At 57.0% G+C, this 118763-nt stretch overlaps 7 protein-coding genes across 12 annotated transcripts in view; 4 read left to right on the top strand and 3 right to left on the bottom strand.

Moving 5' to 3' along the window:
• Positions 1-5001: 5001 nt before the first annotated feature.
• On the bottom strand, positions 5002-21974 carry SCAMP4 (secretory carrier membrane protein 4). The gene is made up of 7 exons (XM_037504982.2): positions 21935-21974; positions 14900-14947; positions 12695-12823; positions 12215-12371; positions 11083-11184; positions 10239-10356; positions 5002-7006 (listed from the first exon to the last, which is right to left on the bottom strand). The coding sequence occupies exons 2-7, from the start codon at positions 14904-14906 to the stop codon at positions 6827-6829; spliced, it is 693 nt and encodes a 230-aa protein (XP_037360879.1). The 5' UTR covers positions 14907-14947; positions 21935-21974; the 3' UTR covers positions 5002-6826.
• ADAT3 (adenosine deaminase tRNA specific 3) lies at positions 14954-21968 on the bottom strand. The gene is made up of 2 exons (XM_037504980.2): positions 21935-21968; positions 14954-17469 (listed from the first exon to the last, which is right to left on the bottom strand). Exon 2 carries the CDS (start codon positions 17451-17453, stop codon positions 16398-16400), a length of 1056 nt encoding a protein of 351 aa, XP_037360877.1. The 5' UTR covers positions 17454-17469; positions 21935-21968; the 3' UTR covers positions 14954-16397.
• An 11814-nt stretch (positions 21975-33788) lies between the features above and the next one.
• Positions 33789-41525, top strand: ABHD17A (abhydrolase domain containing 17A, depalmitoylase). Of its 2 annotated transcripts, none has more exons than XM_054693032.1 (5): positions 33789-33827; positions 36674-37210; positions 38376-38570; positions 40761-40940; positions 41029-41525. In XM_054693032.1, the coding sequence occupies exons 2-5, from the start codon at positions 36879-36881 to the stop codon at positions 41252-41254; spliced, it is 933 nt and encodes a 310-aa protein (XP_054549007.1). In that variant the 5' UTR covers positions 33789-33827; positions 36674-36878; the 3' UTR covers positions 41255-41525. The 2 variants fall into 2 exon arrangements, with proteins under 2 accessions (XP_054549007.1, XP_037360876.1); XM_037504979.2 differs by lacking the exon at positions 33789-33827 and adding an exon at positions 34174-34314.
• A 9290-nt stretch (positions 41526-50815) lies between these two features.
• On the top strand, positions 50816-58461 carry KLF16 (KLF transcription factor 16). Its single transcript, XM_037504978.1, has 2 exons — positions 50816-51266; positions 58132-58461. Exons 1-2 carry the CDS (start codon positions 50816-50818, stop codon positions 58431-58433), a joined length of 753 nt encoding a protein of 250 aa, XP_037360875.1. The 3' UTR covers positions 58434-58461.
• A 7888-nt stretch (positions 58462-66349) lies between these two features.
• On the top strand, positions 66350-90117 carry REXO1 (RNA exonuclease 1 homolog). The gene is made up of 16 exons (XM_037504977.2): positions 66350-66509; positions 78504-80227; positions 81291-81395; positions 82177-82387; positions 84262-84425; positions 84733-84864; positions 84988-85111; positions 85755-85868; positions 85984-86121; positions 86300-86413; positions 87152-87225; positions 87527-87637; positions 88095-88210; positions 88328-88466; positions 88736-88856; positions 88941-90117. The coding sequence occupies exons 1-16, from the start codon at positions 66350-66352 to the stop codon at positions 89027-89029; spliced, it is 3636 nt and encodes a 1211-aa protein (XP_037360874.1). The 3' UTR covers positions 89030-90117.
• A 2601-nt stretch (positions 90118-92718) lies between these two features.
• ATP8B3 (ATPase phospholipid transporting 8B3) lies at positions 92719-112256 on the top strand. Of its 5 annotated transcripts, none has more exons than XM_054693030.1 (29): positions 92719-92932; positions 93802-93860; positions 94375-94466; positions 95014-95127; positions 96165-96263; positions 96554-96615; positions 97581-97653; positions 97737-97807; positions 98233-98315; positions 98761-98919; positions 99232-99320; positions 99412-99462; positions 99812-100002; positions 100080-100288; positions 101791-101816; positions 101911-102067; positions 102422-102610; positions 102705-102817; positions 103216-103380; positions 103489-103600; positions 104705-104780; positions 105004-105121; positions 105400-105772; positions 105853-106076; positions 108379-108462; positions 109104-109343; positions 109518-109656; positions 109883-110010; positions 111284-112256. In XM_054693030.1, the coding sequence occupies exons 1-29, from the start codon at positions 92844-92846 to the stop codon at positions 111746-111748; spliced, it is 4050 nt and encodes a 1349-aa protein (XP_054549005.1). In that variant the 5' UTR covers positions 92719-92843; the 3' UTR covers positions 111749-112256. The 5 variants fall into 5 exon arrangements, with proteins under 5 accessions (XP_054549005.1, XP_037360873.1, XP_054549002.1 ...); XM_054693027.1 differs by having other exon boundaries at positions 92815-92932; positions 105004-105085; XM_054693028.1 differs by having other exon boundaries at positions 92815-92932; positions 105529-105772.
• Positions 112257-116818: 4562 nt separating this feature from the next.
• The window catches only part of ONECUT3 (one cut homeobox 3), a 17528-nt gene continuing 15583 nt past the window's right edge, over positions 116819-118763 (bottom strand). The window contains 1 exon segment of the mRNA XM_037504231.1: positions 116819-117111. Within this exon segment, the coding sequence (XP_037360128.1) occupies positions 116819-117111 (293 nt within the window).

Here is a 118763-nt window from a genome sequence, read left to right as displayed (position 1 = left end):
CGACGCGTAACCCGTCGCCCTAGCACCGCCTCCGCGCCGCTCTTGTGACGTCACGGTCTCGCCACCTTACGTCAAGGCCGGCGGCGCCGCGGGGCGTGGCCAACTTGTGGACAACGGCTTTCCGGGTGGGGCAGGGCGAGAAGTGAAAGGGTTTTGTGAGGCTTGATTGCGGGGTTCCTTGGAGCCCTCGGAAATGGTGGTGTAACTGGGCAGCAAAGTAAGAGGGTTTACCGGGCCCCTCCACGTGCCGCCCGGGCACCAGGTCCAGGGTACTGCTGGGCCCAAGCACACAGCTGGTGCTCGATAAATGCAGTTTGCATTGTAGTCCATCGCCAGGACCAGGGTGCAACCTGAAAAGGGTAACTGCCAAGGGCCCGGCAGTGAGACTCTGCTCCCCCCAGAACAGGGCCTGGAACAGGGAGGGTGCTCCTGGCACACCCCACCAGGCATCTCTCCATAGGGTTGTTAACACTGAAGGAGACACATCCATTCACATATTTAAATGCCTGCCAATGGCTCTGAGAACAGAACAGTGAGCCAGACTCCTGGCATCGCTTTCCAGGGAGTCCTCATTCCTGGGGGAGGCCCAGTAAATGATTGGCCTTCATGCTTTCAGATGGTGTTATAAGGTGGCATGTGGCAGAATGAGGACACCCTAGCCCTAATGTCTAAAAGCTAGATGTGTTCAGAAGTGTGGAAGATCCCATTGTCCCCGATTATCAATTAGATTATGGATTTTTTGCACTGTAGTCAGATGGAATGTCAAGGAAAACAGGGAAGAGAAACATAACCAAGGGGGAAGACAGAATGGCAGCGATTTAGAGGTAATCCCTTGCAGAGGCAGATGCCAGGGTTTTTCCTGCAGCAGTGTGAGGGGAGGGCCCCCATTTTCTCTTTCAGGCCCATTTTCAGTGTCACCACCTCCAGGAGCCCAGGCCCTATCCAGGGTAATCCTTCCTCAAACTGCATTCTGACCCGCTCCTCTCTGCACCTTATCATAAAGGAATGTGTTTGTTGGGCCTCCCTTATGGTGCAGGGGTTAAAGACACAGCACTATCAAGCTATCACCAGCCATTGCAATAGAAGTTCGATCCCCAGCCAGGGAGCTACCCACATGGTGCAGCAGACCTCTCCTGTCTCCCCTCAACACTGTATTTCAGTACATCTGACTGTTCTGCTCCCCATTCTGTTTCTGGTGAATCCTCTCTCACACACACCCCCAATACCTCTGGCCTACACCCCCATTCTTGTATGCATAAATAAATCTTTAAAAATAAAATGTTTTTATTTAAAATTCATCTGCTCCACCATTTATCCTCACAAGGGACTGCAGCTTCTTTGCATGCTGACGTGCCTGTACACACAGTAGGCACTCTGTCTGTGGCGAATGACTGAATAAAGGAGCAAACTCCACAGTCCTCCGGATTCTAGGGAACTCAGGGTTTCTTTTCTTACCCCTGAGCTCTGAGTTTACCCCTGAGCAATCCCACTCTTGACATTCAGGAAAATTTCTCAGGCACTCAAGTCCCATGGGACAGAGGGCATGGTGGCCTTTCCTCTTTTTTGACCCCTAACCCTGAGCCTTGCCCCTGTAAAAGACAGGTGACAGGTGATTTGCGCACCTGAAATACAGAATATTGAAGGCCAAGGCTAGGGTTGTGCCAGGCAGAGGCTGTATGACTACTGGTGTCACGGGCATGGACAGCTGGTGGAGAAGATGAATTTTAAATAAGCCTATTATTTTATTTATTTTTAAAGATTGATTTATTTATGCATACAAGAACTGGGTTGTAGGCCAGAGGGGGTGTGTGTGCGTGTAGGGTAAATAAAAAGTATCAGGCTTGTCTGCCCTCCCGCCATCAGGATTGATGATGGATCCCTGAGGTCCTGAATACATGCCTGATGACGGGCACCTGGAGTGAGGTGTGGGCATGTGTAAGTGGGTACACCTGGGCTGAGAGACTGTGCTTATTAGGGCGGCGTCACCAGGATGCCACCAGAACCACGAGAGAAGCAGAGAGAACACGAGAGAACATTGGAGAGCCCAGAAAGAGTGAAGACTTGCTTGGGGCTGGGAGGCCTGCCAGCCTCCCGGCACCCCTGCCTGCTGTGTACCTGGTAAATCACAAGAAAAGCCTGCAAAAGCCACCGAGAGCTCCAGGATTCCTCCTTTACTCTGTCTGCTCGGGTCATAGAGATCCTGCTCCGTGCCCTCCTGCCACTACAATGTGTATTCACCAGCCTGTATTATGTATAGGTTGCTGACTTTCTCCCTAAGTTGCTGGCTTTTTCCCTAAGTTAGAACTCACAGTAGGCCTTGTGGGGATATCATGGAAATCCAAGAATTAACAAACACAGAATTGCCAGTGTAAGGCCTCTTGCCTCAAAGAAACATATTTCTCTAATTACTTGGAATCTTTGAAAAAAGCAAATGGCCTTTCATGCTTCCTCATTTCTAACCCACTTAAAATATGGCTCACATGTTCCTGCTTCCTTTTGGCTTTGATCATGGGGATGCCATTTGGGATACCTGGGGTGTAAAACAGTCTCTCTGGATGTCTGGATAAAATAAGAACTGTAAAGTTGATGAACTGTTCTCCCATTGCCCGCCAACCCCCAGGAAGACAATATCCCAGTCTCCCAGTAAATCCCAAACAGCTGTGGATTTGGGGGAGGAGACAGGCAGGAAACGCCCCCTTCTGTTCTGTTCCTATACTCTCATAAGAGCCTTGCTCATCTGTCTCGCCCTTTCAGAGAGACTGTGGGCGGCCTCAGGGCCACTTCCTGGCGTCCCCAGCCCGCAAAGGCACAAGCAGAGCCTGGTTCACTCTTGTATTTAAATTAGCACTTCCTGCAGCCAGGTCTCCCCCTACTGGGCAGGGACTGGGCCTTGCACTTTACCATTTTCCATGTGTATAAACTGAGGTTTAGGGAGACAATGTGACTTAAACACTGTCCCCCAATTCAAACTTCCTGTGCTCCTGCTCCCGCCAGTGGACAGCGCTGGGCCCAGCATCCCGCCTCTAGTCCCACTGACACTTGAGCCAAGGCAGGCCCTGGTACCACATGCACAAGACTGGCTGGGACAACTCTCTTTGGATGTTGTGTGCTGTGGTGGGGAAACTGAAGCAGAAGACATCTAGAGAGGACCCCAGGGTGCAGAAACTCTTGGGGTGAATTGTCCACTCACGGGTCTCCCCATTCTCTGAAAAAAAGTCACAAGAAGACAGATCTGTACCATGTAACTGCACTATGAAGCAATCTGCAGACACTGCAGCTTGAGTTCAATGCCCAGCCAGGGAGCAACCTGGCGCAGCACATCTCTCCTGTCTTGCCCGCTGCCCCCCGCCCCTTCAGCAGTGTTTCAGTAGATCTGCCTGTTCTGCTCCCCACTCTGTCCCTGGTGAATCCTCTCAGCCCCCACACCTCTGGCCTCCACCCCAGCTCTTATATACATAAATAAATCTTAAAAAAAAAAAAAAAAAAAAAAAAAACGGGCCTCCCCTGGTGGCACAGCAGTTGAACGCTGGGCTGCAAAGCTGCCTGTAGCCCCTGCAGCGCTGGTTCGATCCCCGGCCGCCAGCGAGGGTCCCACATGGCATGACAGACCTCTCTTGCTGCATCCGCTGCTCCCCTCAGCAGTGTATTTTGTCAGTCTGCCTGTTCTGTTCCCCGCTCTGGCTCTGGTGAATTCTGTCACCCTCCTGCGCTTCTGACTGTACCCAGTGCTTGTATAAATAAATAAATAAATAAATAAATAAATAAATCTTTAAAAAAAAAAAAAAAAACACAGGCATGTTGTCCCACCTCAGCAGTGCCCCACCTTCATCACTATAGCAGGAAGCACAATAGAGAGAGAGAGAGAGAGAGAGAGACCATGGCTGCCACCATCTTGATCTCGTGGTGGCTATAAATTGGGTGCTACATTTTGAACTCTGGTTCTCTCCTCTCCCAACTCTCTGGACCCGGGGCAACCCTTGTGTCTCCTGCCTGAGGTGCCTTGGACTCGTTCTCCTGGCGGCCCTATCCTGGGCTCTGTCTGTCTGAAGACTTGCCCATGACGGGATGGTGAATTCTGGACTTTGATGGGGAGTCTGGATTTTGAAATCCTTCTCTGCCCTGCTCTTCTCCCTGCTCCCCTTGAACTGATGAAAACAACTGAGCACTCTGGCATTTGAACACCTTGTCCTCGGTATATAGGTGGTGAGCATTAGCCCCTAGAAGGGGCAACACAGGGTTCCCCCTTAACAGTTTTGGGTCCCTGGGCACCCTTTGGTTTTGCTTGGTATCACCATCACATTGATTATGATGCATACAAGTTTTGGGGTAAAGGCCAAAGGTATGGGAGGGCACCTGGGGTAGTGTGGCTTCACCTTATCACTCCTGCAAAAACCCCATCTCCAAATGAGGTCCTGGGGGTAGCAGTCCTGACACGTGAACTGGGGGAACCTGTGCAAACCATGGTGTTGGATTTGCGCAGCCGAGTTCCTCTCTGCAGGCTGACCCATTCCAGGGTGGCAAAATGGCACGTGGAAGACCGCTGGCGTGCCCACATGGGGCAGCTACTCTGCCACCAAGAGCTGCCCCCACAACCCCCAGCTGGCACTTTTATGGGTACTTTTCCTGCAGGGTGCTGCTTGTTCATTCTTTGCAAAGTGTCCCTTTTCTTTCTTTCTTTCTTTCTTTTTTTTTTAAGATTTATTTATTTATGCATACAAGAATGGGGTAAAGGCCAGAGGTATGGGAGGTGAAAGGATTCACCAGAGACAGAGTGGGGAACAGAACAGGCAGAATGACTGAAATACACTGGTGAGGGGAACAGTGGGCGAGTGAGGTGAGGTCTGCTGCGCCCTGTGGGTTACACCCCTGGCTGGGGATCAAACTCATGCTGCAATGGCTGTGGATAGCTTCATAGGTCGCGCCTTAACCCCTTGTGCCACGAGGGAGGCCCCGCAAATGTCCCTTTTCAAATGAAAATTATTGGGTGTGAAGTGAGTGGACTTACCAGTCTCACTGCTGGGTGAGAGGAGCACGGTGTTTAGGGTGCTGGGCTTCTCCCTGGGACACCAGGAGGGTTGGGCATGCCAGGGACAGGGTCCACACACTCTGGGATCCTTCAGGGAGGAGGCGTCAGGCAAGGCGCACACACCCACACAAATGCAGCCCCCTGAAGCACAGCCTGATGCATAAAGAAGACCGATTTATTTCCTGGATTATTTTCAGGTAACAAAACCCACAACGTAACAAAGGTGCAAAGTACAAGACGGGTCTGGGGGAGAAGCTGCTGTTAAAACCACAATTCTCCTCCTGTGCCTGGCGAATGGCTTGTCACTGGGTGTTACATGATGACGAGATGCAGCCACAGCGTTAGCTCTGCACATGCCAGTCATAGGAGACCAAGCTGAGGCTGTTACAGGGGACCCAGGCCTGGGCGACCCCTCCAGGGATGGTGGTCACCTCTGACACCAAGTGGCAGCACAAGCAGCCAGCAACAGCAGGAAGCATAGGAGCAGACATGTTCTGGCTACACCGGGGAGGCTTCTGGGAGAAGTGGCACCCTGCGGGGATGCCTATGATGTAGAAGGGTCCTGGTGCTGCCAGAGGAACAGGAAGCTGGCAGGGGTGGGGTGGGGTGGGGGGTGAGAACTCAGGTACCCCAGATGCTCTATCCATGGTTGTCATGGAAACCTGGCCAGCAAGGACTAGGGGCTATAGGGTTCCTTTAAACCTCTCAGTCATGAAGGTGCCACGGGACCCCACGCAACACCCAGTGCTTCCTGTGGAGTCAGAGGAATCAAGGGGCGAGAAAAGGGACACTTATTTAGATTCCTCAATAAGGCACAGAAACTTATTGCCGTTCCTTTAAAAGGCTCTCCTGAGCACCCGGCACCCCTCCTCCTGCAGGCCAGAGGCTGTTCGGGCTGCACACTCGGGCAGCCAGCCGGTGTCCCTTGGGCTTAGGGCAGGCGGTGACCTCAGGACACGTAAGTGCTGTCAGCTACTACGGTCTGCACGATGGGAGGGAAGGTTGACATCCCCCTTTGCTCCCCAACGGGGTTCTGTCCCAGGCTTCAGGTACAGACTGAGGTCCTGCCCAAAGTTCTGCTGCTGGAGCTCCAAATTCCTGCTGTGGGGAAGAGACTTCCTGGAGTGGAGGTGACTGCGGGCAGGGAGGAGGCTGGCAACAGCCCTGCGTGGAACAACTGGGACAGATGGACAAAGGGGGAGCTCAGACCACTCTCCTGAGGGGGCGAAATGCTTCTGCTGTCCCCAGGCTCATCCATTAGTGCCCACCAGTATAGGCGGACAGAGGCTATGAAAAATGTCAAGGACCTGGTTTTATACCAAGTCCCTGTGTCACACTCAGGAGATTGGGTCCTGGTGCCAAGATCCCCTCTTCCTGGAGCAGCTGTCCTGAGAGGGTGGGGGTGTCCACGAGGTGGGGTGCTTCTGAGCATCATCAGCTCTGGACGGAGGGCAATCAGCCAGCCTGCTGACACTTCTCCCTGGGGAGGCCCAAGGTCAGTCCCCCAAGACCCTGAGGGGGGAGGACATGACCACCACACATTGACCAAACATTTCTGGAAGCAAGAGGGGCGTCCTACTTGAGCTTGCAAGGGGCTCTACCCTTGGAAGTGAGATGACCACGGGCTCCTGGGGTCCGCATCTCAGCTGGGGGAGCCTCGGACGGCTACTGAGTCCTTCAACTGTCCTAGCTGAAGTAGAGGCTGAGCTGTTGACAGGAGGGAGGGGAACAGAGGCTCAGGGCCTCACAGGACCTAGAACAGTGGCAGGAGTGGAGGGGAGGTGGGCCGGCCAGCTCCCTCTAAGGCCACTGGCTGCCACCTGCTGGGTAGCTGGGCACAGTGGGGTACTCAGGCAGACTGTTCCCTGAGAAGTTGTTGTACTGGGCCTCCCGAGATGGTGGGTTCCGCCAAGTGCCTGCATTCCACTCTGTCTGTGCCTTCTGGAAGCTTCCACCAGTCCCCCGGTAGATTCTGTGCACCTGCGGGAACAAAGGATGTGTGTGGCAGAACAGAGAAATCAACTTGCTGCTCTATATGAAGCCCTTCTGGTGGTTTTTTTTTTTTTTTTTTTTTTTAAGATTTATCTGTTCATGCATACAAGAACCGGGGCACAGGCCAGATACGTGGGAGGGTGAGAGAATTCACCAGAGTGGGGAACAGAACAGCAGACTGACGAAATACACTGCTGAGGGGAGCAGCCGGCGAGACAGGAGAGGTCTGCTGCACCATGTGGGATTCTCGCCGGCTGGCCGGGGTTGAACCAGCGCTGCAGAGGCTGCAGCGCTGCAGACAGCTCCACAGTGCGGTGCTCAACCGCCTGCACCACCAGGGGAGGGCCCCCTCCCTGGTGTTTAAGGTAATGATTTTCTCAAATAAAAGATAAGCGTCGCTTACCACATACTGAGGCCACAGACCACGCATGTCACTAGGCCATTTCGTCCTTGTAAACATCAACACGCAATCACACAAACTTGCTCATATAGGTGACCCCTCAATGACCAAAGCTTCATGGAGCAACATGACTAACAGAAAAGTCTGTGTGCAATCTTCAGAAACAAACAGAAGCCAAGATTGTAGACTCAGAAGTTTCCACCCAGAGCTACAACCCCAGTTGTCTCTTGGTGTTCATTCTGCCGCTGCTATAAAACCATTTCCTCAGCCACCGGCATTTCTTATGTAAAAGGGATGATCATCCCACCAGCAGGTTTGGGGCCTGTCTCTCCTGACAAACTTCACTAGACACTCAAGGCCTCACAGGGCAGCTCTGGCCCCTTTGACCTGCCCAGTGCCCTGGACAGCACCACCTGGCCTCCTGGCACGGGCGTGTCAGGTCCAGAGCTCTGCCCGTTATTAACATCACCTCTGGTTGCCAGTGATAATTTCCTCAGCTGAGACCCAGGAAAAGAACACTGTCCCCACTGTAAGAGAGGCAGCGCCTCCGAGCACAGAACTGTACGATCTCCCCAGTCCAGATGAGCTCCACAAGCTAGCAAATGGCGCGTTCAGTTTGACATCCTTGATTAACAGTGAAACTGAATGTCTGTCCTTTCCCACGGGAATTTGTCTTCTGTGCAATTATCTTCCCCGACAATCTCCAAACCCAGGCCTGGTTCTGGGGACCCTGATGTGAGGGGGGGAGGGGAGGACAGGGGTGTCATTTCTACCCTTAGAATAATTCACTCTTATTGAGTACATAAACCCTTTCTCTCACACCTTACAGATATTCTCAGCTTCTACTGCTTTCCATTTTATGCTGCTTACTACTGAGCATTTTTTGGTGGGAAATGTATTCATCTTTCCTTGGAAGACACATTCTGGAATCTTCCCTTGAGTCACACTGGGCTTCTCCAAGTGTTTTCTTGGTTTCTGTGGATTCCTACTTTCTTCCTTCAGATCGACTGTGCAGCTGGGAGGATTAAGGGTAGTATAGCATTTTTTTGTTCACCCATAAAGCCTGGGTATCGAGCCCAGGCTGTGAAATAGCCCTGAGCTGGAATCACTCAGTAAGGAGGCTGTAAGAAACTCACAACACAATAGTTAAAATCGATGCCAAGGCTTCCCTGGTAGTGCAGGCAGTTGAGCGCCGCACCGTGGAGCTGTCCGCAGCTTCTGCAGTGAGGGTTCAATCCTGGCTGGCCGGCGAGTATCCCACACGGCGAAGCAGACCTCTCCTGTCTCGCCCCCTGCTCCCCTCAGCAGTGTACTTCATCAGTCTGCCTGCTCTGCTCCCCGCTCTGGCTCTGGTGAATTCTCTCACCTTCCCGTGCTTTTGACTGTACCCAGTGCTTGTATAAATAAATAAACAAATCTTTAATAAAAAAATAAATAAATAAATCTTTAAAAAATAAAATAAAATTAAAATCGATGCCAGTCAGGCAGCCCTGGGCTCTGGGAGCCACATGGGAAGACCTGAGAGGGATGGCAGAATAGCCTGGGGAAGTAAGAAGTCATCTGCGACCGCCAGATGAGGTGCCCACCCATCGGCCTCAGGTGGACGTAACCGATGCCCATGCCTGTCCCATGTTTCTTAGGGCAACTTCAGGGACCTTCATGACACTAGCCTCCAGCCAAGTCCTAAGAGCTGCCTCAGAGGTATTCATACGGTTCAGGGGTGACACTCACACTGGTGATGTACCCTGACTACAATGACTTCCTCAGCTTCAGTCTCCAAATTTTTGGAGTGGCGCCACCCAGGGAACTTTCTGAGATAGCACCTGCATTGGCTGATTGGGGCTACCAGTCCCATGAAACCACTGAGCACTTGAGATGAAAGGGGTATGCTAGACACCCTGAATTTCTAGTTTAATTTTATTTTCTCAATTTGAATTTAACTATAAAAAGCAACATTTGGCCAGAGGTGGTCAAATCAGGCATGAGCTAGGAGCTCTAGTGAACAGCACACCAAAAGCAGGTGTAGCGGGCCTCCCTGGTGGTACGGGGGGTTAAGCACAGCACTATGAAGCTATCCCCAAATCACTGCGGCACGAGTTCCATCCCCGGGCAGGTAGTTGACCCACATGGCAACGCAGACCTCTCCTGTCTTGCCCGCTGCTCCCCTCAGCAGTAGATCTGCCCCACTCTGTCTCTGGTGAATCCTCTCACCACCACCCCCCCCCCCGTCCCCCCCAGCCTACACTCCAGTTCTTGTATGCATAAATTAAAAAAAAAATTCTTTAAAAAAAAAAAAAAAAAAAGGGCTTCCCTGGTGGCACAAGGGGTTAAGCACCGTACTATGAAGCAATCTGCAGCCTTTGTAGCACGAGTTTGATCCCCGGCCGACCAGGGAGCAACCCACATGGCGCAGCAGACCTCTCCTGCCTTACCCGCTGCTCCCCTCAGCAGTGTATTTCAGTCAGTCTGCCTGTTCTGTTCCCCGCTCTGTCTCTGGTGAATCCTCTCACCCACCACAATCTCTGGTCTGTACCCCAGCTCTTGTGTGCATAAATAAATAAATCTTTAAAAAAGCAAAAAAAAAACAAAAACCAGGTGTAGTTACACACTTCAATCATCGCCCTTTTTAGCAGGCCTCCATGGGTAGAGCAGGAAGGGTAGTAATGGAAAGTCCAGGGCACAGAAGAGGCTCCCTGCTAACTCGCACATGCACACACACACACACACACACACACACACACACAAGCACACGCACACACACTTTCCCTTGCTCCTGAAACAAGTAACAGGAAGATAATGGCTGGGGCCCTGAGGACTTACCTTCATGATCGCAATGGCCATCAAGGTGGCTGATATGGAGAACATGATGGCTGAAAGTAGCATGATAATGGCAGCTCCGATGCTCGTCTGGAAGAATCCTATAGCTGCCAGCCAACCGCTGCAGGGGCAAGAGATTGAATGGATACCACCAAGTCCACCAAACAAGGGACCTCTGCCCTTCATATATAAAATGGATGGTGGAGGTCAAAGACAACCCCCACTGGTTCTTCTGGGTGAGTTCTCCAGTCCTAAGCCCTTCCTCCCAGGGTAACTGCTGGATCATCCTTCCCAGTCTCCCCTGTGGCCAGGGTTGGCTGGCTGACCACTTATTATCCAGGAGGACACAAGGTGGACCCTCGGGTACAAAGTCCGGGTAAGAGTGAAACCGAGGCTCCCTCCACCCTACTCACTGCACAACCTAGAACAGATCCCCACCCACTCTACCTGACACCACCTTAGACTGTTTATAAGAGAATAAACATGGGGCCTCCCTGGTGGCGCAGCGGTTGAGCGCTGGACTGCAAAGCTGCCCGCAGCCTCTGCAGCACCGGTTCGATCCCCAGCCTCCGGGCGAGGGTCCCACATGGCGCGCAGACCTCTCCTGCCGCCCGCTGCTCCACTCAGCAGCGTACTTCGTCAGTCTGCCTGCTCTGCTCTCCCCTCTGGCTCTGGTGAATTCTCTTACCCTCCCACGCTTCTGACTGTACCCAGTGCTTGTATAAATAAATAAATAAATAAATCTTTAAAAAAAAAAAAAAAAAGAGAGAATAAACAAACTTGTATTCTCTTTTGGCAGTTATTCATTTGGGGGGGACCCCTTTGTTAGAGTGGTGGGCTCACTTACCATGCACCCCATCCAGAGAAGCCAATAGCCTGGATGATAGTCAAGACAAACTGGGCTCCAAAGATGAAGAAAAATGCCATGAAATTAAAGGAGCTGTCAGCTCTGGGGAGACAAAACACATCCATTACCCAGGTCCTGGCCTCACTCACTAAAGGTCAGCTCAGGACACAGTGCACCTAGGATTCAGGATGCTCTCTCTGCTGTGGACACTGCCGCACGCTGCCCTCAGCACGTGTAAGAACTACAGGGGGCCTGGCCAGGCCACTTCCAGTTCCGCTGGCAAGAGGGGAGGCTTGGGCTCAAGGCAGGGCAGGGGAGACAGGCTGCTCCCAGATGCTCCCCAAGCCCGTGGTGCTCCTGTGCCTGTTTGCCCAAGCCAGCTTGGACCTCAAATAACGGCCCCTTCTGTCCAGTGAGTACAAATGTTTCCAGTTCGTCTCCAAGAAGGGCCTTTGGAGTCTGTCTGACTCAGTGAGAGCCTGGGACACGGACCATCCTGGGGCCTCTAAGCCACGCCTGAGTAACGGGGTGACTGGGGCCAAAGGCTATGGCAACATGACTCACAACAGCCAAAAGGTGGAAACAATACAAGTGTCCATCCACAGATGAACAGATACACACAAGGTATCTGTGACCATCACTCAGCCATGAAAAGGGGGGCAGCTCTGACACCCACTACCACAGGGAGGGACCCGGAACACATGATGCTCAGGGAGAAGCCAGATTCAGGCGGCCACATGGTGTGTGAGTCCATTGATGAGAAATATCCAGAACAGGCACAGCCAGACAGAAGTGGGTTGGAGATGGGGTGACTGTTGATGGGGACAGGGACTGGAACTCTGAACCATCAAGCATATGAGTTGTATGTTACATAAACTTCAACTCAATAAAGTTGTCATTAAAGAACAAAGAGGACAGCAAGTGAATCTGGCCCACAGGCCAGTCTGCAGACCCCTGAAACGAGCCAAAATCCAAATAGGACAAGAGAAAGGGGTGGTTACTAACAACTAGGTCAGGAGACAAGGCTCATCGGGCAGCCAGGTCCAGATTCTGGGTGGGGATTGACACAGAGACCAGCATTTCTGTTTTGAGGCGACCTCAGCACCAGACACTTGCCAGGACTCAGACTTACCGGAAAGCCTTGTAGGCAGGCCGGAACCAGCACACATAGCCACAGGGGGAAAACAGCAGCAGCCAAACCAAGGCCAGGCCAAAGTTGGCTCCAGAGCCACCGCCAATCCACCAGGCCAGGCAGGCGACGAGGTTGACCCCGAGGGTGGCACAGTAGACTGAGGGGCAGAGAGACAGAGCTGAACACGCTAGAGACTGCCAGGCCACCTCCCACCCGCCTGCCCAGGGCGCAGGCTCCCTCAGCGCAGGGACAGTGTGTTAGAGAAGGGGTCAGGGGACAGGGCTCCAGCCCAACCACCCCGATTTGCTCCGTGCACTGCACCCTGCTACCTCCAGAACGGAATTTTATCAGGAAGACATTTATTAACCGAAGCTCAAGGCTCTCCCAGCCCAAGGAAGGGCAGCTCCATGGTAGCCCGGACACACCCAGCCTGGGTCCCTGCAATGGTGAAGGAGACCCCATCTGCCCCCCGCAGCTCACACAGCCATAGCTGGTAGATCCTCTTCACCAAGACCTGGTGTTCGATGGGGATCTCATCAGCGAAATTCTGGTAGAAGCAGGGCTTCAGGGGGATGAACCCGGGCAGTGGCGGGAAGTTGTTCTCTTTTTCTGCAGGACAAATAACAAGACAAAGGCTATGCTGGGGTCAGCTTGATGACAGCCCCAAAGACATCCCCACTCTGGTTCTGGGATCTGGGGACATGTCCCCTCACAAGGCAAAGGGGATTCTGCAGGTGAAACTGAGTTGAGTACCCTGAGATGGGGCAGGATCCTGGATTCCTGGGGGGCCAGTGTCCTCACGATGGGACTTTATAAGAGGGGGTAGAGGGTCAGAGAGAGGCAGGAAGACGCTGTGCTGCTGCTCGTTGTGAGGATGGAGGAAGGGCCCCAGACTCAGGATGCAGCGCCTCTAAACTAGGAGGAGGAGAGGGGTCCCCTGGGTTCTCAGAGAATCCAGCCTGCCCATACCTGGCTTTAGACCCAGGAGGCCACATTAGACGCCTGGCCCCAGAGCCATGAGGTGATAACACTGTCAAGGCCACTTAGTTTGTGGGAAATTTTCAAAGCAGTACTAGGACACCCTCAGCGGTTGACACTTGTGTTGCTCGCACTGTGACTCCAGGGGAGGTTCTGGCCTGAGGATGGAATGCCTCCCAGGCAGGTGTGACAAATGACCATGAACCGGGGGCCTAAGATTTTATTCTCTCAATTCTGGAGGCCAGAAGTCTGAGGTCAAGGTGCCACAGAACATGCTCTCTCCAGAGGATTCAGGGGAGGAGACTTCCTGCGTCTTCTAGCTTCTGGGGGCCCACATCTTGGGCTTCTGTCACCCCAGTAACGGGCTTCTCCTGTGTGTCTATGTCCAAATGTCCCTCTCAACACTGCTGTCATGTTGCTGCAGGGACCCCTATCCAGAGTGACTCCACTTTAACAAATCTCACCTGCAAAGCCCCCATTTCTAAATGAGGTTCTATCCCAGGTCCTGGGGTGGGGTGGGGGTCAAGGCTTAAATGGATCTCTTGGGGGACACAGCTCCACTGACAGCACCGCAACACCTGAGCTCCCTATAGCCTTGCACGATGTGTTCTCTCATCAGCACCATCGCAGGAATGGTTCCTGAACATTATCTGGGGCCACATGGAGGACAAGACAGATGGAGTCCCTAGTCCTCAAGGGGCTGCCATCCCAGTAGGAGTGGACCAATAACTGTAGTAACTGTGGGAGTGCGCCAGGCGAAGGTCACTGGGAATGCATCTCAGGGTATCAAGGCAGACCTTGCTCAAAGGAGGCATTTAAGCAAAGACTTAAGGAGGCAAGACGGGAGCCCTCGAATCCTGGGGAGTGGCCTCCCTGGTGATTTCAGCGCTATCACCCTACAGCTGGAGTTGGAGCCCCAGCCCAGAGAGCTAATCCACATAGCACAGCAGACCTTTTCTGCTACCCGGCAAGTACAAAGGTCATGGGGTGAGCATCTGCAGGCCTAGCAGCAAGGAAGGCAGAGCAGGTGGACCCCAAGAGAGCAAGGACTGGCCGAGGCACCCAGCAACTAGACACCTGCCGCACAGCACCGGGGGAGGGGAAAGCCATCAAACCAATGGCATGGCCCTCAGAGCTGTCTTTATTCTTGGCAGGTAAGAGGCCTGTGTACGTGGGTAGGGGTGGGAGTTCTGTGCTGACTTGGCACATGGGGCCTGGGTTCAAATCCTAGTCCTGCCACGGGTCTACTGATCTTAGCCACCCAACTGCCTTCTTCGAGTAGATACAGGGGCACATCACGCACCCAATGCCTCACCTTTCACTGAGAAGCAAGGTTGATACAGGGGCATCTGGGGTCCCCTGCATCCCTCACTTGAGGGCCCACCTGCCCTCATTTCTGAAGATAAGGCAGGCACACCTGTGGGCTCATATGCAGAGATATGAGCCTGGGTGCCAAACCCCAGTGCCCTCTGAGTCAACCAAATCAGCTCCCAAGGCAAAAGCCTAGAAAGGCTAGAAGCTCATTTGACAGAGCCATGGAAACTGGAAACTGTGTCTTCCTCTCATGTGGCTGGGTACCAGGTGTATCATGGGAGGGAGTGAGGTAAGAGCTGTGGAGAGCCATGGAGCTCTGTCCACCAGGGCAGACACTTTCAAGAGGGACAGAGAAGCCAAAGCTCTCCCTGCAGGGCCGCTGGGAAGACTCACCTGACATTTCGGCTGTGATGACAGGGCGGGGCTGAAGCCTGCAGCCACCTGGAAGGGAGACAGCCACAGTCAGGGCGTCCACACAGTTGCTGGGTGACTCCAACACCAGCTACAGGACTAGCAGCACCCTAGGCAGAGTCCTAGCCAATGCCTGAGCTCTGAAAGTCCAGCCCCAAATGTGTGACCCTCCTCAGAGTCAGGCTGGGCAGCTCTGAGATGGCTAGAAAAGGGTCAGGTTATAGCCAGGTTCCATCCACAGCCACATATTCCTGGGATCCCAGGAACCTGCCCTCACTGGTCTCTGGCCTTCTTGTTGTCCTCACACACTTCAAGATGCCCCACTATCCACTGATGGCTCTGGTCACTTCCTTAGGGCCACAGGGCATGACTTCTGAGCCACAGCTGTGTGACCTCAGGCAAGTCACACAATTTCACTGGTCTCCATTTTCCCCCACGTGAACCTGGCAAGACTGAAGACACCATCACAAGATAATGCAGCCCCGGAGCTCATGTTGCAGAGCAGCCACACATACCAAGATCCCACAAAAGGCACAGTGGACAGAACTGGTCATTTCCATGACTGCCCAGCTGGTAGACAGTGGTGTCACCTTCAGGAAACAAGCCATGCTGCTGTGGCCATGGACAGTGCCCACCCAATATGCACAGCGCAGCTCCGGGGCACAGGGACGGGCAGCGGCAGTGAGCCAGGCCTGGAGCTGGACACTGGGGGGAAACTGAGATGTGTTTCTCACCCACAGTCCCGGCAACAAGACTCCAGTGACCGAGTTCCCATGCTCCACCCTGCAAGTGAGTGAGGGCACCGCCATGTGGCGCCCCTGTCGTCCACCATACCAGCCCCCGTGCAGTACTGCTCTGCCCCACAGACTCTGCCAGCAGAGTCTTTGGCACAACTCCTCTTTGGCACATCCCTGCTGGCCCCTTGGAGACCCTCCGACCACCTGTGAAGGACAAGGGAACCCTCCAGGCCGACGATACAGACGCAGCGGGGAGTACCACCTGGCTCGCCCCCACCCCAAAATAACCCCAGGTCTTGGCCCATGACAGCTCAGGAGGCCACCCCCTCAGTTCCACAGCCTGCTCCTGTCAACAGACACCAACCCAGTTTTGGGGTTGTTTATTTTTACGTATCAGAGCTGTTTTCTGACACCTGAAACAAAGTAGAAAGAACCCCACAGGACCCATGCGCTCAGGGCTGATGGAGCCAGAGCAGCAAGGCCCAAATGCCCGGGTACATGGCCAGGGCTGGATCCCTGTTCACCGAGTCCGGGGAGAAGCTTGGTCTGGGCAGAAAGGCATCCCACACACTGGCAGGAACAGCAGAGCAACAGTTTCTGAGGATGACGAGTGCAAGTGTCCCTAAGATTGACAGGATAGCAGTTCCTGCACCATGGAGGGAGTCTGGGGGTCCATGGGGTCTGAGCAGAGGTGGAGGCCAGCCGGCTGCAGGGGTAGTCCTGGACCCCAGAGGGCACAGCCCCTACACGTCGGGGTCCAGCCAGCGGCACTGGGCCTCCAACACGCCACAGAACACCTGGAAGCGGTGGTTGAGGTCAGGCCGAGCGTGGATGCGGAAGCGGGTGCCCAGGGCGCCATCAGGCGAGGGGGCCCCATAGAAGACACGCTGCATGCGGGAGTGCACCAGGGCCATGGCACACATGGCACAGGGCTCGCGGGTGATGTAGAGGTCGTAGCCGGTGCACACGTAGGGGAGGCTGTCCTCGTCTGCGTCCAGCTTGCGCACAGTGCCCACCCGAACCGCCTGGGAGGTGGCAGCCGGGGCAAAGGAGCAGGTGGGATGAGGTCCCAGGTCATAGGCACCGCGGCCCTGGCCCTGGGCCACCAGATCAATGCACACCATGGTGGCGTGCAGCAGAGGGTTGGAAGTGCTGCTGCAGTCATGGCCTGTGGCCAGCACGCAACCTGAGGCTGGGTCCACCACCACCGCCCCGACGGCCCTCAGGCCTCTGGCGGCGGCCTGCTGGGCCACCCGCACAGCCCGCTCCATGTGGCCCTGCATCGCAGCCCGCTCCTGTGCAGAGAAGAGCTGTCCGGCCAGTGCACGCGTCACCTGCTTGTCTTCGTGGAAGGACGTGGGCCAGTGGGCCCGTGCCGCCTCGAACTGGCCCCTAGTGAGCGGCGGCCAGGCGGGCACCGGGACCAGGAAGGGCGGCCCCAGGCCGCGGGGGTCAATGGCGGGTTGCGGGAGGAGCTCGGCCAGGGACGGTGCGCCCACAGTCGGCCCCGCCAGACACAGCAGCATCTCCAGCGTGTGGGGGCGACTGGCATCCTGGTTTGGCCGCACCCTCTTAAGGTGAGGTTGGGCAGGCAGCGGGTAGACAGCCGACACCTCCTTGAGGAGGCGTGAGGTCTGGCGTGTGTCCAGGATGGGCGCTGCATAGGCCAGCACCAACTGGACGTCCCGGGACTGCTGCTCGGAGAGCACAGGGGTGACTTGCCACGCTGCAGATCTTGGCTCTGGGCTTCCAGCCTTCTCCTCCCCAAGCCGCTCCAAAAGGCCCGGCATGGGGTCCATCCTGGGCACAGCACGACTGTAGGAGACAGAGATCGGGCAGAGCATCATCCGTCAGCTGCAGGAGGTCTGGGTGCACGAAGGGGTCCGTCCTGGGAGCTGCCAAACGTGAAGGCTCAGCCGAGAGCCCACATGCAGGCACCACTGCGCGTGCGCTTGCTCACATCCTAGGGACTCTTGGGTTGCACAGTCTGAGCAGCTTTTACATGTAACATCGGCCCCCAAACACCACGGGCTTCACCTGCGCAGGGCGCTGATAAGCAGGTTTTCTTATAAATAGACGGTAACTTAGTTCCTAAATACAGGGTGGCACCCTAAGTTACGTTCTCTTTCTGAGGATTTCCTGGGTAACATCTCCTTTCCTCTCGCTTACGTTAGCCTAAGAATACAGTAAGTAACGCGCGTGCTAGAGAAAACGGGTGTGAACCGTTTCTGTTCCAGTTTCTGGTCAACAGGCTATTTGTAGTTAAGTTTTGTGGGAAGCATAGATTTTTCAACTGCGTGGGGACTGGTGTCCATAATCCTGAGTTGCTCAAGGATCAACTCTGTGTGTGCGTGTTTGTGTGTGTGTGACGTTGGTTTGTTTTTTTTTTTTCCTTTGAGATGCACAATGAACAGAAAACATGCTCTGCATTTCGGAGACTTAATATGACAAGAGAATGTAACCTGGTTCAATTTTTTTATACTAACTACATGTTAAAAGACAATATTTTGTTTTTGAGTTAAATAAACATTAGTATTAATTTCAGCAGCGGCCGAAATAGCTTAGCCGGGAGAGCGTTAGACTGAAGTATTAATTTCACCTGTTTTGTATATTTTTTTAGATTACAACTTCTGCAAGACTTAACATATTTTCCCTGTATTACATTTCTTTTGGTCAGTTCTGTCTGGAATATTAGAAACAAGCAACGGTAACCTGAAGGTGCTCCTGAAGGATCTCAGGTGCCACTGTCCAGCCAGACCACATGGCCCTGACATCCCTCCCACCTCCTCCCCAAGGCAAAAACATGCTGAAATCACTCTACCACTCACTGTGGGTTTTTAACCACTCCAGGTACACCCCGGCTCACCCCTTGCTCCCAAGGTCCCGGTTTCTTTTACTGGCCAGCCCCCTCAGAGGGAAGGTGAGGTCCTCCCCCACCAGCATGAGTCCTAAGCTGATACAAATTTTGCAGACACATACAACCAGCATGCTGGTGGAGGCTGAGAAGCTGAAAGGGTAGGTGGCCCCTCATGTACCTCAAGGCCTATCCCAGGCAGGACAGAGGGAGGCTCCATGCACTGATTGAATCCTGCTCCCAGCACACATCACACTCAGGATCCTGCAGCACGGCCTGCTTGGCCCACCCCAGGCCACAAAAGCTCCCACTGTCTTCAGGGCAAAAGAGGGACACAGTCTCATTTGTCCCCTGAAGAGTACAACCTCTGTCTGATTAAAAACAAAAGCAGCAAAACACACACACACTAGCTGCCACTGGGCACTGCTGGTTGGGCTGCCAACTCCTAGGGAGGACAGACAAAACCCACTGGACAGTCAACATCTGACCCAGCAACTCCGCTCCAAGTATGTACCCATGGGACCTGAAAACTCAGGCTCACACAGAAGCCTGCACGCGCACAGCAGTGCTGCTCACAACAGCCAGAGGTGGAGTCAGTCCAAGTGGCTGAGTGGATAAGTAGATAGAAAGCACCATCCCTACACCGAGTCTCAGTCATGACATGGAGGGAAGGTCTGATACTCACTGAGACCCTGAGCACACGACGCTCAGGGAGAAGCCAGACACACAAGACCACACAATGTGAAGCCACTGATGAGAAACGTGCAGGACAGGCCCAGCCACAGACAGAAAGTGGGTTCATGGTATCAGGGCCTGGGGAGGGGTAGGGGGTGACTGCTGATAAGGATGAGGTTTCCTTTTGTGTCAATGGAATGTTCTAAAACTACACAGAATTGACAGCTGCACAACTCTGTAAAGGCACTAAAAACCACTGAAATGTAACGCTTTAAATGGGTGAATTGCATAATATCGGAAGGATCTCACTAAAGCTGCTGTTAAAGATAAGGAGGGGGAAGACACCTAGGGAGTGCTAGATGAAGTGACCCCCAGTGCCACTGCCTGGAACGCCAGGTACTGTCACTGTAACCACTGCCATCCTCTCCCTACCACACAAAAATCCCCTACTTCTCTAATGACCTGGAGGGAAGCCCCAGAACTATCTGGCTATTTGGAACAAAACGAGACTCCGAGCCACGATCCAACCCAGCAGCCGCACCCCAGAATCTGATGCCAGGCTCAACAGCTCTCTGATTCTGCCTTCTGAGACCCCCTGTAAGATGGGTTCTTACCCCACTCTATAGATATAAGCAGGTTCCGCAAAGGGCAACCAGCCCAAATTCCTAGCTGTATCACTTCAAGGGGGGTTAGCAACAGCACCCAGGGCACAGATGTTTGCTCAAATACACATGGGTCTGAAGCATGACCACAGGCCACCCTGGCTGTCACCACACTCCTCCCCTGCAACTCTCCACAGGACCTGGCCAGTCCAGCCCCTTCCCTGTCCAAGCCTACAGTTATGGCAGCATCCTGTCTCCAGGGCCAGAGGACACAGCTATCTGCATCAACCAAGAGCAAAGATCTCAGAGCAGGGCCACGCACTAGAGCCTCTTCAGGACCACCCTTTACATTCATAGCTATGCCTGCCTGAGGTTTTGACCATCCAGGGAGGGGAGGTTCCACTGCCATATAGCCTCTGCCCCAGGGACTATGGGCTGTGGAAGGTTTATTGCACCAGGGAGACAAGTCCCTAACAGAGAGGTCCCTCAGCAGCTTAGGACACCCCCTCATGGCACCCAACTAGAAAGCCAATGAGCACTGTAATGCCTGGGGCCACATGAGGCTCCAGTAGGAGTCGACCCTGGCTGTGGGACAACGGGATGTGCTTCTTCCTGAGCTCAGCTGAGTCAGGAACTACATTTAACACAGATCCTGTGGACAAGAAGGCCCTATCTTATCCTTGCATTAGGGCACCAAGTCCAGGGAAAACACAGCCTAAACCTGGATGTGTTTGGGCCCTGCACTAGACATTCATGTCCCGGCCAAAAGTGTCTTTGCCGCAAGACTTCCAGCCTTGTCCTCATCCCTACTCCCATTCCCAGCAATGCCCTCCATGAAAAGTGAATCCCATCACCTTCACAAAAGATTGTCAGGAGCAGAAAAGTGAAAAAATCCATGCCAGGCCCAGCACAGTTCTGGGTTACAGTGAGGTTCCTTTAACAATCCCACCGTGCCACCACAATCACCCAGTATCCTAACTGTGGCAAGTTACATCCTGGAGGGCTTCTTGGAGGCAGTGACCATAGCTGGGGCTGGAAGGTGGGCAAAGTAGAGAAGGGAGTCCTGAACAGAAAAAACACCAGTGCTGGAGTCTAGAAGGTGCCCACAGACCAGGTGGGTGCTGGTGTCAAATGCACTTCCCAGGACTTGGCCCCTCTGAAAGGAAGCTAGGTCTGAAATCTGCATTTCTAACAAGCTCTCCAATGGAGTGGGTCTGCAGTGAACACATTGGACGCAAGTTAAATCTGAATACCAGATGAGGAGACAATTTTTTAGCATAAGCATTTCCCAAGCCATCTTATTCTTATACTTGGGGGAGGAAAAAAACCTCGTTGTTTATGTGTAACTCAAATTTAATGAGGGCGTCCTAAGTGCTTTTTGCTGAACCTGGCCACCACACAAAGAGGCTTTTGAGGGGCCTCCCTGGTGGCGCAAGGGGTTAAGACGCAACCTATGAAACAATCCGCAGCCTCTGCAGCACGAGTTCGACACCCGGCCAGGGAGCAACCCACATGGCGCGGCAGACCTCTCCTGTCTCGCCCGCTGCTCCCCTCAGCAGTGTATTTCGTCAGTCTGCCTGTTCTGTTCCCCGCTCTGTCTCTGGTGAGTCCTCTCACCCCCCACACTTCTGGCCTGTACCCCAGTTCTTGTATGCATAAATAAATAAATCTTTTAAAAAAAAAAAAAGAGGCTTTTGATGCATGAAAGTTCGAGAACTCAGGCATACGAGGTGCGGGAGAGGCCCAGGGCTAAGATGAAACAGCTGAAAAGCTCACACTTCAGTAAGCACTGGGCTGAGTACCGACTCTCAGGATGCACAGTGCCGAGGGCCCGCGCCCCGAGGGGCGGTCAGGCGGCGAAGACAGCGCAGGGCCGGGCTCGCGCGGGGCGGGGGCGCGCACAGGAAGCAGCTGGCCACGGGGCCTCGGGCCCAGGGCGCAGGGGCGCGCGCCACAAATCTGGGCCGGCCCGGCCTGCGCACGCGCCGGCCCCCCCGCCTAGCCTCCCGCGGCGCGCGCGACCCGGCCCGGCCGCCGCTCGCTCCCCGCGCGGCCGGCGCCGGCAGGTGAGGCCCCCGCCGTCGCCCCTCGAGAACGCGACCCAGGCGCGGGGGCCGCGAGCACGCGCCGCCCGAGGCCACGAGCTTACCTGGGGAGACCGGCGCGAACGCGGCGATTCAGCAAGTCCTAGCAACCGCCCGCCAGCCCCGCCTCCGCCCGGCCGCGGGGCACGACGGGAGCGTAGTTCCAGGGGCGGGGGCGGTGCGAGGGGAAGGCGGGGCCGGGACTACAACTCCCATAACGCCGCGCGCGGCCGCTCCGCCCCGCCCCTCTCAGCGCTTGAGCGCGGGGCGGGCGGGAGAAGCTGGCGGGCGCTGTGCTTTGGGTTTGAGACCCTTGGTGGTGGCCGCGAGACGTCGGAGTCCTGGGTGGCTCTTTGGGAACTCAGCAAAATGGGGAAACTGAGGCAGAGGACCACGTGACCCTGGCTGCGGCCACGTGGTTCCGGAGGGGATGACCCCAAAGAGTTGGGTGGGATCAGATTCCTGTTCGGGTCCTGGACTCTGCCCACCAGCGCGTCGGCCTGTCTGCAGTGCAGGCAAAGGGAAACTCTGGACGCTCCCAAGCAAAACGTGCTACTTGATGAGCAAATCCAGTTTTTTTTTTATAGAAGTGTTCTTTTTTTTTTTTTTTTTATAGAGGCATGCTTTATTTATTTGTTTGCTGGTTTGTTTGTTTGGTTATACATGCACTGGGTACAGTCAGAAGCGCGGGAGGGTGAGAGAATTCACCAGAGCCAGAGCGGGGAGCAGAGCAGGCAGAAGGACCGAAGTACACTGCTGAGGGGAGCAGCGGGCGGCAGGAGAAGTCTGCACGCCATGTGGGACCCTCCTCCGGTGGCCGGGGAGCAGCCGGGGATCGAACCGGCGCCGCAGAGGCCGCGGGCAGCTTCGCAACCCAGCGCTCAACCGCTGCGCCACCGGGGAGGCCCAAATCCAGTTTTTTTTTAAAGATTTATTTATTTATGCATACAAGAGCTATGGTACAGGCCTGAGATGCCAGAGGTGAGAGGATTCACTAGAGACAGAGTGGGGAGCAGAACAGGAGGATCTACTGAAATACACTGCTGAGGGGAGCAGCGGGGAGACAGGAGAGGTCTGCTGCACCATGTGGGTTGTTCCTTGGCAGGCCGGGGATCGAACTCGTGTTGCAGAGGCTTGGGATTGCTTCATACTGCAGTGCTAACCCCCTGGCGCCACCAGGGAGGCCCTCTAATTTTTTTTTTTTTTTTTAAGATTTGTTTATTTTTGCTCTTTTTTTTAAGATTTATTTATTCATGCATATAAGAACCGGGTCCAGGCCAGTTGCGAGGGAGGGTGAGAGGATTCACCAGAGACAGAGCAGGGAACAGAACAGGCAGATTGACCGAAGTACACCGCTGAGGGGAGCAGTGGGCGAGACAGGAGAGGTCTGCGGTGCCATGTGGGATTCTCGCGGGCCAGTGGGGATCGAATCTGCGCTGCAGAGGCTGTGGACATCTTCACAGCGCTATGCTCAACCGCATCGCCACCAGGGGAGGCCCTAAAGATTTATTTATTTATGCATGTAAAAACTGGGGGTGTAAGCTAGAGATGGAGTGTGTGAGAGGATTCACCAGAAACAGAGTGGGGAGCAGAACAGGCAGAAATACTGAAATATAGGTGAGGCAAGAGAGGTCTGCTGTGCCATGTGGATTAGCTCTCTGGCCTGGGCTCAAACTCATGGCTGCAGTGGCTGGTGATAGCTTGATAGAACTGTCTTTAACCACTGCCCCACCAGGGAGGCCCAAATCCAATTGTTAATTGTGGGTTTAACTCAGAAATAAGTATGTTTAACCCAGAGATTCTCAGCCATTTGCCTTTTGACCCCACCCCACCCAGGGGACACGATGATCTTTGAGGACATCTGCAGTTGTCAAGACTGGAGGTGCTCCTGGAGGAGCAGGAATGCTGCTCATCACCCCACAGTGCCCAAGAAAGTTACCAAAACACCTGGCTTTAAATGTCCACATTGCAGAGGTTGGGAAAATCTGGCTACACCCCAATGCTAAGTAAAGAGGAAAATTCAGAGCCACCCTGATGGCACAAGGGGTTAAGTCTCAGCACTATGAAGCTACCCACAGCCACTGCAGCACCCCAGCTCTTGTATGCATAAATAAATCTTTAAATAAATAAAATGGTACTGAAGTTGGAAAAATTAAATTTTTAAAATTCGTTTTTCTCTCCGTCCCCTCCTGAAAAATCTGTCAAATGTCTATTCTGGGATAGAGTGGCTGAAGGGAGGAGCCCTTCTGGGTTCTCTCCCAGATCCTCCACCTGCAGGAATGAAAGTTCATGGCCAATTGTTTCTCTATTTATTTTTTTTAAAAAGATTTATCTATTCATACATACAAGAATCAGGGTACAGGACAGATGTGCGGGAGGGTGAGAGGATTCACCAGAGACAGCGGGGAGCAGAGTGGGGAGCAGAACAGGCAGACCAACAGAAACACACTGCTGAGGGGAGCGGCGGGCAAGACAGGAGAGGTCTGCGGCGCCATGTGGATATCTCCCAGGATAGCCAGGATCAAACCCGCGTTGCAGAGGCTGTGGACAGCTTCACAGCAGTGTGCTTAACCACCTGCGCCCCCAGGGAGGCCCTGTTTCTTCTTTTTTTTTTATTTTTAAAGATTTATTTATTTATCCATACAAGCACTGGGTACAGTCAGAAGCGCGGGAGGGTGAGAGAATTCACCAGAGCCAGAGCGGGGAGCAGAGCAGGCAGAAGGACCGAAGTACACTGCTGAGGGGAGCAGCAGGCTGCAGGAGAGGTCTGCATGCCATGTGAGACCCTCTGGTGGCCGGGGAGCAGCTGGGGATTGAACCGGCGCTGCAGAGGCTGCGGGCAGCTTTGCAACCCAGCGCTCAACCGCTGCGCCACTGGGGAGGCCCTGTTTCTTCTTTTCGATTGCAAGCCGAGCCTGATTTCTCCATCTATTCAAGGAAGCCATTTTGTTTGCTTTTAGCTTGTGACTTTTTGCTTTTCTAAATAAAAACTCAATGTATACCTTAGTTATTTCTTCCTTCCTTGCTTTCTTTTAAAAGATTTATTTTATTTATGCATACAAGAGCTGGGGTGTAGGGCGCCCATGGTTGTGCAAGGGGTTAATAAGCACAGCACTGTGAAGCTATCCCCAGCTTCTGCATCACAAGTTCGATCCCTGGCCAGGCCAGGGTGATACCCACATGGTGCAGCAGACCTCTCCTGTCTCGCCCGCTACTCCACTCAGCAGTGTATTTCACTCAGTCTGCCTGTTCTGTTCCATACTCTGTTTCTGGTGAATCCTCTCACCCCCACACTTCTGGCCTGTATGCATAAAATAAATAAATCTTTGAAAAAATGAGCTGGGGTATAGACCAGAGGGGTGTGTGTGGGGGGGGTAGCTTTATAGTCACGAGGCTTAATCCCTACGCCAGCAGGGAGGCCCTCTCTTTTTTTTTAAAGATTTATTTATGCATACAAGAGCTATGGTGTAGATGAGAGGTTTGGGTAGTGAGAGGATTCACTATAGACAGAGTGGGGAACAGAACAGGTGGATCTACTGAAATACACTGCTGAGGGGAACAGCGGGCGAGATAGGAGAGGTCTGCTGCACCATGTGGGTTAGCTCCCTGGCTGGGGATCGAACTCCTGCCGCAGTGGCTGGCAATAGCTTGATAGCACTGAGACTTTAACCCCTTTGCCACCAGTGAGGCTCCAACTTCAGTCCTTTATAAACCAAGAGCTTCAATTGATAGGGCTTCTTTTTTTCTGACATTACCAATGATCTAACACATTTCACAAGTAACATGACCCCCAAAACTCATGGTGATAGGTTAGTGTCCAGCCCCAAAGGCTGGGGAAACCATAGAATCAGTTTCCCAATTGTAAACTTAACAGCAGCAGAAAGTACCCTGCAGTCTGCTAGAAGCCAGGGTCAGTCTCTTTTTGCAAATCTTTTCCCTAGGCAAAGCAGCAACAGCAGCTCTCTGCCTGCTTGTGACTGTGCAGGTGCCTCTTTTTTTCTTTCCCCTTTTACTGACAAATCTGCCCTTTGAAAATGCTAAAAAAGGGCCTCCCTGGTGGCGCAGCGGTTGAGCGCTGGGTTGCGAGGCTGCCTGCGGCCTCTGTGGCGCCGGTTCGATCCCCGGCTGCTCCCCAGTCACCGGAGGAGGGTCCCACATGGCGCGCAGACCTCTCCTGCCGCCCGCTGCTCCCCTCAGCAGTGTACTTCGGTCCTTCTGCCTGCTCTGCTCCCCGCTCTGGCTCTGGTGAATTCTCTCACCCTCCCGCGCTTCTGACTGTACCCAGTGCTTGTATAAACAAACAAACGAAACAAAATAAATAAATAAATAAATAAATATGCCTCTTAAAAAAATAATAATAATAATAATAATAAACTTTAAAAAAAAAAAAAAAAGAAAATGCTAAAAAAAAAGGGCCTCCCTGGTGGTGCAAGGGGTTAAGCACAGCACTATGACACTATCCACAGCCTCTGCAGCACAAGTTCGATCCTTGGCCGGCCAGGGAGAAACCCACATGGCGAGGCAGGTCTCTCCTGTCTTGCCCTCTGCTCCTCTCAGCAGTACACTTCATCGGTCTTTCTGTTCTGTCCCCCACTCTGTCTCTGGTGAATCCTCTCACCCCCCATATCTCTGGCCTGTACCCAGCTCTTGTATGCATAAATAAATAAATCTTTAAAAATAATAATAATAAAGAAGTCTGAGGGATGCTTCCTGGCCAGGGCATCCCCCTTCTGCATGGGACCCGGGCCAAAATCAACTTTCCTGGTGCCAGGCTGAGTTCGATCCCCAGCCAGGGAGCTAACCCACATGGCACAGCAGATCTTTCCTGGTGCCAGCTCCTATTTGTCTGGCTCCTCATCCTGTTGACTTTCTGAGGTTGCTGCAGGCAGTTTTATGGGCTTCAGGTGTTTCCCACTTCTGTAGCCAACCTCAGCCTATTTTTCCTGGAGATAGGGTTGGGGGGGGCAGCCTTCGCCTGCTCATAGAAGCAGATGAATGCACATACACTCACATACGTGCGTACACACACACACCCCTAATCCACCATCAATCATCTGTCATTTCCCCCGGGCAGGAAAATATTAGTTTCTGAAAAGTAAATTCTGGTGTCCCAAAGGTATAAAACCCAACCTCTTTGCTCATTGTCCTTTAACCCCTAATTTGTGCACATTATAACTACCAGGTTCTCCGCTTTTCTGTGTTCCAGAGGCTGAGACTAATGATACTAATTAATAATGGTTAATATTTACTGAGAGTTTATTTGGAACCAGTCACTGACCTAGACACTATATCATTTCACTTAGTCCTCTCAGCAACTCTACAGAACAGTGCTGTGGGTATCCTCGTTTTAAAGATGGGGAAGCAGATGCAATCCCTTAATCACCCCTCTCTCTTTTACTGCATCCAGTATTCTTACCATTAGTTTATTTTTTTAAAGATTTATTTATTTATTTATTTATTTATTTATTTATTTATTTATTTATTTATACACGCACTGGGTACAGTCAGAAGCACGACAGGGTGAGAGAATTCATGAGAGCCAGAACGGGGAGCAGAACAGGTAGAACAATGAAATACACTGCTGAGGGGAGCAGCGGGCGGCAGGAGAGGTCTGCGTGCCATGTGGGACCCTCGCCAGCAGCCAGGGATTGAACCAGTGCTGCAGAGGCTGCAGGCAGCTTCACAGCCCAACACTCAACCATTGCGCTACCAGGGGAGACCCTATTTATTTATTTTAAAGACTTATTTGTTTATGCATACAAGAGCTGGGGTACAGGCCAGAGGTGCGGGAGGTGAGAGGATTCACCACAGACAGAGCGGGGAACAGAACAGGCAGATTGACCAAAGTACACTGCTGAGGGGAGCAGTAGGCAAGTGAGGAGAGGTCTGCTGCCCCATGTGGGTAGCTCCCTGGCTGGCCGGGAATCGAAATCATGCTTCAATGGCTGCAGATATCTTCATAGGTTGTGACTTAACCCTTGCGCCACCAGGGAGGCCCAGATTTATTTATTTTTATACAGGAACTGGGGTACAGGCCAGAGGTGTGGGAGGGTGAGAGAATTCACCAGAGACAGAGTGGGGAGCAGAACAGGCAGACTGACTGAAATACACTGCTGAGGGGAGCAGCAGGCGAGACAGGAGAGATCTGTACGCCATGAGGGAATCACCCTGGCTGGCTGGGAATTGAACCCACGTTGCAGAGGCTCTGGACAGCTTCACAGCGCTGTGCTGAACCCGCTGTGCCACCAGGGAGGCCCTAGTTTACATTTATGCTTAGTATATGTGCTGGCCTCCCCCACTAACACCCCAGACTGTCCAGCTGTCTACTGTGTCTCTGGAGTAGACATATGGAGCCTGACCCAGCTAGGGAAGCCATCGACATTTGTCCTGAGTGGGGCAGCCTTGGAACGACCCCCTATGTCAGAGAGAAAAGGCACACGGGGAGCACAGTTCCAGCTGGTCATCCCCAGTGCTCTGGCCACATGGGACAGGGATATTGGGGTGGGAGATGACCCATATCAAGTAATTCCTATTCTTTTCCGGTCCACCCTTTATTGACTGTCTTCTGAACACTTAATATTACCTGGTGACAGGTTATTTTTTGTTCTGACTCTAGAATGTCCTCAGCGTGAGGAATGGAGATTTTGTACACTATGGGATCCCCGTTGCCTCATCCAGAGTGAACCCTCAGTAAATGTGAGGGCTCAAGTTATTACTCTTTGGGAAACACAAATGGGGTTGCCCACACACCTGCCCAGGTAGTGCCCCCTCTCTGGCCCTCCAGGGATCAGGTGGGCACTGTCTCCACCTACTGACCAAAGGCAGCATGGCCTGAAACCCCAGCTTCAGGTGGAAAAGCAACTGAGCTTATCTGAACATTTCCCCAACTCCCATGCCCTCTGCTCGCCGGCTTCTCACCACCAGAGAGGAACAGAGTCTGGCTCTGGACCTCAGAAGCAGGAGCGTTGTGACAGCCGTGGGTCTTCGAGATGGATCCCTGACAAGCAACCTGGGGTCTTTTAGGAATGTCGATTCTAGGATGCCCCCCCACCCCCCCAGACCTGCTGAATGAGACTTGGGGGCAAGACCTGGTCATTGTGCTTCCACAGCCCCCCCAGGGGATTCCAGGGACACTCAGACCCTGAGAAGTGGTTCTCAGTCACAGTGGCTTTGTTACCTACATTTGCAACACTGGAGACAATTGTGGTTGACACACTGGGGTTACTCCTCGAGCCTTGGTGCACAGAGTGGATGCAGCTCAACCACCCACAGTGCCCTTGACAGCCCCCATAGAGAATGAACCCCCATGTTAGCAGTGCTGAAGGGGAGAGACCCTGTGCTGATTATCTGGAAAAACTTGAGTTCCATCGCTAAACAGAACAAATCCATGATGGGGCAGATGGTGTAAACTGGGGTGCTCTCCAGGCTTGGGAGTCACCTCCCCCCCATTTGCTTGATATGTGCATTTCAATGTGTGCAGTAGCCAGGACCTCAGGAGGTTAAATGATAATGGAACACAGGGTGTCCTGGGGTCAGTGAAACCCCCTAGCCCAGGGGTCACATCTAGTTGTCTGCCTGTCCCTAGGGGACATTGGGTATGTTTGGTGACATCTGTGGTTGTCACACCAGAGGTACTCCTGGCATCCAGTGGGTGGGGCCACAATGTCCAGAACTGTCCCACAACCAAGAATCATGCATTTCAGGGCCTCCCCGGTGGCACAGCGGTTGAGTGCTGGGTTGCGAAGCTGCCCGCAGCCTCTGCAGCACTGGTTCGATCCCCGGCTGCTCCCCGGCCACCAGAGGAGGGTCCCACATGGCGCGCAGACCTCTCCTGCTGCCAGCCTTCTGCCTGCTCTGGTCCCCGCTCTGGCTCTGGTGAATTCTCTCACCCTCCCGTGCTTCTTCTTTTTTTTTTTTTTAAATCAACAATTTTTTTTTTTTAATTTTCTAGAGGCATGTCTTATTTATTTATTTATTTGTTTGTTTGTTTTGTTTATACATGCACTGGGTACAGTCAGAAGCGCGGGAGGGTGAGAGAATTCACCAGAGCCAGAGCGGGGAGCAGAGCAGGCAGAAGGACCGAAGGACACTGCTGAGGGGAGCAGCAGGAGGCAGGAGAGGTCTGCGCGCCATGTGGGACCCCCCTCCGGTGGCCGGGGAGCAGCCTGGGATCGAACTGGCGCCGCAGAGGCCGCGGGTAGCTTCGCAACCCAGCGCTCAACCGCTGCGCCATCGGGGAGGCCCCTCCCGTGCTTCTGACTGTACCCAGTGCTTGCATAAATAAATAAATAATCCTTCTAAATAAATAAATAAATCTTAAAAAAAAAAAAAAAAGAATCATGCATTTCAAATGTCAATATTCAAGTAGTGGGATCCCTGAGTGGAGGGATGGGCAGGGTAGGGGGACCCTCCAGGTTGGGGAAGTGTTGGAAGGGGTGACAGTGCACAGGTTTGTAAAGGCAGACCTCGTTTTATTGCACCTTGGAGATGTGATCTTTTTTAAAAGATTTTTTAATTTATGCATACAAGAAATGGGGTGTAGGCCAGAGGTGCAGGGGGTGAGAGGATTCACCAGAGACAGAGTGGGGAACAGATCAGGAAGAATAAGTGAAATACACTACGGAGGGGAGCAGCGGGCGAGACAGGAGAGGTCTGTTGCGCCATGTGGGTTGCTCCGTGGCCAGCTGGGGATCGAACTTGTGCTGCAGAGGCTGTGGATTGCTTCAGAGTGCAGTGCTTAACCTCTTGTGCCACCAGGGAAGTCCAAATAAAATAAATCTTAAAAAAGAGAGAGAGCTTGTTCTTTCTGCCTGACTGCTTGAGCATCTCCAGCTCTTTGCTGGGACTTACACTATAAGCTCTCCTGGGGCATCCAGCTTGCAAAAGCAGCTCATAGGACTTCTCAGTATCCATAACCATTTGTGCTAACTCTAAGAAGTCTCTCCATGTTTCTAATCTTATATATCCTGTTGGTTCTGTTTCTCTGGAGAACCCTAATTTAAGTTCCCATAGTGGCCCCCTCCCACCCTCTCCTTTGCTTTGAAATCTGATTGCTGGTGTATAGCAGGTAGGGTAGGGAGCTGGGTCAGGTGTGTGTGGAAAGGATAAAGAATGGGTTTTGGCGAAGGGGGCTCCCTCAGGAAAGTCCCTGAGCCTCCAAAGCTGGTCTATTCCTGTCCAAGATCTTCTCCCCACCCCCCCACCGCCACCCCAGTCAGCTGGCTGAGTGACATTATTTTTAGATGCTCCCCCACTTCCTTCCTTCCCTCATGAGAAGCCCACTTCCTGGTCTGCTCTCATTCTTTTCCCTTGGCTGGTGCAAAGACAGACTTGCCCATTGGGACGTTCCTCCACCATTCCAGGGCCTCAGACCTAGATTTTGGGCCTCGCAGTCTTTTCCCCAATGGAAGACTAGCCTCATAACTTGCAGAACCTAAGTCAAAATGAAAACACATGACTCTTGTTTAAAAATTACTAGGGGTCCTCCCTGGTGGATCAAGGAGTTAAGTCTCAGCAGTATGAAGCTATCTGCAGCCACTGCAGCACGAGTTCGATCCCTGGCCAGGGAGCTACCCACATGGCACAGAAGACCTCTCCTGTCTCGCCTGCTGCTCCCCTTACCAGTGTATTTCAGTAGATCTGCCTGTTCTGCTCCCCACTCTGTCTCTGGTGAACCCTCTCACTGCCTCCAGCCCCTGCACCTCTGGCCTACACCCCAGCTCTTGTATGCATAAATAAATCAATCTTTAAAAAATGATTAGGAATTTCAAGGCATGTTCACAGAGCAGTAAATCATGGATGAGGCCCTTCTGAACTCAGGGGGCCCAAGGGATGGTACAGGTCTCAGCCCAAGAAGCTGGTGCTCAAGCACCTGCACTCTCCCTACCTCAAGGTTTCATAAACTTTTTAAAAAAGATTTATTTATTTATGCATATAAAAACTGGGGTGTAAGCCAGAGGTGTGGAGGGTGAAAGGATTCACTGGAGAGAGTGGGGAACAGAACAGGCAGATCCACTGAAACACAGGAGAGGTCTGCTGCACCATGTGGGTTGCTCCCCGGCAGGGCCGGGGATCGAACTCATGCTGCAGTGGCTGGCGATAGCTTGATAGTGCTGTCTTTAACCTCTGTGCCGCTAGGGAGGCCTGGTTTCATAAACTTTCATTTCTCTATTTTACTGTGGTAAAATACACAAGCGAATATACAAAATTTCCTGGGTTGCTGCCCTCCCTGCCCTCAGCTGGCCAGATAGCTAAATCATTTGCCTATCTGAGATAGCTATACAAAATCGGACGTCTGCAGGTAAGCCAGACTCTTCACATCCACGATGACCAAAGAGCCAGCTAAAAATTTAACCTTTGTGTCTCTGCAGTGCTTTCTTTAGAATTAAAGAGATTAAAGATTTATTTATTTATACATACAAGAATTGGGGCACAGGCCAGAGTTGTGGGGTGTGTGTGAGAGGATTCACCAGAGACAGAGTGGGGAACAGAACAGGCGGACTGACTGAAATACACTTCTGAGGGAAAGCAGCGCGGAGACAGGAGAGGTCTGCTGTGCCATGCGGTTGGCTCCGTTGCCGGGATCGAACTCCTGCTGCAGTGTCTGTGGACAGCTTCATAGATTGCATCTTAACCCCTTGCACCACCACGGAGACCCCTAGAACCAAAGAGATTAAATCCTGCATTGCAGTCCTCTGGCATCAGCACATTTTTTAAGTTGGGATAGTTTAGGACTAGAAGCCCCTCCTATGCAGAATAATTACATTCTGAGTGTCAATTACTCACAGTTTCTACCTATATAAGCTAAATTCAAGCTTGTGTTTATTGGAACAACTCTCACAAAGCAAAATCTGTAGGACTTCTTTCCAGGTTCCAACCCTCTCTTTGATTACCTAATAAACTAACTATTCTTGAGACTTTATTTGCAGTCAGCACTTCCTTGTGTAAAAATACACTTCAGGCCCAGCCAGGGTGTGGAGTGCAAGGCACTTATCTCAGGCACACGATTTAAGGAATGCCAAAGAACTCAAGCTGCCAAGATTCGTAATACTTTAATGCAATATTTAAAAAGCTGAATTGGGGGCCTCCCTAATGGCCCAGCGCTATCACGGCTACAGCCTGACATCTATGGCCTGAGTTGGATCCCCCGCAAGGGAGCTGACCCAGATGCCAAAGCAGACCAGGGAGCTACCCACTTGGCTCGGCAGACCTCTCCTGTCTCCCCGCTGCTCCCCTCAGCAGTGGATTTCAGTCCGTCTGCCTGTTCTGCTCCCCACTCTGTCTCTGCTGAATCCTTTCACACACACACATACACACACACACACACACCCCTCCACCTCCGGCTACACCCTAGTTCTTCTATGCAAAAATAAATAAATTTTTTAAAAAATAAAAAGCTGAATCAAATGCAAAAGAACCCAAGATGAACAGAATCAAGGTTTCAAATAAAGGCGGGATGTGGCCTTGCGCTTGCGGGACCTTGTTAGCACTGCTCCCCTCTAGTCAGAAACCTGATTTGAATAACACTTTGTTCTGTTTGGGTTTTATTGGTGCATTAATGCATATTCTACCTTATTGATTTGGGGGGGCACCCTCCAGTACACTGTACTGCCCAGGCAAGTCCCTCACTCGCCTCACGGAACCCCGGCCTTGGAAAGCGGGAAGGAACCCCCGCGGGCGAGCTGCGCGGCTGGGCACCCGGCTGGAGCCCCCCGCGACCCCCCGCCCCCCGCCCCCCGCCGCGGCGCCGGCGCCCGCGCCCGCCCGCCCCGCAGGCCCCGGCCCGGCGCGCGTCACTTCCGGGGCGGCGGCGGCCGCCGGGCTCACTTCCGCCCGCGGGGAAGCTGCGGCGGCGGCGGCGCAGGAGGCCGGGCCCGGCTCGGGGAACCGACAGACGCGCGGGCGGGCGGCCGGGAGTCATGGAGCGCGGCCCCGAGGCCGGGGGCGCGGGCTGGGGCGGTAAGTGTCGCGCCCGGTGGGCGCGGTGGTCTCGGTGCCGCCCGTGGCAGTTTGGGCAGCCGGGCCTGGCCGCGAGGCCCCCGCAGCCCGGTCGGACGCCCCCAAGACCCCGCACTCCCGGGGCGGCCGCGGGCCCGCCCGGAGAACCCCCCGGCCGGGGGCGGGGGCCGCGCGTCAGCGGCCCCGACGCGAGGTGAACGCCTCCTTCGCCGGACGCGGCCCCTGCGCGCCCCGGCCCCCGCCCCGCCCCCGGCGGCCCCGCTCCCGAGACGTCCCCCCACGCCTGTGTCCCCTCGCGGGCGCCCCGGGGCGGCGGGGCTGTTGGGCCGGCAACCCGGCCTCCGCCCCCGTCCGGGTTCCAGACTGCAGCCAGGGAGCATTCCCCGCTCCCACCCTCCACGCCTCGGGGTCCGCCCCGTCCCGGGACTCCGCCAAGGGCTCTTCGTTGCCGCCAGGATTCGGTCCACATCCCTAGCAGCGCTCGCGGGTGCGGCCCGGCCCGGCCCTGGCTCCCTCGGGGACCCCTCTGCGCCTCGCTCTCTCCGTTCTAGCTGGGGACCTGTGCTTTCTGGAACTCGCTCTCACCTCTGGGGTTTTCTCTTGCTTTCTCCTCGGCCCCTTTCTGGGCTACTTTCTCTGCGCCATTCAGGGCCGCTGCCCCACTCTGGCTGGCTGGGTGAGGTGCTGTCACCGTATCGTCTGTATTTAGGTCGTCTTAGAGGATTGCAATTGCTCGGTTCCCTGTTGGTTGTCATAACTCCTCTGGCCCGCACCGGCCCTTGCAACAGAGAGCCCCGTATGTGCCAGTGGAGGGAATCAGCAGGGCTCTGGGTGCTAGGGGTGGGCTCCCAGTGAGTGAGACACCTGGGTGTGCACTGCCCTTTCAAGACCCAGCTTTTGGGGCACACTCAGTGACACTCCTAAGTGATGTTCTGGTATGTGGTATGTCTTGGCTGCTGGGGAAAGAATGACCTGGAGCGGGGTGATGGTGGCCCGCGGTGGTGCTAACAGGGAGGGAGAACCCTGCAGCATCCAGGTGGAAGGTGGTGGGGCACGGATCAGGGGTTGGAGGGAATGAGGAAGTCCCCAGGAGCTGAGGGCAGGGGGATCTGAGGGTGAGGGGAGATGTCAAGGACAGATACCTGTGCTTCTGGTTCTGCTTGTGGCGCTTCGCCCACTTTGGCATGCCCCTTTATCCTCAGTGCTTGCCGGGTCCATCCACCTGCCATCTGGCTCTGGACCAGGTCTCCTGTCTAAACCACTGGCCCTCACAGCCCCTCAGCACCATTGGGGAGTGCAGTGTAGACCTGAACCTTTGAGAATACATTGGAACATCCTGGTCTTGGGGGACAATTGGGGACATAACTCTTTCCTGGTGATGAGGGGAAGACATCCTGCATTTTGCAGGTTGTCCAGCGGTGTCCGTGCCTCTAGCCACTCAATAGTGGGTGTACCCTCCCTTCTCTGTCTGCACATCATAAATGCTTCTGGACATTGCAAGTTGGGGGTGGAGTGGATGGCATGCTGAAAACTCTTGCGTTTCAGAACCAGTTAGAGACTGTCCCCTCTGGAAAATGTTTGCACATAAAAGTGTGTGTTCTGACTGGGGGTTCAGGGACTTTAGGAAGCTGTGCCCCCTCCTTGGCTTTTGCAGCTCTCTCTGGCTTCCTGCTATATGCCCCAATGTACTGACTATATGCCCCAATGCACTGCTCTCCAGCCCTCCAGCTCAGCTCTCAGATCTGGGCTCCAGAGGGAGCAGGTATGTTTCTGGGTCTCTGCCAGTTCCAGTCTGCTCTGGATCTGTGTGTCGCCAGCCTGGTGCTTTCCAAATGTTGTGACCCCAAAACTGACCAAGGTGCCAGTGTGCCTTGCTGCTTACACCCAATATGAGTGTGATTCCGCTGTAGGGAAGACGAAGTAAGCACATAGGTTTTCTCACACCTTCATATTTTCCCAGTCTGTCCATGGCAGCTTGGAAGTAGTTGCTCTAGCGACTTAGTGCTAGTCTATATATAGCTTTTCAGTCGTGCAAAAGGGAAGAATTTATGAGTTTCTCCCCTGAGCCATGCCCCTTAATCTGCCTCTTGGTTACTTCCTCTGTGAGGTGAGTTGTGTCTGTATGGACAGACAAGGAAACTGAGGCCCAGGAACCTGCTCCAGATCACTGTTCCTAGGCTGACAGCTGGGGAGGAAGCCCTAGGCTCCTGTGACCCCCGGGCTAGCCCAAGTACAGGGGGCCATTGTCCCCGGCTCCACAGGGCTTCCGCGTCTGCGGTATATCCTGCTTTTGTTTTCCAGGGCCCGTGTTGTTTCCTCTGTCTCTGGATAGCACAGTCCTGCCCACAAGGGTCCCTCTAGCCAGCGGTCTATCCTGGCCTCAGCTGCTCTGTGTCATTTGGGGGTGGCAGATGAGTCTTTGAAGAACTGTATGGCAATGGTTGGGGGAGAGTGTGGGTGAGCCATAATGGACAGAGGCATGGAGGGGGACAGGGTTTTCCTGGGCCTAGAGCAGGGGCTGTGTGGGGATGAGGCTGGGGTGGGCCAAAGGACTGAATTGGCTCAACTTGCAAGAGTCGCTGACTGCGAGCTGAGGAATGGTGGTAGTAGATGGGGTGTGGCCAGCTTTGTGCCTCACAAAGGTCACTTGGAGGTTTTGTTCTTTGAAGTCCAAGGATCCTAGAGCTGGAGGGTGGGCATGAGAGTGCCGGACGGCTTGGAGAAGGACAGGACACCTTGGGAGTGACAGGATGGGGTCCCAGCCTCCCATCTGGCGTGGCATGGGTCCCCTGCCTTCTGGAGTGTCCCCTGGGAAACTCACATCTCCTCTTGCTGTTTCCCTGCAGGGTTTCCCTCTGCACGACATGGAGACACATGGCTGTGAGGCTCTCGAGGGCTCAACTTGGACCGCGATGGGGCTGGGCTGCAGCCCCCTAACGGGGCTCTCATCTGGGGTGGTGGCCGGGGGTCACCCTCCCCGCTGCCTGTGTCTTGGAGCCCCCCCACCCCTCCCCTGCCGAAAGAGGCCCTCCCCAGGGCCTGGAGCCCGCCATGAACGGCCTGTCGGTAACTGAGCTCTGCTGCCTCTTCTGCTGCCCGCCCTGCCCCGGCCGAATTGCTGCCAAGCTCGCCTTCCTGCCACCAGAACCCACCTACTCATTGGTGCCTGAGCCAGAGCCAGGGCCTGGTGGGGCTGGGGCAGCCCCCTCGGGAACCCTGAGGGCCTCTGCTGGCACCCCTGGGCGCTGGAAGCTCCACCTGATGGAGCGCGCTGACTTCCAGTATAGCCAACGTGAGCTGGACACCATTGAGGTCTTCTTGACCAAGAGTAGCCGTGGCAACCGCGTCGCCTGCATGTATGTGCGCTGTGTGCCCAGCGCCAGGTGAGCCTCCGTACGTGAGCTGTGGGCTGAAGGTTGAGGAGATCCTAGGCTGCGCTTCATCCTTGAAACCCCCTTTTCTGCTGGGGTGAAAGCCCATTGGTAGCGTGGACACCCTGGGGATATCCCCTGTGGAAGGGGTGACCATATTCACCTTGAGCTGGCTGAACTGCCCTGGGCACTTGGGTATCCTTTCACCTGTAACCTTCCCAACATCCCAAGTGAGTTGGCTCAACATCTCACTCTGAGGTGCCTCAGAGTGACCATGTCATGCTGTCTGCTTTAGGGTGTGACAGTTCATTTGCTCAGGGGCATTTTCCCAGGTGCCCAGTGAAGTCTTCGTACCATACTTGGGGTTTTGGGACCCTCCTGGGCCTGCTCCTGCCTTTGTGCCTGGAAGCAGAGCTCTTCTCTGAGCCTGTTTGGTGGGGTGGGGTTTTCTAGATGCTTTTCCCTTTAGACCAGGCTGAGTTCTAGATCAGAGAGCAAAGTACAAACTTTTACCTTTCCTCTGGGCTGGGCTGGGCTGGGCTGGGCTGGACTGCGCTGCGCAGGTGGTGCTGGAGGAAGACTGGCCAGGATCTAGCCTGGCGCTGCTCTGTCAGGGGGTGTGCCCATGGGCCTGTGCCTGGGGCGGCCCTGGGCAGGTCCTGTGCAGCTGGTGGGCCTTTGGGGAACGCCATGGGCTGGGGCAGAAGAGTGCCCTGGCTGCTTTCTGCGGGAGGGAGGAGTGTCACCGTGTGAATAGGGATGGCTGTGATGGCTCGCGGGGCCGGGGTGGATCAGGAGTAGTGGGGACATGCCTGCTAGTGGAGAAACCTCAGTCTCATTCTCCTAGAAGGTTCCCAGCAGCACATATACCTCTATACTTGGGCCATCAGAGTCTCTCCAAAGGGAATGCTTCCAGAGGAGAGTGGACAGAGGTAACGGTCACCCGGAGAACTCACACTGCAGGTCTGCCCTGTGCTGGGAAGGTGACCAGCGGTCCCTGTGGAGGCCTGGGGCCCGGCTGGCCCTCTTCCGCCTGAGATCACTCTTTGGAGGAGCCAGGCATTTTGCAGCACAGCTGCACAGCCTGTCCTGCTCGTTAACACTTATCCTTTCTGGGCGGGTGGGTCAGGGGATAGCGTGTCCTTGCCACCTGCCCTGTATCGCCCCTCCCCTCCAGGTACACGGTTCTCTTCTCGCACGGCAATGCGGTGGACCTGGGCCAGATGAGCAGCTTCTACATCGGTCTGGGTACACGCATCAACTGCAACATCTTCTCCTATGACTACTCTGGCTATGGTGTGAGCTCGGGCAAGCCCTCTGAGAAGAACCTCTACGCCGACATTGATGCCGCCTGGCAGGCCCTGCGCACCAGGTGAGGGCAGGCCGCCCCACTCTGATCTGGGTCCTGGTGATAGGCTGGGGGGAGGAGCTAGCCTGGCCTGTCCCCTTTGAGGTGACCAGACCTGCTGCAACGTGGGTGGCCTGGAGAAGGAGGAAGCCTTGTAAGAGAGGGAGCCCACAATGGCCATATTAGATTAGCGGTTGAGGCCTGGCCCCATCCCCTCATTGTGGTGACAGGCATGCTTGGTATGCAGGGGGCTGGCACTGCGCCTCCACTCCTGGGAGCACCTGACCTGGGTAGGGGTAGGACAGGACCGGGCTGTCTCCAGGGGAGTGAAGGCTTAGCCTGCAGATGAGCTGCAGACACAGGACCTGACAGTGGTGCGTGAAGGGATGTTTGGCATCCCTGAGGCAAAGGAGCATTTGGGTACAGGGTGGGCCAGGCAGCCGCATTGGGGCTTTCAGGGAGGGTTTGTGAGGCACCATAGCCATGGAGCCTGGCCCCATCTGTTGGATCGTGGGTGGTGGCAAGCCTCCTGGCCTGAATGGTTCTGGAGGGCAATTTGGTGCCCAGCACAGGGACTGGCAGAGCAGTCAGTGAGCAGAGGCCATGCCCTCCCATACACCGAGATGGGACACTGCAGTGGCCATCCACACCCTGGGCGGCCTTCCTCCAAGTCTAATGTGTGTACATGGAGCACATCCACTTGTAGCTTGAGCAGTGTTTGCAGCGTGCTGACCCTCGCCTGGTGTTGCTCTAGACCCTCGCCCACCTAATCCCAGCTCTCCTGAATGCAACCCCTGACCAGTTTCTGCAGGAATCCAAGTCAGCCTGCCCTGGGGAGGTGGGACCTTGTTGCCATGGTGATGTACCAGGCAGTCCCTGCTACAGGTCTCAGGAGCGGGGTCCTATGGCACTACCCTGGCATCAGGGACTTGTCCTAGCTAGTGTGGTATAGGTATGTGCCCATCTGCGGCTGTGTCAGTCCTTCCTGCCATCCTTGCTGGCCAGGGTTTTTTGGTAGAATCACACCCTGCTGTGGGGTCAGGGCTCTGAGCTCCATACACCCATCCATCCATCCATCCATCCATCCATCCATCCATCCATCCATCCATCCGGGCTATGATCCAGCAGCTGGGGAGTGGGAAGGAGGGTGGGAAGCTAGTGGCCAAGGGCAGGGGAGGCCTGGGGAGGAAGAACTGCTCCACCAGGCTCCTGGAGACCCCAGGTGGCAGCTGGGAAGCTCTGCTGGAGTTGGGTGATAGGGCTAGGTGGCTGTTCTCACAGCAGTGGCTGTGGAGGCCAGGGGCCAGCCATGGGCAGGGGTAAGCAGTGGCTGGCCTGGAGTGTTGCCAGGGCTGGGCAGGTGCAGAAACTCACCCAGTGGGTTGCCCAAGTGAGAGGCACACCTGCCTTTGCTTGGAAAAGGGTGTCCTGGGAACAGGTCTGGAGTGTATGAGAGCTGTGGAGGCCTGCTGCAGGGGAGAGTGAGTCCCATTCAGGGAAATAGCCACATGAGACCCTGGAGCTGAAACAATCAATTTGGCTTAGGGGGAAGCCTGTTGGGGAGGACCCAGGACCAGGCTACTCTGTAGGGAAGGTGCCCGGAAGGTTGTTATTGCGCAGCTGTGTTGTATGGGGTTGGGGTTCACAAGGGGCTGCAGCAGTGAAAGGGGTGGTTGAGGGATGCCTTCCAGTGTGATCTGGACAGACTTTCTAATCCAGAACAGCAGGGACAGGAAGGTCCCAGGCAGGTCTCGTGTGTCCCCTAGGCCTGGGAGTGTGCCTGTGTGCATGCATGGGGGAGCAGGGCACCTACCTTGCCCCCAGGGCAATGTGGTGGCCTTGGGGCTCCAACCAGGTATTCCCCAGGTGTGATCTGAGTAGATGCTGCTGGAGAAACTGAGGCTGGAGCCAGGTGACCTGTTACTGCAGGTAACAGTAGTTACTGTAGTCTGGCCAACACTGTTACTGTAGTCTGGCCAACACTCCTCACACTCAGGGATCCCACCTTTCTTACCACAGGATCCTACCTCTCGTACCCATAGGAGAGAACCTGTTCAGTTTGGGGGGAAGCACAGGGAAGAGTAGAGTCCCTGGTTTCAGCCCTATTGGGGTGGATGGGGGCAGGCCCCAGGTGGGCTCACCTGGAGGGGCGGGGGAAGTTGTGTGCACTTTTCTGCTTGCTTGTTGCGACTGACCCTGGCCCGCCACCCCTAGGTATGGCATCAGCCCAGACAGCATTGTCCTGTATGGGCAGAGCATCGGCACGGTGCCCACGGTGGACCTGGCTTCGCGCTATGAGTGCGCTGCGGTGGTGCTACACTCCCCGCTCACCTCGGGCATGCGTGTCGCCTTCCCAGACACCAAGAAGACCTACTGCTTTGACGCGTTCCCCAAGTGAGCCGGGCTGTGGGGGGACAGGGCTGGGGGTGGCTGGGCGCGAAGTGGGGCGTGGAGGCCTGATGCACCCTGCCCCACCTCGCAGCATTGAGAAGGTGTCCAAGATCACGTCACCGGTGCTTATCATCCATGGCACGGAGGACGAGGTGATCGACTTCTCGCATGGGCTGGCGCTCTACGAGCGCTGCCCCAAGGCTGTGGAGCCCCTGTGGGTGGAGGGCGCGGGCCACAACGACATCGAGCTCTACAGTCAGTACCTGGAGCGCCTGCGCCGCTTCATATCCCAGGAGCTGCCCAGCCAGCGTGCCTAGCGGTGACCTATGCCCCCAGGCCAAGCCAAGCAGCACCAAGCCAGGACCTCAGCAATAAAGTGGCTGCTGGACCTCGCCCCGCCCCAGGGACTGCATGTGAACCCCTGGTCGACCCAGGCAGCCCCTGCCCAGGGTCTGTGGACATGTATAGGCGATGGAGCTAAACACTCCTTTCCTTTTGGAAGCTAAAAGAAGGAACAACGTGAAAAAAAATTAAAGATTTGAAATTTTAGGGATCCTCTGCTCCTTAAATGACTCAGGTGTGTCCTTTCCCTGGGCTCAGCGAGCCTGAAGAGGGGACTGGGTTCCCTGTGCTTTCCCTCCCAGACCCCATGAAAGATCAGTACAAATGCAGAACCCAAGTCCGTCTCCGTCTGGAAGAGGGGTGTGGGGTTTGGGTAACCAGAGGGGCCCCGAGGTTGCTGGTTGCCTGGTTACCTGGGTGGTGATGGCCGGGCTGCAACATTGGAACCCAGAACCCTCCCTGCTTTGTTGAGTGTCCTGCGGAGGGGTGGGCTCCCATTTCCGAGACAGCCTTGGGTGGGCATCTGTAGTGGGTCTAGACCACCAGTATTGCAAAGAGGGCAAAAGGAGAGCCAGCCGGGTCCGCAGGTGCTGGACTGGGCGGATCCCAGAACCAGGCCAAGATGCTTCCTTTGCCCTTGGGGACGTGGAGGTGCAGGGGAGGGCGGAGCAGGTCCCTGCAGCACGACGAGTGCTCCCGCCTAAAATCCGGGCCTCATCCATTCCTGCAGCGGCCCCGCAGCTGTGACCCGTGCCCTCTGCGGGGGCCGCAATCCCCGCCCGCCCCGGGGCTCCCCCTGCGACCTCCAGGGGAGGAGCCTTCGAACCCGAAGCTCTCTGAGGGGCGGCCCATGGCCCACGGGGTGTGGCGGTTGCGGCCCAGCTCCTGCGCGGCCGGCCTGGCGCTGACGCGGGTCCTGCGGGCGGGCGGGGCCTCGGCCGGGGCCGGCGGAAGCGGAACTGCCGCTGCGCCCGGAAGCGGAGGGGGCGACCCGGGAGGCCCGCGCGGCGGTAAGTGGCGGGTGGCGGCGCGCCTGCCCTCCCGGCCCTGCCTGCGGCTCCTCGCCGCCCCGCACTGGAGAGGGGCTGCCCAGGGGTGGCCCGGCCGTGTGGGCGCGCGGCGGGAGCGGGCGCGGCCGAACGAGACCGTGACAAACGCAGACTTTGCTTCCAGCGCTGCTGTTGCTCGCACTTGGCGCCCGGGACTCTGCTGAGTGCTCGGCGGGCCGGTCGGGCGCGGGAAGTGCTGCCGAGGTGAGGTCACGGCGCCCCAGGGGAGGTCTCCACCCGGGACCGACAGACCCTCCTCCGGCCCTTCTCGCCGCTTCCACCCTGGCTTCTCGGGGTGTCAGGCGTCTGGGCGGCAACCCAGCCCTTAGGTTGTGGAGCCAGCCCTGCCCATCCCCTGCGTGTGGGTGGTCAAGCTGCTGCTGGCATCTTCCTCCCAGCCCCACGGCCCTCGCGCGCGAATCCAGGATGATTTTTTGATCTTGAAAATACTTAGCAGCAAAACTGAAGATGAGATAAGCCCTCGCTAGAGCAGAGGACATCAGCGCCCCCGGGTCTCCAGGGCCCCCTCACCACACGGCCTGTGCACAAAGGCTGCCCTTTGTGGCTGACAGTGCCCTCACCCTGGCCCGGTCTTGTGCCCCGCCCCGGGTCCGCAGCATGGCTGAGATTTCTTAACACGTCTGACTTTCGCCTAGTCTTTTGCTGTAGTGTTTTTCTCCCCAAAGGCGCCCCCCAAGTGACCCTGGCACTGCACTGCACTTGTCATTGAAGATATCTGTGGGCCCCGTCAAAACCATCAGTTCCCTAAGCACTGAGGCTTTGCCGGGCAGCAAGTTCAGAGCTACGACTTAGAATTGAAAAATATTTTCAGATATACAGAGTGAAAAACTTAGGGCATTTATGAGGTGTTGGTCTCCTTCCGAGAAGGACCTTCCCAACCTCCAAGGCCTGGTTCCCAGTTTGTTTTGTGTCAACAGAGAGTCTGGCAGGCGCATCTAGTGTGTACAGGACGCTGCTGGATTCACACGTGGTCCTTCTCCGAGTAATGTGGAGACTGTTCCTTAGGGGAACACACGGATTGGACTCATTTATTTTAATGGCTGCACCTATTTTACTAGTGTTATTTTTCCTTTTGGTATAAATGTGAGTTCTTTCCAGTCTTTTGTAATAACATGCAATTTTTTTAAAAAAGATTTATTTATGCATACAAGAGCTGGGGTATAGGTCAGAGTTTGGGGGGTGTGTGAGGGGATTCACCAGAGACAGAGTGGGGAGCAGAACAGGCAGATCCACTGACATACACTGCTGAGGGGAGCAGCGGGGAGACAGGAGAGGTCTGCTGCGCCAGGTGGGTCACCTCCCCAGTCACTCTGCTTCAGTGGCTGCTGATAGCTTCATAGTGCTGAGACTTAACCCCTTGCGCCACCAGGGAGGCCCCAGTCACATGCAATGTTAACTATCCTTGCACAACTTTGGACCCAAGTTGGAATATTTCTGTAGGCTAAATTTTTCTTTTTTTAAGATTTTATGTATTTTATTTTTGCATGAAAGAACTGGGGTGCAGGGGTGTGGGTGAGAGGATTCACCAGAGACTGATCTACTGAAATACACTGCTAAGGGGAGCAGCAGGCGAGACAAGAGAGGTCTGCTGTGCCATGTGGGTTAAGTCCTTGGTGGGAGATCCAACTCAGGCTGTCTTGGTGGTAGTGCTGAGACTTAACCCCTATGCCACTAGGGAGGCCCTGTAGGCTAAATTCTTTAGTGCACAAGTGCTGAGTCAAAGGGCATTCCATAGATATCTGAATGGGTAAGTGATCTCTAAACTGCTACCAAGTGCCCCCCTCCCATGCCCCTACTCATGCTGGATCATGCAGATCTGTAGAGAGAAAATAGCAGCTCATTGTCCTTTTGTGTTTCCTAGAAGTGTAGGTGAACTTTATAACACTTTTGTCAGGTTTATTTTTACGGTGATCATTTTTACCAGTAATAATCATTTTGAAACTGCATACTTAAAGGTTGTTTGTGTTTGTCCCTTATTCGATTGGATTGTTGGTGTTGTTTTCTAGGTGCGCTTTACATATTAAGGAGCTTAGCCAATTGGGTGTTAGTGTTTAATCTGTACTTTGTATGTTGTCTTTGACTTGGATTGTGTTTAATTTTACTTCCAGTGATGTATCCTCAATGGGGACAATGAGAAATTTATTATAAGACAATGTCATCATTGTGGAACTGGAGCATGTAATCACACAAACCTATATGGTGTAGCCTCCTGCAACCTAGGCTGTGCAGCGGGGCCACCTTTTATGCCATCCATTGTCCGCCAAAGCATCACTAGGCAGTGCATGACCGTCTTTACTTTTGCCAGGCATTTAAAATCATTATTAGTCATTGTTGCTTTTTTCATTTATGATTTCTGCGTTTGTGTCATGCTCCGAAACATCTGAGTCCAAGACTGTAAAACATTTAGTAATTTCCTGTGGAAATGTAATGGTTTTCTTTTTTTTACAATATATTTACATTTTTGGTGTCATTCTAAAGGGTGTTTCTGAGAAGGGGTGAGTTAGGGACCCAGCTGTCTTTTCCCACATTATCTGCCCCAGCATTTCCCTAGAAAGCCATCTGCCCCTGGCTCAAGTGCCATCTTGGTCATGTGCTGAGCATGAGGGTTTTTCTGGACCCCATCATCCCCCATAAGCAGACCCTGCCGTCTTCGTCACTGAAGTCTGGAGACCCCCCCCACCCACCCCCCATTGCTCTGTCTGGTCTCTGCTCTTCTGGACACCAGGCCTGCTTATCTGGTTCCCCCTTCCTGACTTCCATTTTGTTAGAAATTGGGGTTGCTTAGATTTATAGATTAAGTGGAGAGCAAGGTGTCATCTTAAAAAACAGTTGATGACTTGAATGTATTTCAAGTCATACTAGTTCCACTGGACACCACGATAGGAAGGGTTCTGAAAATTTAAGTATTGGGGACACCCTTCCCCTGACAACCATAGTGCCTGGCGGTGAGCTTGGTTTGAAGCAAGGCTTTTCTTGAGCTGATGTAAACTAGTATGTTTCTTCAGCGGTACTCACTGCCCTCTGCCTGCCCACTGCACATGAGGATAAACTGAGGCAGGCTTGTGGCCACTGCGTCTCAGGCCATCCTGGCCTGTGAGTCTGGGGATTCATTCCTCTCCTCTCACAGTGCCCCCTGTTGGACTCTGGGGAACCAGAGGGGCAGTGACAGGGGAAGCTAGTGGTACATTCCAGGACGCCTGCGTCCCTTCCCTTCTACTTGGTATGGCCTGTGGGCCAGCCTGCCTGGGACGAGAGCCAACTTTCAGTTCTCCATTTTGTGAATTTTCCAGGACATGTGTTCCCACTGGCATTTTCTCCTGCGGGCGCCGAGTACTCACCCCTGGCAGGGTGCTCCATGTGGGATCTTGGGTCCTCCCTACAACTTTTTGCCCACCCCATGTGGGGACCCCTAGGTCCTAGAAGCAGGCTTGAGGCCCTGTTTCATGGCCTGGGCACACCTGGGTATCTAGAGACCCGGGGCAGGACCTGCCTGGTGTGTGTTGGTAGCAGGGAGGTGCGATGTGTAGTTGGCCAGCCTAAGTGTGGGTGCTGCTCACTCCAGGCCTCTTCTCCTGGGGCCTGATCTGTAAGCACAGACCGACTCCTTGCTAGGTGCCCAGCACCTAGGAAGATCCCTTCCTCGGACGCCCCTGCTTGGCTTCATCATCCCATTAAGCTGAACTAGTGGAATGTACCCCACTAACGCTGCCCATCTCCCTGTGAACTTTGAGTAACAGAATTCTGGATAAGGATGGTGCTTCTGACCCCTCCTCTGCCCTGGTGGCTGTGGCTGTGTGAGGAGTGATTGCCCAGCAATGGCTACTACCCCTCAGGGCACTAAGCATCCTGAGCTGAGGTGTGGGTAACTCCTCTGGGGCAAGCCCTTCTCTGTATTTTTTTTTTTTTTTTTAAAGATCTATCTATTCATGCATACAAGAACCGGGGTACAGGCCAGATGTGTGGAGGGTGAGAGGATTCACCAGAGACAGAGCGGGAAACAGAACAGGCAGACTGACTGAAACACACTGCTGAGGGGAGCAGCGGGCGAGACAGGAGAGGTCTGCTGTGCCATGTGGGCATCTCCCTGGCCGGCGGGGATCAAACCCACACTATAGAGGCTGTGGACAGCTCTATAGCCCCGTGCTCAACCGTCTGCACCACCAGGGAGGCCCCTTGTCTGTATTTTCATGGTCAGGGTGCTCAGTTAACCAGGGAGTCCATCAGACAGGGGTGCTGGGTCCTGGCACCCAGCATCTCCCTTCCATGGCAGCAGAGGGGCTCAGGATTTGGATGGTCTTGGGACACAGGTATGGTTTTGTGGGGTGGTGAACTCTGACCCCAGATGCCAGCTTAGCATTGGGTGGGCAAAGGCCAGAAGCAGGAGTGCCCATTGCATGGGCAGGTGCAACTGAGACTCGGGGACAGGGCCTGGTTGCAGTCATTTGCTGGGAACTGAGTGGGCTGTGCTCTGTAGCCCACCCCACCTGGCAGAGCCCTGACTCATGTTCTAGTTGGAGGACCCTGAAGTGGATTTCAGCAGATTTCTTTAGCAGATCACGTGGGCACCAGAGGAGCATGGACATGTGTGGGTGTACCTGCTAGCCTGGCAGATGTCCCCTTTGCCACTGGCCCTCTGAATGGTGTCTGTGAGCCACCATTCCCAGGGGTCTGGACCTGTGGTAGAGCTCAAGATGAGCAGGAGCTCTGGGGAAGGATCTCCCAAATGGAAGGGAACAAGTGAACACCCAGCTGGTGAGGGCCAATCCTGCCGCCTCCCTGGATTAAGGACGGGGGCCCAGGGTCCCCTCCAGCAGCTCCTAGCAGAGGGCTGCTAGTCCTGAAGGTATGACCGGCAGGCCAACTTAGCCTGTTGTGCCGGCTTGCCAGCACCATAACCTCCTTGTCCTCCAAGCAGGGGAAGATAGCCACGTGCCCGCTGTCCAGCCAGGCCTGGCCCAGGGCCCCTGCTGGGCTGGTATCCCTTGTCTCACCCTGAGTTCTCCTGGCTGCTCATCCTCCCTTGAGGGATGACCTGATGGTCTAAGGTAAGTAATCAAAATAGACATAGCTCCATGCCAGGCAGTTGCACTGGTCCATTTCCTGACCTCTGACCCCCCACCCCCACCCCCGCCCTTAGCTCCTCCTGGCCTCCCCTCCAGAGGTAATTGCTGTGAACTGGCTGGCTGGCAGAAGTGACCATGTGCTATCAGGTGAAAACAGAATGGTTGTGGCCCTGCCCACCTGCCCCTCCATCCTGTGTCCTGCTTCCCCAAAACTGGGTAACTCATATCATTTCTTTTCTCCCATCACAAATAGTGCAGCGATGCAGACACAACTGCCTCCTTATGAACAGTCTTTGGGTACCTTTTTAGGAGTGGAATTGCTGGGTACAGCGTACATCAAAGGGTACACTTAAAGCATTGATAAACTACGTGCAGGGCGGTGCAACTCTGATGCTTGGTACAGAGCCGTCAATGTGAGCTGCTGCCATCCTGGCATGGTTGTTGTCACTGACGACACCCACTCTGCACGTTTGTTTTTAAAATTTTCATTTGGCATCATTTGGGATTTACAGAAAAGTTAAAGACAGCAGAGTTCTACCTCCCCCTCACCTAGCGTCCAGCATCTTGTGGAAACCAAGGAATTGACTCATGAACGTCCCCGTTAATGCTGCCCCAGGGTTTATTCCAATTCATTTTTTTTCCACCAATACCATTTCCTGTTCCCAATCCCACGTGGCCTTTAGTCATGGACTTTTTTAGTCTCTTCAAATCGACACTTCATGCTTCCCTCGTTTTTCATGATCTTGACAGTTTTGAGGACTGGTCTGGTAATTTGCAAAATGTCCCCTAGTAGGCCCTTTTATTTTTTCATAATCAGACTAGGTTTGTGGGTTTACAGCACACACAGGTGGGGTGTCCTGACCACATCCCTTCAGGGGTCCTTGACACCCGCATGACCTCTGATGTTCTCCTGAGGTTGACTCCTGGCTAAGGTTACTTTACCCCTCCACCCCTGGTCTGTTTGCCATCTCCCCTTTCTCTGCTTTGTCTTGAGTCCTGCCCACACCTGGCAGGGGGGCATTTATTAAAGACATAACTTTTTTTGTACAGAAAAATGTAAAAAAGGACAAATAGTCCACAATTGCACATAGAACGCAGATACCTACTGACATTTAAAGAAAACCAACATAACATGGAATATGAAAAAAGTTGTGCAAAAAGTACTATTAAACTATTCCAACAAAAAGTAAAGTCTTCATGGTCTTTAAAAAAGAAGACACTGCCACCCCTGCCTCTGTCCAGCAGGTGGGGCCTGGCAGGAGCCCTCTGGAGCCCCTCGGTGCTGTCAGGAAAGGGTCGGGATGGCTCCCATTTTACAAGTGAGGACACTGGTCTGAAGAAAGGGATTGACCTTGAAAGTCCGGCCTGGACACCACCCATGTCAGGTCTGTGCCTGCCCAGTTGTGCCATTAAGACTCCCCAACAACTACGTTGCCCCAGACTGAGCCTCTAGAGGGCCACTGGGAGTGCTGCCCACACTGGTACAATGATAAGTCGGTATCTTTCCTGCCCTGGCGCCTATGTGTGGAAAGGAGCTTCCTGCCTCTTCCAAGTCTGGATGCCGCCCCTGAGTGGTGAGCAGAGGCTGAGCTGTGGGTATCCTGCAGGGCTGTGGGGTGGGGAAGGAGAGGCTCTGAGGGCTGCTGAGATGGTGAGGGGCTGGAGTCCTGCCCAGATGGTGCATCTTCCCAGGCCTTCAAAGGCTCAGGAGGCCCGGGCTGCCAATGCCCTGAGTGCCACCAGGACAATGCTGTCAAAGGAAACCCATGCGGCTGCACTGCATCTTCGAACCTGAACACTGCATGCCCCTCTGCTTTCCTTTGTCAGCTACGAGTGTAGCAGATATTGCGCACTGTTGGGACACCCAACAGGGGCACCCAGAGAAGGCTGACACCGGCAGGGACTACAGGCCTAGGCGACCAGGACCCAGGGGGAGTGGGAGTGGCCAGCTTGGGGACAGGGGCTGAGCCGGGGCGGGTCAGTTCGCAGAGGTTGCAGGCCCGCCCCCCCCAGATGAGGCCAAGTCCAGGGTGACAGGCACTGTCTGCACCCAGCCCAGGACGGCTTGAGTGACAGAAACCCTTGAGGGAACTCGACGCTGCCGGGCAGCCCCGCCCCCTAGAGGTTGCTGCGGCCGCTGCACGGCCCCCGCCGCCCGCCGGGGAAGGGGCAGGGGCGTGGTCGCCGCGGAGGGCGCCGCCCGTCACCCCGTCCCGCTCCCCACTTCCGCGAGCCCCTTCCCCGCCTCGCGCCCCCGGGCCCGGGCCCCGCGCGCCGGGCCCGCTCTGGGCACCCACGGGCCCGCCGCTCTGGCAGCTCGTCCCCTTGGCCTGGACGCGCGCGGGGCTTCGCGAGGCTCGACTCGCGCTCCCGCCCGAGGGCCCCGGCCCGGAGCCGGGACCCGAAGTGCCCGACCCCCGGGTCCCGCCCGCCCTCCTCGAGGCCCCCCTCCATGCTGGGCCCCGGCCCTCCCCTCCCCCACGAGACACGCGCGGCGACTTCCCAAGAGGGGCGAAAAGAGGAACGAGGGCGCGGCAGGTCCGGCGGGGCGGGCGCCCCACTCCCGCGCCCAGCCGGGCTGCACCCGCGCCTAGGCCGGGGGGCCCCGCGGGGCCCCGCGAGGTCGGGACCCCCGGAGAGGGGGGCGCGAGGGCGCCGTCTCCCCAGCCCGGGCCGGCGGAGAGGGGGGAGGGTCGCGCACGTGGCCGGGGGGCGGGGCTGGCTGCTTCCACCCCCCGCCCGGGCCACGTGGGGTGCCCTCCCCCACCGCGAGCGGGGGCGCGCCGGGCGGAGACGGCGGCGGCGCGGGGGGGCGGGCTCCCGCCGACCGCGCGCCCGGCCGCGGGGTGGGCGCGCCGCGAGGGGGTGGGGCGCGCGGGGGCGGGGCCGCCGGGGCGGGGAGCGGCGGGGCGGGGCGGGGCGGGGCGCGCCCGGGGCGGGCGGGCGGGCGGGCGGGCTGCGCGGGGGCGGGCGGGGCCCCCGGCTGAGGAGGGGGCGCTCCCGGCGCGGGGCGAGAGGAGGCGCGGGGCGGGGCGGGGCGCGGCGCGCGGGGCGTCCGGGCCCGGGCGGGCGCGCTCGGGCCGCAGTGGGCGCGCCCGGGGCGGCGCCCCCGGCCGGGCCCCGCCCCGGGGCGAGGGTGCGCCGGGGGGGCGTGGCCGCGGCGCCCCGAAGGGGCGTCCACCGGGTGGGGCGGGCTGCGGCCGCCCCCGCGGGCTCCGGTGCGTCAGGGCGCGTCAGGCGGGGCGGGGCGGGCCGAGCGCGGGCGGCGGCGGCGGCGCGGCGCGCGCCGGGCCTCCTCCTCCTCCTCCTGCTCCTCCCGCTCTCAGCAGCCGCCGCCGGCCGGACGGGCGCCGCTCCGCCGCCTCCTCTCCGCCCGCGCGAGCCCCCGCGTGCCCTGCCCGGCATGTCGGCGGCCGTGGCGTGCGTGGATTACTTCGCCGCCGACGTGCTCATGGCCATCTCCTCGGGCGCCGTGGTGCACCGCGGGCGGCCGGGCCCCGAGGGCGCGGGCTCCGCCGCCGGCCTGGATGTGCGCGCGCCGCGCCGCGAGGCCGCCCCGGCCGGGCCCGCGGGGCCGCCGCCGCCCCCCGCCTCCCCGCTCCCGGGCCCGGGCGGCGCCGCCGCGCCCCACCTGCTGGCCGCCAGCATCCTGGCCGACCTGCGCGGCGGGCCCGGCGCCGCCCCGGGGGGCGCCTCGCCCGGCTCGTCCTCCTCGGCCGCCTCGTCCCCGTCCTCCGGCCGCGCCCCCGGCGCCGCGCCCGCCGCCGCCAAGAGCCACCGCTGCCCCTTCCCGGGCTGCGCCAAGGCGTATTACAAGTCCTCCCACCTGAAGTCGCACCTGCGGACGCACACCGGTGAGTCCGGCCGCGCGCCGGCCCGCGCGGGGGCGACCTCCGGGGCCCCTCCCCCGCCGGGACCCCGAAATTGCGTGGCGCGCGGGGGGCGGGGAGGGGGGCGCGCCCTGGCCGCGCCGCGCCGGCGGGCGGGGCCTGGTGGGTGGGGCGCGCGCGGGGGGCGTGGCGGCCACGCGGTCTGGCGGCGCGCGGGAGGCTGGCGGGGCGCGCGGCGCCGGGGTCGGGCCCTCGCGTCCCCTCCCCCGCGGCCTGCTTTCTCTTTTATTTTCTGTTGCGCTCGCGTGAGCCCTGGTGGAGCGTCTGGCCTCGGGCTGCGGCTTCCCGGCCTCGGCGCCCCTGTCTTTGGAGCCGGAGGAGGAGCCTCATCGCCGCCTCCGGGGTGGCGGCGAGGGTTTACCCCTGGCGGCGGCGGAGCGCCGGGTTCGGGGCCAGGGTTGGGCTTGGCCGGCACGTTTTCTTTACCTTCTGTGTTTTAACCGGGCGGTGGGCTGGGCTGGCAGTTGGGGTCGGGGCCTGAGTTTGGGGAGGAGCGGCTGTTTCGGAGGGAGACGCAGGAGGGAGTCAGGGCCTCATTGTGTTCGTTCCCCCCCCTGCCCCCCTGCCACCGGGGCCTGGCAGGTGCGCGGGTGGGAGGGGAGGGCTCGCTACATTATCACCTCTTCTAGCAACACGGTCCCCTTGGGGGGCGCCGAGGGGAACCAAGACGCAGAGAGGTGGGTGGGCAGGTCTCCCTCCGTGGTCACCACCGCCCCTCATCCCCCCCCCCCCACGTAGGACCTCGCTCGGTCCATGGGGGGCCTGCTGCAGGCCGGGAGTTTGAAATAGGGGACCTGAAGCCTGTCCTGCTGACCGACCTGGGACTGAGAATTGGAGGTGTTTGCCCCGTTGTGGAAGGGCATGGCAGCAGGGCTGGGGACCTGGGGCAATGTGGGGGTGCATTGGACCTTTGTGTCTGGCACAGGATTTGAGGTCTTAGTTTTTCCATCTGCATAAAGGGAACAGGAAACGTGACCTTCCTGTTGAGGGGCTTGTGGGCAGGTGGAGAGGGTACGGGATATTAGGATTGGCCACATGGTGGGGAGACACCTCATAGCGCTCTAGGCCCACTGCAGGGTCTAGGGAGGGGAGCAGAGTTGGGAAGAGGCGAGCAGTGTCCCTGCCTCTCCCCCCCCTTGGGCCCTGGAGCCTCTGCCCACTTTCTGATCACTGTCAGATGCTGTTTGGGGTGGGTGAATGTTTCCTTCCCGAGCCCCTGTCCTCCAGAGTGGGTGGCCACGGCCTGCCTCTCCAAGGCAGCATGGTCCAGGGCCCCTTGTCTGTGTTGCCATTCTCACTTTCTAAAGGAGAGACTGAGGCCCGAGAGGTCAGTGGGAGAGGTGTCTCAGGAGTGGGGACAGATACTGGGTGAGGGAAAAACCACAATCCTTTGACCCCAAGGGGGCGGCCCTGTCCCATAATCCCCATTATAATAGTGGGGGCGGGGGGGAGGGGGCACGGCCCCTGGACTCTGAATTAAGAGCAGACGTTCTGGTCCTGGGCACCTTAGCTTCTGTTTTGGAGGATTTTGGACACCTCTCTGCTTAATGACTGCCTGTTTGGTGTTTCTCTGGCTCCCAGGGGTCTGTTTGAGGGGTGGGGAAGGCCATACCTGTCCTGGGTGTCCAAAGGCTTGTTGGTGACAGACCCAGGGATACAGTGGGTGAGGTACCCCATCATCCCTGCTCCACTGGCAAGGGTGGTGGGGAAGTTGGGAGGGACTGTGGGATTTTGTCCCTGGGCCACCCAGCCACAGGGGGACCGAGGCAGGCTGTCCTGTGCCCCCCCCCCCCCCCCCCCCCCCCGGGTCTGGCCAGGAACCTCTGGCCCAGCAAGGAGCTTCCTGCAAGGGGCGGGACTTTGAAAGCTGCGGGAGATGTTGACGCTGTTACCATGGATACCAAAGTGAGAGCGAGGAGATGGGGCGGGGGCGGAGGAGATGCTGCTGTCTACTTGCTCTCCCAACCTCCTCCGCCTCTGGACTGCTCCCCCTGCTCCCCAGTGCCCAGCATGCAGTCAGCGCCGAGCCTTCTTGGGGGCTTTTGCTCTCTCCCCCCAAGAGGGAGCTCCAATGGAAAATGGAGCTTTTAGTCCAGATCTCCTGCTGACATGGGAGGGGGCTCATCTCTGGGGGGGGTCTGTCCTTGGCATTATGGGGTGTTGAGTAGCATGCCTGTTCCCACCTACTCAGTGCCTGCAGCACCCCCCAGTCGAGACAACCACAGATGTCCCCAGAGTATGACCTAGTATCCTCTGGGGGGCAAGATGTTCCCCCCCTCCCTGTTTTACTCTAAAACCACATTTACTTAAATCTGAGAGACAGTAGTTGAGCATTTACTGTATACAAAGCACAGTGGAATGGGCCAATCCAGTCCCTGTCCCCTGGGCCTCCTGCAACCTTGTGGGGGGTGGGGAGGTGGCGGCAGCAACTGATGGAAGGCTTTCTGGAGCAAGAGCCCCCTCTCTGCAGAAACCTGAACCTTTGGGGCAGGTGGGGCAGGTTAGGGTGTGTTCAGAGTGGGGACTGCACCCTGGCTGCAGGGGATGGGGGGCAGAGACTGGCCTGGGCTTTGAGAAGGAAGTGGGGTGGGGGGCAGAGCAGGCAAGGGTTCTCTTTAATCCTGAGGGCAGGGTGGAGTAGGGTGGGTGTGGAGGCAAGGGAGGCTTTGCAGAGGAAAATCCGTTTATGGAGAAGGGATTTGGAGAGAAGTTGCTGCTTTGTGGGAGGGAATGGTTCCTGACTGAGGGGGCAGGAGGAGGCTAGGGTGACCCCCAGTTTTCTGATTGAGGGGGCTGTGTGGTGAAGAGTGGCCAGGAGGAGAAACCCCATCAGGAAAATGAGTTTCAGAGGATAAAGTGCCACCAGTCCCTCCTCCTCCCATTGTTATAGAGCCCTAACACCATCACAGGGATGTGTGAGTGAGCAAAGGACCCCGTGCCCTTCCCCCGCATCTGTGAGCCCGTTAAGATCTGGTGGGACTCTGGACACTGGTAGCATATTTGGGAGTCCAAGGTGGGGGACTGCCAAGCCCAGGGAGTGGCAGGGGTGGCCTTGAAGTACTGGCTGGTACCCAGGGACGGCCTCCCCACCTCGCCCCCCTTTCAGTGGGTAGGGTGCCTGTGCCCCAGCTTGTTGGGGCTCCCCCAACATTGCTAGGGCGATAACCACCCCCCACCGGTCAGGCTCCCTGATAAAGCTGGTGCAGATGGCTGTCGAGTTAGTGGATGATACCAATGTGAGGCGCCGCCTCCCTCCCCTAGTGCTCTTCCCAGGACAGCAGGCCCCTGAAACTCATGTGCTGGGGCACCTGGGGAGCTGTGTCCGCCTCCTGAAGATGCCAGTCTAGGTGGAGGATGAGTTGGGTGCTGTCCTGGCCAGGCAGCCTTGTCCCTCTAGAAGGGAGGGATGAGGCGCTGTAGGAACTCCCTTCAAATCTGTGGGAGCAGTGCTAGCTCCTGCTGGTGGTGGGGTATGGATGAGCAGATGTGTGAGCCTGTAGACTCACAGGTATATGTCAGGTACTTACGGGGTACCACCCTCTGCCCTCAGTTTGCAGGGGGTACCGGGACATGTCACACCCAGGGCATGCAAGTGTTTGGAGGCTGAGCACAGGGTAGTAAAAGGACCAACCCAGGGGTCAGTGTGGGGGGACACCAGGGCCAGGAGAGGCCTGTCAGACAGGTGGTGTACTGAACAGGGACAGAACTGAAGAGACAAGAAGGGGGGGATGTGGCGCGGTGTGGAGAAACCTGAGGTGAGAGCAAAGAGGCTTGTGGGGTGATCTTGATGATAGCCTTGGGTTTGTGGGGGCAGGACTGGGGGTGTTTAAGATCACAGCCCCTCACAGGCTGTCTTTGCAAAGCCATCAGGACAGCCGACCACAGGGGACCCCTTCCTTGCTGTCTGGCCTCACCATCATTTCTGCTGCCCAAGACTGTCCTTTGGGTTCTTGAAGTCCTTTGTTACACCTCCCCGCACCCCCCCCCACAACCTGCTGCAACCCCAGTGTCCCCTGGCTCTCCCTGCCTGTCCCCTCCCTGGTGCCTTCCACCTGGTGGGGGGCATTGGTGCAGGCTCCAGCTGCCAGCCACACCTCCTCTCTACCCCTGTGGGGTGATCCCAGGAGGTCCCGTGAAGCTTAGCGTCAGAGCCACAGCCCTTGACCTCTGCCCTAGTCCAAGGAATGGGGTACTCTCCCCACAAAGGCCGAGGATTGGCGGCTGGGGGGGGGGGCTGTACACCCAACCTGTCTCCAGGACTCTTGCTCTCTGTTTCTCTGTGTCTGGCGGCACCATGGGGCTAACCTTCCTGTCCCGAGCTTGTGCAGCTCAGCCCAGGCCAGAGGATCAAGTCCACCTTGGCCCTGCTCACCCTGTTGTCTAGCCCCGCAGGTAGCCAGGAACAGCCCAGCGGCCTCACCTGGGCTCTCCCCCAGCTTTGAGCCCCCAATGTTGCCTCCTCAGAGTGTGTATTGTGAGAGCTTGGCAGGGCCTGGCATCTTGCAGGTGTGGGGGCAGGAAGTCTGCACCTGGGTATCTGCCGCCCACGTGTGCTTTGGTGCTCCCCGGCAACCAGGCAAGGGGTGGAGCTGGCAGGCTGCCAGGCCGGGACCCCCGCCTGGTGCTTGGCCCCGGCGGGAACCACGTGAGCAGGATGTCCCCATCACCCAGCTACTTGTACGTGCAACAGCTGTGTTCCCAGCCTGGTGTCCTGCCTGGCGGGTGCTGGGCCTGGGGCGGGGAGGGTGGGAGCGGGGACCAGCCACACTACTCTATAAGGGGAAGTAAGGGTGCTGCGGGGACTCAGCCACAGCAGGGCATACCCCCAACTTGCCCTGCAAGATGGTGACAGGACTGCGTGCCTCTAAGCTGCATCTCAGACCCCATCTTCATCCCCAAACCAGGCTCCCTCCCCCACACTCATCCTGCAGAGCCATCAGATCCCTGTGGTCACTGCAAGGATGTTTTGGGGGTTCCATCCTGGGCTGCTCTGACCCCTCCCCCAGGTCCTGCTGACCCTGCCTTCTGGAGTGTGGATGGGGCAGCCCCAGGGACGGCCCTACAGTCTTGGGGACCGTTGATCCCTTGTCCCCACTGCTCAGTTGTGGTCCCCCACCCCGTGGCAGTGGCGCCAGCATCTCTCTTTAGACACTTGGGCTGACAACCCCTCCAGCCAGTCCTTGTGAGCATGACTCATGGGTGGCCCCCAAGAAAACCTCTGGGGTGGGGGGAGGTGTGGACCTCTGAACTCCTGTGGTGCTGGGGATTGTTCTTCCATCTCCTTTTGGGACTAGAGATGTCATGAGATCACCTCCATTACCCGGGCCCTGATCTCCCTCTCCGCCTCTGCCCCTCCTGGCTCCTAGTCTACCTCTGCATTTCACTACCTGTCTCCTGCCTGGCCTGGGGGCCTTAGCTGACTTTGGGGGGACGGATCCTTTTCTGTCCTTGTAGCACCCACTGCCGCAGGTGGGTGTATTCTTTTGACCAAGTTGTCCTGGATCACCTCTGCCCCCAGTGCCCCCAAACCCTTGAGGTACCTACCCTGATCCAGTGGTGACACCCCCCAACCTGGCAGCTCCCCCCCTGTCCTACCTGTTCCCTCCCTAGTCTGTATTCCATCTTTCACCATTAGGGGGGTGGCATGGGCTTCAGGGCCCTTCAGAGCCCCTGGCAAATAAGGACTCGAGGACCGGCCCAGGATACCAGCTGCGGGCAGATGTGCCCTTGGTCTGGAGCATGGTGTGGCGGGGCCTAGTGTAGAGGAACTTCGGCGAGGCCCCTTGGCACCCTCAGCCAGTGGGGGATGCCCTGATAACACATCTACAGGACTGTGGCTCCATTAGATAGAGGGTCAGGCGAGGTAGCACTCAGGGGTTGGCAAGTGCGACTGGCAGGCTGGGGTGGCCGCTGGTCTGGTTGGGAGCAGGATGGGCGAGGGTGATGGGAGGGGTCTGCGGAGGAAGTTGCTGGGTGGTGCCCGCTGCCTGGTGCTGGCACCATCTGTTCAGTGGGGGCGGGGCATCCCCAGGCCTCTGGCCCCCAACCCCCACCCCGTTCCCTGAGCTGTGGCCCGCGGTCGACCCTTCCCCACGCTGAGCGCCCTGGATGGGACATGCAGGGCTGCTGCTCCCGGTCTCCCGAGCCCCGCACCGGTCCCTGTGCCCACAGGAGTCAGCAATTGCCCTCTGCCCCTTTGTGCCCCAGGTGGTTATTTCCAAAGATGGTACTAAACTGGGGTCAGGTCAGATTAAGCTGCAGGAGAGGGGGAGAAGCCCTGCCAGCGTGCGTGTGCAGCCTATTAATGTGGCCTCTGGGTCTTCTTCTTTTTTTTTTTTTTAAAGATTTTTTAAATTTATGCATACAAGAGCTGAGGTACAGGTCAGAGATGCAGGGGGTGAGAGGATTCACCAGAGGCACAGTGGGGAACAGAACAGGCAGATCTACTGAAATACGCTGCTGAGGGGAGCAGGGGGCGAGTCAGGAGAGTTCTGCCATGTGGGTAGCTCCCTGGCTAGGGAGGGAACTCGTGCTGCAGAGGCTGCGGACAGCTTCATAGGTTGTGTCTTAACCCCTTGTACCACCAGGGAGGCCCCTCTGGGTCTCCTTTAAACGATGGAAACTGCTTCAGTGGTGTGACTACTGCGGGTCTTGGGAAATAAAAGGGGGTGTTTGTTAGGAACACGTGAAGTGAGTGGGGTCTTTCCTTGGCGTGCTTAAGTCCACAGCCAGAAGCCGGCCTTTGGGGCCAGGGTCGGACAGAGGCCGGGGACCCTTTGACGTCTGATGGCTACCCACTAACCATGCCCTGTTCTCCGCCTCCCTGCAGGTGAGCGGCCCTTTGCCTGCGACTGGCTTGGCTGCGACAAGAAGTTCGCACGCTCAGATGAGCTGGCACGCCACCACCGGACACACACGGGCGAGAAGCGCTTCCCCTGCCCGCTCTGCACCAAGCGCTTCACCCGCAGCGACCACCTGACCAAGCACGCGCGCCGCCACCCTGACTTCCGCCCAGAATTGCTCCGGCGCCCAGGTGCCCGCAGCGCCTCGCCCAGCGACTCGCTGCCCTGCAGCCTGGCAGGCAGCCCAGCGCCCAGCCCCGTGCCCAGCCCAGCCCCCGCTGGTCTGTAGGGCCCTGTGTCAGCCCCGCCCCCCCCAGCGCCCCCACCCCATCCCCCGCTGGACAGGGGCACGGAGCACCAGCCACACGCCTGCTGTCCAGGGCCCAGGCGAGGCTCGCGCTGACAGCAAGCCTGGGCCCCGCCAGCCTGCCCCCCGAGGGCCCTGAAGATGACCCTGCCCTGCGAGAAAGCGAGCGGGGGCCTGAGACTGGACCCGGCGCGCCGCATGGGACTGGGGCTCACGTCTGTAAATAGCCATGACCCATGACCGTCCACTCTTCCCATCTATTGAACAGGGTCCCCCCATGGGTGGCCAGCAGGCGCTCCCCATCCCCTTGGCGATCACCCCACTTTAGGAAGTGGGACGTTGGCCCCAGAAAAGGCGCCTTGCTCAGGCCTCTGCCTCCAGGTTGGAATGAAGTGTGCAAAGAGCCATAGATGAACCAGGGGCGACCCTGTGCCCACTCCCCACCCAGCCCGGGGCCCCTCGCCCCACTGAAAGCCATTGGGGACGTTCAGGGAATCGGGGCCTGGGCGCCCCCACTCGGGTACTCAATCTCAGGTGTCCACGAGTTCCACCCCGCTGCCCACAGGGGGCTGCCCTGCTCCCTTGCCGGGGCGCGGGGCGGGGTGGGGGTGGTAGGTGTCTGTCGGGATCCAGGTTTTGGTTTTGAAGCTTGGGGTACAGAGGAGAGAAACCGGGGTTCTTCCAAAGAGCATTTTGACTCACTTTGGTGGGTGGGGGGGTGGTATCACGAGATGGGAATGAATGTTGGCTTATTTATTTTCCTCTGTCCCTGCTGGTATGGGGGGCCGCGCTGCCCCTCCGGCTTGTGAGTGTGTGTGAGTGAGAGACGACTGCGGGGAGGTTGGCTCACGGGCCAGCTCCCCGGGGGTAGGGTCCCCAACTTTCGCCTTGGACAGCATCACATGACAATCAGCCCCCCTGCCCCCATAGCTGGGTGTGCCAGCTCTGTCCTGATCCCCCTCTTTCCCCTGACATCCCCGCTTCCTGGTGTCCGGGCCAGTCGGAGGTCCCGCCGTGCCCGAGGCGGAGGGCTTGCTCCCGAGCCCCGATAGCTTGCTTTTTGGACCGCGTAGAGTATTTTTTCAGGCGCCAATTCTTTTACTGATCCAGCCCCTGGGTTGGATCCCTGTCCTCAGGGGTGTGTGTGGGGGGGTCTCCATGATCTGAACTTGGGGGTGGGGGGATACATGCTATGCCCTTCTGCTTTCTCCCAATGAGGCTTGGGTTCGATATCCATTTGGACGGAGAGACCGAGGCTCCCCCCTGGAATGGGAGGGGGCCCAGGCTCCCTGTTCCCAGACCCTGAAAGACACCTATCCCCCCACCATTGACTGCAGGAGATTTTTGGTACCCCCGTTTGTTCCAGAACCCTCCTGTCTCCCAGTTGGGGACTGGGGAGCTTGGATGGCACTGGCTTAGACCCAGACCCCACCTGGCAGGATCCAGGGATGGGTGCCTGGGGTTCTGGGGGGGATGGATTCCTTTTGGAGCTAGGCTGGGGTGGGTGTCTGGGCATGGCCTCGTGGGGCCTGTTGGTCTGCACCCTCAGACCCTCCTCTCCAGTGTTGGTGAGGTGCCTTAGTCCATGGAGATGGGTGGCGTGCAGGGGCCCCTGTTCCTTCGTGTCTGTCTGCTAGCCCCTCAATCACCCAGCCCTGACCTGTGCCTGACCTGCGGGAGGGTGGGGCTGCGTACCCGGGCCCTGTCCCGGGACCTGAAGAAACTTGTGCCCTTCTAGTTCTGAGTGGTCATTGCTGGTTCTAGCTGTGGCCTCAAAAGAGGGGTGCATGAGGGACCTGTGCTTTCAGGTGGTGCCCTCCTTCCCCCGCCCTGCCTGGCCTCAACCTTGTATTTAATTAAACAAGCCCTTTTTTAAACCTGACTCTAGCGTCTGTGGTATTTCCCGTTGCTGACCTCAGCCAGAGGGGCCCCCTCCGTCGTGCTCACCTGTGTATCCCCAGGTCACCAGCCTCCTGGAGAAACTGAGGCAGTGGGCTAGGGAATCCGGGGTCTTGGCCAGTCCTCAGGCAGAAAATAAGCAGGGTTTGAGGCGGTGGCTGCCTGCAGCAGTGCACTCTGCTGCCCACTGTCACCCTGACATCTGCGCCTCCCCTGCTTCCTGAGCCGGCAACCTAGGCCCATGACAAGCTCTTTAGGCTTCTGCCTAGTGACCCCCACTGGGGGAACTACAGGGTGTGATCAGGATCCTCCCTGAGGCGCCCTGCAGCCCCTGACCCAGCCATTCCAGCCCCATCTGGTTCCTGTGGCCAGTAGTCCAGCTCTTACTGTATGCCTACTGTATACCAGCCTGCAGTTGTAAGGGGACATGGTAGGGGGACCTCAGCTGCTCTGGGAGCTTTACAAAGTCGACATCTCTGATTGCAGAGTTCTCCAGAGCCTGGGTGGAAGAAGCATAGACACTCCCTAGGGGCTTCCCCAGTTTCCAAACCCCCCCAAAGTGATGACCACCCCCCGATCTGGTGGCTGCCCCAAGTATTGCAGTGCACCTCATCTTCTAGGGCCCTGCTTTCTCAGCCCCAAGGTCATGCCCACCCTGGGATGAGGAGAGGTGGGGAGTGGGGTCTGCACTCACCTCGCTCTTGCTCCACCTATTTGCCCTTTCTACTGTCCTTGGGGTCCCTGTTCCCCCCGGCCCCCAGCTATGGTCAGGTTCTCTGCCCCTTTGGGCAAAGTTCTAGGTGGGACATGTGCCCTGGAAACACTACAAGGGTGTCCCCTCCTGATTGCTGGGAGTGCCAGGACCCCTTCGCCCTCAGGCTTAGCTCCCCATCTTCCACATCGCCCCTCCACCCCACACCTGCATGGCCAGTGATATCGTCGGGACCGACACCAGCAGGACCTGTGCCAGCTCCAAAGCCGGGGTGTTCCCACTCCCCTAGGCTGCCCTGGCCCGCGGCGTGAGCCTTGATTACCTTCTGTCTCATCGCCGCCACGTCCAGTCGATCCAGAAACCTCCCTGGGGTTTTACCTTCGGCACATGTCCAGAATCCGGCTACTTCCCGCTTCTGCCTCCACTGGGACTGGACCCCATTATCGCTCAACTGGACCAGCACAGTCCCCTCCACCCAGGCCTCAGGCTCCTCCCCGAGGAGGCCGCTAGGGGGCGCGTGTGAGCAACCGAGCGTGAGCAACCGAGCACAGTCCTGCCTTTCCTGAGCCCCAGATCCCCACCTTTAACCCCCATCTGGGGCTGAAGCCCACTGCTTCTCCGCCTCACAAGGCCCTGGCCCTCCTCCTCTCCATTCCCTCTCTGCTTCCTCACCCCCTCACCTCCTCACTCTGCTGCAGCCACTTGGGCCTCTCTCCTGTTTCTCCAACACACCCAGGACTTCTTTTTTTTTAAAGATTTATTTATTTTTTTTTTTAAAGAATTTTTTTTTTTTATAGAGGCATGTTTTTATTTATTTGTTTGTTTGTTTGTTTGTTTTGTTTATGCACGCACTGAGTACAGTCAGAAGCGCGGGAGGGTGAGAGGATTCACCAGAGCTAGAGCGGGGAGCAGAGCAGGCAGAAGGATCGAAGTACACTGTTGAGGGGAGCAGCGGGCGGCAGGAGAGGTCTGCACGCCATGTGGGACCCTCCTCTGGTGGCCGGGGAGCATCCGGGGATCGAACCGGCGCTGCAGAGGCCGCGAGCAGCTTCGCAACCCAGCGCTCAACCGCTGCGCCACTGGGGAGGCCCATTTAAAGATTTATTTTTATACAAGAACCTGGGTACAGACCAGATGCGTGGGAGGGTGAGAGATTCACCAGAGACAGAGCGGGGACCAGAACAGCAGACGGACCGAAGACACTGCTGAGGGGAGCAGCGGGTGAGACAGGAGAGGTCTGCCGCGCCATGTGGGTATCTCTGTGGCCAGCAGGGATCGAACCCTCACTGCAGAGGCTGCGGATAGCTTCACAGTGCAGCGCTCAACCGCCTGTGCCACCAGGGAGGCCCCAGGACTTTTTTTAAGATTTGTTTATGCATACAAGAACTGGGGTACAGGCCAGAGGTGGGGGGGATGAGAAGAGTCACCAGAGACAGAGTGGGGAACAGAACAGGTGGATCGACGGAAACACACTGCTGAGGGGAGTAGGGAGTGAGACAGGAGAGGTCTGCTGCACCATGTGGGCCACCTGGTGCTGCAGAGGCTGAGGTTAGCTTCAAAGTGCTGTGCTCAGCCCCTTGCGCCACTAGGGTGGTCCCCACACCAGGACTTTTACACATACTGTGGCCCTCTGCCTGGAATGCTCCTCCCCTGGAGGCTTCCTTGGTCCTCTCTTAACCTGCTCAGACCCCACCTTCCCCAGAGGCTCATGCAAGCACATTTTCCCCAACCCTCTACCCTGTTCTGCCTCTTTTCCCTTAGCACTTTTTGCTTCCTCGTTTACTCGGTTCCCTCCTGTTTGCCAGCCCCTCCAGAACACTACATCTACCAGGGTGGGGTTGCTGCTTTGGTCACCAATGCGTCCAGCACTGTGTATGGCACTTGATAGGAACTCGGTAAATATTTGTTGAATGAATGACCAAGACTGGAAGGAGCACTAAGTGCAAGTTCAACTAAACATCTCTAGCACCACACAGAGGCGCCCAGCCTGCTGCTACCACAGGCATGAAGAAGCTGAGAGAACACTTAAGGGAGGAGCGCAGCCGAAATGCTCAAGAGGGCTGGGCTGGGAGTGGGGAGGTGACCTTTACACACAGTCCCCTGCTTGTGGGGGGGGGGTCTGTGGTGGGGACCTATGGGTGGACCCAAGATGTTCATAGAGAGACTAGGAATCTTGATCTTTATGCGATGGTTCCCTAGATTTTAAACATGGGCACCAAATTGACATTACTCTAAAATCTAGTAGTCAAACATACACACACACACACACACACACACACACACACACACGATGACAGCAGCATGATTTCAATGGCCAAAAGATGGAATCCATTCAAGTGTCTGCAACAGAGAACAGATAAACACAATGTGTTCCAGTCATACAGTAGAGTATTAGTCACCCACACAAAGGAGTAAAACTCTGACACATGCTGCAGTATGGAGGGGCCTTGAACACACGATGCTCAGGGAGAGAAACCAGACACCAAAGGCCACACGGTGTGTGAGTCCACTGAGATGAATTGTCTGGAACAGGCATAGCCACAACAAAAAGTGAGTTTGTGGTGTCAGGGGCTTGTAGGAGTGGGGCATGGGGGTGACTGCTGATGGTGACAGGGCTTTTTTAGGGAAGGAATATTCTGGAACTAGATAGTGGTAGTGGGCACACAACACTGTGACAGCCACTGAATTTTTCACTTTCAAATGGTTAATTGTATGTACTGCAGATTTCCCCAGTGAGAGGAACCACACTAACAAGGGGGATTTGTCAAATGCTATTCGAGGCCCCTCCCCTGCCTTTGCCTGCATTCCTGTTTTCAATCAGGAATTTTTACCTCAGTCATTATGCATTTAAGTTAGGGTCTCTGCACCCAACCCCTTGAGGATGGGTTCATTCAGCACTCATTGATCCATTTCAGTTGTGTTGCAGGTTCTGTGTTGGGCTGGATACTGGGGTCCTAGGATCTTAGATTCTCCAATCCGGTGTGGGGGTGGGGTGAGAACACCTACACAGTTGGAGAACAAGAAGGGCTGTGAGGCTGCTGAGGTGGGAAATCTCCAGGGAGAAAAGCAATTGTCAGACTCAGCTGAGTCCTTCCTTGATCCCAACCATCCCAACCCCACCTGGCAGGATCCAGGGACGGGTCCTGGGCCCTCTGGTTTGGACAAGGACCTCCCAGCATCCACATCTTTGGGCCTGAACCTTGGCTCAAGAAGAGTGCCTGAGTCTAGAAAGCCACAGGCATGAAGAAGCTGAGAGAACACTTGAGGGAGGAGCGCAGCCGAAATGCTCAAGAGGGCTTGGCTGGGAGTGGGGAGGTAACCTTCACACACAGTCCCCCTGCTTGTCAACACTCATTGTTTCATAGTGGGGTGACTGAGGTGATATGGCCATGGACGCACTGGGTCCCTGCCCTGGCCACAAGACCAACTTAGGGAAAAAATACATTGAGTCTTCTGCAGAGCAGTCCCTGACCCTCTCCATCCCACCTGCCTCACTGCTCTGCCCAGACACTTATTAATTTATATGTAAAAAATAAATGAAATGTACCATCTTAGCCATGTTTAAGTGCACAGCTCAGTGGCATAAAGCACATTCACAGTGTAGTGCAGCCATCCCCACCATCTGTCTCCAGAACTTTCTCACCTTCCCAAACTGAAACTGTCTCCATGAAACTCCTCCTCCCATTCCCTAGCACCTTGTACCCCCATTTACTTCCTGTCTCTATGGATGGGACTCCAGGCGCTCCTGTGAGTGGATCACACTGTACGTGTCCTTTGGGTCTGGCTTATTTCGCTGAGTATAATGGGCTTAAGGGCTAAGCACATTTTAGGACTTTATTCATTATTAAAATTGAATAATATTCCATTGTATTGAATGAACCATTTTGCGTTTATCCATTCAATACAGCAATATCTCTCCTGTCTTAGTAAGAGACATTCCCTCTCCCCTTGAGTTAGCAAACTTTGATTTATATGTTTAACCTCTTGCTTTTTCCTTGCTGTCCGAGGGCAAAGGGCCTTCTGCAAACTTCAAAACAAAGCCAACGACAGAGCCCTGCAAAGACTCTGAATTGCTGATCGCCAGATGGTGACAAGTGACATCAACCAAGTCACCAGCCCCTTAGGTTATCAGCAGGGGCGTGCTGACCCTCGCCCACTCCCCTCTTTTTCCTTGTAACCCTAAGTACCCCCACACTCATAAGCTGGCGGGTAGGCTTTCACACTCTTTGCTGCCCTCCTCATTTGTCAACAAATAAATGAAACCATTTTCCTTTTCCTCAGAATGCTATTCTTACTGGCGAAGGGGAAGCCAGATAGGTGATTCTGGTACCACATTCACCTATCAATGGACACTTGGCTGTCCTTCTGGCTGTTGTGAATCATGCTGCTGTCAACATTGGCGCACAAACACCTGTCCAAGACCCTGCTTTGCAATCTTTTGCATACATCGTGGGATTCCTGTATCACTCTTTGAGGAACCGACCTGCTGTTCTCTAGAGCAGCTGCACCATTTTACAATCGCACCAACACGCAAGGGGTCACTCTTAGAACTTTTCACTGAGACCCTGTGCCCGCTTTGGTTCAGCATGGCATCTAGGGCAGGGTATACAGTAGGCATTCAGTATTTGGTGAGCATATGAGTGAATGAGAACATGTCTCCTCCTGTGGACCTGGGGGTTATACGCTGACAAGAGACGGGGTGCGACGAATGAAACACTTACTGAGAGTCAGTCAACCTGTAGGTTTTACAGCCTGAACCCATTTCCCCCGTGCAGGTAAGACGCGCCCGCGCGACTCGCTTTGTTCAGCAGAGGGCGCTTCAGGGCCACAAGCAACGCGAAAAGCAAAGTAATTGCAAACCAGTACCCGGCTCAGAGTTTTTTTTTTGGTCAGGCGCGCCGTGGACAGCCCAGGCACCTCAGGCTCCTGGAGCCCAAGATGGCGCAGCAGCCGCCGCGGAGGGCCGGGCGGTGGAACACGCGAGGCTCCCAGAGGCCTCATACAGGGCACCTCACGGCCCCCAGACCCCCTCCCGCGGCCTCCTATTCCGGCCCACGCGTCCGTGATGCGCCTTAGTCGCGCGGGAGCGGGCGTTTCTGGTCAGGCGCGCTGCGGGCAGCCCCTCCCGGGGTCCCTTGCGGCCCCGTCCCGGGGGCCTGCGGGGGCCTCAGAGCAAAATGGCGGCGGTGGTGGGGTCCGTGAGGCGCGGGCGGAGGCGACCGCGGCGCCAGTGAGGGGCCCGGGGGCCCGGGCGGCTCCGGGCCGGGGCTCCGCCGCGGGACGGAACATGTTGCGCTCCACTGGCTTCTTCCGGGCCATCGACTGCCCCTATTGGGCTGGGGCGCCCGGGGGGCCCTGCCGGCGGCCCTACTGCCACTTTCGGCACCGCGGGACCCGGGGCCCGGGCGCGCCCGGCGGCGGCGGCGGAGCGGCGCCCCCCGCAGCAGGTAATGCCCGCCCGCCTGCCCCGGGCTCGGCTTCCCGGCCCGGGTCTGGACGCCACCGCTGGGGCTGGCCCGGCCCCCTCCTCACACGCTCGCGGTCCACGGTCCCCCCCCAGTCAGGACTGGGAACCCTCCCCTCCAGGGCCCGTGCGAAAGTCGCGGAACCTCTGGACGCCTCCGCTTCCTCTAGTGTGAAGAGTAAACAACGAGAAGACGTGCGTTTCTGTCGCGGGGGTGGGTGAGGTAACAGGCCGAGGGCAGCGCCCGGGAAACGAGCTCACCTCATACCGGTTGGCAGACCGAGGACTCTTACTCCCGCCCTAACCGCACCCGGCTCCTGGTGGGGGTGTCATTCCCGCCTCACCCGCGACCCGGGTGCTCGTGGCGGTCCTTGTTTATCTCCGCACTGCTTTCCCCGGCCGCGCCTTGGGTAGTGGCCGCCGCTGTCGACGGCAGTGGGCTCGGGGGTGTTAGGAGCAGTTACTGCGTGTCAGCCGAGTGTCGTCGAGGCGACTGGACAGGGAGTAACTCCAACCCCCTTCACTGGGACGGAGAGGATGCCCTGCTTTTGTCTGGGCAGAGAACTTTAGTGGATTACACATCACATTATCCTGGTGATAATCAATGTCATGGCAGATTTCTGTAAGCGCCGCAAAGGAGCTGTCCGGGCTGCTTGTGGGAGGTGTGGGGTGAGGCCTTAAGAATGGGAAATTGCAAGGAAACACTTGGAGGGAGGAGTAAACGCGGTGTCATTTCTTCCCACTGAAATTCAAACTCTCAGTGCTGACGTCTGCCCTTCAGGACTGGCTCTCCCTTTCCATCAGACTCTGATTTCTTTTCAGATTTCCTCGTTCTGTCACAGTTTCATATTCTTTCCCTCCATATAACAGTAATTCTCACCTCAGAGTCTTCTTTGGTTGAAAGAAGAGCACCCTTGCTAGGTTAAAAACGGTAGGCTTGTTTCCTCATTTTGCTGGAGGGAATAACAGGATTTTCTCAAATTGCTCCCCATTAATTTGCTTAGGGCACCAGCACCTGCAGCCGACTGCAGCCAGCCAGAGACAAGCGTTGATTGTCTGGCTGCACACTTGTGCTGGCTGTGAGGCTTTCAGAGCTGCATGAGGTGCAGGCCTCGCTATCAGGAACCTGCCCTTGAAACGGAAGGCAGATTTGCCCACAGGTAGCATCACATTGTTCCTTACCCACTGATGGGGGCTGGGGAGTTGGGGAAGAGAGTCATGTGTGGGTGCCATCTTAGAAGCAGTGACACCCAGTTCATGTGGTTAATTTTTACCCTCTTACGACAGTTTCTTGACTTCACTTATTTACTTATCGGCATTGCATGTGACATTCTGCAAGGAGCTGCCTGACATTTGGGTTTCTCACCATTGGAAAAACAGCAGGCCCACTCCCCTGTGACGCCGACATCCTGGCTTGTCTCCGTCCTAGGGTTTCAGCCGTCTGAGTTCTGGGACATTGATTCCTATACTCCTTCTCCCATGCCAAGTCAGTCTTCATTTCTTTCTACAGCACATATAGCCAGTTAGTTTCTGAAAGGATCATTTTGGGGGCCTGTTTGGTGATGTAGTTCTGTATATTTCACTTCAATAGGTAAAAAATGTAGTTGCTTACCCAGTACCCCAATATGTCTGCATTCCTCCCCACCCCCATTCTTTATTTCCTTTCCCTTTTGCAGGTAAAAATAAACAGCCATTTTCCAGTCTCCGACTAGGGAGAAGGGCTCTGATACCTTCTGGTTGAACACCTCCTTCCCTTCCAGAGGGGGAGAGTCAAATTCCAGCTCTGCTTCTTTCTTGGAAGTGGGGCCCTTCACCCTCTGTTTCCTCCTCTGTGACATGTTGTTCGGGCTGCCCTCCGAGGTGGCCAAGGGAGAGTACATGCTAAGACCTTCCCCTCCCTTTCAGCTCCCCCAGCTCCAGGTTGTGACAAGTGCAGTTTCCATCAGACTTGATGGAAAGAGACTGTAGCAGCGTAGCTTTCAGCTAGATCCACTTGTGAGCAGAGGTGTACAGCCTGACCAGAGGCACTGAATTGTTGGGCTGGGTCGGGTTCGCCTGGGCTCGTTTTTAGAGCAACTGTCAGGGGTACTGAAGCGCTGGGTGGGAGCTGTCTGCAGGGTGGGATCCGGTTCCCTGTGTGGCCCAGTATCTTGAACTTTGGCTTGATAGCCTGTACCTTTCTGCAGAAGCCCGGGGGTCCGGTGGGGATTCTTTTGGTCCTTCAAATTTAGCTCCCTGCTCCCCCCACCCTCCGCCTCCATGGGCTGTCGGATCCCTACCTCCAGACTTGGCCTGTAGTGTTGGGTTATTGCCACCCTCTGGCAGGCTCTTTATCTCTTTCCATTTTATAGATGAAGAAACAGTTCTGAAGGGGCAGTCATTCACCTGTGTGCTGGTAAGGTGGGCACGATGGGTAGAAACGGGTAGTCAGGCCCTTGTGCTACCCACTACCACCTGCTGATTCCTGCTCCCCAGTACATGCAGGTCCCACACACATCTGGGCCCTGTTGTATATCGGGCTCAGTGCCCTGCCTTGGGACTGACAGGTAGCCATGAGGCCTGGAAAAGAGAATTACAGGAATCTGGAGGAAGACCTGTCTCAGGGTAGAAGGCAGGAGTAGGAGAGGCCCCAGCCCTGTGCCTGCAGCAGCATTCCCTGGGACAGACTTCACTCCTGCCCCCTCAGATTAGACCACATGGGACCCTTTGCAGTCTGGAATCCTGAAGGAAAGCCCTGTTTCTCCAGGGAGCTCTGAGCAGGAAGTGTGTTGCCCAGCAGAGGGTGAGGAATGACTTGGAACAGGAGTATGTAGCAGCAGTGGCTGGCAGACTCCAGTTGTCACTGCCCAGCGGACCTTGCCATGCCTCCGCACGCCTGTCGCCCCTGTAGGCTGGGTACCTGCAGGTTTCATGTGGGCGGGGCTTCTCACTGCCTGTGATGAACTAAAGTGTCTGATGCTTTGTTGTTGTGATCTGTCTTGTGTTTCCCTCCCCTTCCGGGAAAGAAATGAGACAGAAACTGCAGTAGAGAGTACTGTTCTCTTTGTGCTGGGGTCTGATAGGGTGAGTGGGTGTGAGGGAGGTTCTTGCCTGCTGGTGGTCAGAGTAGCAGGCGCCTCCTGCTTCATCTGGGTGGGTGCGCTTAAGCTGGTTAAAGGAATAGTGCAAAAGACGTTGGGGCCATTATGGGCATGGGCTGAGTGGCATTGTGGCCCCACCCATTCAATGCCAGGAGTTCCACTGCCCTGCCTTTGTCGGGATGACCATATAGATTCCTGATACTGCCTAGTGTCCCCTGAGGGCAGGATTGTCTTTAAGACCCCCTGATCATAGGCTGTGCCTTGCGGGAGCCACTTGACAACTCTGGACATCCTTCTGTGGCCCTCCTGGGAGCCTGGGCCCAGGTGCGCTAGGTGTGGCTCTAGGTCTCTGGGGGCAGGGCCTCTGGGATGGGACTCCCACTGGGAGAGCATTCACCCATTCATAGTGAGCAGTTCTTGGTTTTTCTGTTCAGCCAGGGTTGGAGGAAAGGCTCAGAGGATTTTTAAAGGTGCCATCCTTTTGTAAATGTCACCAACTCAGCACACCCTTACACTCTGCTGGGTCATGTGTGAGAGACCTGGGTTTAACCTGCTCTAACTGCACAGAAGCCACCTCTTCAGGAGGTAGTATAGCACCCTGTTGGTGGAGGTCCATGCATGACACCTCAGTTCCAATCACCTTTTTCCTGGATTGGAATAATAGGCATTTCAAAACATTGGAGAAAAGCAGAAAGAAACACGTCTTGTGAATTGCCCCAGTCTCATATTCGCCTGCTTGCTGTATTTCCTCCCAGACTTAACAACAGATTTTGTGTCTTTTTATTGTAGTTGTGATCCTGCTGCACAGATTAAGCTGGAATCTGCCATTTCTGAGGTGTCACCATACCCAGGTCTGCTGTCCTCACACCTGGCAGCCCCTCTGCACAGCCTGGGAGGAGTTAAAAACCTGCCTCTCTCCTGTTGAGCTTGGGCCATTTACATAACCAGCGGCTGCTAGTGATGCTGGTTTTGGTGTTTTCCAGTTCCTTTTTTTTTTTTTTTTTTTTAAATTTATTTATTTGTTTGTTTGTTCGTTCGTTTTGTTTATACATGCACTGGGTACAGTCAGAAGCGCGGGAGGGTGAGAGAATTCACCAGAGCCAGAGCGGGGAGCAGAGCAGGCAGAAGGACCGAAGTACACTGCTGAGGGGAGCAGCGGGCGGCAGGAGAGGTCTGCGCGCCATGTGGGACCCTCCTTCGGTGGCCGGGGAGCAGCCGGGGATTGAACCGGCGCCGCGGAGGTCGCCGGCAGCTTTGCAACCCAGCGCTCAACCGCTGCGCCACCGGGGAGGCCCTTTTTTTTTTTTAAAGATTTATTTATTTATGCATGCAAGAACTGGGGTACAGGCCAGAGGTGTCGGGAGTAAGAGGATTCACCAGAGAGAGTGGGGAGCAGAACAGGCAAATCCACTGAAATACACTGCTGAGGGGAGCAGTGGGGAGACAGGAGAGGTCTGCTGTACCCTGTGGGTAGCTCCCTGGCCGGGGATCGAACTCGTGCTGCAGTGGCTGGAGATAGCTTCATAGTTTGGAGACTTAACCCCTTGCACCACCAGGGAGGCCATGTTTTCCAGTTTGGTTTTTTTTTTTTTTTTAAGAGGTATTTATTTATTTATACAAGTACTGGGTACAGTCAGAAGCGCGGGAGGGTGAGAGGATTCACCAGAGCCAGAGCGGGGAGCAGAACAGGCAGATGGACGAAATATGCTGCTGAGGGGAGCAGCAGGTGGCAGGAGAGGTCTGCGCGCCATGTGGGACCCTCGCCCGGTGGCTGGGGATCAAACTGGCACTGCGGGCAGCTTCGCAACCCAGCGCTCAACTGCTGCGCCACCAGGGGAGGCCCTGTTTTCCAGTTCTTAATGTCAATCGCTAGAGCAGGGACTTTTACCTAGGGTAACCAAGCCTGTCAGGGACACTGGGTGAAGTCAGGGACCTCTATGGTGGTTGTAACTGGGGATGCTCCTGGCATCCATCATATAGGTGGGAGCCAGGGATGCTGCTTAGCCTCCAACAGTGGTCAGGATGGCCCCCACCCCTATACATAGAAGTAGGATTGAACCAGCTCCAGTTGTTGTGGGGCTGAGACTGAGAGACTGGGCATCCCAGTGCCTGGCCTGGTTCTGTTTTATTTATTTATTTGTTTATTTATTTATTTAAAGATTTATTTATTTATTTATTTATTTATTTATTTATTTATTTATTTATTTATACAAGCACTGGGTACAGTCAGAAGCGCGGGAGGGTGAGAGAATTCACGCCGGGGAATGGCCGGGGATCAAACCGGCACTGCAGAGGCTGCGGGCAGCTTCGCAACCCAGCGTTCAACCGCTGCGCCACCTGGGAGGCCCCTGGTTCTGTTTTAGAATGTGATGGGGAAGGTGGTTGAGGTGCTGAAAATCACTGCTACCCCCCTCCCCAAGTTTCTCAGGCCTGGAGGCCAGAGGTGGAGCAGTTTGAGGCCCAGACAGGTTAGTGGGGGTGGCTGTGCTCCTGGGAGGAGTAGGGGAGTCCTGTGTGGGTATTTGAGTGTTCTTCACTGTCCGAGCCCCCAGGGGCTCCAGAGAAGAGGCATGGTGCTGTGGTCTGGCCCTCAGCTCCTTCAGATGGGGGCATTTGGGCTTTGCTTTCTGGTGTGCAAAGATCCCAGCTAGAGAGGGGCAGCTTGGTATCAATGGTAATTTCTGTAAAGTGGGTGCTATTGAGCCCTGAGCCAGTGTGCCTCTTCCATCTTGCGTGACTGCGTCCTCCCCTCTCTGCCCTGTGCCCATTACAAACTCAGTTCTAACCCCTGCAGATGGTTTTTAAGCCAAGTGGAGGATGTACAGGAATTCGGTGTGTTATTCTTTAAGCTGTTCATATGTAACGGGTAGACTGGCTGGTGCAATCTGGATGGCAGCAAAAAGTAGAACATTAAAAAGGAAAGTAGGTGGAAGGGGGTGGCCCCAAGCAAGTGGTTACTGACCTGGGATTGGAAGGATGAGTACAAGTTTGCCTGATGGCCGGAAGTGGGATTAGGCAGGAGCAGCAGTCTAAAATTCTGGGCAGGGAGACAGGCAGCGGCAGGCCTAGTGTCCTACTCTGGACTTGGGGAGTCTGGGAGAGGAGAGGCTGCTGTAGCATCACTGCTGTCACACTGGTTTGTGACTTGTCCTCTAGCACAGGGCCTTGGAGTCCTGCTGTGGTCTAGCTAGTCCACTCAGAGTGGGGGACATGAGAGGCCCAGAACCAGTGACCATCCCCCGTGCCTGCTGGGAGATGTCCTGAGGGGCCATCTCTTCCCATCACCACAGAAAGCCTTGTCTGTGTAGTGGACATGCTCAAAGCATTGAAAGCTCATGACCTAGGGTTAGGATTTCTCACCCCACCCCCCCAACCTTAAACTTTTGCAGACATTTGTACCAGCGAACACAGTCAAGGCCAGGGTGCAGCGATGAGCCCTAGGCTCAGTATGTTGAACTGGGAACCTGAGGGGACAGGGCCTGGAAGGTAACCAGAGGGCATGTCTGGGGGCACAGGGACCGCTTTCACTCCAGGCACATCTGGTGATAGGGCACAAGGACTCTCCTTGTGTCCTGGAGACCAGGCCTGTCCCTGCCCTCTAGATGGCCAGACATCACAGTCTGCAGTGGCTGGAGCAGGCGTGGGAGTATTTGAAGAGCCGGCTCTGTCACCCCCAGCACCTGCTTGCGGTGTCACTCAATAAACGTGCTGATGCTCCAGAGTGACCCTGTTGTGCAGCTCTTTCTTAGGGGGTGAAGCTGCTGCCCCTCACCGTGGACCCATGTCCTGGGACGTCTGTGAGAACTGCTGCGCTCCATCTCCCAGACTGGGTGTCCCTGGGGGATGCTGCTGCATGCCACCAGCCTCATGCTGGAGGCTTCCAGGAAGCTGCACTGTGTAGCAAGGCGGCTCCAGAAACACCCATGGGAGAACATGTTGGGGATTGGAAGGCATGGGTCAGGAAGAGGGAGAAAACAGTTTGCAATGTCTGTCCTGACCGCGTAAGTGTTTTATACCCATCGTGGACTGTGAGAACAGAGAACATGCCTCCACTGCACCCCCAGGAACTCCTTCAGCCTGGTCTTTCAGTCTTTTCTGTGGTGTTTGTACCCTACTCTGCTCAATTCCCTGTGGTTTGGAAGAGTAGCTGAGCTCCGGTCAAGACGATGGTCCTGGTCCCCTTCAGCTCTAGGTGTTTGCAGGACAGCCTGAAAACTGGGTGGGATTATGGGGGAGGAAAGGGTCAACCTATGGGGTAGATGCCCGGGTCGCTTTCAGGGGTGTGGGGAGAGAGTTGGGTGCTAGACGCAGGTCTGTCTAGACTTTTCTTACCCCTGGAGGCCAAGGAGGACCCCAGACTTTGCTCCTTTGCACAGCCTTAGCAGTGGGGTCTGATCCCTGGTGGGGGGGTTCTCTCTATGGTTCTCTCCAGGTGTCTGGGGTACCCCTAGGAACTAATAGTCGGGTGCCTTTACTCCAGGCTTTAGGTTCCTGGTCTGTCCAGCAGTGTGACATTCAGGAGTGAAGCTGAAGATACCCCAAAAATGGAGAATTGGGGTATAGGAGTTGGCTTCCAGGAGTGGAGGACTCTGGGTGGAGGGGATACCTCAGGAGCTGAATCTGGGCCTAGAAGAATGGAACTGGCAGCTGGAGTCCCTGTGAGGGTCAGGGGGCTATTTGCCCTCAACTGGAGGTGGCCCTTGGGGTGCTGTCTGCCAGATAACACTTCCCAGAAAAGCCCAGAGTGGGGGATGGTTCTATCCTGGGAGCCACAACTGCTTCCCACCCTTCGTGGGGCCCAGTGAGGACTGTTTGTGGATGTGTGCCTGTGGCCACTGCCTTCCAGAACATCTCTATCTTTGTCCACCTTCAAGGTTTCAAGGCCTCCTAAACCTTCCGCCCCACCCCCCATGACTTGCTGGGGTTGGTGCTAGGTTGAGCTGCTCTGCCACTGTGACTCGCCCTGTGTCCCAGCTTATCTTGTGCAGCAGGGACTGTGTCTGTCTCCTGGTGTCCCTGCTACCCCTGCTCGGGGTCAGCAGGCTGTGACCACCACCTGGGCTTCAGGAGCATGTCCCTGCTGAGCTCTTACCAGGAGCTGGGAGTGGGCCACTGCAGCCTGTGCTTACCCATCTGGGGCCTTGGGCAGAGAAGAAAGAGGAGGTCACAATGATGGCTGATCCTTTGGGAGGACTGGGTGCTGTCTCTCCCTATCCCAGTGGAGAGAACCCAGGGTTTGGGGTCACAGAGACCTGTTAGCAGCCCTATGGGGCTTAGGGAGCTGCTGACTTAGTCTCCTCTGCAAAACGGGCTGACAAAGGGCAGGATGACCAAAAGCATGAAATGAGGGGGCACTCCTGAGGGGGGTCCCCTAAAAGGATTCAAAGAGGTCAGGGAGAGTGTTGTGTATCTCCCCCAGTGAGTGAGGAGGGCCTAATGCTTGATTGTTGTCATTTTCCATTGCCATTGATTCCATGTGTAGCAGGAGGTGTTTCCTAGAGAGGCCAGGGGGTGAGGAGAGGAACAGAAACGTGTAGGAGCCGGGAGGGGTGTTGCTGGGCGGGTCCCATCTTGGTCTTTCGTTCCCTGGTGGGGCTCCACCAAGATCCTTCCCCATCTGTGTGGCCCTGGCTCCTGTGGGTTTCCACACTGTTCTGGAAGTGAGGGCTTCACGCCTCCCGCTGTGTGGGCCGGAGGCAGGCCTGAGCTGAGATGGGCGGGCCGGTCCCTGGGAGAGCTGCCTGTGCTTAGGTGAGGCTGGGCCCTCCTTTGCCGCCAGGGAAGAGGCCTCTCCTGGACTTCTTCCTCCCTGACGTGGTGAGGAGTCTTCCCAAGGGACCGCCCTCCTGTGACCACCAGGCAGGTGTCCCCTATAGCTGCTGCTGGACTTTCCAGGCTGTTGCTGGAAAGACTTGCTTTTCCCTGGAGTGGGGACCAGAACCCAGCCTTTGGGGGCTCTCCCAGTCATCCCAAGCCTTGCTCCCTTTTCCGAAAAACAGCCCAATTAATCTTGTTTACTAAATGTAGGCTTTCCTCGTGCAGCTCCCAGAGGAAGCCATTGGCTTCAAACCAGGTTACTTCCCCAGTAATTGGAGGATGCCTTCCCAGGTGCCCCGTGGCTTTTCCTGACCTTTCACGGGTCATCTGTCCAGCCCACCTTCTGATAAGCCCCCATGAGTGGGTGGGCAGGGCCCCCTGAATACTGGGCTAGTTGCAAAGCAATTTCTTGGGGAGCTTCTCCAATTCTGACAGGTTCCTGGAGGGACCCACGCCACTGAGGCGGGGTGGGGGCAGGGCCTAGGTGGCATGATGTGAGCTGAGACTCAGGGTGGAGGGGAGGACCCAGGACCTACTGCACTTGCCCCCCTTCACCTCTCCAAAGCCTCAGGTAACCTTGCGGGGGACGTGTCTTCTGCTTCAGGGACTGAACTGGGGGCCCTAAGTGCAGGGAGCCTGTGTGCTCAGCACTCTCTCAGTCCCTGTGGGGGGACTGGGGCCCGGGGACAGCACTTTGCCTAGACTCAGGTCTACCTAGGATGGGTTTCTTTGTTGGGGTGGGTGGGGTCAGCAGGTGGCCTCCACTTGGGGCTGGAAGTAGCCGCTCCTACTGCTCAGCTCGAGGGGCTGGAATCCCAGCAGGGCACTGTACCTTCAGGTTCTGAGCTGGAATCTTACTCCCAAGTGCGCCAGCCTTTCCCGCCTGCGGGCTGGGGTGCTGCTGGAGAGCCCTTAGGCCGGCCGGAGAGGGTGAAGCAGGCATAATTTTCAGAAAACAAACCTTGGACCCATCCCAGAGCCAATGAGGCTTCCTCCTTTTTGGGGGTCTGAGGGCATGGTTCTCTATCCTACAAGTAAGCAGACAGGAGGGGGAAGAAACCCTGACCTCTCACCCCATTCATTCCCGAAGGGCCCCAGGGCGGGTATTCCTGCTTGGGTTGCATTTTGCCTTTGGCTGGGGGGGAGGGGATTTTGCCAGGGTGGGCCCTCCTCCCACCCCCCACTTGGGGGCAGGGTGGGGTGGGAGCCATTTTAGACCCGAAGGAGTGCCCCCTCGGGTCATGGCCTCCGTCTGGGCTCTACACTCAGCTGTCATCTGGAAGTTGGGGTGGGTGGGTGGGCAGGACGATCTGGGCTCCTCTGCTCAGGCAGGTGATGGGTGGAGCAGGGGTGTGGGAGCTGGGGAGACCTTGAGCTGACTGCTGGAATCTCTAGTCTGACCTCTTCTCTGGACTGTCCCTCGCTCTGCGCCTCGCTGGGAGCGGGGAGAGGCCGGCAGCCTTTGTCCTTATCGCGGGCTCCCTCAGCTGTGGGAGGGAGGGATGGGCAGGTTGTTTCCCTGATTTTGCCTTTTGCCCATTGGTGTCATTTATGTGCTTTTTACCCCCCAACTACCACCCATCATCCCGGATGTCCCCCCTGCTCCACAGTGTAGATCAAGCCTCCTTTCTCTTTTCTAAATACAATTTTTTTCCTAAAAGATTTATTTATTTATCCAAGCACTGGGTACAGTCAGAAGCGTGGGAGGGTGAGAGGATTCACCAGAGCCAGAGCGGGGAGCAGAGCAGGCAGAAGGACCGAAGGACACTGCTGAGGGGAGCAGCGGGCGGCAGGAGAGGTCTGCGCGCCATGTGGGACCCTCCCCGGCGGCCAGGGATTGAACTGGCACTGCAGAGACTGCGGGCAGCTTCACAACCCAGCGTTCAACCGCTGCGCCACCAGGGGAGGCCCCTCTAAATACAATTTTAAAAAGGTTCCAGGTTAAAAGCAAAAACAATAAGCCTACAGTTAGCCCCTCTCTCCCGTCCCTCCCTGGGCTGTAGGCCAAGGCCCAGCCTTTGCTCCCAGCAAGCTCACCCAGTGCCACTCACTTGCTCGCTAGTGCTGCCAGGATTCCCTGGGGCTGCTGGCCCAAGGCACCCTCAACCGGGGGTCCTATTCCACAGTCCTGGAGGGTGGGGTCCTGCATGGGCTCAGGCTCCATCCAGGGGCGGGCAGGCCAATTCCTCTGGCGGCGCCTACCACAGGGTGTCGGTGTCCTCGACTTCTCAGAGGTGTCACAGACTCAAGTCGCATAGAATTTCCAACAATGAGCTCTTTAAATCCTGGAATATTTATTCTATGGTGCTTCTTTGGAACACTGAATTTTATTCAGATTTTATTTAGAATTTTGGCATCTCTCCATGAGTGAGCGTGGACCGTTGGTGGAATTGGGAGGGGGTGCTGTTTTCTAGGACATGCCCTGCAACCCGGTGACAGCATGGGTGATGTGCCGTCCAGCCGCCATGGGGGGCGGGGGCGGGGGCCACAGGACTGGAGACCTGCCTTACCCTTTTGTGGTGATTTCTGAATACTGTGTGTTTGAGCATGGGATGCTTTTTCCACACCCATGGGCTCATACCGCTGGTAGCGCTCCGCCTCGCTTTCCCTACGGGTGTCATGTGGGTGTATCAGCAGGGGCCATTGAATGGGTGTGTCCTTTGCCTGCCTGGTGCTATTCCAAGATAGAGAGCTGTGCATGTGTCAGGCAGTGCTGGGTAGGCTGTGTCGGGCCCAGCTGCAGGCAGCAGTGTGCCACGCTTTAGTGGGGACTCATCCAGTGGGAATGGCCCAGACATTGTCCCCCACTTCCTGGAGAGTCACAGTCATTGTGACCATCTGCTCTCTCCAGGCCTGGGTCCTGTGCCCCTTACCCCGGTGGCTAGCCTCTGGGGTCCCATGGAGGGGTGTTTCTGAGACTTTGCCACCTTGGAGTCTTCTGGGAATGGTGGTATCTGACACCTGGAGGCCTGGGAATGGTGGTATCTGAGCCTGGCTCTGGGCTCTTCCCTGGCAGTCTGGCCTTGGCTGGGATGGGCAGTGGCCTCTGCTCACATTGTTTCTCCCACCTCCCATTTCAGGACTTGGCTATGACCCATACAACCCTGAACTGCCCAAACCCCCCACGCAGAGAGAGAATGGCACCCAGGACAGAGGGGATGAGCCTCACTCAGACATTTTGGAGCTAGAGCTGGTCAATCAGGCCATTGAGGCCGTGCGTTCAGAGGTGGAGCTGGAGCAGCGGCGCTACCAGGAGCTCCTGGAGACAGCGCGGGAGCACGGCTCGGCTGAGACCCCCGCCCTCACGCCCCGTGGCCCTACCGCCTGCCCCACCGCCCGCCTGGACGACGGTGCGTTCCCGCTGTCCTTCGACTACAACCCCAGCAGCCGTGGCCTGATGAGCCCCAATGCCAGCTATCAGCCCACCCCGCTGGCCGCCCCCGCTGAGCCAGGCAGCAAGTACTCGCTGGACCGGAGTCAGGGTCATGGTGGAGGGGGCAGTGGCACCCTAGAGTACGTCCCCAAGGCGGTGAGCCAGCCCCGGCGCTATGGCCGCCCCATCCCCAGTAGCAAGTATGTGGTGGATGACTCCAAGCCATCCACGGACCTGGAGTACGACCCGCTGTCCAACTTTTCCGCTCGGCTGCTCAGCAGGGCCAGCTCCAAGGATGACAGGGGCTCCAAACGGCCCAGGGACTCCCGTGGCAGTGAGCCCTACACACCCGTGCTTAAGAAGGCTTGTGACCCTTTCAGTGGCTGTGATGCTAGGTTCTCAGACTCAGACGATGACACCCCTACAGCTCCAAATGACAGGCCTGCCACCGCCGGCCCCCCTAGTGTCCCGGCTGCCACTGCAAGTAAGGTCCCCAGGAAGTCGGGCTCCAGGGAGGGCCAGGAATCCGAAGAGGGCAGCCTGAGGGAAACCAAGGAAACAGCAGTGCAGTGCGATGGGGGGGATCTCGGGCAGCTGCCCCCGTGCCCTGCAGGGGCCAAGTCCTCCCCAGCCAGGGCCTCACAGGACCACCATAGCCCCAAGGACGGGAGGCCCAAGAAGAGGCGGAGCCACAGGGATGGCGTCCAGAAGAAAGACAGGGCTAAGGACCCCGAGCGAGGCAGGCAGTCTGAGAAGCCCTGTGCTGACGGCAAAGGGCCGCAGGCTGGCAGCCCAAAGGGACACAAGGCGGAGCAGCCCAAAGGGACCAAGAAAAAGCCATCTTTGGCCACCCCTGTGGCCAGCTCAGGGAAAGGGTTGCCTGACCAACTGCAGCCAAGCCCCGTGCGTGGAGGCACCCGGCCTCAGGACTCCCGGCCCGGTCCCCACCAGCTGCCAGACAGGGCAGGTGAGAAGACCCTGACTGGGAAGCTGGTGGAGCGCAAGGCCCGCTCACTGGACGAGGGCGCCTCTCAGGACACCCCCAAGCTGAAGAGACGGGCCCTGAGCCATGCCGATCTCTTTGGAGATGAAAGTGAGGATGAGAACCCTGGGCCCCCAGAGCCCCGGCTGCAGCCCCCCGCCCTCCCTAGTCTCAGTTCCAGCTCGGACTCGGACTCAGACTCTAGCCTGGGCCTCTCTGCCAAGCGGGGGCCGCCCAAGCAGCTCAAGGTCTCCCCGCCCCCCTTGGCCGCCTCAGCCTCTCCCTCCTTGTCCTCCTCCTCCTCCTGCGCGGGGGCGGGCGCGGAGGTGGACTACTCTGCCCTGGAGAAGGAGATCGACTTCGACTCTGACCCCATGGAGGAGTGCCTGCGCATTTTCAACGAGTCTACCAGCGTCAAGACGGAGGACAGGGGCCGGCTGGCCCGACAGGTGAGAGCTGAGCTGGGCTGGGTGGGCAGGCCAGGCCACCGAGCGCTTCATCCCTCCCAGTGTTCCCAGTGATTGGACCCCCGGCGTCGCCACCGTGACGGTTCCTTCAGCGCAGGCCTTTTAACTCATTCAAAATGTAGGAACCCTCAGTGGCCGCCTGCTGCCCCTGCACCCCATCCAGAAAGAGGACCCTGGCTCATGACCCATCGGAGGGGTCCTGCCACAGCCTTCTGAGACCAACCAGCTAAGGGGTACCTGGCTCCTGCCATCTCTGCCCTCCCTCTCCCCTGCCACCTCCTGTCCCCACTGCAGCCACTCCTCTCTCTCGGCCTCTCTTCCCTCTCCTGACCCGGCGTCTCCTCCGTCTCCTCGCTCCAGTCCAGGCCCTCTTCCCTCTCTCTGCGCCAGTCCAGGCCCTCTTCCCTCTCTCTGCTCACTGTCTTCCCCACTCCCGCCCCCCTTTCTTTCCTTTCCCATCCCTCCTCCCTCCTCCAAAACTGCCTGCTCCAACCTGTTTGCGTCTCCTCATCCGATGCTCCCATGTCAGCCACCAGAGGGAGCTTGCTTTCAGCAAAGCTGGACAGGCCAGTGTCCGGCTCTGAAACTTGCAGCTTCAGCAGGGTGGCAGACCCTGGGTTCTTTGGCTCCTTAGTACCTCACTCTGTTCCGGCCTTGGGGTTGTTGCCTTTGGTTTGGTCCCAGCCCTGTGAAAGGCTGGGATAGCTCTGCCAGGGAAGGTGGTGAGCCTGGGGGTTGGGGTATAGCTGCACAATTCACCTTTCAAGAGGCTGGGGAGCTGGACTGGGACAGGAGGTGCTGGGGCTTGACTGACTGTGGGCATTGGGTATTTCAGCAGCACCTCCTGGGGGTAGGCGAAAGCCTTCTGGCCTCTCCTGACACTGAAACACCCTCCCTTTTTGACCTAGCACTTTTCTGTCCAACTGTCTCATGGTCTCAGACTTATATCTGCTACCTTCCGTGCCGCCCCTGCCCAAGGCCTGGGTGGTGGGATGGCAAAGGGGGGAGGGGCAGAGCCATATTGAGGGCGCACTCTGTGTTTCAGCCCCCTAAGGAGGAGAAGAGCAAGGATAAAGGGCATGCAGGTCTGACCACACTCTTCCCTGGGCAGAAGAGGAGGATTTCTCATCTCTCCAAGCAAGGCAAGGAGGTATGGGTCCACCCCTGCGCAGGGACTGTCCGGAGGGAGAAGGGCCTGTCTGCAGAAACAGGTCTCCAGTGCCTTTGCTGATGGGGTCTTTTGGCAGGGGTTCTTTGTTCTGGTGCCCCCTGCATCCTAGCAGAGAAATGCATGGCCACACCCCATCCTCAAGTGTCCAGGTGCTGAGATCTGGCCTTGAGTGGCAGTTCTCCAGCTGGTCACCCTGCCTGCTGATAGGCCTGCTCTGCAGTGTGCAGTCTGATCCTGGGCAAGTGGCCTCACTGTCCTCCTCTGTCATTGAGACCCGGGAACATTTTTGGGATCACTGTAGGGGTGGTCAGTGTGTTAGTGCCGGGGGAGCAGGGTCAGAGGACCAGGTTGCCAGCAGAGCCACTGGAGCTCCAGTTGATTCAGTCACTGGGCAGACCCTTCCTGGAAGGAAGGACTGGGAATTTTGGAAGCTGCCATCCAGAGAGACTAGGTCAATGGGTCTAGATTGGAGTGCCAGTTTAATTAGGGCCCAGAGATCCCTCTCAACACCTAAGGACTGAGGGCACAGCCTGGGCATGCCACGGTGGGAGAGCAGTTTCCTACAGGCACCCTGGGACCTAAAAGCACCTTGACTGTGAAGCCGGTTGAGCCCAGCTGGCTCCTGCTGAGGTATCTGCAAGCCTGTAAGAAGGTTAAAGGGTCACCCATTGCACCTGGCCCCTGCCACCCTGCCCACAGTCCTGCTGTCAGCTCTCGGAGCCCCTGACTACAGATAGGCCCTGGATTTCTCATCACTCAGGCAGAGCCTGTGAGGAGAGCTCCGGTGCCCGCTGCGCGGCCCCCTACCGCCCAGGAAGTGTGCTACCGGCGGGCCCAGCAGGCCCAGCGGGAATCGACGAACTGGCTGCCAGCTGCCCAGCGGCCAGCTGAGAAGCCATCCTCTGTCCACATCTTGGCCCCTGGTGAGAAGAGGAGGATTGCCCACGTCCCCAACCCCCGCCTGGCTGCAGGTGAGTCCGCCTGTGATCTCTTCTGTAGGGCACAGGGTCTCGGAGCCCCAGGCCAGGTCCCTGGTGCCAGTGGTGACCTTGAGCAGGGTCCTACCACCGTCTTCAGCATGCTGTGTGAAATGGGCACAGAAATCTCCCCAACTATTGGGCAGTGGTGGCACCCTGCCCCTCACACACTTTTGTGTCAGTAGTAGGGGGCTGAGTGCTGGATGCCTGAGGGGTGTCCTCTCTCCCCCATGCCCCTGTCTCGGCCAGTCCTGGGCTCCACCTACCTCTGAGGCCCTTACCTAGAGGTCTCGCTCTGTCCCTTCAGTCTGATTTTTGTGTCCTTCCCCCCCGAGACTTCTGGGGTGGAAGGTGTGGGCTGAGAGTGGGCACCAGAAGCTGGCCTTGGTGCTCAGGGGCTGGGTGCCAGGCATCTGCACGTGTGGGGGCACCTGGGAAGGTGTTAATGAGGTGAGTGGGGAGGCTCTCTGCCTTGTTTAATTGAGCCACCTGGGCTGGGCTTGAGGTGGGGGCTAGATTTCTTCCTTATCCCAGTCTGAGGGGCTCTTGGCTTTGTCTGAAAGTTCTTGGCACCTCAGCAATCCAGACTGGTTGGGATACCCATGGGTGTGTTTCTAGTTAGCACTGTCTGGAGCTTTGATGGGAGACAGGCCCCAAGTCACCTGAAAGTCTGTTCCCCTTGGGTATAGAAAGGCCTTGCTGCTGGATCAGAGGCCCCCTTGAGTCAAAGGGCTTTCTAGGGATTCACACCTCTACCCAGGGCACGTGCAGCCCTGCCCTGATCCTCCTGGTGTCACAACCTTTAGGAAGAAATCGTCTAATTCTGGTCCCTTCCTCCTTAGCATTTGAGTTGGAGCCTGCTAGGCAGGTGAACAATGTGGGCAGGTTCTAGTGGGTTACACTGGGCTGGGTGGGGCTGAGACAAGCACTCCGTAAGTGTGCACCTCCTGCACACAGTGCCATCCAGGTTGCTGTCTGTGGCGTGGGTGGGATGAGCTCTGTGATAGGCACTTCATACACGTGGGCCAGTGTGCTCAGGTGCGCCGGTGCTTCCCCTGATGTTCTCCAGGCCCTGTCCGGTGCTGCTTGCTCTCCTTTTCACGCCTAGACGCTGTCCTTCCATCACTGAAAAGTGCAGGTTTCCCGGGAGGGTTGTATGTCAAGCTTGGTGGGCCGCTGACTCCTTTCCCGTGTGGCTGAGAGGCCGGCCTTGGGTAGAACAGGCCATAGTGCTGGCCTGGGGCCAGGGACCAGTCCGCGCACTGCCGCCTCTTCTGCAGGGCTAAGCAGGGCTAGAGCTAGTCAGAAGCGCCCCAGCCACACACACTCAGAACCCACCTTCCACTCCTCCTCCTGGACCCTTGGAAACAGCCCCACAGCCAGTGCCCTCTTTGGGGGTGGGAGACTGCTTGGTTTGTGACCTCATCAAAGGGAGAGGCAGAACACAGAGGCTGGGGCAGGCAGGCAGCTGGTCACAATGACCTGGCCGGGGGCACCCCAGACCTCTGGTACTCAGTCTAGGAGCCAGGGTCTTTCCTCCCTCAGACGTCAATGCCTCGGAGTCGGGGGCTGGAACATGTGGCAGAGGCTCCCCACGCACCCTGCTACTCGCCGGACCACCCCAGCGGCGACGTTGCCTGAGCCGGCCTCTGAAGCCCCGTTTTTGTTTCCCCCTCACCCCAATGGACTTGCAGAAAGCAGATAGAGCCTAATGTCATTCCATAGCCCGCGTTCCAGACCCCGGCCCTTCCCCCTGTGCTCTGAGATGCACATCCTGCTCACGCTGAACGGCCGCGGCTGCTTGGTGCTCTGCAGCTCCGTGATGGGCGCACTCTCCTCCTGCACTCATGTCCCCTGTGTCCCGCCAGCCCCCACAGGTGCCAAGAGGACCCTCTCGGCCAGCAGCAGCCAGTCTCCTAATGGTCCTGAGCCAGGCGGCCAGCCCCTGAAGACGCGTACGTTGTCGGGCATGGCATCCAAGACCACTACCACCGTCACCCCTAAACGCATCGCTCACAGCCCATCTCTCCAGGTAACCTTGCCCACAACCCCAGCATCTGAACCTTTCTTTTCGTACTTCTTCGGACTCCTGCCCTCTGTGGTAGTTGTATTAATTAATAGACACAGTTCTTAGAGCTTTAAACAGTTTTCAGGAAACCTGAGCCGAGAGCACATTCCCCTGGTGCTCCCTTGTCAATACTGTTTGTCGTGTTTTGGCACTGAGGGGCCAGTGACAGCCCTCCCTCATAGTCACAAAACCCAAAGTTTCCAGTGGGGTCTGTTCTTGTCACATGTCCTGTGTGAGCGTGCCACCTGTGCTGCTTCTGTGTCCTCTCCAGAGTTTAAAGAAGCCCATTATTCCAAAAGAGTTTGGGGGCAAAGTCCCCACCGTCATTCGCCAACGATATCTCAACCTTTTTATTGAGGAATGCCTCAAGTTCTGCTCCTCCAACCAGGAGGCCATAGAGAAGGTGGGTAAACCAGTTCAGGGCCTGGGACAGTCTTTTGGGCTGGGTCCCTGGCCTGGTCCTGGGGCTGTTGTGAATGGCCCCCAGCCCCAGGCCTGCAGGGCTGAATGGCATGTCTGTGCCTAGGCACTGAATGAGGAGAAGGTGGCCTACGACCGCAGCCCCAGCAAGAATATCTACCTGAACGTGGCTGTGAACACCCTGAAAAAGCTGCGGGGCCTGGTCCCCAGCGCTGTGCCTGGTGTCAACAGTAAGTCCCTGGGTGGCCTGGGCAATGCTTCTGGAAAGACTCAGCCTGTGGGCCCTTCAGGCTGCAGGAACAAGGTGGGTGGGGCCTTCCTGAGGCCTTTTTGCAGTTCTGAGGGAGGTGAGGTTCTCAGACAAAAGGCATTGCAGGAAAGCGTGGGGTTGTCAGCCTTCTGTCTAAGACGGAGCTGGCCCCCTGCCCTGGGAACAGCCTCTTCTTGCTATTAACCACTTTCCTTAGCCAAGCCAGGGTCTCTCGAGCTGAAGGGCCGCTGCTAATGGGACTGCTCGCGGCCTCTTCAAAGTGAGAGGCTCTAGCTGACCTGCTGTGTGCATTAAGCTCTGGTGGAACATTTCATTACGCTTGTCGAAGGTGCATTAACCAGTCTTCCCGTTCTCGCCTCTGTCCCTCCATCAGTTTCTTCTGGGTGCTTCTAAGGCCCTTAGATAAAGTGTTAAACTTCCAAGGGTGCCACCTGGGGGAGAGGGCCTTCTAGTCAGCTGAAGACCTGCCGGCCCCCACAGAAATAGGTGGGGGTCCCAGGGCCTTGGCCTCTGCCGATTGATGGGTCGGCAGGAGGAGGGCATGTGAGAGGGAGAAGGGGTTTGAATCACCCTAATTCACCCTCCCTTTCTCCTCCCCCCAGAAACCAGCGGCCAGAGGGTGGTGTCCCATGAAATGGTTTTGGGGGGCAAATTGGCTGCCAAAACCAGCTTTTCCCTCAGTCGCCCAAACAGCCCCCGCGTGGAGGATCTGAAAGGTGAGCTCAGGCCCCTCCACTATCCTCACCCAGCTGCTGGGGGGCATGAGCCCCCTATACCTTCCCCCAAGCCCAGGCTTGCTTGGGCCGACTGCCTTCTCCCGGTTGTCCTTAGGGGCTGCCCTGTATGGCCGCCTTAAGGAGTACCTGCTCAGTGAGGACCAGCTCAAGGAGAATGGCTATCCCTTCCCCCACCCTGAGCGACCCGGGGGCGCTGTCATCTTCACCGCAGAGGAGAAGAGGCCCAAGGACTGTAAGTAGCTTCTGCGATGCAGCACCTGAGCCGGGCAGAGGGCCGGGCAGAGGGTCGGCGGGGGTGGGGGAGTCTGGGTAGAGGGGACAGGCCGGCAGTGGGGAGAGACAGCTTCTGGGAGGGTGGGCCCTCAAGCACTGACGCTCTGCTCTCCTGCCCGCCGTTCGTCCCCTCACAGCCTCCTGCAGGATCTGCTGCCGCTGTGGCGCTGAGTACCTCGTGTCCTCCTCGGGCCGCTGTGTCCGGGAGGAGGAGTGCTGCTATCACTGGGGGCGGCTGCGCCGGAACCGAGGTGAGGCTTAATGGGGCACTTACCCCCGTTCTGACCCCAGGCCCCTAGTAGGGCCAGCTCGCCAGGGTCAGGGGTCTCCCGGACCCCACACTGAGCCCTTTCTAGGTTTCTTTCTGTGAATTGTGGTGTTCTTCGCCACACTCTTCTTCGCAACACTTGCAATCAGAGAACCTCCTGTGACACGTTCAAATAAATGAAAGGAAGGGCCCCCAGCCCATGCCATCCTCTCCCGCCCCCTCCCCCTGCATGACCTTGGTTCAAGTGGGAGCATTTGTGCAGATAGGCAGGCCGTGTTGCATCCCGGGGAACAAAGGGTATCTGCTCCACACCTGCCTGTTTCATTTAATTGCAGACACAGCAGTGTTCCCCGCGAAGGCAGGCGTGGGCCCCTGCTCCCTGCGGCCGCCTGCACACCCGTCTCTGGGTCTGGTCTTTCCTTGGTGCGCTGGGGTCCCACCTGGCCGTATCCTTACCCCTCCTCCCAGCCCCATCTGGGGAAGGGCCTCTGCAGAGCCAAGGGTCTGACCCCAGTTTCCGCTCCCTGGTAGGGCCTGGCTCCCTCTCTAGGATGGTGGTTGAATTAAACCTTCCCACCCTCACAGGGATCACCCCCTTGATCCAGGACTAGGTTCCCTCTGCAGGAAGCCCCCACCCCAGGCAAAAGGGTATTAGCAACTGCCTAGAGAGATGTGGGCACAGGCATGGTTGGGAGCTGCACTGACCACTGTCCCCTCTTAGTGGCTGGTGGCTGGGAGACTCAGTACATGTGCTGCTCGGCCGCCATCGGCTCTACTGGCTGTCAGGTTGCCAAGGTAGGTCTCCTGGTCCTCCTTCCTCCTTGTCCTGTGAAGCCCTCTCCCTGCTTCTTCATAGCAAATTCCCGTCCCCATCTTGACTTGAGCTAAGTTGGGGTGCAGTCTATACCAGAGCCCCGATCCTGTCTTTTGATTTATCTGCCTATCAGGTGACCTTGGGGAAGGAGTAGGATGGCCTCTAAAAACCACCGCTGGGCCTGGCCCTATGAGCCTGACCCCTGTGGCTTCTCCTGAGGTCCCTGCTCCTCGTGCTACCTGTGCCTGCCTCCCTCACTCTTTCTTTCCCGCCCACCCTCAGCAACACGTGCAGGATGGCCGGAAGGAAAACCTTGAAGGGTTTGTGAAGACCTTTGATAAAGAACTCTCTGAAGATGCTCACCCAGGGATCTATGCCCTTGACTGTGAAATGGTGAGCCCGTGGGCTTGTGCCCACATGCTGCAGGCAACTTGCTGCTGAGACTTAGAGGTTCATCTCCCCAAAACTTTGAGGTGGTGCAGATTTTAGGATAAGAAGCAAACAGCAGCTGGCTCCCACCCTCCCTCGCAGGTGGCCTTATGTCCGTGTGCTGAGGCCCGTGTCACAGCCTGTCGCATCTGCTCAGAGGGCTTTGCTCGTCAGTTACTTCTCTCCGCGCTCAGCAACAGCGTGATGCTTCCCCACAGCCACTTTCCCTGGGGGTTCGCCAGGGAACCGGGACTTCGAGACACTCAGGGCTGTGTGGGCTTGGGGATGGGTGCTGGGCCCGGTTTCCAGAGCATCACCCAATGGGGACCAGGAGGGCCCCCTGTCCTGTACTCTGGGCGTGGAGTGTCTGTGGTCCTGGATGGGGCATCAGTGACTGAGGTGTGTCCTCCTGTCCCTGCAGTCCTACACCACATATGGCCTCGAGTTAACACGCGTCACAGTGGTAGACACAGACATGCAAGTGGTTTACGACACCTTTGTCAAGCCGGACAATGAGATCGTGGACTACAACACCAGGTGCGCCAGCTCCCAGGGAGCCAGGATGCCGGGGCCAGACCCCTGCCCAGCTTCCACGTTAGGGATCTCTATCACCCTTCCCGGTGGCCTTAAGACCCCTGCCTTCTCCCACCCCAGGTTTTCAGGGGTGACGGAGGCAGACCTCGCCGATACGAGCATCTCACTGCGAGATGTCCAGGCCGTCTTGCTGAGCATGTTCAGCGCTGACACCATCCTTATTGGACACAGTCTGGAGAGTGACTTGCTGGCCTTGAAGGTACACAGCTCCCCAGGCCTTCTTGGGTTCTCAGAGGGCACTGGGCAGTCTGCCTGTCATCAACTTTCCTGGGCCAGGTGCGCCCAGCCCGCCAGGGGAGGGGAATGGTGTGGGGGGGTCTCTTCCCAGGCACTCCACATATCCCTGCCTGGACATTCTGCTCTGAAACCTTCCAGAGCCCTGGCACCTTTCCACCCTGATCCTCCCAGAGCCCTGCCTGGGGTTGGAAGCCGGCATGTCTAGCCCCTGATTCCCTGCCCCGCCCCCAGGTCATCCACAGCACTGTGGTAGACACATCTGTGCTCTTCCCGCACCGCTTGGGCCTCCCCTACAAGCGCTCCCTGCGGAATCTCATGGCCGACTACCTCAGACAGATCATCCAGGATAACGGTGAGTAGCTCGCCAGGTGGTGGGATGGTAGGGCAGCCCAAGGGGAGCCCACCCTGACTCTGGTTACCCGTCACCTGCCCACAGTGGACGGGCACAGCTCCAGCGAGGATGCCAGCGCCTGCATGCACCTGGTTGTCTGGAAGATCCGCGAAGACGCCAAGACCAAGCGGTGACCCGCTGCCGCCGCCTCTCCTGCAGCCCCGGCCCGTCCTCTACCCCAGGCCTCTTCCAAAACAGTGCAATAAATCTCGAGAGCTAACCCTGTCCACGTCGCCGAGCGAGACACGGGAACTGAGAGCATGGGACGAGCCAGCATCAAGAGAGCGCAGACCCGAGACCAACCCTGGAGCCCAGCCCCCGCCGAAGCCCCTTGTCCTGGCCCCTGCCGCTTGCCCCCCAGACCTCGTCCTCTGGAGACTGCTGCTTGTGTCCCCAGGCAGCACGACCACCTGTTCTGCCCCCTCTGTGCTGAGGGGGCAGGGGCAACAGGGCGGGCTTGGCTCGGGTTGGTTTGAGACAGGGGTAGTCTTTTGTTGTTTTGTATTGTTATTTTTATTATTTTTAATTTAAACCTGATGACTTGCACAGTTGTCTTCCCCCATCCCAAAGGAGCCAGACCCTGGTGCTGAGTCCCCACCTCCCAGGGGTGTGGGTGGGCTGGGAGCGGTCCAGCCCAAGCCTCCACAGCCACCAGGACCCAAGATTCCAGCTCAGCCTGGGCGGGTGGGAACCGGCTGCCCCCAGCCCACTTGGACTCCCTGACCTCCAGAACCCAGCCAGCCCTGCCCTCCACCAGCTTCCGGGGCCTGCAGGCCTCTGGGAACAGTCTTCCCATCAGAGCCCCAATACCCTCACCCCTTTCCGCACCCTTGGGCTGGGACAGAATAAATGTTTGTATGGATTTTAGATGATGCTTCTGGTGGTCCTTGTTGCCAGGTGAGGCCACACAGCTGCAGAGGTCATTGTTCCCTTCGAACTTGGTCATGTGCGCCTTCACAAGGTCCAGCCCGGCACCTGGGCTGCCCCTTGGGCCTGCCACTGTGCCGTGGGGTGCAGTGTTCCTGACCCAGAGCCCTGGGAGGCCTCAGGATTTCAGTCCACTTGGGGGTGCTGCCGTGGTGGACCAGTGGCCAAGGAATTGGCTTGACTGGCTGCTCTTCCTACCCACAGAGCTCTGGTGGTTTGGGGGACCAGGTTGGAGTTGGGGAGCAAGGAGAGGAAGAGAGCCACTATACATTGCATGTCTGAAAATCTTAACATAGAGGGAGGGTCAGCCCACTTGGAGCTCATTCTGGCTAGGGTTGGGAGGGCCAGGGCTGTACTGGTCCTATAAAAAAAAAAAGCCACAGGGCCTCCTTGGTGGCCTAAGGGCTAAGTCTCGGCACTACCACCGCGAAGTCCAGGGAGCTGGCCCTCAGGGTGTGGCAGACCTCTGTTTTGCCCACTCTTCCCCATCAGCAGTGTATTTCAGTAGATCCGTCTGTTCTGCTCCCCAATCTGTCTCTGGTGAATCCTCTCACCCCCTCCTGACACCCATGGCTACATCCCAGTTCTACACAAAATAAACCTTATAATAAAGGAATAATTCTAGGAAAAAGAAAAGTGTCTCCTGAAGCAAAGATGCTGAGGAGCCCAGTCCAGATGCTTGAGCACAAGGGGGCTGGGCAGAGCTGATGGGACAAGCCCCACCCCATTACTTGCTTTTGTGTGGTGGTTGTTTCCTCCCCTGCCCCAGTACAATGAACACCCTGGGGAGGCTGTGGGCAGTTACGGGGGAGCTCCTTCTCTTGCCCCTCATTTTCCTCTGCCCACCCAAGATCTCCCCTAAAGTCTGAGAATAGTCAAACTCCCTTCCCCTTGGGGCCATTCACATTAACTGCCGGGTAGACGCTGGATAAATATTTGTTGAGTGTTGAATGTCCACCTAGTGTCCCCCACATGTCCAGTAGGTATCCAGACCTGGCTTCCAAAGAATGTGAAAGGGAGTTTGCTGCTCCAAGGAGGTAGGGGGTTCAGATTGTGTGTGCTCTCCCACTCCCACCATTCATTCATTCACCCTACATCTGCCCATAGGTGATCGGAGGACGGGTGGACACTGACACTGGCTTGTTTCACTGGGCCAGAAGAAGAGTCCTCCAGGCTAGGGGGGGACAGGTGGAAACTGCCTGGAGCCCCCTCCTAATTTTCGTACTCAGAGGATTCCTAAAAGTGAAAATATGAAAAACGGAGCTTAATCATTTCCCCCACTCACAGAGGGGGCACTAAGTTACGTAGCCCTTCCATCATGCCCTTGCGTCCTGCTCTGGGCCCTCCCCTCCCCACCCAGGCCACTGCCCCAGTGTCGGCGCTGTCCTCCACCCCCATCATTTCCTTCAGAAAGGCCCCCAGGGCCTCCCCAGTGGTGCAGCAGGTTGAGTGCCACCCTGTGAGGCTGTCCACAGCCTCTGCAATGCGGGTTCGATTCCTGGCTGGCCAGGGAAATACCCACATGGCGCGGCAGACCTCTCCTGACTTGCCCTCTGCTCCCCTCAGCAGTGTCCGGTCCATCTGCCTGTTCCGCTCCCTGCTCTGTCTCTGGTGAGTCCTCTCACCCTCCCATGCCTCTAACCTGTACCCCAGTTCTCGTATAAATAAATCTTTTTTTTTTTTTTTTTTAAAAAGGCCCAGAGCCGCGCCCCCTGCAAGGTGGGTATACATTCGGGACAGAACCCTGCGTGGGCTTCCTCCTGCGGTCAGGACTATCTTCACGGCTGCAACTGCACTAGGATGTGCTCATTTAACCGCTAAGGGATGAGACAATCGGACTCAAGCCCCGCCCCGTACACCTGCGAGCCCCAACGCGTCCTTCCACTGCCGCCGCCGGCGGCCCGCGCCACCCGCTCCTACCCTGACCCGCAGCGCCGCTCCCCGCACCCCTCCCGGCACCCCCTCTGGCCTCGCACTGCCCTTCCCCGCCCACACCCGGGAGGCCCGCCCATGGCCGCGGGCCCCGCCCGTCCACCCTCTGCATCCCGTCTTCTTCCCGGGCCCCGCCCCCGAGGCCCTGTCCTCTCCCCCGCCAACCCTCCCTCAGGCCGCGTCCCGAAGCCTCGGCGCGCCCGGCCCCGCCCCTGCCCGGCGTGGCCCCGCCCGCCCGGCGTGGCCCCGCCCCCAGCCGGCGGCCCGGCCGCCTCCTCGAGATAGCCCCGCCCCCGTCTTCCGCTCCGCCCGCCCCGCCCTCGCCCCCCGTCGGCGCTGGCCCCGCCCCCGGGTCGGCCCACCTGCAGCCGCGGCCCGCGCCCGCGCCGCCCGTTTCAAGCCGGTTTCAGGCCCGTTTCAAGCCCGTTGGCAGCGGGCCAGCAGCTCCACCACGTCCGCCGCCCTGGCCGCCCGCGGGCCTCCCCAGGCCGCCGGGCCCGGCCGGCAGGTGAGCCGAGACCTCCGGCGGCCGTGCGTCCCGGCGCCCGCGCCTCCCTCCGGACCCGGCGGGCCTGGGGGCGGGAGGTCGCGGCGGCCGCGCCCCAGAGGTTCGCGCGGGCCGGGCCGGGCGACGGCAGTGCCCAGTGTCGGGGATCCGGGCGCCCCGCCGGGGAGGCCGGGCTTCCAACCCCGGGCCCTGCCTCTGCGGGCTGCGCAGGCACCGGCGTTCACGGGCGTCGTGGTGAGCTGAGGGGAGAGGAAGGTGGGCGAGCGCTCCGGGGGTCGTGACCTGCCCCCAGTAAACTCTGCGTGGATTCCGGCCATCTCAGCACCCCGTCAACCCCACACGTACCCCGGTAGCCCCTTCTCGGCCCCACTGGCTAAGCCCCGTTCAACTGAACTGAGCCTCAGTTTTCCTCACCTGCCGAAGGGGCCCCCGGCCCTGCTCGGCTCCCAGGAGCTCCAGAGCTGGCTCCGTGCCAGGCCTCCCCCGGGCCCCATGACTCAGGCAGGCAGAAAGCCCTCGGTGCTTCTGCTGATGGTCCAGACAGGGAGAGAAGCCGCCGAGAGAAGGTGATCAGAACTGGGATGGGGGACACCACAGGCAGAGGGGGAGCTCAGAGGAAGCATCCCAACAAGCCTGGACGGTCTGAGAAGTATAAACTGAAACCCAAATGGTGAGGAGGGCCTGAGCAGCATGTGGGAAGGGTGTTCCTGGCAGGGGGAACAGCAGACCAAGGGCTTGGAGATGAAGGAGCCCTGAGTGCTGTGGGGGCCGGGGTAGGGTGGGGTTGTCATTTCCAGCACTGCTGGTCAAGCGTGGTTTGCAGGGGCCAGACCAGTGACCCCTCCTGAGACTCTAGTTCCTGGCATCTAAGGACTAGGAGTGAATGATGGGAAGGTTCCAGGCTCTGAGAAAGGCCTGGTATCTGCCTCCATCTCTCCCATCACCATTTGCTGCCCCCAGACCACGCTCAGCCCTCAAGGTAGCTTGGACTCCTGCTACATGCTTAGGAAATATGCCTGCGCCCCGGGGCCCTATTTAGTCAGCAAACATAGAGCACCTAACCGGATTGGGCATTGTGTGCTGGGTGGGGATTGCGACAGGAGGGAGCAGCGTGGAGCCCCTGGAGGAGGTGGGTTTTGTCACCTCAGAAGAGGAACTGGGGACATGGGGGCTTGGACTATGGGCCACCTTGGGGGTCAGGAGCAGTGGCTAAAGGTAGAATCCTTCATTCTGAGTGGATCACTATAATGGGTGGCAGGTGAGGCAGCCTCATGTTGCCAGCTGGGGGGACTGGTTCATGGGAGGCTGCTGCAGGTTTAAGGAACACCCTGGAAACTGCCAAGCCAGAGGACGTCTAGGGAAGAACAAATAGCTGGTGGCTGAGCCTTCCAAGCCCAGGGAAGGGACAGCAAATGGACAGGGGGAGGTGACATTTTAGAGAAGGTCAATCCCAGGCTGTGTGTTCCTTGAGGGCAAAGTCATGGACAATGCCTGGCCAGGGAGAAGCACAGGTGTGACTTGGGCCTTTCTTCCCCACAGCCCAACCAGCATGGGCAGTCTTGCCCACCAGGAAGACTTTGAGGAAGAGAAGAACTCAGGTGCATGCCCTGGTGCCCAGGCAGGGAGCATGGACCTCCAAGGGAGAGTCAGCGAGTGGGGCCTTACAGAAGCTGAGGTGGGAGGGATCAGGGAGACCATCCTCCAAGCACATTCAACAGGCCCAGCAAGTAGTCCCAACCCCTGTGACTGAAGGTAGACTCGGGTTTCGCGGCCAGACATGGCTGTGTCACCCTGGCCGGCCATTGCTGCACCTCAGCTAGAGGCCTCTGTAGAAAGGATGGGTGTGAGCGGGTTCCCTACGGCCTGTTCTGAGGGGGAGGCCGGTCCACAGCTCAGATGTGGAGTGAGTGGGGGGTCCAGGGACTGCTCTTCAGCTCCACCAGCCCAGGCCAGGAGGACCTTCCAGTTTGTTTATAGGCTCCAATGCGCCCAGCCACAGACAGCAGCCTCCAGGGTCTGGGTCCCTGCAGGGCCCATCAGCCCTCCTCTGGGGTGTTGTTAGCCAGTGTTTGTGCTGGGCCCCGTACAGTACCCGCCCTTCTCTGGCTTCAGCATTCACCTGGGAGGTGAAGGCCAACGACCGGGCCTACAACAGTCAGTTCAAGGAGAAGGTCTTTCTGTGCTGGCAGAGGAAGAAATACAAGGTGGGTGCTCCTGCCCCCCAACCTGCTGGGGTTGAGCACCTCCCCCAGCAGAGCTGTTGGGATAAACCTGCAGGAGCTCGTTTGGGGGCTACGTGAGTTCTTCCTGTGCTCATATCAGCTTGACATTTTGATTATAACCATGAGAACTGTTGTGCCCCTTCTAACTGAATCGTCTGTTTGAGACTGGTTTCCCATGTCTCTTTGAATCAGTTCCTCCCCCCTGTTGGCTTTAAAATAAGTTAGCACATGACCTTTAAGTATGTTGTGTTCACCGGATATAACCTGAAATCCACTTGCGTATCTCATTTTGAGAAATACTGGCGTCGCAACCTGGCTGCGTGAATCTTTGCAGCCAGCAGACACTCAGTGCGAGGCTCCAGCCCTTGCGTTCGGCAGCTGCTCGGTAACACTGACCGAGGCCGTGCAGTCAGTAGACACTCGATGCTGGTGCTGTGCAGAGGGTGGGGTGAGGCCGGCCTGGGGCTGGTCAAGCGGTGGGGTGCCCTGGCTTGGGCAGTGCCCCCAGGCCTGCTGGCTGTCCTTCCAGACCAACATCATCCACACGGCAAAGTACAACATCTTCTCCTTCCTGCCCCTGAACCTGTACGAGCAGTTCCACCACATATCCAACTTCTACTTCCTCATGATCATCATCCTCCAGGTAGGCCAAGTGGGGGCAGCCCCAGGAGTTAACCCCTGCACCTCCCACTCCTGTGTCACCTCCTCTGGGAAGCCCTCCCTGACCACCTTCATCTCATGGCTCTGTGAGCCCAGGGAGCATTCAGCGGGTGTTCATCAGTGTGATCAGCATCCACCCCCTCAGATAGTGGATGCACCCTCCTTGCTGATAGTCCTCTGCCCAGCCCAGGCCCTGGCACACAGGGGTGCTCAACATGTGTTGGGTTCATGGGTGGCTCCTCTGCAAGTCTAAGGAGGGCAGGGCCCCTCCCCAGGATGAGCGGCTTTAGCCGCATGATGTCCTTGGCCTCAGCCCAATGAACTGGCCCCAAAGGACAAGGAGAAAGAAGGAATGGAGCGTGTCCTCAGGACCACTGGGTGTTTCGCAGCACTGGGGCAGCGTGGTGCAGGGCAGGGGCCGGCATCTGGTCCACGCCCCCTGCTCTGTCAGTGGTAGCCAGTGTCCAGAGCACCTGCCCCTGCCCAGCCTCTCCTTTCCGTTCTGAGTACAGTGAGAGACTCGGCTTTATCCATAGATCTCTTGAGAACCTACTGTGTGCAGGTTCTAGGATAGGTATTAGGGACCCACCAGTGGCCCTGACACTGCCTTCAGGTGGCTCAGAGGATGGTGAGGATGGCTTTCATGAGACTGTGTGGTGAGGGCCAGTGATAGGCAGGGCCTGCTGCCCAGGCTGGAGCGCAGACCTGAAGGGCGCACTGCAGTGGAAGGAGAGCAGGAGGGGTAGGGGCGGGCTTCAGGGGGAGGCAGAGAGCCAGGCCCTGAGGACGCACAAGCTTATGGTGGGGAGGGCTTCCCGAGGAGGTGAAAGGAATCTTGCCGGGGAGGGAGACATTGTGTGAGGGAATGTTCTGGGCATTGAGGGGAACCTAGAGGGACAATGTCCTTAGCCTCATGGGACGAAGTTGCTGGAGCCAGGGCCAAGTGGGCGCAGGATACAGGGGGCTGGGTGGGAGGATGGGGCTGCCCTGCAGGCTGGTGTGACCCAGACTCTATGACAGGGCTTCCCCGAGATCTCCACGCTGCCCTGGTTCACACTCTTTGCTCCATTCATCTGCCTCCTCGTCATCAGAGCGACCCGAGACCTGATGGATGACATAGTAAGTGGGGGCGGGGAGGGGGGCTGTCAGGGTAGTGTCCTTGGGACCTTGGCTTTTGGGGGGGCTGGGCCATTGGAGGTCATTGTGAATGGCTGTGCCCAGCCACATTGTGTGGCTGCTGGAGCCTGTCCTCTTGCTGGTGACAGTGGCCCAGAGGCAACGCCCCCCGGGAGGGTCCCTGGAAAGACTCAGCTATGGGTTGTGGACTGGCTGGGGGGTCAGGACCACCTGCATTACCTGGGAATTGTGGGGGCAGCGCCATCTCTCTGACTCCACCCCTGTTGGTGCAGGGGCGACACAGGAACGACAAAATCATCAACAACAGGCCCTGCCAGATCCTGCTGGGGAAGAGGTGAGGCTGTGGCTGGGGAGCCACACGGCAAGTGCACCCAATGGGGTCAGACATACCGGGGGGCTGCCTGCAGAGTGTCAGGCCCTTCCTCACTGCCGGGTGCACTGGGTTGGTCTGACAGGGAGGCAGGTCAACATTTCTTCTCTCTTTTTTTTTTTTTTAAAGATTTATTTATTTACACAAGCACTGGGTACAGTCAGAAGCTTGGGAGGGTGAGAGAATCCACCAGAGCCAGAGCGGGGAACAGAACAGGCAGACTGATGAAATACACTGCTGAGGGGAGCAGCGGGCGGCAGGAGAGGTCTGCGCGCCATGTGGGACCCTCGCCTGGTGGCTGGGGATCGAACCGGCGCTGCAGAGGCTGCGGGCAGCTTCACAGCCCAGTGCTCAACCGCTGCGCCACCAGGGGAGGCTCTTCTTTTCTTTTTTAAAGATTTATTTATTTATGCATGTAAGAACTGGGGTACAGAGGTGCGGGGAGTGAGAGGACTCACCAGAGACAGAGTGGGGAACAGAACAGGCGGATCCACTGAAACACACTGCTGAGGGGAGCAGTGGGGAGACAGGAGAGGACTGCTGCGCCATGTGGGTAGCTCCCTAGCTGGGGATCAAACTCATGCTGCAGTGGCTGCAGATTATAGTGCTGCATCTTAGCCCCTTGAGCCACCAGGGAGGCCCCCAGTTCAACATTTCTTAGGTGCCCTGTTGTTTCCCTGGCGGGGGCGGGGGTTGTAATACAGAATCTGATTGTTAGCCCTTGCAGAGCAGAGGGTTCAGCCAAAGGCGAGGGCAGGGAGAGTGTGAGAGGAGCCTGTGACACCCCTTTGGGAACTGAGTCCCCAAAGCACCATAGAGGAATCTGTCTGTGTATCCTGCTGTTTCAGCTGGGGGCGGGCACAGGGGCCGGGGTTCTGAGGCTATAGGTTCTCAGGGCCCTCCTGCCCGCTGCCCTTCCTGTCCTGCAGGTTCCTGTGGAGGAAGTGGACGAACATCTGTGTGGGGGACGTGGTCTGTCTCCACAAGGACAGCATTGTCCCGGTGAGCTGGGCAGCCCCTCTCTGGGCGGCCTGCCTGCTTGTCCTTCCAGCCCCCTCAATGCAGTTCCCTCCCGACGCCCCCAGGCTGACCTGCTGTTGCTGACCAGCACAGAGCCCAGCAGCTTGTGCTATGTGGAGACAGCTGACATTGATGGGTGAGTTAGTCATCATTTTGTGGGCCTAGCCTGGGGGCTTCCCCAGTTGCCGGAGGGAGCTCCCCAAGCTGACTTGGATATTTTGGTTATTCACCCCATGGGCATTTTATGGGGCACCTGTAAGTCAGCAATGGTGGCAAGATTGAACCAGAGCAAGAGATGCGCTTTCTTTGCATTAGCCTTTCTGGAGGCTCTCACGTGCCAGGCACTCCCCTGAACGCCACAGGCCTAGGATCGGGCCTCAGCCCTTTCGCCGAAGCCCAGTGTCCATGGGCAAGGCCCTCTCGTCCTCAACCCCCTGGTTGGCAGCTGGCATGCAGTAGGTGCTTGGAGAAAATGTTCAAATGACTATGGAAGGGATTTGGGGGTGCCTTGCCCAAGGGCTGTCTGCCTACCTGTGACCTCACCCCTCTTCTCCTTACCAGGGAGACCAACTTGAAGTTTAGACAGGCCCCACTGGTCACCCACCATGAGCTGACCAGTCTGAGGAAGATGGCGTCCTTCCAAGGTGAGTGTGTTGGGGGCCCCCTGTCTGCCCCTCCATGCCCTGCTGTGCTGGGTTTGGGAAGCGGATGAAACTGGGTGCGGGGTGGCAGGCACGGTCACGTGTCACCCGTTGATCTTGTTCATTCTCTGGCCTTTGGAGTCAGGATAGCTTTGACCAGCGTGGTGGAGGGTGGGGAGGATCAGGAAGGGCTTCCCGGAGGAGTGAGTCCTGGGGCTGGGAACAGTGTGTGCAGGGGCATGGAGAAGGGGTCCTCGCCGGTGCTCCTGGGAGAGGCTGTGTGGCAGAGGAGCCAGCAAGCCAGGCTTGGGGCAAAGCCAGGCCTGCAAAGGTGGCGTGAGCTGGAGGGTGGCAGGAACATCTCCCGAGTCCCATTCCCAACCCTGCATGGAAGAGGGGTGCAGAACCCAGCCACGCCCTTGGCCCCCTGACTGCCTGTCGCCCACAGGCAAGGTAGTATGTGAGGAGCCCAATAGCCGGATGCACCATTTTGTGGGCTGCTTGGAGTGGAAGGGCAAGAAATACCCGCTGGACAGTGGTAACATCCTTCTGCGTGGCTGCAAGATCCGCAACACGGACACCTGTTACGGAATGGTCATCTACGCTGGTACCGCTGCCCGCGCCCCGGCCACGGGCTGGCCTGGTGGGGGGAGAAGTCCTGACGCCCATGGCGGGATCACAAAACCAGGCCTGGCTCCCGCATGTTTGCTTGGTGATAGGGGGCTCCCGCTTGGTCTCTAGATCCTGGGTTCTGAAACTGGAAGTGGACATCCTGGGCCAGCTCCCTTGTTGTGGCTGGAAAAGTGGGGTGCTTGTATGCAGATGGGCAGGTAGACAGATGGATGAGGGTGGGCAAGTGGATCCGTGAATGGATGGATGGGCAGACCGGGGGGTGGATGGAAAGATGCGAATCCTGCAGGTTTTGACACAAAGATCATGAAGAACTGTGGCAAGTTCCACCTGAAGAGAACCAAGATCGATCTCCTGGTGAACAGGCTGGTGCTCGTGGTGAGCTGTCCAGACCCCTGGCCTGGGGTGGAGGTGAGGGAGGAGGGAGGAGGGTCCCGCCCCACAGACAGAGCCTGGGCTCCCTCTCCAGGCCTCACGGCGTCTCTCCTCTGCAAAACGTGCGGCCGGATCTTCCGGGCGGGTCGGTGAGCCAGAGAATCTGTTCTTGAAATAACAATTTTAAAAAATGTCTTACAAAATCAATTTTGATCTTGACTTTTTCCAAGCCCATGGCAAATAATAAAATGCTCACCTGTCTTCCATTGACCTTTAACGCTCCTTAACTTTTTACCCAATGAGCTTTATCTTTTTTGGTCACTGTAATTATCGTTTCAAAAACAGCAATCACAAAGCAGAGTTGGGGCTGGGGGCTTCCCACCCCCACATTTGCTTTGTCACACTGAATGTGTCCCCGTTGGTGAGTCCCTGGGGTGTCCTTGGTGCCACCTTGGGCCTCCCCCACATGGTCCGCCCTCCCGTCTGTGGTACAGATTTTCCTGTGCCTGGTGCTGGTCTCCATGGCATTGACCTTGGGCTTCAGATTCCAGATCCAAGAGTTCAGGGACAAGCACTACTACATACCCTACGAGCACACCCACAGTGCGCTCATGGAGTCTTTCCTCATCTTCTGGGGCTTCCTCATCCTGCTCAGTGCCATGGTGCCCATGGCCATGTTCATCATGTAAGCCCCCTCACCCCGAGCCATGCCCCACGGAGAAGCCTGGCAGGGGCCAGCCTGTGACTGATATGTGTTTGCAGCGCTGAATTCATCTACCTGGGGAACAGCATCTTCATTAACTGGGACGCACAGATGTACTATGAACCGAAAGACCTACCCGCCATGGCCCGCAGCACCAGCCTCAACGACCAGCTGGGCCAGGTGGAGTACATCTTCTCCGACAAGACCGGTACCCTCACCCAGAACATCATGACCTTCAAGAAGTGCTGCATCAATGGCTTAGTCTACGGTGGGACCGCACTCCGCTCAGCCCCTTCCTCCTTGGGGCTGCCCAGCTCTTCCCCTAGCAGCGGCTGGCCTTAGGGGCGCTATGCCCTAAGATCTCAATGGGTGTCTAACTTGGCCTCAAGTTCACCCCATATCCAGCACCCCCAGCCCAAACTTGATTCCCATGGTGCCCTCTTGTTAGCTGCGAAGCCTCTTGGGCCGTGGTCTCTGTCGAGACGGCTCACCCTGTGTCCACAAGGGAGCAGCTGGCCAACACCCCTTTATTTGTGGATGCTGAATTTCAGATTTCATGCCATTTTCATGTGTCATGAAATAGCATTCTTTCTAACTTTCACAAACCTCTTTGTGGATGCTGAGATCTGAAGTTCCTAACATCTTCACATGTCACAGAAAGTAGTATTTTTCTTTTCGTCTTCGCAGACCTTGACTGTGGACACTCATTTTTTTTAAGATTTATTTATTTTTGTACAAGAGCTGGTGTACAGGCCACGGGCACGGGAGGGTGAGAGGATTCACCAGAGACAGAACAGGGAGCAGAACAGGCAGACGACAGAAATACACTGCTGAGTGGAGCAGCGGGCGAGACAGGAGAGGTCTGCTTGCCATGTGGGCATCTCCACGGCTGGCGGGGATCAAACTGGCGCTGCAGAGGCTGTGGACTGCTTCACAGCGCTGCGCTCAACCGCCTGCGCCACCAAGGAGGCCCAAGGGACACTCTTTTTGAATTTCATAGCATTTTCACATATCTCAGGATAATATTCTGGCACTCTCCCCTCCCCAGCTTCTGAAAATGTAGAAACCACCCTTAGTTTGCAGCCTGTGTGTGGCCACAGTTTGCGGCCTGTAGTTTGCCAGCCCCGGCCTAGTTTCCAGTCAGCCACGTGCTGCTTAATGAGGTTTCGCTCAACTGCAGCCTACACATGTGACGGGGGCCCAACAGTCTCCACCACGCAGCCGAGGCGGCTGGCGGCTGGACCACTGAAGTTCATGTCCTCACACACTATGACATTTGCCCACTGACAGCCAACCTAGCAAATGCCTGGTGTAGTTGGCCATCATCGGTGCTGGAAGCCAAAATGGGCTAGTCCCACCGACCCTCAGCCAGGGAGCAGTGGGGTGTGTGGCAAAGCAGAGTCAATACCAGGCTAGGTCTTCTGCTGTTTCTAGAAGTGCTATGGAACCAGGTTAATATGTGGAGTCACCTAAATTTTGAAGTAGGCAGCCAAGTTCAACTTCTAAAAAGACAGCACAGGAGGGCAAACAGGATGTATTTCCCAGGCTGGTTCCCACTCCATCTGCCCCTCCGAGACCCCCATGCAACAGGATGCGGCCATGCCGTTTGCTTTTTTGTATAGAGGGTCCTCGGTGGTTTGCGATGTCAGGTCTGGCTTATCTGGCTATAGGTGACAGCGTCAGGAAGTCTGACCATGGGAGGGGGGCAGGGGCTGCAGGACCCCATGTGGATCCCAGAGAGCTGAGGCCTGAAGCAGAGTCTTTCCCTAGGTCCAGACGAGAAGTCCTCATACATGGTGAGTCCCGGTCGCCCTGCAGCACTGATGGTTAGGGGAACGGCATGGGCAGTGACCAATCCAGAGCTGGCCCATCCCCCTATCCTTCCCCCAGGTGAACCCCTACCTCTGGAACAAATTTGCTGATGGGAAGTTGCTCTTCTACAATGCTGAGCTCCTGCATGCTGTGCAAAGCAAGAAGGACAAGATGGTGCAGGAGTTCTGGCGCTTGCTGGCCATCTGCCACACTGTGATGGTGCAGGAGAAGTGCAGTGAGTCACAGTGGGCTGCCCCCTCCTCTTCCCCACTGTAGAGGGGATCCCGGCCCATGTCCCACACCCCCACCTGGACTGGAGGGGCCTTAGACCTGGTGGCAAGCGGGGAAGGGGACATCATCTAGACTGCGCTCCAAGTATCCACCTGCCTTTGCTGGGCTTAGAGGTTGTCCAGGAACAACAGACCATCATACCATGACTACTTGATGAGCCCCTGCTCTGCCCGTTTGCTCTCGGGTGCTTTGGTGATGGGGCCGAGGTCTGCCACAAGTGGGTGGCGCCGTGCCCAGCACCAGCTCCCAGTGTGTGCGCCTGGCCCCGCCCCCAGCGCGTCTTCCATTCCCTCGACAGACCAGCTGTTGTACCAGGCAGCTTCCCCGGATGAGGAGGCGCTGGTCACAGCAGCCCGGAATTTTGGCTACGTGTTCCTGTCCCGCACCCAGGACAGCATCACAGTGATGGAGCTGGGCAAGGAGCGGGTGTACAAGGTCCTGGCCATGATGGACTTCAACAGCAAACGAAAGCGGATGTCAGTGCTGGGTGCGCCTCTGACTCCTGCCCCCGTTTCTCCGCCCCAGGGCGGGGGTGGGTAGAACCAGAGCACAAGTGGGCAGTTGGGCTTTTCCCTCCACAGTCCGCAACCCCGAGGGCGCCATCTACCTCTACACCAAGGGCGCTGACACCGTCATCTTTGAGCGCTTGTGCAAGAAAGGCGAGATGGAGTGGACCACAGAGGAGGCCTTGGCTGTGAGTCCCTGTGGAAGGGGAGGCAGGAGGACAGAGAATGAAGCCTTGAGGAAGGGGAGGGCGAGGGGCAGGGACAGGTGGAAGAGGGAGTGGAAGAGGAGACGGCGCAGAGAAATGGCTGCAGGCGCCACGGTGGCCATGCACAGTGGACCAGGTTGTGCACTGCACAGCGCCCCCTGCCCCCGCCATGCCCTCACCACCAGGGGCTGGAGGAAGCTGTACTTCTACCAAGGACCCCTTCTGGTTGAGTGTAGGCCGTGGCAAAGGGCAGCGAGGGTGTTGGCGGGGGGGGGGCGGCTGTCAGACGGGCAAGGCCTGCGGGTCCAGGCAGAGGGAGAAGGGCAGCAGCCGGAGTAGTGGGGGGGAGGCAGGGCGGTGACAGGCTGGTGTGTCCCCAGTCCTTTGCCCAGGAGACCCTGAGGACACTGTGCCTGGCCTACAAGAAGGTGGACGAGGAAACTTACGAGGACTGGCACCAGCGGCACCAGGAGGCCAGCATCCTGCTGCACAACCGGGCCCAGGCCCTGCACCAAGTGTATGAGGAGATGGAGCAGGACCTCCAGGTGAGCGGAGCAAGGACGGGAGGGGTGCCAGCACCCCGGCTCCAGCCCTGGGAGGTCCACCCTGCCAGCCGGGTCCCTGCTCAGTCTTTCCCTGCCCCTCCCCCCTAGTTGCTGGGAGCCACAGCCATCGAGGACAAACTCCAGGATGGCGTCCCTGAGACCATCCAGTGTCTCAAGCAAGGGAACATCAAAATATGGGTACTCACAGGGGATAAGCAAGGTGGGTCCCAGGGCGGCTGCACCCAGCGTGAGAAGGGGATGCAGGGGGCAGATTGCTCACGGCCACCAGGGAGACCAGTATCAGAATGTCCGGAGACAGCACCGCCCTCCTGATTGTTCCTGGGGAGAGAGGAGCAGTAACAACTAAGAAGGCCTCGGTCCCCCACACCGTATCCCTTTGGGCTGGTGCTGTGCTGAGTGCTTCCTGGGCATCTGGCACATGAGCAAGGGTCCTTGTTACCCCTCAGTGACAGGTGAGCACTGTGGGGCCCAGGGAGCTCAGGTCCCCTAACTGAGGTGGCCCAGAGACACAGGAGCCTCAGGTCTTTTGCCCCTGGAGCCCTGACTCTCCCAAATCAATCCCCCTACATGTTCTTGGAGACCCCACTATACCTGGGTGCCCACAGGGCTGCATTAGGACTTCTGTCCTGGAACCCTACCCCCCCCCCCAATATTTAAAAGTTTTGTCCAAATAAAGAGAAACTAGACTGGACTCTTCACCTTCCTCTTCTTCTGATGATTTTTTTTTTTTTAAGATTTATTTATTTTTGTACAAGAGCTGGGGTACAGGCCAGAGGTATGGGAGGGTGAGTGGATTCACCAGAGACAGAGCGGGGAGCAGAACAGGGAGATGACCGAAATCCACTGCTGAGGGGAGCAGCCGGCGAGACAGGAGAGGTCTGCCGCGCCATGTGGGTAGCTCCCTGGCCGGCCGGGAATGGAACCCGCGCTGCAGAGGCTGCGGACCGCTTCACAGTGCTGTGCTCAACCCACTGTGCCACCGGGGAGACCCGCTTCTGATGATTTTAAAGGAAATAAATCATTTTTGTGGGTCACTAAACTTACCAGCCGGCCCCAAGCATGGGACATGTGATGTGTCCTCCTAGAGAGAAGGGCCCTTGCTCAGAGCTGCCGCCAGAGTCTCAGGTCCGGCTCGCATTGGCCAGCCTGGGCCACATGTCGTCCTCGGGTCCATCACAGTGGCCAGTGGCCAGTGGCCGGGGCAGGGCAGGCTGGTGATTGGTGGGGGTCTGAGTCTAGTGGCAGGGCGGGTGCGGCCACCAGGGGGCGCTGCTGTGGGGGACTGAGCCTGTCTGGTTTGCAGAGACAGCTGTGAACATAGGCTTTGCTTGCCATCTGCTCTCCGAGAACATGCTCATTCTGGAGGAGAAGGAGATAGTGTAAGGTGCTGGGCTTGCATGTGGGGTGGGGAGATGCTACCCCTGGCGGAGATGCTACCCCTGGCGGAGATGCTACCCCTGGGGATCTGCAGAGTGCCCTTAGCCTGTACCCAACCAGATGCCCAGAGGCCTACCTCCCACTCCAAGATGGATGGGGAAACAAGGCATAATGGGGGGAGGGCTGGAGAAAGGTTGTGCCTGACCCCCCTTGGGTCCCCCGCAGTCGCATCCTGGAGACCTACTGGGAGAGCAACAACAACCTGCAGAAGACGACGGGACATCTGGACAACAAAATCTTGCCAAAGGTCAAGATGGCCATGGTCATTAACGGGGATTTACTGGTCAGTGCCAGCTCAGGGCCCAGGGCAGGGTCTCTGGTACTTCAGAGGGGGCTGGGAGGAGCATCAGGCTGGGGGTGGGGACCCCCTGCCACCAAAAGGGCCCCAGCTAAGTCAAGAGATTGTTCTCAGAGGGACTGGAAGGAGGGAGAGCGCCATCAAGTCCTGCAGGGTTGGGACAGGAGGCCTGGGGCGGGTGTCAGCTTGGGGGTTTGTTCCTAGAGGGAAGAGGTGCAGGCAGAGTGATGTGCCTCCCCCATGTTGCCATCCCTGCCGGCCAGGACCAGCTGTTCCTGTCCCTGCGCAAGGAGCCCGGGGTCCTGGCCCACAACATGGACGAGAGCTGGGAGGAGCCCGGGGAGCAGAAGGCAGACTTCCAGCAGACCCAGCGGGTGTCCCTGGTATGGCAGATCCTTGGGCTGCAGCGGAGGAACACGAGGCTGGCACCTCATGACCAGGAATCCAACACCAGCGAGAAGCTCGAGGTGCAGCGGGAACGGGCTTTTGTCAGCCTGGCCTTGAAGTGCCAGGCGGTCATCTGCTGCCGGGTGACCCCCAAGCAGAAGGCCTTGATGGTGGCGCTGGTTAAGAAGTACCAGAAAGTGGTGACCCTAGCCATCGGGGACGGTGCCAACGATGTCAACATGATCAAGAGTGGGTGCCGGGCTGCAGGGCCGGAGGGGGCGACCCACTGGCGGGAGGCTGGGACCGACAGGCTGTGTGTGTCCTCGCAGCTGCAGACATCGGCGTGGGGCTGGCCGGCCAGGAGGGCATGCAGGCTGTCCAGAGTAGCGACTACGTGCTGGCTCAGTTCTGCTTCCTGCAGAGGCTGCTGCTGGTGCACGGACGTTGGTCCTACATGCGCGTCTGCAAATTCCTGCGTTATTTCATCTATAAGACGCTAGCTTGCATGATGGTGCATATCTGGTTTGCTTTCTACAGTGGCTTCAGTGCCCAGGTATGCTGGTGGGGGCTGTCTCTGGGGCTGCGGTGTCCTTCCCGAGGGTCTCCATGGGGTGGGGCCTACCCAGGGTCTCCGGACAATGCATAATTTTTGTGTGGCTTTATTCATAGAGGTGTGGAATCCAGAAAAAGGGAGGGGAAGGTACCTGCCCAGCCCTCACGGCTAGCATTTTCAGCGATATTTGGCGTATTGGAGCTTTGAAGCAAGTACAGGGCACATGGTCTCGATGTCACTCCTTCCGGGGAGGAGGGCTGGAAGATAACAGCGAGAGAAGATAAGACTTGGGGGTGGGGGCTGGATCCCCCATTTCAAGGCCCTGGAGATTATCATGGTGAAGGCAATGTGCTGTCTGGACCCTTAGAAAAGTCTCAGGGCAGTGATTTCCGCTTCGTTTCAGGAACTTTTCTGCAAACGGATGAATAGAGAGGGCCTGGCGTTTGAGAGGGAGCATTGTGCCAACAGCTTCGAGAGATGCATATTTATATTGTTTGTTGCTTTGCTTTTCAATTTCTAGATATTTTATTCTTGGAGATGCTACTGTAAATGGATGTATTAGCCTAGTTCCCTGTTGGTTTTGCACAGGGCGGGGATATAGAAACACAACTAATTTTTCATGCCAGCCCGTGCCCTGCGATGCCACTGATTGCCTTTGTTGTCTCTAGTAACCTTCTCTCACTAGATTGTTGATCTTCTGCAAAAAGCCTTGTGCCATCTGCAAAGAGAGATCCTTGTACACCCTTTCTGGGTGTCTTTCATTTCTTTGTTATACGTGGTTTCAGGCTAGGCCTCCTGGCACATCGGACAGCAGGGGTGAGAGCGGCCTCTTGGTCTCAGTCCTGATTTTGCGGGGACCAACAGCTGTCTCGGCTCTGTCTCTCTGCATTTGTCAGCTGGAAATCTTCTGTAGGATGAACTATTCCTTTTCCTTCACTTCTTCATTCAATTATTTATTCAGCTCAGCGTGGACAGTTCTTTTATTTTGTTGCTCCAATTGTCCCGGTTTGCCTGTCTGACACGTGTCTGCTGTTCTCTGAGCAAATGATCCTTTTCTGGCACCAACAGGTTCTGGGCTCATTTGGACTTTCATTGCCCCAACCCCGGGGTTAACTATTCCTGCAAGGACCTCTGCTTTTCGCCCCCTTTCTTAAAGATTTATTTATTTTTGCATAGGGGTGTAGGCCAGAGTTGCCCAGGGGGTGGTGGTGAGAGGATTCACCAGCGACAGAGTGGGGAGCAGAACAGGCAGACTGACCAAAGTACACTGCTGAGGGCCTCCCCGGTGGTGCAGCGGTTGAGCGCTGGGTTGCAAAGCTGCCAGCAACCTCTGCGGCGCAGGTTCGATCCCTGGCTGCTCCCCGGCCACCAGAGGAGGGTCCCACATGGCGCGCAGACCTCTCCTGCCGCCCGCTGCTCCCCTCAGCAGTGTACTTCGGTCCTTCTGCCTGCTCTGCTCCCCGCTCTGGTCTGGTGAATCCTCTCACCCTCCCGCGCTTCTGACTGTACCCAGCGCATGTATAAACAAAACGAACGAACAAACAAACAAATAAATAAAAACATGCCTCTATTAAAAAAAAAAATCTGGAAAAAAAAAAAAAACAAAGTACACTGCTGAGGGGAGCAGCGGGGAGACAGGAGAGGTCTGCTGCGCCATGTGGGTAGCTCCCTGGCCAGGGATGGAACTCATGCTGCAGTGGCTGCCGATAGCTTGATAGCACTGAGACTAACCCCTAGGCCTCCAGGGAGGCCCTCTGTTTTTTTCTTCCAAGAGAGACACCAAGATCTAAGTGCTTGGTGCAGTCACTGCTGCCAGGAAGCAGTGAGCATCAGGGACTCAGACTTCTTGCTGTGCTGTGGGGCCCATGGTGAGCCTTGCCCTAGGTCAACTCCTCGGCCTAAATATCTTGAATAATCTCATGCCAGCCTTGACCCCGAGGCTACCCTTGAGTGCTGGATGCAGGACTGGGCACAGGTCCTAGCTGAGGCCAGGCCACAGGTGGGCGTTGTTCTCCAGCTGCCCCAGGCAGAGCCTCGCTCCGGGACGCATGCGTCTTTGGTTAAGAGCATTAGTTGCAGTCGGCGTTGGCCCCTGTCTGCAGGATCAGGGCTCCAGTTGGGTGCTGCCATCACCTAGTTATCCTCAGGGGCTGTTAACTTCGCTCTGTCGCAATCGGTTGTGAGAATGTGCAGGAGACGAGCCGCTGTCTTCGCTGTTGCCATCTCGGCAGACTCTCCAAGATGTGTCTGTGGCTGGTCTTTGGCCTTTGAAGCTGACACATTCCCTCCCCTCTCCCCTCAGCCCCTGTACGAGGGCTGGTTCCTGGCACTCTTCAATCTGCTCTACAGCACCCTGCCTGTCTTCACCATCGGGCTCTTGGAGCAGGTGAGCCTCACCCCAGGATGCAGGTGCTCCCGTCTCTGCTCTGGCCCTGCCTCTCCACCCGAAGGGAGGGCGCCCTCATGCCTAGCCCCACCCTCTGTGGGAGCCTCCAGTCCCCAAGTCCCTGTCCCACTGTCTGCCCATCTTCACAGTTAGGATCGGGGGTGAGAAGAGACAGTTCTCCTGGTAACCCCACCCGCGGCTCTGAGAGACCCTGGATAAGTGACCCTGACTAGGGTGGTCGAGTAGAACTTTCCAGATGATGGAAATATTCCATACCCATGCTGTACAGAGAGGGAGCCACCGGCCATGTGGTTAAGGAGGGGAATTTAAAGCATGGCTGGCTTGACCTGAGGAGCAGATTTCTCATTTCACACCATTAAAAAATTTGATTTTTATTGTGATAAAATACAAATAACATAAAATTCACCATCTCAACCATCCGTAAGTGCTCGTTCGGAGCACTGGGAACAGCCATGCACACTTGCATTGCTGTGCAGCCTGCCTACAGACTCACCATTCCACTTTATCGTCATCCACTTAAATCCAACTTGCCATATGTGGCAAGTGGCCACAGAAGGGGCCACCCCTGGGCTGCCTTAGCTCTCCCTGCCTGCAAGAGCTCGCCACATGCCCCTCCCCAGGACGTGAGCGCAGAGCAGAGCCTGCAACTGCCAGAGCTGTACATCGCGGGCCAGAAGGACAAACTCCTAAACTACAGGGTCATTCTCCAAGCCATCGCCCACGGCATATGCACCTCCCTGGTCAATTTCTTCATGACCTTGTGGATCTACGATGACATGGCCTGGAATGCCAACCTGAGCGACTATCAGTCTTTCGCAGTTGTCATGGCGCTGTCGAGCCTGCTGTCCATCACCATGGAGGTAGGCGGAGCCCCTGGATCACACCCCCACACTGGGCATCTGGCATAGGGCCACTGAGGTCTAGTGGCCCTGCCTTGGGGGCCTCACCGGGTGCCTTTGTGGTTCGGGGTCTTGACATCCCACCCCCCTCTAGGGCTCGCTACTCTCCCAGTTGACGTCTCCCTCCCCGGCCAGGTTATCCTCATCATCAAGTACTGGACAGTCCTGTCTGTGCTGGCCGTCCTCCTCAGCCTGTGCGCCTATGTGGTCATGAGCTGGGTCACCGAGAGCTTCTGGCTCTTCAGAATCTCCCCCAAGACCTTCTCATTTCTGTGTGAGCCCCCTGAGCAGGGGATGGGGTGGTGGGCCTGGAGGCGGGCACACACATGTCTGGGCCTCACTTGGGCCCTCTCTCGACTTCCACTCTGTTGCTACACTTTGGGAATTTGCACAAAGGCCCCCTTGGGGTGGAGGGGGGTGAGATGGTGGTGTGGGGGGCAAGGAGCAGGTTCTGGAAGGCCCTGTCTTGGGGCCGTGCTATGACCCTGCCCTGTCACCAGACACTAACCGCAACATGCTGGGCCACCCCTTCATCCTGCTGGTCATCCTGTTGAACGTGTCCTTAAACACCCTGCCGGTGCTGGCCCTGCGCATCATCTACCAAACCCTCAAGAAGCCATGCCCTAAGGTGAGGGAACCCCAGCTCCTACTACTTATTCCTGGGATCCTGCCAACTGGAGTCTACACTGGGAACAAGGACTCCAAAGAGATGTGGGGACATACCCAGGATCCTCAGCGGGCCAAATAATGGTCCCTAGAATACAGGCAACTGAGTGCTAGGAAGGTCAGCCTCGTTCCAGTACCGACACCGTCAAACTTCTGTCCCACATCATCTGGGGGTTGGGGTCAAGATGATAGAAACTACCCAGAAAGGGTTTACAAAAAAAGAAAGAACTTAAAAATAACGCAAGTGTCCATCCAAAGATGAATGAGCACACTGTGGCCCAGCTGCATACTGGAGTAGTACTCAGCCTCGAAGAAGAAGGAAACTTGACACAGCTACAGTGGGGATGGACCTGGTGGGCATAAGCCAGTGAAACAAGCCAGACACAAAAGGACACACACGGTGTGACCCGCTCCCAGGAGGGCCGTAGGGGAGTCACAGCCACAGGGACAGGAAGGAGATGATGGTGCTAGGGGCTGGGGGAGGGGAGTTAGTATTTAATGGGGATAGAGCTTCAGTTTGGGAAGATGAGAAAGGCTTTTTTAGAAGTTTTTATTTTTTGCATAGAAGACCTGGGGTGTTGGCCAGAGGTGCAGGGGTGAGAGGATTCACCAGAGACAGAGTCGGGAGCAGAACAGGCAGATCCACTGAGGGGAGCAGTGGGGAGACAGGAGAGGTCTGCTGCACCCTGTGGGTAGCTCCCTGGCTGGGGATGGAACTCCGGCCGTAATGGTGATTGTGCTGAGACTTAACCCCACGCCACCAGGGAAGCCCCAAGATGAGAAAGTTTTGAAGGAGGATGCTGTGCAACAGTGTGAATGTACTTAATGCCACTGAGCTGTACACTTAAAAATAATTAAGATGGCAAAAGGGGGGGCTTACTGACCCACATAACCAAAAGGTGGGTTGCAGCTGTGTTGGACCCCAGAATTAAATACTGTGGTGGAGTAAGACAGCCACAAACCTGCCACTTTCTAGCATAGGCTGGAGAGGTGGCTGCCTCACCTCTGTGCCGCCTGAGGTCCCCAAGGCCCTAGAGTGAAGTCCCAGAGAAGGACTCTGGTTGGTTAATAAAAGCCAAATCCCAGGGAGACTCTAGGGATTGCTTAGGGAGGGGCCTGGCCAATCAGTAGTGGCCAAGGGCTCGGAATGGCCCCCACTGAGGGAGGCAGGTGACCCCAGAACAGTCAACACGGGTGGGAGCCTGATGACTCTTGCCCCCCACTTTGCTCTGTAGGTGGAGCTGGAGGCCCCGAGCGAGGAGATCTTCACAGTGGAGCCTGCGCACTATTTACAGCGGGAATCGCATGCCCGGCGCTCCAGCTACGCCTTCTCCCACCGCGAGGGCTACGCAGACCTTATCACTCAGGGCACAATTCTGCGGAGGACAGGGGGCGCCAACAGCATCCTGGTGGACCACAGGATGCCATTTGATGACCCGCTGCCCTCGAGCCAATATGAGTTGCCACGGAGCCAATATGAGTTGCCACGGAGGCGCTCCAGGAAGATGTCGGGGCTGGGGAGGAAGCACAGGCACAGGGGACTGGCGCTCCCCGAGGAGGTGCAGCCTGCTTCCGGGGCTGCCTCCTCACTGACAGTGACAGCGCAGTCCCTTTCTTATTTTGAAAACAGATTCTCCATCTCCAAAAACTTGCCCCCCACTGCAGACTGGCAATCTGGGTCTTTGCAGGAAGATGCATAAACAACGATGACGCAGGAGTCCCCACTATGGCACGAGCACTGATTTCTAAGAGTCACCATCAACCAAGAAGAGACCAGCGGACCTCCCTGGAGAAGCCCCCCTGGCGCAGAGAAAGTCAGCTGCCACCTTGTGAGAGTCAGGCACAGCTCTCAGAGTCCACCAGCACCCCTAAGAAGAGTGTCCCTTTGGATGATTTCATGACTATGTATCTGGCAAAAGGAGCCCCCCAAACAGGGGTGGTGGTGCTTCCCCATGAGATGCAACCATCTCTGGTGGGAACTGCGAGGTGGGAGAATCATCTGCAAGGGAGTAGGCCATGAGGTGGAACCCAGATGGCAGAGGCAGCTGGCCTCCAGACACATGTGCCCAGAGAGAGAGAAGCGCTGCCAGTCTCCAGAAGGTGGTGACTCCCCAGGCTCAGAGAGGTCAACCAGCAGGCACCAGGTCTTTTCTGGGAGACACAGGCTCCGCACCCCTTTTTCTAATAAATTGGGGTTCCATCTGACCCCAGGGCTCATTCTTCCTTTTTTTTTTTTTTTTTTTTTGGTGAGACTACATGAAATTGCCTCTCCCAGTTTAAAAAAATCAAAAACACTGACCTCTAGTGACCCAGTGGGGGATTTGCAGGGAAAGCTTTTTCTTCATGGTGGGGTAAGTGATATAGATAAAGCTTTCTGGCTCTTGAAGGGACAAGAGTCTGAGAAGATTATGCCCAGCAGCCCTGGCTCCCAGCTTGCCGCCTGCTGACACCTCCCACAGCAGCTTATAAGGCCCAATTCTGGTACCCACCTAGACTCACCCCCAACCAGCATGCCCTGGTTTATTTCCCCAAATTCAACCACCTCACACTTCAGGCTCCAGAAAGCAGTAGGCAGGGATGCCTCAGAAGCAGGCCCTAACAAAATCCTCATATTGAGACCAGGTTGGTGCCTGAGTTCTGTGGGGTTGGGGGCTCAGAGAGGACCAAGCCAAGAAAGAGGCAGGTTTTGGAGAGGAGAGGGGTAAGCTGGGAGAAGGTGGGCTTCTGCTTCCATCACCGGCTTCCTCCTGCTCCATCTTCATGGTGGATGAACCCCACTCCTTCCTGTCCTGCACCCTGCTCCCCAGTTGGTCAACACACATGCTCGGTGAGTGACTAGAAAATAATTTATTGGAACAAAACAAAACATCCAGCACTGCAATGGTTAACAATAATGACGATTAAAAAAGCAAAAAACGTTTAGGCCTGTCACCTGAAGGTGAACCGAGAGGGCTTGTGTTCCCTCTAACATGGGGGAGGGCACTTTGATCCAAATAGTGTCTCCCTGGAAAGCGGCCCTAGTGTCCAGTCTTGATTAAATCACCCAGGGCCACAGGGCCTCCTGAGCCTCCCTCTCCCCTGGCTGAGACAATCCTTCCAAAGACCAGCCCTTGGGGGGTTCTGCTGGGGCCACGAGGAGTTCAGGTATTTGCTGGGCTGGTTTGGGTCAAACTGCTTGGGCAGAGGAGCTTCACCGGCCCAAGTTCCAGCTGGAGCCTGGGCTTCCTGGGAGGGTCCCTGGAGCATACCTTGCCATCCCCCCCACCCCCCACCAGGTCCAGCCCTCCAAACTGAGGCCTTCTGTCCTTCAGGGGGTGAGGGACTCCCTTTGGCTACCCCAGTCCGTCCTTCCTAGAGTTTGTCCTGGAAAGTGGGCTTTCCCCCGGTAGGAACGTGAAGGGCCTTGTGGTAGAAGTTGTGTCATAGGCATTGAGACTGTCCCGGCATCCCTAGAATGATGTGGGGCCCCTTCTGTTGTCTAGGACCCCAACTTGGGTGGGAGTGTGTGCATCCCCCCACCTCCCAGGCCTGACGGGTAAACTCATGCCCCCTCAGGGCCCAGGAGACTGAGTGTGTCTGGGTGGAGCCTGGGCGGTGCCTGCCCAGGGAGGGGGGGCAGTCTCACGAGAGCCCTTTGGATCTGGGGAAGTTGGGGTGCACCCCAGCCCCTTACCCATGGGCAACAAGACTCAAATCAGCTGATTGTCTCTCTCCTCTGAACAAGACACTTTGGAATTCATGCTAATGTGAAACCAGCCAGGTGGGAGGCAGGGGTCTGAGATGGCAGTGATACCCATTTGCTCCCCAAAACCAAGAACAGGAGCTGGGGCCCCTGCCTGGCTGGGGCTGGCAGGAGGCCTGCGGTTACAGGGAAGTGGAGCGCCCCCTGCCTGCCTCATCCCTTCCTCTCCACCCCAGCCTCTGCCTCATGGAGCCTGCAGGACACAGTTCCTTAGAAAGGGGAAAGAAACAGCAGCGAAAAAAAGTGCTGGACCGCGCCAGCCGGGCATGAAATACACCATGCAACACGGTTCCGGGCACTGCCCACCCCCCGCCCCCACCCGCCACAGCACAGAATCATCAAGAAAGAGTACATTAGTCATGCATCAAATCAAATTCCATTGTGTCTTTTTTTCATTTTTCTTCCTTTTTTTTCTTAAATTACATTTGAACACAGAACACACAGAATAATAAATACTCTTGTAAGACATGACTCCAAAAAAACGAGAAACAGAACACACCAAAGAACAGAAAGTTATTCCTCTCGCTCCCTCTTTCTCTCTCTCTCTCTCCCTCTCTTTCCTAAAGGACTCGTTTAAATAAGAAATCTGTAAACGCCTGGTCCTCCCTCCCGCTCACGCTCTCAGTCTCTCCCGCACGCTCTCTGCCTTTTGCCGCTGTCACCCAGCTTCCGCTGCCCTGACATTCAATATGTCTCCCATGGAACTCGTCAAAGAAATGACATACCATCGTCTGCAAAATTATAATTTAACGGTATAAAGCTTCAAGTCACGTATTCCAAAAACTAGCTAAGGATTTTTTTTTAATCACATAAACTATACATTAAATATTCTGAGGTATTTCAGAGAAAATTGTCAAAGGCTTGAAGGAATTGTGCTGGAGGTGTCATTCCCTACGTGGAGAAAGATCTTTGGTACATGATGACCAACTGGGTGTTTGGGAGGGGCAGAGTGGGGCTGAGGGGAGACGGGGAAGGTTGGGGTACGGGTTGGTGGAGGGGCTTGGCGGGGTGGGGGCTGGTGGGTGTGCTCACATGAGCACACGAGTGTGTTCGAAGGGGACTGGGGAATCTGGGATGTTTCTGTGAGTCGGGTCAATGGGCTTGACCCTAAAGGACCACAGTTCGCCTTGCTGGAATGTTCTACAGTTAGAACAAGCCCACATCAATACCTGCAAGCAGGGGCTCTGGCCAGCGGGGGGCCCAGGTGTTCATGAGCAGGGGAAGGAAGGGGCCTGGGTCCAGCTGGATCCCAGTCCCGTGATCACAGACAGGACAGCAGTGCGTGTGCTCAGGAACGCGCCTGTGTTTGGGGGGGCAGGGGGCGGTGGCTGAGAGGAAGGGGACTCGGGATTCTGCCCCAACACCCAAAGGTTCCAGAAGCATCACTCAGATCTGGTTGCTTAAAAAGCCAAGAGAATAGCGAGTCGATAAGGACAAGAGAACATTTCACAGACATCTTTGGTTCAAGAAAAAGGCACTCATCGACATCACTATCCTTTCTCTCCCTGTCTCTCTCATTGTCTCGCTCTCTCGGTGGGGGCGGGCGGCACCTGGAGGGCAGGGCCCGGCGTGGGGCCTCACACACACCTGGTCCCCAGGTGAGGGAACTGAAGCATCCAGCACAAGTCCTTGGGGGAAATCTTTGGTATCAGGTGTGATTTTTTTCAATCACAGACATGAACGTTTGAGTGAGGTAGCCTTTACCTGGGGGGGCATTTCTCTAGAAATGTCTTTTGCATTCTCAAGGGGTGGGCGTGGCCTGGCCTCCTCGCTGGGAGGTGGCGGTTGGGGCAGGGTTTGGGGGGTGGAGGTTCCTTCCAGCCTTCAGATCTTGAACCCCCGACGGACTCTTGGGATCCAGCTGCCGGCCAGTCTTGGGGGGACCAGAGGAGACGAGCAGGAGGGTGGGGGGAGGGGCTGCTCGTCTTCATTTCTGACCCTTCCCTCCTAAATTTTTTTGGCAAAAAAACCGGAGCAAGCAGATTCCACCTTCTTCGGCATCTCTTTTCTCTCCTTGGAGAGAGACCTCGCCCTCGCAGTCACCCTGGTTGCCCTTACAATCCGGTGCCCCCTGAGGGCTAGGAGGCGGGGCGGTGAGTTCCAGAAGGTTCCAAGCAGACAGCAAGCGACCCCAAGACCCCAGCAAGCAGGGCCTCCGATGGGCGCGGCGCTGGGTTCGTTTCTCTGCGGAATCTGGCTTTGTCTTCTGTCTCCTGGGGTCTGTCTGTCCCTGTGTGTCATTCATTATTCAAGGTGCCTAAAAGTAAAGTGAACGGACAGCGGGGTCCCGAGGGAGGGGAGGCGACTGGAATGTACCCGCATGTTGAGCTTGCCGTGCCCTCCAGCCCCGGCCAGGGGTGGGGAAGGGTGTGCGCCCGAGGGTGCCGGATGGTCGCCGCTGCTGGACCCTCCCCAGACTTTAAGGCAGGCAATTCTTGGCACAAGGACTCCTGGCCGCCGGGGGAGCAGCTGGGTTCTTGGCTGTGGGGGCCGTTCTGCCAGCGGATGGGGGTCGGACGGGGTGCGGGGTAGGAGCAGGGATCCAACTCCACGCGGGGTCGGCGGCTGGGGGGGTCGTCCTGCCGCCCCCCGCGGGGGCGGGGCGGGCGGGGCTGGCGAAGGAGGAGTTCTTCTTAAAATTCCTTTTTTTAAATACCCGGTTTATATAGCTAGTATGTGCTTCTAGACCCGCTTTAAGGGACAACACGGTGAGCCCTGTTTTTCTCGAGGCCCCCTGGACGTCCTGACCTGGGAGGGAGGTGAGTCCCCCGCTCGCCCCGCTGCCCTCTGGGCGGGGAGGACCTCCTCGGGCCTGGCGGGGATTGGGGTGGGGAGAAGGGGCCCTTTTTGTGCACTTGGGATGGGGGGGGTGTGCTGCGTCCCCTCCCTGGGTGTGGGGGGCCCGGCCTGCACCCCTCCAGGCGCCCCTGGGGCGGGTCTCGGGCCAGCAGGGCAGGGGAGTTGGGGGGAGACGTGGGAGGGCGGCGCCCGGGCCATCGAGGCACGGAGGGCGCACGGCCCGGGCGCCTCAGGCCTTGGAGAAGGTCGAGGCGGTGCCCGCGGGGCCCCCGGGGGCCGCTCCAGGCTCCTCGGCCCAGCGGTTCATGCAGCGGCGCCGAGCGTTCATGAAGAAATTGCTGACGGTGTTGAGCTCCAGGCCGAGCTGCTGCGAGATGGTGACCTGCATTTCCTTCGAAGGCCGCTTGTTCTCCTTGAAGATGGCGATCAGCGTGCGCCGCTGCAGGTCCGTGAACACCAGGCGCTGCTTCTTGGGCTGCAGCGCGCGCTCCTTCTGCTGCTCCTGCTCCTTGCGCTTGCAGGCTGGGGGGGCGACAGCGCCACCGCGCGGCGGGCACCGGGGAGCAAATCGGGGAGCGGGGGGGAGGGGGGGTGGACACGACCAGGAGGCAGCAAGAAGGTGGTAGAGACAGAAATGGAAGGAGACGGAGGGCAGGCGGGCAGGGGCGGGCAGGGGCGGGCAGGGGCGGGCAGGCACAGAAAGGGAGAGGCGGGGTTGGGGGGGCGAAACAAAGAGAGGCACACGTCAGAGCACATCCCCGCCGGCGCCGCGCCACCGCGCCCTGCGTCTTCTCCAGGCCAACCCTTCCCCACCCTCCTGTTCCCAGCCCTCTCACCCCCTCCCGGGGGCTCCCGCCCAGGACGCTGACGCTCGTGGCCTCCTCAGCCACCCACACCCCCGGCTTGTGAGGGGAGTGTCACGGGAACTGCATATGCGAGTTACTAGGGGAAGAATAGGTCGTTGGGGCTCATCACAAACCCCAACAACCTCCCCCTGGAATGATGCCATAACTAGGTTCTCAAGGTCAGTAGCAGCCTGGCTCGCGGAGCTGTCCTCTGAGGCCTGGCCACACACCTGGTGAGTCCGGCCTGATTCTGGTGTCTGAGCTCCCACCCCCACCGGCAGGTTGAGACTCAGACCTGGCCTGCCTTCACCCTGGAGCTGGAGGATCTGAGGAGGAGCTGTAGATGTGGGGTCACCCCTCCCTTTCCTAGGAGGGTGCCAGGGTCACCTGGCACACAGCGGGAGGGAAGAGAAGGTTGTTGGTGGCTGCCTGTAGGGTCAATTAAGTTGCTTAGGCTTTTGCCCCATGGGCCTCTGTGGCTATCACCCGCACCTTGATCTTGGAACGCGAAAGGCGCGTTCCTGACTATGGACACCTGAGCGTGGGTGTGTGCGCATGTGCAAGTGTGCACACCTGAGCCTAGAGGTGAGGGCTCCAAGGGCGGAGTCACTCAGAGACTGTTATGGCAGCGTGGATACAAGAGGACGAGTAATGGTTACGAGAAGACAAGTGACTACAGAAGAGGTAAGACCACGAGAGCCCAGAGAAAGCATATGATTCATGGGGGGCTGGGAGGCTGGGTTGCCTCCCTGCCTCCCAAACCCTCCCGCCTGGCCTCCTGGCCTCCAGGCACCCCTGCCTTACCAGCCCGCAGGCTTGCTGTAACTCTGCCCGTGGCCACAATGTTTGCAAAGGGAAAACATGGCAGCCACTCACGGTGGTGGAGCGAGCCTGCAGCCTGCAATCTGGCTCCTCCCTGCCCCACCCTAAAAGTGGACCCTGTGTCCTCACTGGGATGGTAGGTGGAAGAGATGAGTTACACTGGCTAGGGTTGGGGTCCTCCTCACAGGGGTGGGAGAGGCTATATCAGAGCCTCTGAATGCTACAGAGCAGTAGGTGGTGGGGAACCTGCCTCTTCGTGCCTCCTGTAAAGCCACTGCCCCAGCTGCTCTGTCACTCTTAGAAGTGGTCAGCGGGGTAGGCTGTACTAGCAGATCCCTGCTGCCAGCCCTGGTGGTCTACTGGGGCCATGCATCAAGCTGGCTTTTTAGTATTGGAACAGTACGAGCCAGATAGCATGCCAGATTAATGTCCACACTGGTCCCCCCAAATGAATGTTCTCTGTGCTGTGTAGCTCATTTCTTGGGGACAACATATTCTTCTATGTGA

This window comes from Talpa occidentalis, unplaced genomic scaffold, assembly GCF_014898055.3.
Source record: "Talpa occidentalis isolate TD23 unplaced genomic scaffold, MPIMG_talOcc4v2.1 talOcc4.12, whole genome shotgun sequence".
NCBI classification, from domain to species: domain Eukaryota; kingdom Metazoa; phylum Chordata; class Mammalia; order Eulipotyphla; family Talpidae; genus Talpa; species Talpa occidentalis.
This window is presented reverse-complemented; position numbering and strand designations above follow the sequence as displayed.

Coding starts and splice junctions, on each gene's coding strand:
- KLF16 (XM_037504978.1), top strand. CDS start 50,816: ATGTCGGCGGCCGTGGCGTGCGTGGATTACTTCGCCGCCGACGTGCTC. Junction 51,267..58,131: donor GCACCTGCGGACGCACACCG/GTGAGTCCGGCC, acceptor GCCTCCCTGCAG/GTGAGCGGCCCTTTGCCTGC.
- REXO1 (XM_037504977.2), top strand. CDS start 66,350: ATGTTGCGCTCCACTGGCTTCTTCCGGGCCATCGACTGCCCCTATTGG. Junction 82,388..84,261: donor CAACCCCCGCCTGGCTGCAG/GTGAGTCCGCCT, acceptor GTGTCCCGCCAG/CCCCCACAGGTGCCAAGAGG. Junction 85,869..85,983: donor CCGCGTGGAGGATCTGAAAG/GTGAGCTCAGGC, acceptor GGTTGTCCTTAG/GGGCTGCCCTGTATGGCCGC.
- ABHD17A (XM_054693032.1), top strand. CDS start 36,879: ATGAACGGCCTGTCGGTAACTGAGCTCTGCTGCCTCTTCTGCTGCCCG. Junction 37,211..38,375: donor CGCTGTGTGCCCAGCGCCAG/GTGAGCCTCCGT, acceptor CCTCCCCTCCAG/GTACACGGTTCTCTTCTCGC. Junction 38,571..40,760: donor TGGCAGGCCCTGCGCACCAG/GTGAGGGCAGGC, acceptor CGCCACCCCTAG/GTATGGCATCAGCCCAGACA.
- ATP8B3 (XM_054693030.1), top strand. CDS start 92,844: ATGGGGGACACCACAGGCAGAGGGGGAGCTCAGAGGAAGCATCCCAAC. Junction 102,611..102,704: donor AAAGCGGATGTCAGTGCTGG/GTGCGCCTCTGA, acceptor TTCCCTCCACAG/TCCGCAACCCCGAGGGCGCC. Junction 106,077..108,378: donor ACAGTGGCTTCAGTGCCCAG/GTATGCTGGTGG, acceptor CTCTCCCCTCAG/CCCCTGTACGAGGGCTGGTT.
- SCAMP4 (XM_037504982.2), bottom strand. Junction 10,357..11,082: donor TTCTCTGGATGGGGTGCATG/GTAAGTGAGCCC, acceptor TTGCCCCTGCAG/CGGTTGGCTGGCAGCTATAG. Junction 7,007..10,238: donor TGGCCATTGCGATCATGAAG/GTAAGTCCTCAG, acceptor TTGTTCCCGCAG/GTGCACAGAATCTACCGGGG.
- ADAT3 (XM_037504980.2), bottom strand. CDS start 17,453: ATGGACCCCATGCCGGGCCTTTTGGAGCGGCTTGGGGAGGAGAAGGCT.